General features: G+C 34.8%; 6 protein-coding genes, 1 long non-coding RNA gene and 2 pseudogenes across 9 annotated transcripts; 3 read left to right on the top strand and 6 right to left on the bottom strand.

The window, feature by feature from the left end:
• Nucleotides 1–1,437: 1,437 nt before the first annotated feature.
• On the bottom strand, nt 1,438–4,071 carry LOC133286273 (glyoxylate/hydroxypyruvate reductase HPR3-like). Its single transcript, XM_061483665.1, has 2 exons — nt 3,580–4,071; nt 1,438–1,965 (listed from the first exon to the last, which is right to left on the bottom strand). The coding sequence occupies exons 1-2, from the start codon at nt 4,069–4,071 to the stop codon at nt 1,438–1,440; spliced, it is 1,020 nt and encodes a 339-aa protein (XP_061339649.1).
• Nucleotides 4,072–21,490: 17,419 nt separating this feature from the next.
• LOC133286263 (calcium-dependent lipid-binding protein-like) lies at nt 21,491–31,233 on the bottom strand. Its single transcript, XM_061483657.1, has 12 exons — nt 31,051–31,233; nt 30,790–30,921; nt 27,708–27,809; nt 27,453–27,503; nt 25,808–25,928; nt 24,385–24,506; nt 24,200–24,298; nt 23,986–24,066; nt 23,805–23,890; nt 23,295–23,520; nt 22,482–22,646; nt 21,491–22,100 (listed from the first exon to the last, which is right to left on the bottom strand). The coding sequence occupies exons 2-12, from the start codon at nt 30,892–30,894 to the stop codon at nt 21,717–21,719; spliced, it is 1,542 nt and encodes a 513-aa protein (XP_061339641.1). The 5' UTR covers nt 30,895–30,921; nt 31,051–31,233; the 3' UTR covers nt 21,491–21,716.
• A 5,626-nt stretch (nt 31,234–36,859) lies between these two features.
• Nucleotides 36,860–37,887, bottom strand: LOC133286286 (early nodulin-like protein 18). The gene is made up of 2 exons (XM_061483683.1): nt 37,683–37,887; nt 36,860–37,426 (listed from the first exon to the last, which is right to left on the bottom strand). The coding sequence occupies exons 1-2, from the start codon at nt 37,876–37,878 to the stop codon at nt 36,996–36,998; spliced, it is 627 nt and encodes a 208-aa protein (XP_061339667.1). The 5' UTR covers nt 37,879–37,887; the 3' UTR covers nt 36,860–36,995.
• A 3,324-nt stretch (nt 37,888–41,211) lies between these two features.
• LOC133286272 (uncharacterized) lies at nt 41,212–47,848 on the bottom strand. The gene is made up of 4 exons (XM_061483664.1): nt 47,501–47,848; nt 46,885–47,142; nt 42,450–42,812; nt 41,212–41,469 (listed from the first exon to the last, which is right to left on the bottom strand). The coding sequence occupies exons 1-4, from the start codon at nt 47,846–47,848 to the stop codon at nt 41,212–41,214; spliced, it is 1,227 nt and encodes a 408-aa protein (XP_061339648.1).
• Nucleotides 47,849–64,061: 16,213 nt separating this feature from the next.
• Nucleotides 64,062–113,540, top strand: LOC133286249 (BEACH domain-containing protein C2). Of its 2 annotated transcripts, XM_061483638.1 has the most exons (32): nt 64,062–64,277; nt 65,092–67,163; nt 68,138–68,925; nt 70,317–71,018; nt 72,162–72,296; nt 73,741–73,845; nt 74,056–74,169; nt 75,002–75,078; nt 76,905–76,986; nt 79,276–79,602; nt 80,249–80,814; nt 84,664–84,748; nt 84,870–85,064; nt 87,104–87,649; nt 87,725–87,868; nt 88,421–88,879; nt 92,157–92,302; nt 92,668–92,737; nt 93,557–93,640; nt 93,838–93,894; nt 93,983–94,051; nt 94,148–94,234; nt 94,324–94,440; nt 101,605–101,754; nt 102,279–102,363; nt 102,443–102,563; nt 102,766–102,862; nt 105,288–105,401; nt 109,084–109,450; nt 111,193–111,962; nt 112,317–112,439; nt 112,980–113,540. In XM_061483638.1, exons 2-32 carry the CDS (start codon nt 65,147–65,149, stop codon nt 113,055–113,057), a joined length of 8,877 nt encoding a protein of 2,958 aa, XP_061339622.1. In that variant the 5' UTR covers nt 64,062–64,277; nt 65,092–65,146; the 3' UTR covers nt 113,058–113,540. The 2 variants fall into 2 exon arrangements, with proteins under 2 accessions (XP_061339622.1, XP_061339623.1); XM_061483639.1 differs by lacking the exons at nt 109,084–109,450; nt 111,193–111,962; nt 112,317–112,439; nt 112,980–113,540 and having other exon boundaries at nt 105,283–105,340.
• A 5,447-nt stretch (nt 113,541–118,987) lies between these two features.
• On the top strand, nt 118,988–121,806 carry LOC133286281 (PWWP domain-containing protein 3). Of its 2 annotated transcripts, none has more exons than XM_061483677.1 (5): nt 118,988–119,176; nt 119,260–119,324; nt 120,027–120,247; nt 121,187–121,316; nt 121,397–121,806. In XM_061483677.1, exons 1-5 carry the CDS (start codon nt 119,026–119,028, stop codon nt 121,526–121,528), a joined length of 699 nt encoding a protein of 232 aa, XP_061339661.1. In that variant the 5' UTR covers nt 118,988–119,025; the 3' UTR covers nt 121,529–121,806. The 2 variants fall into 2 exon arrangements, with proteins under 2 accessions (XP_061339661.1, XP_061339660.1); XM_061483676.1 differs by having other exon boundaries at nt 120,012–120,247; nt 121,397–121,804.
• Nucleotides 121,807–122,183: 377 nt separating this feature from the next.
• LOC133286266 (cytochrome P450 76T24-like) lies at nt 122,184–124,374 on the bottom strand (annotated as a pseudogene).
• Nucleotides 124,375–131,132: 6,758 nt separating this feature from the next.
• On the top strand, nt 131,133–136,869 carry LOC133286261 (uncharacterized). The gene is made up of 3 exons (XR_009748107.1): nt 131,133–131,262; nt 135,707–135,805; nt 136,823–136,869. It is a non-coding gene; the product is annotated as an uncharacterized LOC133286261 (long non-coding RNA).
• On the bottom strand, nt 135,142–137,547 carry LOC133286260 (cytochrome P450 76T24-like; annotated as a pseudogene).
• Nucleotides 137,548–144,179: the final 6,632 nt, after the last annotated feature.

Raw genomic sequence — 144,179 nt, 5'->3', positions numbered from 1 at the left:
TAGCTTAAAAAAAAGAGGATCCAAACAGGCACTGAGTATATGTGTTTTACCAGTCATTTCACGAGAGCAAGAGTAGGATGTCTTACTAAAAGTATCCATAATGATCCACAAACTAGAGCGTTAACTTCCGAAAATCCCCAAACAGCGATAAAAATGTCAGATCTAAGCAACAAAAGCCTGAACGAACAAAAAAAAATCGAGATTTATGGGAAAACAAAGACCCACGACCCAAATGGTGTCGGATCGAAAAGATGAGGATAGATCTGGAAAGAGGAAACTAAGGCGAGCAACAACCGAGACGATGGTTCTTGCATCATCAAAAACTACACTTGAAATTTTTTGGTGTGTGTAAAGGCGTGTTGGGCATTTCTGAGATGCAACGGTTTTGTAGAATTGTAGATTTGAAAATTCTAAGTGAAAAAGTTGCATTCTTTACCACAAAAGTTGCTAGAAAAATTTTCTGATGGCAATTGGTGATCCAAAAAGTGACCGGAAGTTGAGGCATGACGATTCCGCAAGAGGATTTGCACTAAAGGTGGTAACTTGGATGCACCAGAGGCAGTGGCTGTGGAAGCAAAAGGCTCCCAGATTGAGAGCTCTGATGCCAACTTGAAAGAAGAAAAACTATTTTTTTTTAAGGATTCTCAAAAAAAATATGTACAAAGGAATATGATATATATATATATATATATATATATATATATATAAAGAGACTAATGGGCCTAAAGAAATAAATCCAAATCTTAAAAAATAAGGAAACATAATCTAGTTACTAAAATAAGTAATTACATAATCTGATTAATAAAGGAAACAAACAAATAATAACAGATATCTTGCATATTTACAACAAAAAGTTTGCTTTCAGGCAATCAACATTTTAGTAGTACCAAATTGTTTTGATTATTTGGATTGACGAAAATTCTCTATTCTTTAATAAAATATACTTTATCAATATAACGAGTAGGTTTGTGTTTGTTATTTTTAGGATATTATTCATTAGTTTATCAATTATTCCATTAATTTGATTCTGCTTGGTAGGATTACATTAGTAGCAAAACTCTTCCTTTCAAGATTTTAACAAAGGTGTGATTCTAGGGACTCGAAGTCAAGACTACTGGTTAAGCTAAAATAACTCCTTACCAGTTAATCTATGTCTTGATGGTGATGACGTGAGTGTTTGTACAGCCATGTGACACATTACAAGACGCGTGTGGAGAGTGAATGTGTTCAAGTTGCACATGAAAATATAAGCAACTTACATTATTTAAATTCCTTTTATCGCATTCAAAGTCTCATATATTTCGCATGAAAGAAATTGTTTATTATGAAAAATATAAGACTCCTCCTTAAATTAAAACACACAATTAATGATAATAAATCAATCTTATTCGCATGCTGAGATTTTTCCATTCTTAAAGACCTTAATATATAAGTTATTCAATGCAATCTAACTGGTGTGATTAGGGGCTTATTGGACAAGAAGGCTTCTAAATTCTCTGCCACAAGTTTAGCCGTAGCCATGTGATTTTCAATAGTAAAACTTGCATTGTGTGGTGATAGAACCACATTGTCCATTGCTAAAAGCTCTTGAGGAACATTAGGCTCATTCTCAAACACATCCAAACCAGCACCTCCAATATGACCTTCCATTAGACACTTCACCAACTCCTTCTCATCAATTAGAGACCCTCTTCCAACATTCACTATAACTCCTTTGTTTCCTAATGCCAACATTACTTCTTTGTTAACCATATGCCTCGTTGTCTCATTTAGTGGACAACATAGGACAAGTGCATCACTAGTAGCTGCAAGCTCGACCATGTTGGAATAGAAAGGATACTCTGAAACGAAGGGATTCTTATTCCTTGAGAGGTACGAAATAATGCATCCAAAAGCTTCTAATCTCTTTGCTACTTTCATGCCAATGCTTCCTAATCCAACAATCCCAACTCGCTTGCCTCCAAGCTGAAACCTCAATGTTGTTACTACAAATTATGCAAGCTCAAAAATGGAGTAATTAACATTAATTTCATAAGCTCCAAGTGTGTGATTCCATCGAGTTACATTCGTCAAATTATTTTAGAAATACTAAATGCAAAAAGTTATCTTAGGAGACTATGTAGAGCATTGACGTTGCAGAAAAGTTTGGCATGATCAAGGGATTGACATATATACATACAATATTGAAGTACCTACCAGTCTACCACCTTCATTTGACAAATAATTAATTAAGGATGCATGGAACATTGGCTATGAGTGTATATTTGACTAGTTATCGATGTATCTTTCCATCTAACTTAGTTTATCACTCAAACTAAAAGCTTAACCTCTCCTCACTTGTTTAATATATATTAAAACTTTTTGTTTTTATTAGAAAAATGTAAAGTTTAAGAGTGGAGATATTCTAACTACCAAAAATTCTCACTAGTAACTTTCTACCCATCACATCATCATTGGATCAAAGAGAGAGGATGCTAAAAAATTTTTGAAGAAAGAGAAAATGTTAATCTAATGATGATTAAATAGGTAGTAAGTTGGTAGTAGAAAATTTTGATAGTGAGAATATCCTCCTCAAAGTTTAGATATTACCTTATGTTCTAAACCCGCCCAATGGGCCCCACAGCTTCTAGAAGTAACATATTTTTTTTTGAAAATGAGAAGTAACATATTAATATTAGTGACCAATTCAAATATCAAAGAATATTATATATTATCTCATTCGTTAAGAATTTGACTCTCACTCAAAACTCTCACCCTATCAGGTAATCTCCTCTTTAAATTAAGGGTTAAGTTTATCTGGTACAGACATTCTAATCCATACTCTTCTTAATTATTATTGTGAACACACATCATCTCCTTAATCTTCAAACCTTTTAGTACACAATATGTCACCCACCCCTTGTGGCATCTCTCTCATAAGACTCTGCATTACATACTGATCCTACATTGGTCATGATCCTCTCAGATCGAACACTTTATTTATTTAAAGAATGTAAAGTTTAGATCAATAGAGTACACACTTCTATATAAAGTAATCTTTCAGGATATATAAGTTATTAAAAAAGGAAATCTAATAATTGAACTAAAGTCAAGGAAAGGTTCAACTGTGGGTCAACCTTTGTTACCGTATTAATACTTTATATAATAATAAGGAAACTTTTTTGAAGGGAAATGATTAAGAGGATTTAGAATTGAGGTAGGATCTTTTGATATCGGTGTCAAATTTAAAATTTGACATCTAATCTGATAGCCGTTAGATCAAAAAAGATCAACGACTCTGATTTGTAAGCATGTGACACTATTGATTTTTTTTGATCTAACGGCTATCAGATGAGGTGTTAAATTTTAAATTTAACACCGGTGTCAAAGGATCCTACCTCTTTAGAATTGGGGTTTTATGAGTATAATGTTGTAGGATATAAGAAAATTTTCCTACCCTCACAATAAAGAAGAGAGAGAAAGTGGAATGATGTAAGAGAAAAAAAACATGTGAACCCTACCTCTTAATTGTGTGTGTGTAGGAAAATTTTATTGAGTTATGTAAACTAATAAAACCCTTAGAATTATTCAACAACAAACCTTGGAGTTAGAACAAAGTGGAAAGTGCCATGTGGCAGATGGCATACGTGTTTTTACAAATCGATCTGCAGCTGAAAGTTTTGTTAGAACGTCAATGAGCAAAGCCACGGCAATGTCTGCTACATCTTCTGAGTACAAGGTTCCTACATTTGCAACCTGAATACCTCGACAGTGGCACTCACTGATGTCTATGTGATCGGTTCCAGTGCTTGTTGTGATAACAAGCTTCACACAAGGGAGAAGTTGGAAAACATGGGCATTGATGGGAGGACCAAAGGGCCAGCACAGAAGGGCTTCAAACATTGTTGGTTCATAGTGGTTTTCAGCCATGAACTTGTGCAGTGGAAGAGAAGCATCCCATGGGTTTGATAAACTGTACTTTTGAGGGTATTTGGGTTTGAGGGTTGCCATGTTTCCTGGAGGACCAATAACAAGCACTTTTGGAAGGTCTTTGGTTTGCTTTTCATTGCAATAATAATGTGCTTCCTCCATTGATGGTGCTAATTGCTAAAAGTGGTCTTAGATATAAAAAAGATCTCGATCCACTCAAGTCTTGTTTACTAACGGAACATGTCGGTAAAAAACTATTGAAATCTGTGATATGATGAGAAATGATTCTTACTTATTTGAAAATAAAAGTTTATAGATGACTTGTATATTATATACATTTGATGCTATGGACAAAAATATAAACATCAAGCTATCAAAGTAGGTTGGGCTGGGTCGAGCTTTGTCCCGAAAAATTCAAGTCTATGTTAAAAAATTTCAATTTGACTTGACCCGAGCTTAGTACGAGTCTAACTATTAGCTTGACTTACCCGTTTATAACAAAAACAAATGGTCTGACTTGGCCCATTAGACTGTTAATTTTCAACTTCCAAGCAGAACCATGAATCAACTTCAAAAAATACTCAAATTCTGTTGCTAAAATAAAAATCACAATTTCAACGCTCAAACAGAACCATGAATCACAACAAAACTCATTACAATCTGTATTTAAGTCACTTTCAAAAGTAAAATGCTCAAACTAAATAACATATATTTCATCAGATCCAACAAACAAATCTATACTATGTAAATTAAAATAACTAGATGAATCCAACAAACACATCATGGTGCTTATAATCTGTGAAACACGGACTCGCTATTTTCTTTGAATTGTGCGTGTCGGACACGTGTCGGACACGGACACGCTCGGACACGCGTCCGACACGTGGTCAATATTTTGGGACACGTGGTCAACGCTCGGACACGCTCTAACACGTTTTTTCGACACGCAGTCAACTTTTTCGGACACGTGACCAACGCTCAGACACGTTTTTTTTTTTGTCTTAATTTTATTTTATTAACTAAAAATAAAAAAAATTATATATAAATAAATTTTTTTCTGTTATGAAATTTGACATGAAAAATTAACAAAGTACGAAAAATTATTTTTGTTTATATTTATGTTATGAAATTTGAATATTTGATTGGTTATATGACTTATTATTGACTATTAATATAAATTATATTATATATATTAAAAATATTATTTAATATCAAAACGTGTCCCAACGTGTCGAAATATGCTATTTTTTAGAATTAACGCGTCCCGTATCCCGTGTCCCATGTCAGTGTCCGTGCATCATAGCTTGTAATAGCCAAAAACTTCTCTTTATATTCTCTTCCCTACAAATACAATTCCAAGATTACATAAGTTGACAAACAATTTCTTAATGTAGAAAACAAAAAACAAGAACAAAGAATAGAAACAAAAAAATAAGATTAAGAAACAAAAAATATTTTAATAGATTCATATAGGCAATCTCACATGCTGAGATGTTGGTTTGGTTCCTCCTACATAAAAAATAAAGTCAAATTTTTATTAAAATTTAATCGAATATAATTAAATTATAAAATGATTTCAATTGATTAAATTTATACCTTTTATTTTCTCTTCAAGTCATACCTATTATATAATCAATCTTCGCCGCTTATTAAAGCTTGAATGGTATCTTCAATCAAACTAAAATGATAGGCATCAATAACTCTTCCTCCAGCACTAAATGTTGATTATGATGGTACTGTAGAGATTGGTACAGATCTTATGCCACTCTCAAAGATAATATTGGTGAGGGAACGAATCTAACTCCTTCCGCTACCTACTTAGCTCACATGCACCAACTGAACTATCACTATTTGGTACTACTATGAATAATATTATTTTAATTTATTTAAAATAAATAATATAATATATGCTGGCCTATAGGCTTATAGGTCCGATATGTAAAAAAAAAAACATATCACCTACTTTCTAAATAAGTTTCTTTAAAAGTCTAAGTCTGTTTGATTTGACTATATATAATAGGCCAAATCCGACCTAATATAGGCTAGGCCGTAGGCCGGTCCGACCCACTTTCACCCTTGACTACTCACAAGAGGCGATTGCGATCAATCACACGCATGCATGCTCCTATCTAGGTAATAAAAAAAAATAACAAATAATATCAAACTATCTTTTTTCGCAAAAAAGAGTACGTGTAGAAATAATATAACATTTTTTGTGTGTGTTTGATTTGAGAGGATCGTGACTAGTTTGGGATCCGTGAATTAATGGTATTCATGGAGGAGACACTACAACAGTAAGGGCAGTTTTACTTTTTGTTTAGCTGCGATTTAAACCAAATTAAGATGCCAATTTATCAGCATCTTATCAGCATATCATTAGAAGATGCTGATAAAATGCCAACTATTTCAGCCAATCAGGAAGAAGTAGGCAGATTTTTGCCCAATCACGAGTTCGGGAAATCAGCTATCCCATCGGATAACAGTGCCTCATCACCAACTATCCGACATTGACGACAACAGACATAAATAGAGGCAAATCGTACAGTTGTTACCATACGTTCTCTAATTACACTAATAATGTTAGGAGAAAATCACCTTTGATCTTATCCTTTAGCAATTAAGTCCTAGTTTTTAGCAAGAATAGTTTGTTATTATTCCATGTATAGTTTGTTGAACAGTATACTTTATTCTAGTTGATCCTCCTTGATTATGTATAACCGACTTGTGTATATATTGGCTATCAGCCATTTCATTAAATATAACAACATATTCAAATCCTCTTAGTTTTCTATATGGTATCAGTTTGAAGGTATCGATCCACTTTCCCAATGGCTGATTCTGATTCAGATTCTTCCGCTGTCAATATCAATGCTAATGCCAATGCAACCAACCCTACCCTTACACCGTCTGATCCTCGTTCCCCATTTTTCATGCCCACATCTGATAGCCCTGGTTTATCTCTCACCAATGTTGTGTTAAAAGGTGAAACCAACTATGATGTGTGGGCCAAAGCATTCAAAAATGCACTCCTTGCAAAGAACAAAATCGGTTTCATAGATGGCTCCATTCACAAACCTGCTGCTGTAGCATCTGATGAAACCCACGCTTGGACACTTTGCAACTCCATGATCAACAGCTGGATCCACAACACTATTGATCCACTTCTCAAGCCATATATTCATTATTTCTCCACTGCTAAAGCACTATGGGATGATCTACGCGAAAGGTACTCTATTCAAAATGCTCCTAAAATTTATCAGCTCAAATCCAATCTTTTTCAGCTACGACAACAAGGCATGTCTATTAGCAATTATTACACCAAATTAAGAGGTGCTTGGGATGAACTTGATGCTGCACGAGCCTTACCAGATTGCCCTCATGGCTCCAATTGTCCTGTTACACAATATATCACCAAAGAAATGGCAGATGATAGGGTCTACCAATTTCTATTAGGCCTGGACAATGCTATGTTTGGCACGATTCGAACACAACTCCTCAATCAACCGCTTCTGCCATCCTTAAACAAAGCATATTCCACGCTAGTCCAGGAAGAAACTCAGTTCCATATGGCTCAGACTCCTGACACTCGTAATGATGCACTTAGCTATGCTGCAAGAGAAAATTCAAATCCTCATTCCTCCAATGCTGATCCTGTTCGTTGCACTCACTGTGGTAAATTATACCATGATGTTTCCAAATGCTATCAATTACATGGAAGACCACCATATGGACGTGGAAGAGGACGTGGCAAATCTTATGACAAGCGTCCCAACCCATTCAATTTTTCTGCATCACAAACAGCAGCTGCAACACCTATAGTGTCCAACCAAAACTCGATTCCCAACCTGAGTCCTGAGCTTCTACAGCAAATTGCCAACATGGTTGTTTCCTCCACTACACCGTCTGCTAACACTACATCCCTTTCTGGTAAGCACACTCTGCCTTCTACCTGGTTGGTGGATAGTGGCGCTTCTCAACACATGACAGGGAACCTCCATTTAATCTCCAATGTTACATCTATTCCACCCACTACAATAGGTTTACCTGATGGTGATCAACTTGTTTCCAATCACAGTGGCAGTCTCAAGTTGACATCTCATATTTCTCTTCAGAATGTGTTATATGTTCCCAAATTACAATGCAACCTCATATCAGTTGCTCAATTACTTGCTGATACAAATTGCATCATTTCTTTTACTCACAATGGCTGTGAATTGCAGGACCCCATAACGAGGATCAAGACTGGACTGGGTAGATTGCAAGCTGGTGTTTATGTGCATGACTCATCCAACAACAAATCCATCTCTACTGCATGTGCGGCTCACACTCAACAGAATGCAGATGTTTGGCACCGTCGATTGGGTCACCCTTCATTTCAGTTTTTAAGCTTTCTTCCTTTTGTTACTGTGAATAAAAATAGGGGTCATTCTCCTTCAGTTTGTGACATTTGCCTACGCGCACAACAAACTCGTACTGTATTCCCTATTAGCATTAATAAAACTACTGCATGCTTTGATCTTATTCACTGCGATATCTGGGGTCCATATCAAACTACCTCTCTAACCGGTGCAAGATATTTTTTAACAATTGTGGATGATTATAGCAGAAACGTCTGGGTTTATTTAATGACCACCAAGTCTGAAACGTTCCAATACTTAACTCGATTTCTTCTCATGGTACGTAATCAGTTTAATACCATGGTCAAAATAATACGCTCCGACAATGGATCAGAATTTTGTGCTCATAATCTCCGCAAGGTTTATTCCGATATGGGAATTATACATCAAACATCATGTGTAGACACACCACAGCAGAATGGTCGTGTTGAACGGAAACATAGACATATTTTGAATGTTGCAAGAGCATTACGCTTTCAAGCTAGTCTTCCTATCGAGTTTTGGGGTGAATGTGTTCTAACTGCGGTACATTTAATCAATAAAACCCCCACTCCTCTTCTCCAAGGAAAAACACCATATGAATGTCTTTTCAACCGCACACCCAGCTATGATCATATTCGCATATTCGGATGTCTTTGCCATGCTCATCCACGTCCCAAACCGTTGGACAAGTTTGCAGCTCGATCAACTCGGTGTCTGTTCCTGGGATATCCTTTTGGCAAAAAGGGTTGGAGGCTTTATAACCTTGAAACACATACTGTTTTTGTATCCAAAGACGTGGTATTTGAAGAGAACACCTTTCCTTTTGCACCAACCACAGTCATTCCTACCACTGATATTCCTCACGACCCAAACCCCCATAACCCCATATCACCCGAACCAACCCTTGCTCCACAAAGCCCATCCTTTGATTCCCAAGTTGTTACCAACCCTGTCCCTTTAATTGAAGACACTCTCCCTGTTGAACAGGCTCAGCCCGAATCTGCCCCTACTGTCTCCAATGAGCTTTCTATCCGACAAGAACAGCCCCCAGAAGTCACACATCCATCTGCACCTTTGGGACGTGGTCACCGTTCTCGCCGTCCTCCATCATATCTCCAAGATTTTGAATGCTCCAAAGTCATCGCACATAATCCACTAGCTTCTTCTATTTCTTCCAGTCCTTCCTCAGGTATGGCTTATCCTATTGCTAACTTTGTTTCTTGTTCTAGATTCTCTCCCAAACATCAACAATTCCTTGCTGCCATTTCTTCTGGTGTTGAACCAAAAACATTCAAGGATGCTGTAACTGATGAAAGGTGGCGTGTAGCAATGCGAAAAGAAATAGATGCCCTTGAACAAAATCACACGTGGGAACTCACTTCTTTGCCACCAGGAAAACGTGCCATTCCATGCAAGTGGGTATACCGCATTAAGTACAACTCAAATGGTACAGTGGAGAGATTCAAAGCACGGTTGGTCATTGCCGGTAACAATCAAATAGCTGGAGAAGAATACTTCGATACATATGCTCCTGTAGCCAAAATGGTGAGTGTCCGAACACTTCTTGCGGTAGCTGCTGCCAAATCATGGCACCTATACCAGTTGGATGTTACGAATGCCTTTCTACACGGAGATAAGTTACTTAAATGGTTTGCGTAAATCTCTCTACAGTTTGCGGCAGTCCCCTCGCAATTGGTTTGCTAAGTTGCGGTCTTCCATTGAATCATATGGCTTCATCCAATCCAAGGCAGATTACACCCTATTCACCTTACACAAAGATGGCCACTTTGTTGCTCTTCTCATCTACGTTGATGACATTATTCTAACGGGCGACAATGATGCCTTATGCACCGATGTCAAGGTCTTTCTCCAGTCATGCTTTCACATCAAGGATTTGGGGATTCTTAAATATTTTCTTGGCATCGAAATAGCTCACGGTCCATCAGGTCTTTTTCTGAGCCAACGAAAGTACGCTCTCGACATATTGGAAGACGCTGGTCTCCTTGCGTGCAAACCATGTGCCTTCCCTCTCGAAACAAATCATAAGCTTGCAGTTACAGAAAGTCCTCCATTCTCGGATCCCGCACGTTACAGAAGACTCATAGGACGTTTGGTTTACTTGACAATTACTAGACCTGAGTTAAGTTACTTCGTCCATGTTCTTTCCCAGTTCATGCAAAATCCTACTATTGCTCAATATGATGCTGTCATCCGCGTTTTAAGGTACATCAAAACTGATCCTGGCCAAGGTTTACTCCTTCGATCCGACAATGATCTCCTTCTTCGTGGATATTCTGATTCGGATTGGGCTAGCTGTCCACTCACCCGTCGATCAGTTACTGGTTATTTTATCATGTTGGGTACTTCTCCTATCTCTTGGAAAACAAAGAAGCAACCCACAGTGTCTCGCTCCTCCGCTGAAGCTGATTATCGTTCAATGGCAGCAGCTACAGCTGAGTTGTTATGGATCAAATCGTTTCTGGACTCGCTTGATGTTCCACATTCACACCCTATGCAGTTGCACTGTGATAACCAATCTGCCATGCAAATAGCTGCTAATCCAGTTTTCCACGAACGTACCAAACATATAGAGATTGATTGTCATTTTGTACGCGATCATGTTCTCAGCAATACAATCACTACTACCTACGTTCGTACAGATCAGCAACTCGCAGACATATTTACCAAACCGCTTGGCATGAAGCAATTCAGTTTTCTTCGCAGCAAGTTGGGCATTTCGTCACTTCATGCTCCAACTTGAGGGGGCGTGTTAGGAGAAGATCACCTTTGATCTTATCCTTTAGCAACTAAGTCCTAGTTTTTAGCAAGAATAGTTTGTTATTATTCCATGTATAGTTTGTTGAACAGTATACTTTATTCTAGTTGATCCTCCTTGATTCTGTATAACCGACTTGTGTATATATTGGCTATCAGCCATTTCATTAAATATAACAACATATTCAAATCCTCTTAGTTTTCTATAAGATCACCTTTGATCTTCTCCTAACAAATAAAGCCACTAGTTCAGGCAACCCTCGTTGTGTTACAAAAGATTTGATTAAGAATCAACAGATCATTCTACTGAGTTGTGTTACCATATCCAGAATAGAGATATTAAAATGTAGATGAACATTGAAGTCTTGTAAGTACCAACCAGAAACTAGAAGAAAACAAAACAAAACAAAAAAGCCATAATAAAAGGGGGGGAAGTTACAATGAGTATCAGGTTCGTTCAGATTATACTATTTTCAAATTTCATTCACCTTGATATTCTTAATCTTTTCCTCCTCGATAAAAAATAATCCTTGGTTGAATGTTTGATGGAAATGAAACTCTAGCAAGTACAATGTTGGAATATATATCTTATCTGCTTCAGATTAGGGTAACATACAGGGGAGTGCTGCTTGGAAAGAGATTAGATGATTAAATTGCGAAAAACTTTGAAAGTAAGAAATCTCGATTTAGCAAAAATAGTAGATACAAGACCGCATCAGAATCATTCTGTTGGGAAAACTCGGTTCCCTCAAGCTCGGCTCAGGGGCCTTTGTGCGGAAGTCAATCAACAAGATCCTGATCTCGGATCTCGGCAATACCTCGGCCTGAACTTCACCAGGTCAGGCAGCGCAGCGAAAAATCCAAACAAAAACAAGAGAGAGAAGAAGAACACAACCAGATTTAACGTGAGAAAACCTTCTCCAATGAAGAAGTAAAAACCCACGGGACCTAGTCCAGATCAAAAATCCACTATGAAAATAATGGTTACAAATAATCAAATACATCAATGTTGTGGTTAACTCAACCTCTCCAACAATGGTGATAATCAAACTACCCTAGAGATGTTTCACTCAAACTCTCTCTAGAGATCTCTCAAATGCAAAGCATAAAGCTTTACTCAAACAATCAAACAATTTTTCTCTCAAATTTGTTCTCTCAAATCTGACCTAGCCTCCACCCACAACTAATGAGTATATATAGAGGAGGTGGAAATTAGGGTTAGGGTTTTTAGGAAACCCCTCAAATGGGCTTGGGCTTAGCATTGAAGGAGGAAGCCCAACAAATCTCCCCCTCCGACTTCAATGCGTCGGCTTCAGCATCAACCCGGCTCCTTCACAACAGTCTTCAAATTTTCTTGCTGGAACCGGCTTCGTCATCATGTCGGACCAATTTTGGTCAGTGTGCGCCTTGACGAGTTCGAGCTCTCCACCTTCCACCACATCCCGGATCCAGTGATACCTCACATCAATATGCTTAGTGCGGGAGTGATAGGTTGAATTCTTCGCAAGATGGATTGCGCTTTGATTGTCACAACCCAGCTCGTACTTGTCTTGATCATGGCCGAGTTCCATGAGGAACTTCTTCATCCACAACATCTCTTTGCTTGCCTCAGTAGCGGCAATGTACTCAGCCTCAGTTGTCGATAGTGCAACACATTTCTGAAGTCTTGATTGCCAAGAGATAGCTCCTCCAGCAAATCTCATCAAATATCCTGTAGTCGACTTCCTCAAGTCGGCGTCTCTCCCTAAATCAGAATCCGAGTAGCCTTGCAACTCGGCTTTGCCTTCTCCAAAACAGAGACATAAGTCGGTTGTAACTCGGAGGTACTTGAAGATCCACTTCACTTCTTCCCAGTGCTCTTTGCCGGGGTTTGACAAATACCGGCTTACCATTCCAACAGCATACGCCAAGTCGGGTCTAGTGCAAACCATTGCATACATCAAGCTTCCGACGGCGGATTGGTAAGGGACCTTCATCATCTCATCTTTGTCTTCATCAGATCTCGGACATTGCTTCTGGTTCAGCTTTATGTGTCCGGCAAAGGGGGTGCTCACTGTTTTGGCTTTGTCCATGCTGAATCTCTTCAGAATCTTCTCAATATATTTCTCTTGACTCAGCCACAGTAGCTTCTTCTGTCTATCTCGGATAATCTTTATTCCGAGAATTTGCTTTGCAGGGCCGAGGTCCTTCATTGCGAAGGACGAGCTCAACGCCTTTTTCAGGGCGGCTATCCTCGATTTATCTTTCCCTACAATAAGCATGTCGTCAACATATAACAACAAAATCAGAAAATCTTCGGCCTCATACCTCTTCACAAATACGCAGTGGTCGGAATCTGTCTTTTCAAACTTATGATCAGTCATGAATGATTCAAATTTCTTGTACCATTGCCGAGGTGCTTGCTTCAAGCCATAGAGACTCTTCTTCAACCGACATACCATGTCTTCTTGGTCTGGAGCTTGGAACCCTTCTGGTTGCTCCATATATATCTCTTCTTCTAAATCACCATGAAGAAATGTCGTCTTCACGTCCATTTGTTTTACCTCGAGGTCCATTGAAGCTGCCATGGCTAATACGGTTCGGACCGAGGTCATTTTCACCACAGGAGAAAAAATCTCCTCAAAATCAACTCCTTTCTTCTGATTGCAGCATTTCACTACAATCCGGGCTTTGTATCTCGGCTTTTTCCCGTTCTCTTCATTCTTAATCTTGTAGACCCATTTGTTTTTCAGAGCTCGTCTTCCTTTAGGCAACTCAGTCAGCTCATAAGTCTGATTCTAGTGCAAAGACTTCATCTCGTCTCGCATTGCCTTTTTCCATTCTTCTTTCTCCACAGCCTCATCATAACTCTGAGGCTCACTGTCTTCAGCAACAACGGTATATTCATTGGATGGGTATCTTGTAGAGGGTCTTCTTTCTCGAGTTGGATATCTCGGCTGTTCTTCAGCTTGAGAACCCGGTTCATCAATTTCATCCTGGATCTCATCATCAACTCGGACCTCAATGTCTTGGTCATCTTCAGCTTGTTGCTGATCATCATTTTCTTGATTTTCTCCCCCTGCTTCAGCTCGGACAGGAGGGATGGGTTCTTCACGTCTAACAGTAACCCGGACTTTGGGCTTCGAGATGTCATGAATGTTCTCATGCTCATGAAAGATCACATCTCGACTTCTCACGATGTTCTTATTGATTGGATCCCAAAGTCGGAACCCGAACTCACATCTCGGCGAACCAAGATAAATGCATTCTTTAGTCTTTGCATCAAGTTTGGCCCTTTCATCTTTAGGGATATGCACGAAAGCTCGGCATCCAAACACTTTCAGTTGATTATAGGCCGCTTTCCGACCTGTCCAGACTTCTTCTGGAATTTCTCCTTCAAGTGGCCGTGATGGTGAGAGGTTGATTAAATCAACAGCAGTTTTGACGGCTTCTCCCCAGAATGATTTTGGAAATCCGGCATTGGATAACATGCTTCGGACCTTCTCTTCAATAGTTCTGTTTATCCTCTCAGCCAGTCCATTCAACTGTGGAGTCTTGGGGGGCGTCGTCTCAAGTCGAATCTCGGATGCTCTGCAGTATGCATCAAATGGGCCGCAATACTCACCACCATTGTCAGATCGGACCACCTTCAATTTCTTGCCAGTCTCCCTTTCAACCATAGCATGGAATTCTTTAAAGGATTGGAGTACCTGGTCTTTAGACTTCAACAAATACACCCACACTTTGCGGGAATGGTCATCTATAAATGAAACAAAGTACTGAGCTCCTCCAAGAGACCTTTCCGACATGGAGCAGACATCAGTATGGACGAGGTCAAGAATATACCTGCGTCGTCTAGGTTGATCCGGTCTCACAAAAGAAACTCGGTGCTGTTTTCCAGCTAGGCAGTGCGTGCAACTCTCCAACGCTTGGCCTTTCAACCCAGTCAATAGTCCTTTCTTGTTCAGGATCTGTAGCCCTTTCTCGCTCATGTGGCCGAGGCGCTTGTGCCATAGCTCCAAGCTAGATTCATCTCGAACAGAATTGGCTTCTCCGCCATTGATCTTTCCTTGCATCACGTACAAGGAGCCTTTCTTTTTACCTCGGGCCATGACCAAGTTTCCCTTGGCCAGCTTCCATCTCACACTACCGAAGTAGTTCACTAATCCGGCATCATCAAGTTTGCCTACGGAGATTAGGTTCAAACGCATGTCAGGAACATGCCTTACATCTTTCAACACAAGTCGGCATCCGACATCTGTGGTCAGAGTTACATCGCTGACACCAACAATCTTGCTGGTCACCTGATTTCCCATCTTCATGACTCCAAAATCACCACCTCGATAAGAGTAGAAAAAACCTTTGTGTGGAGTAACGTGGAAGGAGGCACCAGAGTCAACAATCCAGGTGCAGTCATCATATGCAACATTCAAATAATTATCCTCTCCTAGGAGGAATATATCGGCATTAGGGTTTGCAGCCACCACAGTTGTGCTCTTGTCTTCCCTCTTCTTGGGAATAATTTGATCCGGCTTCACAGAGCCGTTCTTCTCATCATTCTGTAGGGTCCAGCAGTCTTGCTTCTTATGGCCTGTCTTTCCACAGTAAAAGCACTTCAACTCATATTTCGGCTTTGACCGACCTCTGGACTTGTCTTGTATGTCACGACCTCTACCTCGGCTTTTGCTTCTACCGCGGGAGTCGGATTTCCCTTTGTTCTCAGCAACGTTGGCCTCAGACGTACTCGAAGTACCTCGTTCTCTTCTCCTGGATTCTTCGCCCAGGAGGCTGTCTGTCACGACATCCATCTTCAATTTTCCATCTGGAGTCGAGTTATTCAGGGTCACCACCAGAGTATCCCAGCTTTCTGGCAGCGAGCTCAACTGCAGCAATGCCTGCAATTCTTCATCAATTTTCATATCAGCCTTTGACAGCTGATTCACAATACCTTTGTAGGTGTTCAGGTGTTCAATCATGCTCATGGCGTCCTTGTATTCAAGCTTAACAAGTCAGCGAACCAGGTGTGCTTTGTTCCTGGGAGTCTTCTTCTGAATCATGGACTCTAATTTCGTCCACAACTCATACGCATTCGTGAATTTGGACACGTGCTCAAAGAGGCTTTTATCAATATATTTCCTGATCGTGGCTACCGCCTTCCGACTCAGGATCTCCCACTCCTTATCGGTCTTGCCTGCCGGTCTCTCATCAAGGATAATGGGCTCATGCAAATCTTTGCAGTAGAGATGATCTTCCATCATCGGTCTCCAATAAGTGAAGTTGTCTGCGGTCAACTTGAACATATCTCCATCATGAGTTATGCCACTGGTCTCCATCTCGTCTCCCTCAGAACCCGTCGAACTCGGGCTCTGATACCACTGTTGGGAAAACTCGGTTCCCTCAAGCTCGGCTCAAGGGCCTTTGTGCGGAAGTCAATCAACAAGATCCTGATCTCGGATCTCGGCAATACCTCGGCCTGAACTTCACCAGGTCAGGCAGCGCAACGAAAAATCAAAACAAAAACAGGAGAGAGAGAAGAAGAACACAACCAGATTTAACGTGGGAAAACCTTCTCCAATGAAGAAGTAAAAACCCACGGGACCTAGTCCAGATCAAAAATCCACTATGAAAATAATGGTTACAAATAATCAAATACACCAATGTGGTGGTTAACTCAACCTCTCCAACAATGGTGATAATCAAACTACCCTAGAGATGTTTCACTCAAACTCTCTCTAGAGATCTCTCAAATGCAAAGCATAAAGCTTTACTCAAACAATCAAACAATTTTTCTCTCAAATTTGTTCTCTCAAATCTGACCTAGCCTCCACCCATAACTAATGAGTATATATAGAGGAGGTGGAAATTAGGGTTAGGGTTTAGGAAACCCCTCAAATGGGCTTGGGCTTAGCATTGAAGGAGGAAGCTCAACACATTCAACCCCACCAATAAAAAATTAACTGAAACAAGTTCTCTCAACACAATCCTTACTTATTATTCAACTCATCAACACTTGAAGAAAGAAAATCAATGTAGATAATTGCATGACAGCTCTGCCAGGAATCCCTTAGAGATTACAGGACTCTAACCCCCTGATTTACATTGAAAATCAAATTATATATTAGTCATAGAAGTCTTCATATTTAATACATATGATTGACACAAGTAAAATTGACAAATGGGTTGGCATAAACTGATAATTTAAAATACCAATGGATTAAGTGTGTGGATAAATTATAAACGAATTATTTCATATATATACAGTCAATCTCCCAATAAAATTAAACAATATACATCCAATTTTCCTCAAGTCTCAACATATTTATACTATTTTAAGAACCATAAATAAGTGATAACAAACCTTTTTCTGGGTATATACACCAATGTCTCAAATTATAATATTCCCTGAAGCATAAGCAAATTAATATTTACCATAAACCTTGTGAAGATTCTGTTTACATGACGAACACTGCCGAGTGCAGAACATCACGTCCCTTATCTGAAAAGTACATAAAGATGCTTCCACATTCATTATCTCTGCGTGACAACATATGCTATGAAAATAGTTTAGGGAGTAACCTTCCATCTTTTTTATATTCTTGAAAAAAAATGTAATTTAAATTAGTATGACGACTGCCATGTGCAAAATAATCCTGCAAATTTAAGCTGCTGGATTGTGTAAATGATTAGCTTGAAACTGTCTTAAAAGCTTCAAGGACTCGTGATAAAGATTGAGAAATTTTTTTAATATGTTCAGGGATCACCGTGATCCTTCCACTCAAAAAATTGACACATATATTAAAAAAAAAATCTCTTTTCTCTCTCCTCTCTCCTCAACTTTTTCTCTCACAATCCCGCCAACATTTCTACCAACAAGTGCCTCCAAAACTCCCTAACAAGGAGAAAAAAAAAACCATGGTCAATCATCTTTTCATTCACGAATAAATCTTTGGTGCTACTGTTGCACCAAAGATTCATTGCATTCCACCAATGTAAATATTATGTCATCCGAAATTCTCTCTCTCTCTTATGTGCAATGCTATTATTGATGAGATGTACTGAATCTAGATGTAATAGTAGCACCAAAGATTTATTCCTCGTTCACACCTTTGTGCATGCACACATTGTGGGTGAATGTGTATTTACATATCACATGTAAAGTCCCACATCGGTTGGAGAGGGGAACGAAGCATGCCTTATAAGTGTGTGGATACCTCTTCTAGTGTGAGGCCTTTTGTGGGGTGTCCCAAGAAACAAAACCGTGAGCTCGACAGTGCTTGTGCGCGGGGCAAAGCGGACAATATCATGCTACAGAGTTTGGGGCTGTTACATTTGGTATCAGAGCCTGGCCCTGGACCGGTGTGTACAGCGGGGACGCTGTATTCCCAGTGGGGGAGGATGTAAAGTCCCACATCGGTTGGAGAGGGGAACGAAGCATGCCTTATAAGGGTGTGGATACCTCTTCTAGTGTGAGGCATTTTGTGGGGTGTCCCAAGAAACAAAACCGTGAGCTCGACGGTGCTTGTGCGCGGGGCAAAGCGGACAATATCATGCTACAGGGTTTGGGGCTGTTACATCACACATGTGTCCAAGTGTGATTGCAAGAGAAACAGGGTAGAGTAAGGGTTTTAAACCAAACCTTGGCAAGCACATACCTTGTTGTCAGAACTTGATGGTTATCCCAAAATTCGACGTTGATACTATTTTTGTGGTGATTCTGTATCCAAAAACAACCAATTTACAAACCTAGAATTGGAAGAGAACATAATCCTTAAATCATTCATGATCTCAACATTGAAAAATACAATATTTAGAGAGTAGAAAATTAAGCTTTATAATGACACTTACTGCAGCGAGACTGTACTTATCCTGCGGGACAGTGATCAAAGTATCACGCTTGGACAAAAAAATTACCAGACTGTCACGCCAACAGTAAATTTTGTCAAAATGTCACGCGGCATAATTCGTTACACAGTGATATGCCACGTCAGAATACACAGAACCAAAAATGCTACATGTCAAATTTTGAGAAATTCGCTACATAAGGTAGCGAATTTATCAAAATTTGACATATGACATTTTCGGTTCTGACGTGGCATATTTCGCTACACTGTGTAGCGAATTATGCCGCGTGGTATTTTGGCAAAATTTACTGTTAGCGTGGCAGTCTGATAATATTTTTGTCCAAACGTGACAAAATAGTCACCGTTCGTTATCCCGCAACATTAAAGCTGTTTTCCTGCATGTTGTAACCACGACCCATCAAAATCCGTTACACACATTGAATACAATGAAATTTATGTGAGATAAGTGAAAATCTAAGAGAGCAAAAACAGAAAATCTTTACCCATCGTTTTCCATGCATCATTATATTTCAATATGAATTGATATGGAAGTTAAACCCAAAGTACCCAACAAAACTACAATGTTGATAAAAAAGAATCATAGGGCTATCCTTAACAAGACCATCTACAATATAAAATATCAATGTCCACTTTATTATAGTAATTTGAAATAATAAATTTCAAACTATCAGTTTTGGCAAAGCTAATTAATTAAATTTGAGCTCGCCATAAAATTTTCCGAAACATAAAAAGCGATAGGTTATTCTACCTACTTTTTTTGTCTACCTTTGCCTACCATTCTTCAACACTGTTAGAGTAGAATCTAAAGAGGAGAGAGAAAAATAAATGTTAATTAAGATTCTGATCTAATGGTCTTAGAGTGGTAGGCAAAAGTAGACAGAAAAAAAGGTAGGTAGAATAACCTATACCTAATAAAAATATTATCTGGGTCTGTATTTTCTGTTTTACCTTCATTATTTTTGTACCTTGCTTCAAATTGTGTATTTTATGACCATATAATTTAGTATACATCTTCTTTGTCTATAAATCATTAGATTACTTCACATTAATTTATTATATAATTTTGTATCTCTTTTATGTGGGATAAGTTATTCTACTTACCATTTTTTCTGCCTACCTATGCCTACCACTCTCCAATACCGTTAAATCATAATCTCAAGAAGAGAGAGAAAAATAAATGTTAGTTAAGATTCTGATCTAACGGTATTGAAGAGTGGTAAGCAAAGGAAAAACAGAAAAAATAATAGGTAGAATAACTTATCCCATGAATAATATATGGGCCAAAGAATGCAAGCTAGTTTTCTTTCTCTAAAGTTTGGCTACAAATGCATGAAGTGCAATCTTCCTATATAAATCATCTTGTCATGGATTATCTTTCCACTTGTAAGAGTTGCTACTTGGAAAACTAGCATAAATTGGGGGCTAGATCACAAGTTTAAGGTGAATGGCACGCTAAAAAAACTGTGTACAAATATGGTCGGAATATATTTCCGGGCATTTGGTGAATTTGGTAAAAACGTGAAAAATGAGTCAATGAAGAAAATGATTTTTCCCCATAATTTTAGTTTACTCACTTCTAGACATCAAAATCCAGCACATGAATTACTTACGTATTGCTTACAAATCTATGATTTCTTATTAACAAAATTAAATTACATTTTTGGTCTCGACAAATATAATATTTTTCATTTGGTTTTCTGAAAAATTGATTGAGTTAATTAATTGAGCTTGAAAGGTATGAGCTGAAAAGTGAATTGAAGTGAGAAACAGAGAGATGAGAAACTAAAAAGTAACTACACGTTATTTTTCTCAGATGATGTCGGAGGTGAATCAAAAGGTGATTGAAAAAACGCAGGAATAAGATGATATCCTTAGGAGCAGCAATAAACGGAATAAAGCGGGAGATTCTTACTTCTCCAATGAAACAACAATGACACCATGAAGAGAACCATGGAACTATGGAGGGGGGAAACAATCATGTCATTCAAGGAAATGCCGAGGATGAGGTTATTGAGGTTTTTTTACCCTTATGATGCAAAAAAACAAACACAAACATATGGCAGATTTAACTTTTTTGGTAAACTATTTACCAATTTAATACGAATAAAACATGTCTAGAGAGTATGAGCATTTAATTCACTCGTCAATGCAAAAGCTAAAATGCACCTACCACTATCATGATTTACAAAATGCGTGACATGATTTGCACTTCCTGTATTGCGTTGATTTTTGTATATTTTGCGTATGAAGATGATGCATGATTTAAACGTGCACAATTCTCAATATGTGTGTTTCACTCGCATTAAATTGGTACATAATTTACCAAAAGAATTAAATCAGTTATATGTTTGTGTTTTTGCATCACAAGGATAAAAAGCCGATAATTGAGCTTGTATCAAAGGAGAGAATTGAAGATCATTGCGGGGCTGATGAATTTAGGACGGTCATGGGTTCAGATGGAGTACCTAATGCCGTCTGCTCTAAGGCAGCTAAAGATAAAGATAAACCATAATTACTGTAACAAAATTTCCGTTTTGAATCACTTTGATTTCCTACGAATAACAGGAATTTTTACAATTTGTTCGGTTTTATTACACATCCAAGTTAAACTATAATTACAGATAAAGATGGTACAACTAAAACTAAATCCACATTTCAGCTATCAGTCTTCAATCTATTTCCATCAACAACAGCCTCAGAAAATGTCTCTCTCTCTCTATATATATATATATAAGAACAAGCAACATAGGTAATATACATCTACTGTGAGAGTTTAAACTAAATATTCAAGGTCATTTCATTACTCTTGCAGTTACAGAGGCTTTGCACCACCACCACTCTCCTCCACATTATTGACTGGAGTAGATGAACCACTCCTTCTGGATACACCTTGCCCTGTGATTGTCCTACCCATAAACTTTCCTGCTTTGCTCAGTCCACTACCAACAGCACCAAGGCCACTGCCAACAAGCCCAGCTCCAGCACCAATTCCACTTCCCACAAGCCCAGCACCGCTAACAACACCAGTACCAACCAGTCCAACACCAGACCCAACTACTGATACTGCTCCATCTATTGCATCCATTGTACTTCCTATAACTCCCTCCTCTTTCAGTTTCTTCCTTTCATCTAGTATCCTTTTCTCAGTTTCCAGTGCAGCCAACTGCTCTTCCTTGTTAAATTGATGATAGAAGATCTGAAATTTCATATTAGATTATAACTTTAAATCAACTAAGACAACATCCTGTTAAAATGTACACAGGCTCCCCAACTCTTTGCGATGGTAGGGGTGAGTGAGAGTCGATTGCACGCTCCCTTACACTTGCATTTTTGCAAACATTTGACCTTACGATCACAAAGGAGCATTCGCACTCTAAAAGAGAGTAGTGTAAGTGAACACAAAAATAGGGAGGTAGTAAAATGCGCTAACGATAGCATGATCAGAAAACCTAAAGGGAAAGAAAAAAGGTTCCACTCTATTTCTCAGTTTTCATCTATTATATATCATGCATAGCCCAAGAAATTTTGTTATGATGTCATCCCCAAACACAAATAAATCAATAACATCTATTTATACCTTTATGGTCAAGGATCCTCGATCCTTCTTATCTTTCACTTTCAGAGTATCAAGGGATGACAGCAGCTGCAATTCCAACTCCTTTTCAGTTTCTGCTTCCAGGTCAATAAGAGGTAATTTTGCTATTCCCAATCGCTTATCTTGCCCAATGTCTTTATCAAAAACCTATTTGCAGAGTCATGAAAATTATTGATGTTAATTTTATTAAATCAATCATAGAATACGAATAGTATACTAGGAACTGTGCAGTTAGAGGGAGAGAAAAAAAAGAATATTTCAAATTAACAGGTGTAGCTGTGTAGAGACAGATTAATAAACCTTTAAGGGAAGAAAATAAAGTATCAACTATGGTCCAGACCGCAAAAAGGAATCCAGCAAATTTCAAAGAGGATTTATTCTATTATGATTATTACATTACAATTGATGCTTAATCTTAGTAGAATATTATTGGGAAACAAAATTGTGTCCACTCTTATTTCCACAAAAGAATTGTACAAAATAACCCTACTCACGATAATGTGATAATATTTGAATGGTAATTCTGAAAAACTAACTTATGTTACTGCTTGTCAAATCAAAGCATATGAACAAACTATATTTAGGGTACTTTCATGTTCATGCATTTAAAATATCCAAAAAAATAAATTATTCATAAATTTCTTAATTTCATCCATAAGCAATTGGCATAAGTGAAGAGGATACATTCTACTTTTCGAGTAGTAGTGAAAGCAAAAGGTCACAGCATATTCCTAACAAAGGAGGCAGAATAAAGTAGCACAAAAAGAAGAGTGCAAAGTATTAGTGGCGTGAAACCTCGAGAATGAGTGACTGGGTCTCCTTGTCTTCTGCAATCAAGTCAAATACCTCATTCCAAACAGGATTCAGATTGTCATCAATAACCTTCGTTTTAACCTTAAACCGTGGTCGAATATGCACAACTACATAAGGATCAGATTTCCCAATCATTTCCTTATTCTTTAAATCATTCGCTCTCATTACAGTCACTGTAAGCCTTCCCTGGGGTTTAAGCTCCAGTTCACTGCAAAAAAAAAACAGAAGAGCTTATGCAGTGCGAAATATTTGAGCATAAACATTGAAATTGGCATATTCCCAAATCCCAATCTGCTTTTCTTTATTTTAAGGTGGGGGAGGAGGAACAAAAAAAGAAACAGAAGCACGTTTCTTAAGAAATACTTCCACATCAATATCAAACTCAATTTTAAATATTGTTTATCAGATATAGTAATAAACCTAGACATGCTTTGATCCGCATTCAGAAAGAAACTTGAGAAGCAGAAAAAGCTTCCATAAGATTCACATTACCTAGTATCAACAGGTATACCCCCAAGTGGAACGACAATCCTATGAGGCCATTGGAGCATATCAGTAACAATTGAGTTCACAGTATCCTGTTAAAAGTTAGGCAAAAGTTAGAGTGGATTATAAATATTAATTCAAAATCATTTGAGGAGGAAAAGGGACAAGTTCATAAAATAAAACTCACATCAATCATATCTGAAATTCCAGGAAGTGCCGTCAAACTTCCACCAACAGCCTTCAGTGTGTAATCAATTTTAGGCTTTGGCTGATTAAATGTTAATGGAAAAGTTAGCAATTCCAAGAATAAGAATTAATATTAGCATCCCAAGTTACTATCATCCAAAGTAATCCAAGAATTCATATTGATTTAGGCAGTGTGAATAGAACAAATAAATTACCTCAGCAAGTAAGGCAACAACAACAGCAGAAATGCAGGGGATTTCTTCAGCAAGTTGGAATATAACACGAATAATGCTGAAAACCTGGAGATCCTTCAACTGAAGCAAAAGACAGTAACACAATTTTGAAGATTTCTTATGGGAACATGAAATTCAACATAGAAAAACACTCTTCTGAGTCTAACCTGAATAGGGATTGAAGCAACAAGTGCAGCTTCAACAGCCAAAACAATATTGGGATCACCACCCCAACGGAAATCAATGTCCATTATGATTTGACCTTTGTTAAGACTCTGAACACGAATACCTGCATGGATGAAAAAAACTGCTTGTATTAAATCTAGATATACAAATAAAATTCAACAAAAAAATTGACGGAGAAAAAAACGTGGTATAAAAATTGTATCTCATAACATTTTGTTTGGTCTGACTGAATGTTTCAAGTCAAACAGTTTAATAACAATATCATCAATACTGCACGAAATCCATATATTTACAGATTTTAACAAACCACATTATTGTTGCAAGGATTACGTTGCATATGACAGACCTTAAATATTTTGATTGATTGTAAAACCACGCTATTCCAGATTTTATTTATCCATTTAATTGATTTATCTTTGATCCAAGATGTTGAAATTATAGGAATTTATGTATGCAAGGAAGAAAAGAGATAATCAAGACTGAATAAATTAGGTATGTTGGTACAACGGATGTGCTCAAAACTACAAAGCAATAAATCCTATTTCTACTAATAAAGACTCCAAATCCTAATTAAATAAGGAAACAAACCATGAAATATATAGATATACGAAAACAAATCCTAAGAGATAATTTAAGATAGTCTAAATTACTTTAAGATATATTCTAACACAAGACATATTAAATCTTGAATCTTACAATAATTGTTTCTTTCCCTGATTTTGAAAAGATATTATGAACCAGACAGGATTGTATTGCTTTTAGATATAAAATAATCTAAGATTTTGGTTTTGATTCCTAATGGGGTTCCTTCTTTGGTAGGTCATTTGAAAATACCACTATAAGCCCTAGTTGAGGCTTGTGGCATGCCATTACCTTGGAATGGGGCAGCCTCCCCTATCCCTAAACATTTTAGCACCCACAATTTTGTTATAACCTTGAAAAAGTATCACAATTTTGTTACATATTGTAAAATCTAATTCAACCCAAAATCTTAAGCTAGTGTGTGAGGCTACATTAATGGTTTTAATATTTCTCTAACACGCCCCCTCACACGAGAGCCCACTGGGCTTGAAGGGTGGACAATGTACAGGCCCATCTACCTGTGCTAAGAAACTTCACAAGACTTAATTGATTATTAATTAAATGGAGGCAGTGGGGATCGAACCCGTGACACCAAGGCTCTGACACCATGTAAAAAATCAATTTAATCCAAAAGCTTAAGCTAGTGGGTGAGGCTACCTTAATGATTTTAATATTTCTCTAACACATACGAAGCATCCTAAAAGAAATGTTGTAAAATAGAATGACAGATCAACCTTATTATCTGAATTTATGCATTCCTTAGGTGCAGTAGTGAATTTAGCAATGAAAAGAATGAGGAGAGGAATTACTGTTAAGTGATACCTTCGATTTTTGGGGGCACCTTTCCAAGAGACAGCTTGCTGAACTTCAATGAAGTAATTCCCGGGGGTCTGTACTCTTCCAATAGTGGTTCAACAGATTCTCTTATCACCAATGTAGCTGCCTAAAAGTAATCACAATCCATACCAAGATAGGTCAGCTATTTACCCCTCTGAAAAGAAGATTTGCAAGGAAAATCAAAGTAGAAAAGTCTCCTAGAGCCTAAGCACAAGAGTAAAGATTTATGTCTAAGGAAAGCAAGGTGCATGTTGCAGAGAACATACACACAGTTTATTGGTTTTAATGAATTGCTGCCTCAAGATCTAGGGGTCACAGGTTCTAGTCACAGGAACAGCCTCTCAAGTCCAAATAAGGCTGCATAAATACCTTCCCTAGATCCCACAATGGAAAGAACCTTGTGCATTGAGCTACTTCTTTAGAATAAAAATTATTACTGGGAAAGGAAGAGAATACAACTAAGGGGTGTGATTCATGACAAGTAGGCTGATCGTAACCATATATTGTAGAACGGTTCATATCACCATAGCATCTATGCTTAGCATTGGCTCCCCATGCCTTGCATCAAGGAGGATAACATGTCCTCATTAAAAAAAGAAAAAAAGAAATCTAGAGAAAAAAATGAACTTGAAAAAAAAATCAAGGAAAAAGAAGCAGCGATCTTGCCAATCTCTCTGCATATCAGAAATAGCAATCAATACTATCTTGACATGAATACCCACCTTTTTTTGTTTTATTTCAATTAATTATAATAACCACTCACCCGAATTTCTTGACTTTTGACTAATATAAAAAGTTTAAATAGCTCCATCGTCTCCACTTTTAATAACTCTAAGAGAAACAATTAAAAAAGATTTAGATCTAGATTGCCTTTCTGAAGACTTATTTTTTGACATAGCACAATGGTGTCATTTGATTCATGTATCCAACTCCACCTAGTGGGAAAGGGCTCTTGTTGTTGTTGTATCCCCACTTTCCTATTTTTGAAGATAAACTTTGTATATCCCAGACACCAAACAGATCCATACCCATGTTTTGGCATATCAGTATAGATAAGCTTTACTCAAGGGGACACTGAATCTGAAGCATGGTACATTCAAAACAAAGCAGGTAATGTCCAAAATGCAAATATCATTCATGAAAATAAACATCACCCATATTTACTAAATGTAAGATACCTAAAGTTAAGTCAATTACAAAAATGCAGGCAAACATTGTCACTTTATAACATCTAGTAATGGGAAGACGGAGATACAAACCTAACTAAATACCGAATGAAATCCAGTTTTCATGGTTTTGTTTTTTGAGTTTCTATATTATATTAGTTATCAATGAGGAATCCTGAATTTAGTCTCTCCCCATAACCAACAGATCCAATATACTCTTTTTCTTTTTCAAACTGGACAACTAGTAGGGTGTTAGAAGCAATATAATGTCATACCATAATAAATGAACAATCTGATCTTGATTACGAATAAAATATATTCTGTAAAATAACATACTACATAAACAACAGAAACATCACAGTCTAACCTAGAAAATAAATCCAGCCAGAAATCAACGTAAAAACACCAAACAAAATGTTGTAGATAGTTATACAAACATATAACGTGCATGCAAGCTTACTCACATCAGCCACAAATGGCCAAAGTTTGGATAGCTGCTTGTTTAGCCATTTCACCTGAAAAAGCCCATGCAAGGAAGGGTCATATACAGAGCACATGCGCAGTATTTGAATTGGGAAACAAGAAATAGAGTTTCAAAATCTTAATGTTGTAGTTGCATTAGATGCTTTGCCAATATATAATACTGGAATAATAGGAGTGTTGTGTTAAATCGTTTCAGTAGAAAGCTAAGTAATCACAATGACAGACAAAAATTCCACCTGCTCATATACGGGAAAAGATATCCATTCAGGAAAATTATCACCGCAAATTTTCCTTAAATCATCTCTGTTAAGGGACCCAAGGAGTTTAATGTCAACTGCCTGCAGACAAAAAAGAATAATGTTAAGAAAAGTAGAAAAAACATATCTCCGCGGATTAAAATGCGACAATTTTTTGTTAAATATAATTATGTTCACCCCAGAGGAACCCTACACAAGATATCCTTGCTAGTGTTGTAGTATTAATCATAGTATGGGTCTTTCTAAGTTATGATGCATTCCTTTTTCATTTTCCTTTTTATCTCCCTGTTTTTCTTGTCTTCTTCCATGTGTGGTTAAATCACTATAGAATCCAGGATCCAGACTCCATGTTGAAGTTCACAGCCACAGGGAAAGGGCACAATTTGGACATATGTCACAGGCTTATGATACAAACAGATAAATGATTGATAAGCTTGTAACCATAGTAGTTAAAAACTCGTTTTAAAACTGCACTTTTACATTTTTATGATTTTTTTCATCAAAACGTTTTTATCAACATTCCAAGCACTTTTACTTTTTTACGATTTTTTTATTACGATTTTACGTTTTCTGAATTTTTATCCCCCTTCCGTTTTTAGGTAAATACTCGATTTTAACTACCTTGCTTGTAACTCATTGTGCAGAGATAACAGCGTTAGATGTCATTCAACGAGCAAAGATTCCTCTGGTTCAAATTTTCCCATCATACTTCATTTATAATATCTTGTAATACACTACAGTGCAGTTTCACACACAGAGTTACATTTATGCACTTATAGTCATATACTCCATAAAACTATGGACAATGACAATTATCGAGCACTATATACCTTTTGTTCTAATACCAATACAGGATTTAATAAGAAAAGAAAACACATGATGGTATACACACAACACATATGCACCCACCATGCCTCTGAATTATACTTTGAAAAAAAAAACGGCATTTGATTTAAACTTCATGATAATTTTGAAAATGACTGCATTCAAAATTTCCAACTTTCTCTTTACACTTTGTTTCTGATTCTTGAGCGCAATTTATTTTACATTACTTTCAGGCTTTGTTTGGATTGTGGAATAGAGGGATTGGAAAGGGAACCCACAGGATGGGAAAATATTCCTGTGTTTCTTTGGGAGTCTGTTCTTTCCCCAGGCTTGCCTTTTCATTAAAAGTTGTGAAGTTACTATTTTACCCAATAACCCTTGAAACTAATAACAACAACCAAGCCATCCCACTAGCTGGAGTCACCTACAAGTACATGGATCAATCAATACCAATGGGCTCTATCAAAAACCAAAATTTCAGTAAGTTAGAAAACCACTTAGAGTAAGGTGTTTGTCAATGGTTTCGTAAACCCTAAAAGTTCCTGAGTTCTTTCACATTCAAGCTGAACCTTAAAGGCAAGCATCGGTCAAAGTAAGATCTTTTGAATCAGTCCTAAAGCCCTTGACTTGTTCTCAAGACATTTAAGGATTAAAAATCAACCACAGTAAATGTGAGTTAGTACAAAGCAGAAGTGCACAGCTTTGGAATGCAAAATTTCCTTGTCTAAGGGACACTCAGGCTTGGAGTTGATCATATAGAGAAAGGAGAGTTGGGCTTTGAAATCTTCTGGAGTGTTATCTTGTAAAGCTTTCTTCCAAATTCTAGCTTACTCTCCTAATTAATAATCAGAGATTCTCATAGTCAAACCCATTTGGAAGTCAAAAGTTCCTCTAATATCAATTTTTTTGCTTGAAAAGCAATTATTGAAAATGACTTGCTGCAGATTGAAGGCATCAACTACTCTTTCTCTTGATATGTTTATGTAGTTCATTAACAGAAGAGAATTCATTTTTGTATACTAAGTCCACATGGAATAACCCTTTTTTGGGTGTCGGACTGTCCGTGAATGCTAGGTGCTTACTTTTACCTTGGAATGGTTTCCAATGTTCCACTCTAAAGGTTTTGGTAAAAACAAGGAGGCTAATATTTAGTGGCAGTCTGCAACTCATTCGGTTCTCTATTGGATTTGGTTGAAGCAGAAAGCTCACATCTTTAAGGGCATCTCCCTGCCCCTAAACCTGCTTTGTAATATGATTGTGTTTATGCAAAGAGGCTGGATAATTTTGTTGCAATCTTTATTTTTTTTCAGGTTCATTCTTTTTCTTGTCTTTTCTACTCTGGAGTATGTCTTATCATCCCCCCCTAGTTAAACTTCCCCTCTTTTTTCTATAATGGAATATCGTCTTCCATAACACCAAATGATAGAACAAAGTGGAGAATTTGTTGGAAATTAAGAATTGCAAAATAATCAACATTTTCTCTGAAATTCCATATTTTGATGATACAACTTTTCAGTTTTCACCAAGAGTTCACAACTAGAGATTGTGAACTTCATATAGGTCTAAGGCCTCAAATTCCTACAACAGTTGTCTTCTCTGTGTTTAAGGCAGTGGTTGATTGTATTTCTCCGAAAGAACACTTTCAAGTCGGAGATATTGCTAATTAGGGTCTGCTCCTGCCTTTTAATAGAGGACATCAATTCTGTAAATTGACAAATTATTTCCATACTATTTTTCTTAACAAAAGCATACTCTGTATTTTTCTTTTCCCACCAGTTTCTTTTGAGCTACAATGTTTCAGAATATAAATTTTGGAAAAAATATTTGTCATTTTAAAGTACAGTCATTTTAATTAAAATTAGTGTTTTTTATTTAATATTTAAATTAAAAAAATATCTTCCCACTTTCTCTCATCCTAAAACACAATAGTTTTGACTAAAATGACACAATTGTAGAAACACTAATCCCATAAATTTTCGCAAGAGAAATTGTATTCAAAGTCATAGTTCTGCAGCCCCATATGACTCTTTTCTCACATTGATTACACCCCTTCAATATGACATGCTTTATTAAAAATTAAAAAGCACTAGTAAGTTATTGGCTGTTCCATGAACCTAAAAATCTCCCAGTTTTTCTTTTAAATATTCAGGGACTCATCCTACTGACTATATCTCAATTCATCAACTTTTCTTCAACAAAACCCAAATTCAAGATAAACAGCACAAAACCACCGTACCTTTGCAATTCGCTTGGCGCTTCGGTACCTCATCATGCGCTGCCACGCAGCCATCAATGCTATGCCGAATGCCATCCCCAGAAAAATCCCAGAAAACAAACCCATTTTCCCACTGTCCAAACACCGCTACCCCTTCAATACAAAACCAAAAAATAATAATAATAATAATCAAAACCACTGATACCCAAACGAAAAAAGCACAAAAATTTAGGAGAGAAACCTGCAAAACAACACACTAATCAAGCCAAAATATAAACTTACTGTGAGATTTGATAAAAAGAACACCAAAAGGTGCAACTTAAAGAAAACCCAAGTTTTATTTTTCTGTTTTGTACGTTATAGGACTCTCTCTCTCTCTCTCTCTCTCTCTCTGTGTCTGTCTCTTTGAGTTTGCTTCAAAACTGTGAACTTTTTCTTGCTTGTAACGTTAATTTGAAGAGTATTAAAGGCTTGTTTCGTTAGGGACTGACTCACTATCACGCTCAGCATCAATTACCCTTCAATTTTCCTTCCAGGTTGCACTTTTTTGGATTTTTGGACTTTTTCACTTTTTTGTTTTTTCTTTTAACTTTATTTCTTAAATTACTTATACTCGAAGATTATTTTTTTTAATTTTTTTTTTTTCTAAAGTACTTCTCAATGCTTTCTTGTTTTATACATGTTTGTGTCGGTCGGCCAACACAACAAACTGTCAGGGATCATCAGAGAGGCCAAAAACGCAGAAAAATAGGGAAATGGAGAATAAGACACACCAAATTTCAACGTAAGGTAGGGGGTAAAAAATCTTCCACTAGCAGAATGACAAAAAGATCACTCTAGTCACGCTAGAGATACCCTCAAACAAGATTGTTAAATCGCAATAACTAGTTTGGCCGATTTTTGTGTATCGTGAATCATATTGATTCATAAGATATAAAAATATAAGAAAAGATAATTCAAAAATAGATATTAAAATTTTTTTATTAATATAAATTTTTTAAAATGATTTTTGAGTTTAAATTATAAATTAAATTTTTATTTTATTTTCTATAATAATAATAATTTTTTAGATTTTTTAATTTAAATCATAAATCAAATCTTTATTTCTTTTTTATTATTAAAATTAAAAATTTTAATTTAATTTCAAATCGTATGATATATGATATGTATCGTATCGTATCGTCCGATACAAATAACTTTCTGTTACACCCCACGATACGTATCATTGTACTTGTGAATCGTATCGTATTGTACGAATTGTATTGTGTATCATACGATATTGATAATTATGCATTCAAACCTTATCAAGAATGGTGGTATACTTAAGCGTCACAAACAATGGTGGTTATATGTATATATTCGCTAAAGAGGTATCACAGTCAAACTTCTCTTCAGAATAAACTCACTCACAATCAACTATCATAAGCTCATTACAAATGGTTTTCTCAAGCTTATACAGGTGAGAGAAAACCCTACACCTTCTTCTTCTAAAGTCTTCATCTATGATAAGGTGATTGTCTGAGTCATGCACTCATAAATAAAATGTATGCTTGGGATGCATAGCATTAAAGGAGGAACACATCCCAATAGTTTGAAAGTTATTTTTCTTTTTAAGCCGACTTCTTAATATTTTTTAAAATAATAAATATAAGTTTCATTTTTAGAATTAAATAATTTTCTTTTTCTTATTTTAAATTGTAAATTAGAAACATTCAATGCAAATTATGTATTTAAGATATAATACTTATTAGGAAACACTGGCCACAATTAAAAGAATTTAAGATAGAACGTTATAAATTAAGACATGATACTGAAGAAATAATGCTTTGTTAAAACATATTATTAATGTCACGAGCTTTCTTCAAATATGTGTCACTGACTCACTATGATAAGAATATTTTTAACAAGTATGGCTTTCATTTTTGTATAATTCACATTATTTTGTATGACATTTTGCCTTAAAGTCCATCTCTTCATGCACGCATGTAGATTGTGCGAGATCATAATAGACTTTTGTATTTCTAGATTGACATAATTCTGAATCACAACAATAAGGTCAAAATCCTCTTTGTTTTCCAGAACTTGCAACGCTTGTCCACAAACATTTTTCAAGTCTCACTTATTTTATTTTTTTCCTTTTTCCTTTGCGTGTGTCATTGTCTTATATCAATTAATTAAAACAACACTTTTTGGTTTTTGACATGATGGGACAAAAGAAATAAATAAACTATTAAAAATTGAGCTACTAATAATGAGTTTAATTAGTTTGGATAAACCAATATAACATCAACCATCATTATCATCTTTATATAAAAGAAAAAAAAGAAAAAATTGTAATAGTACTGTTGCGTAAAATCGGCAAGTGCACCGATCGTACCAAGTAATAAAAGGGTAAGTAGAGTATCGTCTCCACGAGGATTGAGGCACCGAAATTATTTTAACTATTCCTTTCTTGGATTAATAAAATTGGTTTTGAGAATATTTGTGATTGTAAAAATTGAGAACTATTCAAGACTTGTGAACAATTCAAAGAATAATTTGAAAACTTGAGAATAAAATATTAAAGTTGAGAAAAATATTTAAAAAGCTATTGCAGTAAAGGACGCCAACACCTTTCCGATCCCCACCTTGTAATATTAATTAATATTTACATTTAATTACTCATTGATCAAACAATTCACCATCTATTAATTGGTTGGTTAAACCCTAATTTCTTAGTGTTCTTAACCTTATTAACCCTATTAAAACCCTAATCCCTTAGAAATCCTTTTTCAAGTTAATCCTTTAACCTAGTGAATTTTTCACGTTTGCAGTTCATGTAGCCTATCCCTAGTGCATACATGAACTGTTATTTTACCCTTTATCAGGAACTAGAATCCCAATATTCCTATTGAAAACCTTAACCCTCATGTTATGGACCTGACAAAGGCTCATATTCTAGAAGGACCAATAAAAGACAACACAAAAGGAAGGGAATCTCCTATTGATGACGATCATATCCAGACAGCTAAACAGTTGGACTTGGGCCCCCAATATTCCTAAGAGGCCCAGAAGTACACTTATTCAGGTAACTCATCTATAAATAATGGATTAAACTAATAAGGTGCACACACTCTCTAAACTCTCTCTCTTAGCTTGTCACCGTGCACACACCCCACGCCTTGACTATGTCGATTATTATTGTGCACAGTGATCGGCCTACCCTCATGGGTATCTCATTCATAGATACTTGAGAGAGGGCACCTAGATCCTACATAAAATATACCAGCCACCGGTTGGACATCTCTGTCTTTCAGACAGAACACCTCGCAATTCTAATAGAGTGATCAATTCTAGAAGAATTATAAGATGAAGAACAGGATAAAATAAATGCAATTGAAATAATTAAATATAAAAATTAATCAAACTACAAGGGGTTCACATCAAGGGTTGTCACCCTTACCACAATAATAAAAGACTAGCCAGACATTTTCATGTCTGACAATTCAAAGTATTGAAAAGAATTCATAAATAAATAAAAACCAGAAAATTGGGAAAGAAGCTTGCTGCGTTCTGCCTCCGTCAATCTCTCTCTATGCAAAAGTTCCGTTCTCTTCAGGTCTTAGTCTCTATTTATAGAGTCTTTGACCTTGTGTAGAATCTTGATTGAGTCTTCATTTAAAATCTCCTTTTAATCTTTTGCTGGTACTGATCAGATTTAATATTGATTTTCCGCACCTCCCACGCTACTAGCGTGGTTCCTACGTTGTGACGTGGGAGTTTTGTTCACAATACTGGAGCTCCACGCTACTAGCGTGGGTTCCACACTACTAGCGTGGGTTCCACACTGCAAGCGTGGATTTCAAGAAAGTTTGGCGCTACTAGCGCAGTGCCACGCTAGTAGCGTGAATGCTTCGGGCTGTTCTTGAACTCTGGCGCTACTAGCGTGAGTTTCACGCTAGTAGCGTGGATGCCTCTGTCTGAAAAGTCTTCTTCACGCTGCCAACGCCACACCCAAGCTATCGGCGTGGGCCTTCAGTTTAGCAATTTCCTTTTTAGCTCCAGTTTGTCTGTTTTTCTTACGAAATCAACACAAAATCAGTTGTGCAATCTCTGATTGAGATTTTAACATATCAATAGTAATTATTGCCTTTTTGCATAAGATTAATTAACATTCTTTCTCTTTTTGGCTTAGATTTTCCCATATGCTGGATGCATATCAAGTACCTCAATAAATTAATGCATTACTTATGCTTGTCCACAATTTTTGGTTTATTTACCTAGGAAATGCAAAATTAAAGATATATTACTTATTTAATTCTTTTGATAAATTATTTATCAATATAATATGAAAAGAAGCGTACGATGACCGTATGCATTCAGGTCGTGTATCACTCTGTATGCGACTTGTGCACAAGGCAAAATGTGTCTACTATGTGTTATGTTATGCAAAATGTGCATGATACATATTCAACTTGAACACATAATACCAATATGGTGCATCTTGCATTGCGTTGCAGCGCATAGAGTTGATATGTGATTTAAATTTGCGCATTGCCTATATGCATTTCATTTGCATTAAATTAATAAATAATTTATTAAAAAATTTAAACCGATAAAATATTTATATTTTTGCATTATATCGAATAAAAAGCCACAATTTTATTTTGTTTTTCAACAACTTTATTTTAGGATTCAACCGTTTATTTGTCCTCTCTCAATGCGCGGTTCATTCAAGTATACTTTACTATGTAAAATTTAACAAATTAGTGTTTACCAAAAAAAAAAAAAAAAAAATTAACAAATTAGTTAAAATTTTACTTGCAACATCCTCCCAACAAATTAAAATTTGATATAGCCACACAAAAAAAGTAACTACCTTCTAATAATTTTCGGTAAGTATTAGTTTATAAGTTAAAAAATAATTTAATACTTGTTAAACAATAAAATTATTGTAATAGGTAATTAATGCTGTTATTAATTTTAATTGAGTTCAAGAATTAATTAGCTATATTATTGATTATAAAAAAAAATTGGTAAATAAAAGTTTAGGTAGGGTTATTAATTATCAATTTTATAGATATAAAACATGACATATAATAATTTGATAGATTCTTGTATCATAAAAATATCACTTATCATGACAAACACAATTTAAAATGGCATTTTTTTTGTTTTATTTACACAACTAAATATTATCACTAAACAAAATTGAATCATATAATTTTTTTATAAGTTTTCTTGTTACAATTTATAAGAGTAGAAACATATTTAAATTAATGTATTTCATACTTAAAATTATCCATATCAAAAATAATATTTAAAATAGGGTTTGGGGAAATTGACTTCAAAATAGGGTTGAGAAACCAAAATAAAATTAAAGTTTTAAAATATTTTGACAATGATTTTTTCTAGAAGCAAAAGGTACTTGGCTATAAAGTTAGGGATCTAATTAATTCCTTTAAATGTACGAAGCATATGGGTGAGTAAGCCCTTGAGAGAACTTGGGTCTTCTTGGACCATAGAATACAATTTTTAATTTCAATTGTGATTCAATCATAATTGTAATTGATTAAGAATATTCATTTTGATGATGTTTGGGACAAAAAAAGAATTCGGTTATAGAATCACAGTACAATTGAATTAGAATGCCATTGCAGGACGCTTGGCTGTAATTGTAATTAAAACACTCAGGTGACAATGATGGCCAGACGACGCCGATAGAGACGTTGCTTACTTAGAAATGAAATTATTTAGATCTGTCCAAAAAATTAAATGTAGCATTAAATAGTTGTTTTTTTAATTTCATAGAATTGAACTTAATTAGAATTTTATTTATTTATAATGTACACACCAAAAATTACAATTTAAATTAGAAGATCTAATTCCAGTTTCAAAGCTCAATTTCATGTCCAATTCCATACAGCAAGAAAGAAGTATAGGCTATTATTATTCAAAATACTAAGTAAACAACCAAGAGAAGTTAAAAACAAAAAAAAACAAAAAAAAAGCACAAATTTATGAAAAGTGAAAGATAGTTTTCTCATCCATGTAAATTGTAAACTCTAATAAAAACGGTTGAGTTGAAAAAATAAGAAGTAAAAAAAAATAAAAAAATAAAATAAAATGAGAACAGTTGGACACATGAATTACAGCTTGTGCAGTTATTTTTTTTATCTCCTTTTCCAACAAAAAAAAGTAATCAAGTGCTGCGCCCCCACCGTAAGCTAATATATTCTTCACTGAAACTACTTCAACAGCAGCAGCGCCACAGCGAAGCCGTAAACCGCCACGCGCACGTCAGCGCAGCTAACGTACGCGCCGCTGTTAGGGGGCTGCGCCAAAATTAAAGGCGGAGTTTGAGCGGTGTCAGGACCCGGCGGTTCGATGTACGGCGGCGGAGGCGGCTGGTTGAGGCTCGGCGGCAAGCCGAGGCCGTGCTGGACGTCGATCTCGAAGGCCAAGCCGTGCTGGCACTGGACGCCGTCGTCGTTGTCGGAGAAGAAGTAGTTGGGTCCAACGATGGTCAACGGAACGGGAATGGTCAACGCCTCGCCGAATTGACTGCTTCCGTCGTCGTACACGAAGGTGCCGTTATCGGAGTCGTCGGCGCTGCAACTCAGGTAGGAGGTCTTGTTGTAAGTCTGAATCACGGTTTCGTTCGAGTTCGTGTTGAAAACTGAGCATTTAAAATTATTAAGAAAAAAAAAGAGGAAAATGAATCGGATTATTCTGTTTGTTTCCCGAGAAAGTTGAGGAAAATAATTTATGGTATAATTGCAAATGTGCAATCGGCGATTTCCTTCTCTGGTTTCGAAATTTTTGTGTGTGCTAATGTGGCATTTTTCAAAGGTATATAGAACGACGTCGTAATTATGAAAAGTGCAATAATAGTATATAAGAGAGAGAGAGAGAGAGAGAGGGAATGAGCTTACTGAGATAATCGCCAAGGCTGAATGTTTGAGTTGCAGCCCAAGAAGAGTAGTTTGTAGCTGACGTGTTGGTCGTGGAGTTGAAGAGCCACCCTGCGCCGTCGCCTACTGTGTGGTTCCGGTATCCAGTTCCGGTGGCGGCGGCGGTAGCGATAAGGAGAGCGAATACCGTGAGGTATGCCTCCATGAACGGCGCCATCGGAGCTGCGATTTGTGAGGAAGGGTTATCTCGATGTGATTGGATTTGGATGTCAATTTAAATGTTTTTTTTTTTTAATAAATCATCGGCGACTAATACTATTCGAATTAAAAAAATCATTAATTAAGATGGAATAACACTCTGTCAATAATGGTTAGTAATTTAGATGGATCAATTGATAAAAGGTTATTTCAAATTAACTAGAGGTATAGAGTTGTAAAGCGATTTTATTTTTTTTTATAATTTCAAGCCTATTGTCATTCAACTTTCTCCAGACACTTTGTTCTCGAAGTACGACTCGAAAGCTATTCCTTATTGGAACAGAGAGTGCATTAAATTTTGCTATTGGAAAAAAGATGAGACTAATCTCTCTTAAAAAATAGAGGCACATCTTCTGATCTTTAAATTTTTTTCAAAAATTTGCTTTAGACAAGATTTAAACTCCTTATCTAAACAAATGTTTAAAAGGTAGAATTGTAAAGCAATTTTTGAGTTCAAAGTTGGTGTTTAAAATTATAAATTGATTTATTATATTCCTGAAATTAAAGATACTGACATCTTGACAGCATTTTGAGTAACTCTTCAACTCAGAGTTTCATCTAAAAAAAATAGGTGCTGCGTAGCTGCCAAATTTTCTACTGATACATGGAAGACATTTATGTGATTCTACCCGAATTCATTTAATTGGATAATCCATGAATAATATAAAAAAAATTTAAAGATCTTTTTTTGATCATAATATTAATTTATTAAAATTTAAAAATAAATAATATGTATTTGACTTGCTTGTTTACTTAAATAAATGTTTTTTGAAGTAAGTAATGGTACATGGAACCGAGTCATCGGAAGGGTCCAGTGGCGTTTGGGAAAATTACAAAATTAATGCCAGCAATGTTAGAACTTAGCACGTAGGTTCCTCTTTTGAAGACTTCAGATAGTGAAGACTGTTTCCACGTTCTCACCAATTTTATATTGGTATGTTTCGGTAATCGCTCTAAAAGAAAAAGAAATTATGGTATTATTTTTTAGGGCAAGAGATTTAAGGAGAAATTAGTCTGATCTTTCTTTTACATGACATAGCTCAATGCACCTATTATTTTAATGAAGAGATAATTTTTAGGGTCGTACTCCGAGAATAATATGACGGTAAGAGATTGAATGAGAATATATTCTTCAGGTTTATATAAAAAAAACAAAAAATTATCATATTATTTTTAAAATTTACAATTTTTATAATAAAAATTAAATAGTATTAGTTTAGAGAAAAATGATGAAGATTAATTGAGATTCTGATATAATTATATTGAAAAGGAATAGATGAAATAAACATAATATCTTATCCCTTTAATTATATATGTCATTAACGAGACATAAAGACTTCTAGACATTTGAAGAAAAGCTAACAACTATAACGGAAATTAAGGAAAGATTCTTTAATTATACTTATTCTAATGCAACAACAATGGATAAAGAATTGGACTTTCAATATTCCTAAGAGGCACATGAGTTCACTTATACCAGAGAACTCATCTATGAATAAAGGGTTAAACCACTCATGTACACATTTCTCAACCCTCTTTCTCTTGACTGTTGTTGTGCATACACCTCACACCTTGACTATGCTGTCTAATTATAGTACATAGTGATCCATTGATCTCTAAGATATCTCCCTCATAGATGCTTGAGAGAGAACCTTTAGATCCAAGATGAACACACTAGTCTCTAATTAGATATCTCTATCTACCGAATAAAACAATATATATATATATATATATATATATATATATATATATATATATAGGGATGATTATACTTACCACCGGTTAAACTTATCACTCTTACAACCAATCTAATCACCGCTAGATCAGAATTAAATCTAATGGTAATTAATTATTCCTTATAATCTTAATTTTTTCTCTCACTTCCCCTCTATGTCTGCCTCTCTCTAGGTTTCCCTACCCTCTTTGTCTACCTCTTTCTCTCTCTAGATTTGGAAGGTTCAATGGCAGCATTGATTCAACAATTTAGAGATTGAACTTAGGGAAACATATATGAGAGTCTCGCCACTTTTAGGCAAGGAAGGATAATGGATGAATATATATAAAAAAAAACTCTAAAGCATTTGTGGTAAAGGCTTCCAACACCCTGAACGAGAAATGATTCAGATACTTGGGCAACATAATATCCAAACTGAGAATGTTCACGGATCCTAAGAAGATTAAGAGAATACTGCAATGGCCTGGGTTTGTCAAAGACAATGAAAAATTTGTTAAGTCATTCGTTAATCTTATTAAAAATGTATTTTTTTTATTACTCAGTTCACTGATCTTGAGGGATCTTTTACTCAGATCTGGGCTGCTGCACCTAATTAGTTTATTTTTTCTTGTTGTTTTGTTTTTGCTTTGTTATTTTGGGGGCATTGCCTCTTTTGTTTACCCAAAAGAAATACTAGAGAGAGACAAAGATTGGATGAAAACTTAGAAAGAGAGAGGAGAAGGGATGTGAGAGACAAAATTAAGATTATAAGAGGTAATTAATCATCATTAGATTTAATTTTAATTTAACGATGATTAGATTGATTGTAAGGATGATAAGTTTAGCTGGTGGTAAATATAATCCTTCCCATATATATATATATATATATATATATATATATATATATATATATATATATATATATATAAGGTCAGGATATATTTATAAATTTTTTTATTTGTAAACTTAACTATGTAATTCAAGGAGTTCAAAGTGCATAGTTGAGTTTGTAAATAAAAATTGTGTATATATATTTACCAAAAAATAAATAAAAATTGTGCATATATATATATATAACTAATCATATGGCAAACCTCATACACGAAACTAATATGGCTAAAATACGGGTCAAATCCATTAACAAAGTACCTAGAGTAACTTCAAACTCCATTTAAGGCTAAAACTAATCATATTTTAAGGCTAGAAACAGTTTAGTGATTAAACTTAATCCCTTTCACAAACTGCATTTTATATAGTTAGCACACAAAATTTGTTAAAAAGATATCCTAAACATCTGCCATTCAGTAATCTCTGATTCATAACTGCAAAAATGTTCACGTTGGCTACAATTTCATCCCCAAATTATGCTAGGTGAACACCTTCCATTGTGTATAAGAGAGGTAAAGTTCAAAGAGCATACACATCTACAATCAACCCATTACGAGACACAAAAAGGAGACAGCACAGTGACCTTTACAGTAACATCAGTATACAGAAACTTATGAGTTTTGATCGACACTGTATGCACGAGAAACAAAAATTGCCAAAAAAACAATACAAGATCAACATTGCCAAACCTCACAGGGTTTCTTTTTTCAGAATCTTTTCACTGTAAAAGCTTCTAACAATTGCATTAATGCGTTCTGGTTCAGCCATTGCACCATTAACAGGTGGGATGAGAGCAATGCCACGGTCTTCAATGGACACGCAATGCTGTTCTGTTAAAGGATTATTCCACATTGAAAGGTTCATGGATGGTGCAACAAACATTTGCTTTTTGCTATCCCATGCTCGCACTATACATGTAAGTAGATTGTCACACAACCCTCCCGCAATCTGCAACACCATATCTCTAATTAGAAATATATATATAAGATGTAAACATGACAACTAAACATTTAATGAAACAGGCAAGTCTTATACAGGCCGGTGTTAGAGACATAAAAAGTTATGGTCTTCGTCTAATAGTTTAAGTTTTTAGGTTGAAATGATTTTTTACAAGATATCAAACTCGTGAGGGAGTAGCAGAGATGAGGATGTTAAGGTGGATGTGTGGGTACACAAGGATGGATAAGATAAGAAATGAAAATATTCGACGAAAGGTCGGAGTAGTACCGGTAGCCGAGAAGATGAGAGAACATAGATTGAGGTGGTTTGGGCACGTGATGAGAAGACCCATGGATGCTCCTGTAAGAACAGAAGTTTGTTACCAAGAGCTAAACACAAAAAGAGGCAGAGGTAGGCCGAAGCTTACTTGGGGGAAAGTAGTAAAACAAGATTTAATGGAGTGGGATATAGATTGGCGGACAGTATGTCTTAGAAAGGAATGGAGAAAAGCTATAAGTATGGTGGAGGGTTAGACTCGCTGTTATTCCTATGTTCCAGATGGTCCTTTTTTAGTCATTTTCCCCTTCATTTCCCCCACTTCTTCTTGTCCCTTTCTTTTTTACTTTTATTTATTTATATATACATATATTTTTATTTCATTTTATTTTATTTTATTATTTTATTTGTGTATTTTTATTTATTTATTTATTTATTTATTTTTTATATTTTATTTTTTTTACTTTTTTTCAACCGTTTTGTATCTTTCATGTGGGTTCATCTACCACCGACCCCAATTAATTTGGGATAAAGGTGTTGTTGATGTTGTTGATGTTGATCAAACTCGTGACCAGATGGTCATCGATTTGATTCTCACTGCCCGAAGAGCTTAAGGTTTCGGTTTGAAATGATTATTTATATCGAGTTTTATCATATGACAATGTAGAGAGAATTAAAGAGCAAAATCAGCAAACTTTTATCAGTTTGATTACCATGCCAAGAGTATTTGCTGAAAGTGGAGCAATGACCATGATATCAGCCCATTTACAAAGCTCAATGTGAAGCAGACTATCACCTATTTTTTTCCAACAATTCCAGTCGTGTTCATCACTAAGCACCTTTAAACCCTGGGGAATTGAGTCTTTATCAATAAAACGTAGAGATGATCTTGTGACTACTGCTGCTACAGTTGCCCATTCTAAAAAACGTTTACAAACAAGTCCAAAATTTACAGCCGAAGAAACACTTCCACAAGCAGCAACTATAATCCGAGGCTTCCTCGAAGCAACATCATCCACTACCACTGACTTTCCTTTTGCACTTGAAGAAGTGGAGCAAGCCATCATCCAGGGATTTCAACAACGATCTAATCAGTCTATTCTTATGTATGTAGCTCAAGGTTGTATATCTGTAATTAACACGCCCTGTATTTGTCAATATATGATCGTAATTACCAGGTACAACATATATGTATATTTATATATATGTTTACACATCAATGCTACATATCAGAAAACCAACCATCACAAGTTCATATTCACACATGCATGGATTAAAAACTGTGGACTTTAGACTTTAGACAATCAAGACAAAGGAAACATAATTGTCAGGAATGAAAGGAATAACGAGTTTCTCAGATGGTTTTGAATGAAAATCTTATTCAACAATTCAGTGTGTCCACATTAGCAGCATCAATAAAGTTACAAGTTTTAGCATACGAGATTCTAACCCCAAAAAAGGAAGATCAGAATTTTCATAGTTTAGAGTGCAAAAAGCTGATCATGAAGACCACTTTCGCTCTTGTTTTTAAAAAATTAAAAGAAAAGAAAAAGAAAGAAAAACAATCACCAGAGAGAGTTAATTGCTTGTAACATTAACAGGGACCATCAAGAAAGTTGATGAAGCAAAAAGAAACAACAGTTGAGTCCACCAATACAAACCAAAGCTGATTTAACTCTAGTTGGTTCATTTGAACAATGACTCATCATTTAACACCTTCCAAGACATATTCAGATACCATTGATGATCACAACAAGAATAAAGAGAACTGAATCTTGAACCAAATAAATTTATTCTCTCAAACACGCGACCCATGATTGAAAATCGCATAAAGATTGGAAAACTCCTATCAAAGACTCAATTTTTAATCTTTATCTATCGTTAATGAGGCGCTTGGGAATTCATCACCTAATGATGCAAAACCAAAGGGAAACGAAAAAGAAAATAATAATAATAATAATAAGAAAACAAAAGAGTGAATGTGAAGAAGAGGTTCCATCACCTTGTGAGATTTGTCTCTGATGGTTGACGAATCTCTCTCTGTCTCTCATAGCATTCGAAATTCGAAAAACAGAAACACACGGAGTTCAAGCTTTTTGAATTTCTCAAGAGAACCTGAGAACCGCGGCTTTTTATGGTAGACACAATCCTTTGTGTTGAACCTTCCAGTGTCATGATTGTTTGAGTAAACCCGTTCTTGTAAACACATTTTTAGTCCCTATCAATATCTACGAAGTCCTTTTTAGTCCCTCGCAATAAAAAAGGACCAAATTGGTCCTTGAAATTACAAAAAAAGGTCATGTTAGTCCTTATGTCAACTCCCAAATATGTAGAGTGGCCCTTTTCTTGTACTTTCAGGGACCAATTTGGTCCTTTTTTATTGCTAGGGACTAAAAAGGACTTCGTAGATATTGCCAGGGACTAAAAAGGGTGTTTACTCTAAAATTAAATTATATTTATTATTTTAACTATTAAATTAACTATTCCAAATATTTTTTTAAATGTTTCTACAGATAAATTATCTACGTTACATTATTTTGGGTAAAAAAATTTAAAAAATTATAATGAGAAAGACTATTACAACCCTCAAATAAATAATAATTACAAAAATATCTTGATTTTCAAATCAAAACGATGTCAAATGTAGATAACTTATCTCCATTGACAGGAGAAAAAATGAACCCATCATTTTATCATAGTTTTTTGTTTCTATTTTAGGTAAACTACATGTATCATTTAAGAAAGATGATAATTTTGTTCGAGCCGAAAATATCATATTATAGTAAGGTTAGCTCTCGCTAAAGAAATTTTATTATAATTATATCCAATGTTATAAAAGCCGGACCGACCCGGCCGGGTCGACTCGGAAATCGATGAACCGGTCATGTAACCGGTCCGATTTTCATATGGGATCGGTCATGTTACAGAACCGGTCATGTAACCGGTCTGGTATGACCCGGCCGATTTTTGCAAAAATTGGTGACCCGGTCAGTTCAACCAGTGACCCGGCTCAGTTTGCAAAAAAAAAAAAAACTAATTTATTCTCATCAATTGATTTCTTCTTTTTTTAACTCTCAAACACAAATGATTTGTTTTCTTTTAAAATATTTGAGCGATTTGTAGCTTATTAATTTACATAGATTATGTACTTACAACACTAATATTATCTTGATTATGCAATATGTAGGAAATTTTGAGTTGATTTATAGTTAGAAATGTTGTTTACTGAACCTGAAACATTAGTATAACAAATATTATATGTTTGATTACTTTTTTGTTGGACAATGATATGTAATTTATTATTTTTCGGGAGATGTTATAGTTACTACCTCTTTTTCTTATTACCTCTTACTACCAAATCTTAACCATTGATTTTCGTTAATCTAACGGTTATAATTTATTAAGTCATACTTATTAATTAATTATTAATTTCTAATAAATTATAACCATTGGATTGGTAGAAATCAACGGTTAAGATTTGATAGTAAGAGGTAATGAGAAAAAGAGATAGCAAATATAACATTTTCCTTATTTTTCATATTAAAATATTTAAAATTGGTGTATTTTTTTTACAAGAATTTAAGTATATTTATAATTATTTTAATATAAAATTATAAATTTACATATATTTATCGGGTCATGCGGTTGAATCAGTGATCCACTAGTTGAACCAGTGACACAGTACCTCGACCGGTTCGATAACCGAGTCGAGTTTAATAACATTGATTATATCTTAGAAAATCGCATTTTTTTATACATTAGAAAATTGCATTTATCTTAGAAAATATCGATATAATTTGATTCAATGGATCGTTTTTTATTTTTAGCAAACGTAGTTAAAATTTTAATATTTTGGGTAGTAATTTCATCTAATATACAAAATAATCATAATCTATAATTTATAAAGTACAATATGCTATTTGTGCAAGCTTGATAAGCTTGACATGTCAAACCAAACTTTGTATTTTAAAAAAATAAGTAAAAGCAAACTTATAATGTAAATTGTATCATAGTAATAAGTCAAATTAGACTTGAAATATTTTACATAAATATTTTACATAAATATTTTCTATTTAAGTTAAAGCTTGATTTGATCGGTCTCCTATACACCCCCACCTTTCACAATTTGTATATATAATTTATTTTAATTACTAAATTGCCCTTAAATGTAGTTTTGATTGAACATGATGATTTTTAAAGACACCTATAAAACGGAGTTTTTTTTTTTTTTTTTGCTTTTGCTGGTTTCACGAGTAGCTTGTCTTTTAACCACAGTCCACAAAGAACTCGGTATGAATCTCGCACAAAAGAAAGAGGAGAAGAAATACAAAAACAGATTTTTTGTATGGGAAAAATGTATCTCCTTTTTTTTTTGGAATATTGTGTGTCCTTTTAAAACATAAAATTAGGTTAGAGATAGATACAAATACGTATGAGTTTCACTAAAAAAATAAAAATAAAAACAAAAATATGAATCTCACCTCAATATATCTATCTTGAAAGGAACTTTAGTTTGTCTGGGTCATTCAAAAGTACTCACATTTTGCCCTTTTTGTATTTGACTCGACAGGATAAAAGAAATATCGAGTTGGATCCAAACTGAAGTCCTCTTAAGAGTTAGTTTGAAGAGCTTTTTTTTTATATATTTTTTTATGGGAGCTTTTTTTGAAAGAGTTTTTGAAAAATAAAAGTAATTTATGTTTTAAATATTTAACGATTTCTCTATGTTTATTTTTTTTTAAAGTACAAAAAAAAACTCATTTCAATTTTATTTTTTTAAGTGTCAGCCCTTTAAGAAAAGAAATACTATTTAAAAAAAAAAAAAAAAATTCAAAACGAGCATATAATTAACACCTTGCACTCTGCATTATATGTAACTAACACACAAAATTTGTAAAAAAAAGATATCCTAAACATCTGCCATTCAGTAATCTCTGATTCATATTTACAAAAATGTTCATGTTTGCTACCATTTCATCCCTAAATGATGCTAGGTGATGAACACATTCCATTGTGGGTGCACAAGCAACACATTAGGAGACAGATAAAGGACCTTTCCAGTAACATCAGTATAGAGAAGATAGATCACACTTTATGCACGAGAAACACAATTGCCAAAAAAACAATACAAGATCAACATTGCTAAACCTCACCGGGTTTCTTTTTCAGAATCTTTTCATGGTAAAAGTGTCTTACAGTTGCATTAATGCGTTCTGGTTCAGCCATTGCACCATTAACTGGTCGGATGAGAGCAATGCCTCGGTCTTCAATGGACATGCATTGCTGTTCTGTTAAAGGGTTATTCCACATTAAAAGGTTCATGGCTGGTGCAACAAACATTTGCTTTTTGTTGTCCCATGCTCGCACTATACATGTCAATAGATTGTCAGACAACCCTCCAACAATCTGCAACACCATATCTATAATTAGAAATATATATAAGATGTAACCATGACAACTAAACATTTAATGAAACACATAATATCGTGAATTCATCTTTAATTATATAAACAGGTAAGTCTTATACAAGCCGGTGTTAAAGTCATATAATATAAAATTAATAGTTTAAGTTTTTGGATTGAAATGATTTGTTACAAGATATTAAAGTCGTGGCAGATGGTCATCAATTTGATTCTCACTGTCCCGTTAACCTAAAGGGCTTAAGTTTTTGGTTTGAAATGATTATTCATAACGGGTTTTATCATATGACAATGTAGAGAGAATTAAAGAGCAAAATCTGCAGACTTTTTATCAGTTTGATTACCTTGCCAAGAGTATTTGCTGAAAGTGGAGCAATGACCATGATATCAGCCCATTTACAAAGCTCAATGTGAAGCACACTATCACCTATACTTTTCCAACATTCCCAATCATGTTCATCACAAAGTACATTTACTCCCTGGGGAATTGAATCTTTATCAATAAAACGTAGAGATGGCATTGTGACAACTGCTGCTACAACTGCCCATTTTGAAAAACATCTACAAAGAAGTCCAAATTTTATCGCCGAAACACTTCCACAAGCAGCAAGTAGAATCCGAGGCTTCCTCGAAGCAACATCCTCTATCACAGACTTCCCTTTTGCACTTGAAGAATCGGAGCAAGCCATCATCCAGAGATTTCAACCAACGAGGCTGTATGTCTGTAATTAACATGCCCTGTATTTGTCAATATATGATCGTAATTACAAGGTACGATATACATATATACACACACACACACACATCAATGCTACATATCAGAAAACCAACCATCACAAGTTCATAATACCACACATGCATGGATTAAAAACTGTGGACTTTAGACCATCAAAGACAAAGGAAGCAGAATTGTCAGGAATGAAAAGAATAATGAGTGTTTCTGATGGTTTTGAATGAAAATCTTATGCAACAGTTCAGGGTGTCCACATTACCAGTACCAGCATCAATAAAGTTACAAGTTTTAGCATACGAGATTCTAACCCAAAACAAAAAGAAAAAAGAAGATAGTATCAGATCAGAATTTTCATAGTTATTTGAGGGCTAAAAGCTGATCACGAATTTCAATTTCACTCTGGCTTTTACAAAAATTAAGAAAAGGAAAAACAATCACCAGAGAGAGAGAGTTGCTTGTAACGATAACAGGGACCATCAAGAAAGTTGATGACTGAAGAGAAAAGAAATAACACAGCTGAGTTGAGTCCACCAAATACAAACCAAAACTGATTTTACTCTAATTGGTTCATTTGAACAATGACTCATCATTTAACACCTTGCAAGACATGTTCAGAGACCATTCATGATCACAACAAGAATAAAGAGAACGGAATCTTGAACCAAACAAATTTATTCTCTCAAACACGCTACCCACGATTGAAAATAGCATAAAGATTCGAGAACTCCTATCAAAGACTCGATTTTGAATCTTTATCGTTAATGGGGCGCTCGAGAATTCCAAAGGATGTGAAGAACCAAAGAGTGAATGTTTACCAAATGATGCAAAACCAAAGGGAACAAAAAAGAAGAAGAAGAAGAAGGAAACAAAAGAGTGAATGTGAAGAAGTTCCATCCCTTGTTAGATTTGTCTCTGATGATCGACCAATCTCTCTGTGTCTCGCACAGCATTCAAAATCAGAAAAACTGAGACACTGAGTTCAAGTTTTTGAATTTCTCAGAAGAACCAAATAGCCGCTTTTTATCGGAGACACAATCCTTTGTCTTGGATGTATTATAGCTGTTACAGTATACCCATTCTTATAAAATTAACTTATATTTATTATTTTTAACTATCAAATTAATGGGATAGATTATTGGACCTACTCTTACCTGTTACTCTCCAACACTATTAGAGAATCTCAATAAGAGACAAAAATGATATAGATAATTAAGATTATGATATAATGTTATTGAAAAGTAAAACGCAAAGGTAGGCAGAAAAGAAGTAGGTAAAATAACGTATCTCCAAATTAATTATTACAAATATTTAGGTTATTCGGCTTGGGGTAGGATAAAAAAGTTTACCACCTTTAAAACTAACCTAATTACCGTTGATTTCATTCAATCTAACGATTATAATTTATTGGATTTATTGGAAATTAATAATTAATTAATAAATGAAATTCAAAAATTTCCAATAAATTATAACTGTTAGATTGACAGAAATCAACGATGATTAGGTTAGTTGTAAAGGTGATAAATTTTTTTTATGGTAAGTATATTCTTCCCCTGCTTAGTCCTTAATCTGCCTACTTTGCCTACCCTTTTCAATATCGTTAGATTACAATATAATTCAATATGAAAATTTGCAAAATAAAATAAACTCTTTTATTTCTTTCTCTCCTGCCTCTCATCCTTTGTCTCTCCTCCCCGGGAGAGAGTGTTTGGAGTTCAACTTCACTAAAAGACAACTAAATCAAACCCATGAATTATCAAATTATCTGAGAAAGACCCTTTCCATATCAAATTTTCAAAACTCAAAAAGCCATTATTTTTTTTAAAATAATTTTCTGATCACCAAATACTTACTTCCCACTCCCATTTTAATTTTAATTGTAATCTAAAAATATATATTTCTCTTGAGCTTGAAGCAATCTATCAAGAAATCTTTGAAATATTATGGTTCCTACAAGAAATATTTCAGAAAGTTTTCTGCAGCTGAAAACCCAAATTCCGAGCACTTCCAATCCTCCACAATTAAGAACCCCCCACCACCACCCATATCTGATGGCCGAAGATGTTATGGGAGGAGAGAAAAAAGAGGGAAAGCAGAGGAGAGAGAGAGAGAGAGAGGTGTAAAAGAGTTTATTTTATCTTGCAAATCTTTATCATTGGATGAGATTATAATCTAACGGTATTGAAAGGGGTAGGAAAAATAGACAGATTAAGGAGTGAGAAGACCAAAATCCATGGTCTAATTGAGTAACGACATTAAATGAGTTTAGATACCATAATAAAATTCAAAACCTATCAAGTGCAAAAATCCTTTCACCTATATGATGCTCCCTCAATCCATTGTTAAGCAATGTTGGATTTCACTAATTCACACTTTCCTCAACATTTCTAGACAATAAATTCTAATGGATGTGCAAAAGAATCCCTCTAGCTTATTCATTTTCACATGTTCCTTACAAGTTAAATGGGTTTTTTTGTAATTGTTATAAAAAAAAAAAAAACTTCTTTGCAAACTACTCTAGATTCACTTATCCTCTATCCTCTTATTTAATTACATACCTTCCAATGGTTATTTTACTGTTCACAAATAAATGCATATATTAACCCAATTTTTAAAAACGGTTAATGGTGAATTTTGATGAAAAAAAACAACAGAAGAAGACAGAGATAAAAAACGCACGAAATTGAATAATTGATTTTAGATTGAACTAGAAAACATTCTAAATTTTTCCCTGTTTATTATTTAAAAAGAAGCATTAAAGTTGAAGTAAACCCTAATAAAAGTTATGTCAAATTTTTTTTATAACATTTGATTTGGATAAAATAGAATAGGCCCACAAAGGGTGAAAGTCCAAAATAGGCCCAGAAGTATACAGGCGCATAGAAATGCGCAATGTCTCTATTGCGCATAAAAACCTGAAGGCACAATGGCTTCATTGCGCCTGAACCTCCTTATACAATTTGAAAGATAAGGAAGGACTCTGTAACAGACAAAGATCCACCACGCCATAAACCAATACACTAAAGACAGCTCCAGCTTCCCACCACTCTAAGATGACAGTCTGACATGTAGATGTATAACCAGAAAGGCACCAGCTGAGAACAGATAAACCTGCAGCCCATAAACAGCCAATCAGAAGACATACTACCTACCAAAGGCGACATCAAACTTACTATATAAACAAAGGGTACACACCCAGGTATAATAATCTAATTCCAGTAAGAATATAACATAAGCCTAGCTTTGATACTGACTTGAGCGTCGGAGTGCCATTGCAGGTACCCCCAGCCAGAGCCATCGCACCAAAGGAGCTTAGCATCAATCAATAAGCAGACATCAGCAAGCCCACAAAGCTAAAGTCTTCACTCTTCAACCGTGTGTGATTAGGTCCAAAACTTATAGGTTGCCCATATTGTACTGGACTGATCATAATGATCAGAACCAGTTTTACAATTGGGCTGATCATGTGATCTTTCTTTACACAAATGGCCTGGAATTGTCTTAAGTCAGAGCATCTTGCAGTTGGAGCAGCTTTAACCCATGGGTCTTCAATGGAACAAGGTGAGGGGGTGTACCTGCAAGACACTCCAATGCTCAAGTCAGATTTGGTTCAAGCAAGTTTTAATTATGTAGAAGAAGATGTGTACCTTTGTGTTAACATATATGTATTTATACTAGAGAGATGAGCAGCTTGGGAGATGACCAGCTTGCAAGTGGTAGGCGGCAAGTCTTCTAATTGGTTACCTTAGGTGGCTGAGATAAGCTTTACTTAGTCATGAAGTTTGCTTGTTGATAAACCTATAGTTTATCTTGTTTTTATAGGTTAAATTAATATAAATTATCAAGTTGAACAAGTCAAAAACTAGGGTTTTAACATAAAATCATGAACATTACCTAATTATGAATAAAATAAATTATATTTGCTATTTTGAAGGGATTTGATGATAAATGGAGTCAAATGTGATGATATGAAAGATGGAGATCAAAACTAGAAGATATGAGGATCTATCCAAAGAAAATCAAGATCATCAAGTTGTTGAAGAGGAGGCTTAAGCCTCCAACATGGAGCTTAAGCCCCCAAAATATTCCTAAATATGCAAAGAGCCTCTGCCTCTAGGCGCTTAAGCCCCCAACTCAGGGCTTAAGCGCAAGCCAAGAAAAAAGTTCAGATTCGAAGAGCGCGATTAAGCGCTCTCCAGCGCGCTTAAGCGCGCCATGTTAATTTTCCATGCAATTCTTAGCAGGCTTAAGCGCGCCCAAGCAAGCTTAAGCGTGAACGTTAATTCTGAATTCGTAAATTAGGAAACTTAAGCGCGAATGAATAAGCTTAAGCGCCCTGAAAGACCCAACTTAAGCCCACTTGAAGTCTCCACCTAGGGCACGAATTCTTTACCCTTATAAATACATTTTGGGGTCAGAATTAAAAAGTTTTACACATTCAAGAAGAGTTCCTAGTACTCAGAGGCAGAGGGAACGCGGAGAAATTCATCAGTTCATGTTCGTGAGCGGCGGAGACGGATCAACATCAAGTCTGCACTGGGGATATTGAAGATTCACCAATCATTTATGGAGTTTGAGGAAGCTTTATTATTTTCTTTCGTTCTTGATATTGCTATGTCCAGCTAGTTCTTTTAGTAGTTAGGGTTAGATGGAATTCAAGATCTTTATTATGCTTTGAACAATTCGTTATGTTAATTTTCCTTTTTATCATGAATGAAATTATCTATTTTTAATGCTTTATATGAGCTTGAATCTTGTATATTGATCTTAGGTAAATGCATGACAATAGGAATGTTGGTGTGTGATCCATATCTGATAATTTCATCGTAAACTTTATGATTCTAGGGATAGACATAGGGTTTGCGTAATCTTTATGATTCTTGAACTTAATACTTACCTTCTTGGGGAATAACCATGGAACTAGGGTTCTTGCAAGATTGTAAAGGTTTAAGGTAACAAGGGATTGGGCCTTAGTTACGTAAGAAAGAATTGATTAGATTGATATTAAGGACGATTAACGTAAAGAAAGAATTCAAACGTAATAGAGAGATTGAAGGAAATCGAAACCTTAGCTACGTTCTTTTATATTAGTTAAATCAAATCTTTAAATTCTTGCATTTAATTCTTGCGATTAATTAGTTTTAATATTTAAATTTCAATTCAAATCCTGTTTCAAATACAATTTCGCTTGTCTAACTTAAGTTGCAATAGTGAATTAGTGCTTGAGTATAATCCTCGTGGGAACGATCTCTTATTCAATCATTATATTACTTGTACGATCGGTGCACTTGCCGTGAGTAACCCAACACTTGTCTTAGTGCCAAAGTAATATGGTTGTAGCAGTTAATGTTCAGGAGCTTGCTGAGATGAGCTTTAACTGTGGCAGCCTTTGTTGACTGCAATCTTTGCTTAAGGATGAAGGCTTTCAAAATGAGCCTTGTATTATTATAATATTATCCCAGATCAACACTCTTTACGTTCAGATATTATATACTAATATAAAAAGAATGGTAAATATTTTTGTAATTTGGTTTTTGCAGCGTATAACACTAACTAATGTTTTAAAATAAATACTTACAATTGTTGAGTAAAAATAAGTAAACAAGAAATGTTCCATTACCATTTATTTTGGAAGCTAATAATTCTTAAACTTTTAAAATAAGTGAATAAATAAATTAGTTTTTAGTTATATGAATTTACTACTCAAAATATAAAATATTTTTTCTTTAAAAAATAAAAAATAAAAAGTGGAGTTTGACTATAGATAATTTTTCATAAGCATATCTAAATGAGTTGTGTTAAGCAATTATCTTATAACCATGACACGGTCCTCGTAATGACCAATGATTATTAGGCACTTCATATAAATTTAAACGGGTAAGTTAACACTGTTAATGATTGAGAAAAATATTTATCCTTGGTCATTTTAGTTAAAACTAGTATTTTTTATTTAAAATTTTAATTAAAAAACTCTCACTTTCTCCTCCTATAATTTTTATTGTATATATCTTTCTTTTATTTAAAATGATACAATTTTATATATTTAAAAGGACAAACATCAATCTCTTAATAATTTTTTATTATATCTTTCAAAGACATCATCTCACACACGAGTCCCTCCAGCATCAGCTACTGATATTTTTATATTACACACATTTCCTTCATCACATATTGATTTGAGCTTGGAAGGTGCACTAGCAACACACTAGAAGACATAAACAAGACTGCACAATGACCCTTTCCTCTAGTAGTATAGGGCCAATCACGATCACACTGGATGTACAAAAAAAATAATTGCCAAAAACAATGACTGCAACTAATGGAAGATCAAGAAGAAACCATCAGGTTCCTTTTCCAATTCTCATCACAAGAGCTTCTTACAAATGCATAAATGTATTATGGTTCAGCCATTGCACCTTTAAAAGGTACGATGAAATAAATCCAAAACTCTAGAAGGGACATGCAATGCCTTTATGTGAAAGGATTTATCGATGTTATAGAGTTAATGGATATGGTGCAACAAACATTCGCTTGTTTGGATAGTCCCTCGCTCGCACTATACATGTTAGTGGATTGTCACACAACCCTCCTACAATCTACAATAATAACACATCTCTTGAAGTCAAAATTAGAAATAGAAAGAAAAAGACAAAGAGGCAATTGTCAACTGCTAAAGTACTTCAAATACAAAATATTGTAGATAGCCCTGTACATGATTTTGTAAACATGAAAAGTGAATGGTCAATTCATCATAATGTTGTAGAGAGAATGAACCAAAGAGTGCCAACTTTTATGATCATTTTGATTACCTTACCAAGAGTATGTACTGATAATGGAGCAATTACCATGATATCAGCCCATGTACTAGATCAATGGGAAGCATGCTAATACAATTATTTTTCCCACTTTGCAATTCATACACATGATCAGAATATATAACTACATTCTCGGAAAAGGATGCTTCATCAATAAAACATAGAGATGCATTTGTGACAACAACTATTACTTCTGCGCATTGTAAAAAACATTTACAAATTACACCAAATTTTTTAGTATCAACACTTCCACAAACAACAAGTATAACCCGAGGCTTCTTCAGAGCATCATCCTCTTCAAATAACTTTCGTATTACGTTAATTTTTGGAAGTGTTACCAATAATCCCCACAAGAACAAATACCCTCACTGAAGTGGTGAAAGCCGTGACAGTCTCTCAAGATTATCAACCTTCCAACAATCTTGGATATGTGCTTGATGGCATTATGACAATCTAGACAAACACGCAAGTTTATCATGACACGAATTGGTCTGCAAGCCGGTATAGTCAGAATTCCAAATGCCTTTTTGTGGATGCTTGGTGTAAGCATGGAGTAAGAAAAAAAGTGCAAGGGATGCTTGTATGGTTCGTGCGGAAGGAGTGCGTGTAGAAGCTGTTAGTGAAAAGGCCTAAAGCCCATGCATGCGAAGGAAGGAGATATAAAAGAGAAGGAATAGCTAATTCGAGGGGACCTGCTTCTGTAATCCCACTTCTCCATTTTTTTCTTTAGTTTTATTTTGCGTTTTTGGTACTGTAATAGATGTTATTTTGTTTGGATTGGAAAAAGTGAGTACAGTACCGAGGCTATTTATGTGAATAGTACTTGTGATGTAGTTTAAGCTTTCTACATTTTGTTTTCTTTGTATTTTTCATTTCATTTCTGTTTTTATAGCTCAATCCTTATGGGTATGAGCTGAACCTTTGAAGGTTGGGTCTAGGTTACCCGAACCTCTGTGTTGAATGTTTGCTAATTACTGTTGTTAAATTTTAATTCTCAGTTGTATAATGCCATGCTTATTATTTAAACATTTTACATTGAGGCCTGATGTTAAATGTTGTATTAGAAAGAAGTGATCGAGAGGTGCTAATTCTGAAAAATGCACTAAGCACATGGGCTTGAATGAGAGATCATTCAAGGGCTGTCACTTAGAGATGAGGGCAGCCACCATGTAACTTTGGACTTGTGATTCAAGAGTCCTCACTGCATTTAGCACAGAGATGTGTGAATGAAGGTTTGTGATAAAGTGATTTTAAGAGATTAAATTCAACAATAGTGATCCGTTAACTGGAAATTAAAACCAAGCAATCTGTAATTAGCATTTCTTTCAATGCTGTGGGAAGGGTAGACCGAAAGCCCAATCTATTTTTCTCAAGATTTTCACCAACTCATTTCCTTTTTCTCTGATTTAGAATTTAATCTCCCTTCTGTTTTACATTTTTTTATAAAAATCTTTTTACATAAAAAATTAAACAAAACAATACTTAAATTGATTTCCTATTGTTTTCCATCCTTTAGAACAATTGACTCCAGAAATTAATTCAGAAAAGCCTAAAAAAATAGTAACGTAGTCATTGCTATTTTAGAGTAGTTTTGTCTTTATGTTATTTTTATTATTACTTTTTTTTAGAAATTCAGTTTTAAGCAATTGCACTTTGTGCTTTTGAACTTTTCGCCAAAAGATCCTTGTGGGAACGATAACTGAGACTTAAAGACCCTATATTACTTGTGACTGTGTATACTTGCGCAATTCTTGCATAAACGTTAGCAAGGCCATCACTTCTCTTCCTCTTCCACGTCATAACAAACCCATTTTGTTGAAAAAACATACCTTGCATGCTTCATTTTTACATTTAGCTCTTCTAAGAAGGCATATATTCTATCTTTTTCTCGGATGAAACAATCCCCAACCATGAATGTATGAATCTTGTTTTGTACCTTAACCCAACTATACCCAAATACTTTATGAATATCAATCTTCCTCATTTTTAATCTCATCTTACGAGTATCAACCCATCTGCCAGAAACTGCATATAAATTTGCAAGAAAGACACAGTTTCCTAGGTTATGAGGCACCAACTTAAAAACCATCTCAACAGCCTTCTTACCAACTTCAATATTGCCATGAATCCGGCTCACACCTAGTAGGGCTCCCCATGTTGCAGCATTTGGCTCAAAAGACATGTTTCTCATTAAGTTTTGTGCTTCTTCCAAGCAGCCAGCTCTGCCAAGAAGATCAATCATGCAAGTATAATGTATTGAAGTTGGTGTTACACCGTAATCCTTTTACACAGAATAAAAATATTCAGTTTCCCTCTCTATCAAGCCAATGTTACTACAAGCAGACATAACACCAGCCTGAAACACAGATTTAAAGAAGAATCAGCGAAATGATATTACATGTAGGACAGGGTCAATGTTAACACCACCTTTTTAGTTCATTTCCCAATAATTGATGTTAATTATCATATTCATTTACAAGATAAAGAGGAAGGCACCTAAGCAACTATTAGTTAAATTATATCCGTGGAAAAATGAAGATACCAAATAGAGGATGAAAACAAAGGGTGACTCATATCTTGCAAATCCAGGGACCACTTATTTGACAACTCATGAGATAAATAAAGTGGTTCAATAACACAAGTGAGATTATACTAAGTAAATGAACTTTGTTGCTACATTCGCATAAGTAGTATTTCTAATAAAATTTACCCATCTATGTTGATGATATTGACAAAAGAAATACGAAGTCAGAGAGACGGATGCCAGGCAAGAAGTTGCAGACTAAGGCAAATGATGGAAGACACAAAAGCCCAAAATGATTATGGTATATTTCTAAGGGAAATATAAAAATCATGTTGCAGGAATGACACTGTTCATTCGTGCAACAAGGATCCGGTTCCGTATCCTGATTTTTTTAAGTGTGGGACTCACACTTGATTAGTGTGTGCAGAAAAATGCTCTTGTTATGTGACATGACAAAAAGCGAACCCTATCTCTAATGTTTTCTTGTGGAGAGTTATTTTTAGGCCTTATTTACATGATTTGCTGCCATATTAAATCATAATTCCCTTAGAATTGCATGATATTTGCATTAATCTTGTTTCTTTAGGTTTTGTTGAGAAATATGCTAAAGGTTGATATTTCATGTTATTTCGAGTGCTAGAGCAATTCACTGTTTTCGTTGTTTTTGTTGTAGATCAAAGTCGTAGCTCTGAATAACAGAGTTGTAGCAAATAGGGTTAAGTGAGACGGTGCGTTGAAGGTGCATGGAGTAACTAACTTTTGAAATTCAAATCCAAACAGAAAAATAAGGATGCTGCAACATTTGATAAGGATAAGGAAGTTACGCAAGATAAAGGATAAGCTTATGTCACTTCAAATCCCAAGATTTTGGCTAACAAGAAGATCAAATCAAGCTTAAGAGATAAACATCTATCTTGTGCAGTAGCTAATTTTCAGGGATTAACTACTTGTAGCCCAAGTCATCATTGCCTATTTAAAGAAGAGCCTACACACATCCAAGGAGAGATTTCAAGCGGTGAAATACTTAAAGGATTTTGAGGCTAAGTTGAGAGAGACCCAACACAACAAAGGGTTTAGTAGAGAGATCTTTAGATCCGATTGATCCCTGCACTACTCCGGTGGCTGAGAGACGATGGATGGTGGCGGAGCCAACAATTGCTGTGAGAACAGAGCTACAACATCGCCCCTATTTATTTTATCTTAGTTCTACGGAGTCTTTATCTTTCTTAGTTGTTTTTTTATTCAAGTATGAGCTAAATTGTCTTGGATTAGGTGAAAGAGTACCCGTATTGTGATGTAATCAGTTTGCCTAAATTTTGCTATGTAATTTTCCTTTAAGTAGTTTAATAAAGTTTTAAATTGTCTTATTCTTGTAAACACATCGAGAGAGAGAGAGAGTTAAGAGTGACATGGGGTTTGGGCTATAGAAATATAGAACATACTAAAAAGTTATTAGACATTGTGGATTAACAAATTAAAATTAGTTAATAGTGGGAAAAAAGATCATTCACACCACAAAATCCCAAAGAACTTGCGCTTAATGGAATTATAACTATGAAGCATAGAGATATGGGGATTAGTATACATGTATTGTTGGTGAGAGCCCTTGCATAGATAAGTGTTATGATTACTTATGGAAAATTGCTATAGCATCGTTACTGCAATATGGTGAAATTACAATATTGGAGAAATTGATCCCAATCTATCTTTTGAATACTTGAAACCTATTTTTTATTGTGTTTTCTTAATTAATCAGTAGTATTACCTTAGTTTAACTTCTGTTTACTAGCTTAGTCTTTAATTAATTCTCAATTATTATTGTTACTTCTATTGCTTCACCTATAACTGTAGCTTTACTCAGTCTCCTTGGGTACGATACTTGGACTCACACATCAACTCTATTACTTGTGACACATGCACTTGCGTACTTGTGTGATTGATTTATATAATTGATTGCGAAATTGTACAACAATTGCAATACTCCATTAATATAAACATACATAGGAAAATGTAAATCATCAATTAGTAGGCTGGCGGGAAGGACATTGACGCCTATTGTGGCAAACAACTGTACAATAATCGCATCACGTGCGAGTAGTGGAGCCTTCTTGTATGTCCATCTCATTCTATACACGCGTACTTTTAAGCCTTCCTTTTTGACGCCTCATCAACACATCTGGGATGACAATTGGTCCCTGCCTTGGTGGTATGAAATCCTCATTGTCTATCAGACACCATTGCCCTAAGTATACCTAACATTGAAACATGGCACTGTAAGCAGGATCAATGTATTGTATTGGGTCATAGTCTGTGGTTGTGTAAGCTTCTATCACATGACTACATGGGTACCTAAAAATAGTGAATTCACCACACTGACATGTCCGATCAGATAATAAAACCAACCATTTTTTACCACTGCGATGAGTACGTTGGTTGTAAAATTTTTGCACCTCGAATCTTGTCTTTTGAGGATCATAACATGTCACCCAGTGTGTGGAGGCTTTTTGTTGATTTGTCACATATGCTTGCCACAGTACTTTAGAGTATCGGTTACCCCTGCCCATCTCTTCACGGGCCTCTAGGTCATGCCTAAAAAAGTATTCCACCAATTGGGTGTATATGAGTCGCACCAAAGATGTGATGGGAACGTTTCTTGCGCCCTTAAGGACCTTGTTAGCACACTCCGACAAATTAGTGGTCATATGACCAAACCTTCTGCCCTCTGCACTGTATGCGATACTCTATTTCTCTTTCTTTATGCAATCTATCCACGCGGCTATTTGAGGACCAGCTTCTTTAAATTTTTCTAATCCAGCATTAAAATCCAACCGCACAGTTGTATAATCTGCATACGAAAACAAACTCAAAAGCTGATGTTGTATTTCACACAGGATGTCAAACAAGAGATGAAGAAGTCTAAAAGTATACCTAGCTTTTCCAATATAACATTCTTGAGTTTATGGTTGAAATTACTGCCAAGATGTCGAATACAGAAGACATAGTATGCTTTCGGTGGTTGCTAGCCTAGCGTCGCATTGTTGATTGTAGACAGTATGGTCGTATGCCGATAAAAAATAAGACAGATGCCTTCTTTTTGTGTTACATGCATCTGTATTAATGCTAAAAACCTTTACCAGTATCTAGATTCTCCCCAAAACAACCTCGAAAGCAATTGGCAGCATATAATTGTTGCCATCCACAGTTGTAGCAATTAATAGGGCCCCTCGATATTTTCCATATAAATGGGTACAATCAATTTGGATAATCGGCTTGCAATAATTGAAGGTATCAATACACTGTCTGAAAGTCCAAAACACCCTATAGAACACCTTCCGAGATTGATCCAGCTGGTTATCAACAAAATGATCATTCAAATCCAACTTATAATAGCCCCCAATGAAAATAGCAACATATAATCCAACCATCTTGGCAGAAATGCATAAGACTCATGCCAATCCCCATAATTTTTGATAATTGCCTTTTGCTTTGCCTTCCACGCGTTCTTGTATGATATATGAAACCCATGATTTGTTGCTATCTTTCTTGGATTAGAACAATTTTAACATGCAGCTCCTCTCTTATCATTTATGCATGTTGTCAAACAATTATGTATTAAACAATTTCCAAATATATTAACAAAAATTTCAAATATTTCACATACCTAGAATCATTGAACAAATGAAATTTGAGTCCAGCTACTTGTGATCTTGAGAAAGAGTTTAGTTAACACCATTATGTTCGTTAACTATATGCCGATAACCCATTCAGTGCCGCCCTTTGTAATGTGCGTCCCCATCCTTCGCAGACAACCGTCATTGTGATTTTCACATACCATGATTAATCTTTTGGCATCACTTTTTGCTACAATGGTTGTGTGATACTCTCCCATACAAAATTGCTTTATTGCCATCTGCACATCATGCTTGTTCTCAAACACTTGGTCTTTATACAACTCTTGACCCATCTGCCAGATAGGTACTTGCGCACCCTCAATTGTAAGCACTCCTGATCTAGGTATGCCTAATTAATATGTGTATAATGATTGATTTTAGACCAAAATGGAACACTCTTGTCTCTTGTATAAGCATATATGGGTAGCAATGAATCAACATGTGTAGTTGCACAATCATATTCAACATGTGTAGCCATTTAGAGTCACCAACCTGCCACTGGTGGATCCCGGTGAAGGAATCAGATGACACACTACGATAGACGGACATGAATTGAAATCGCCCTTGACGTTCGTGTCGGATGAGTCACTGACCGTAATAACACCTTCATCCGCCTCTTCGTTAGAGTTGACCATACGCCACGTTGGATGATAATCATCTTTGGGATGAAGCATTTCAAACAACATTGGTGGGGGTGGGGGTGACACATAACTATCTCAAGGATTCACCAACGGCTCCCCGTTAAGGTTAATGGAGTGAATGAAATGGATAGAATGTTGACTGCTAGACTGCCAACCGGAGTCTACTTTCGCATACAATTCAATAAATGTGAAGTCACGATCATTTTGAAATGCATATACTACTAACACGACATTTTCATCCTTAACAATCTCCATAGGAACCCAACTCTCTTTACCCGAGGCGCATTTAGCAATCAACCGAGACAGAGATTGCCCTTTGTTGTAATCTTAACTTCTATATTGTCTTCTTGAGATCATTATAACTACACCGAGGTCTCATGCGAAACATTTTCGTATCTCCTTAAAAAATTTGACCATTAGGACCGAAATATCTTATCCCATTGTAGTATACAACGACATTTTTGTGTGTGGATAAATACAATGACATTTATTGAATCATTCTCGTCACTCATTTAGAAAAAAATTCAAACAAAAAGAAAAGAAAAGAAATAATAGTGACAAGAAAGAAAAATTTTGTATGCAGCATGTACAAACAATAACACGGGAGAATCCTAAAATTTCTACATGTTGAGATGGGTTTATATTGAATCAAAGTCGTTGGACAATGTAGAGACTATAATGAGATGTGTTGCATTATAGTCTCTACACGATCCAGTAACTTTGGCCACGTGTCAGACATGCAGATATCGATCAAACTATAGACTCTACCCATACCAGCGACTTTGGCCTAGTGTCTTCCACATGTCAAAAACGCTGCACGAAAAGGCTGCCATTTTTATCACAAAAGTCGCCTAGCAGTGCAACGACTTTTGTGGCCTTAGTAAAGAAGCCACGTGGCCAAGCAATGGATGCTACACTGGCCAGTGACTTAGGGGATGTGAGACTTTGAAATTTTTTTCTTGATGCGTGGCATTCAGGTCAATAATATTTAAAAGTGTGGCACTTATATCAATATCTCGGGATCTCATGGGGGTCTCTTATCTTTAGATGGTCCGTGAGTTGTTAGTTGTACTTGTTTTGTTTTTAGTTATGCTATTTCTCAAAAAGAAAAAGAAAAATCTCTTATATACGATTACAATTAATAAAATTTTTTAATAATTATTTTTAAGTGTTTGAACTTTTATATTTTTTTAAGAGTGTGACATGCTTCGCCAACGCATAGTCTTTTTTAATATTATTTAGTTTTAACTAAAACTTAGCCTTTTATTTAAATCAAATGGAACATTACTTATATTCATTTAAATCAAACCTAACATAAAGCACATGTATGTCCCGTGTCCGTATCATTAAATAAAATTCTTTATTTATTAATTAGTCTTGTAAAGTTCATAGAATAAAATTTTAATTTGATATTTTTGGGATATTAATTGTGTCGCTTTAATATTTGGCAGTTTTATTTATATGAATTGATTCTTGTTAAGGTAAACTTGTTAATAAGTTAACAATTTCCGAAAGGTAAAGTTGTTAGCAAGTTCACAACTGGAGGATCATTTTATATAGGCAGAAAAATATTCAAAACGTAACTTTAAAAAAATACTATATTTTTGGGAGTTAAATATATTTTATTAAAAAAAGTTCTGCACAAAATAAAAAAATTCTAAAAAAGGAAAAAATACTTATTTATTTATGGAAAAAATATTTGTCCTTTTAAATGATATAACCTATGTTGCATCGACACGAGACACGAGACACAAGATACGACACGACACGGCACTCCGACACGTTAATTATAAGAAATGTTAAATTTAGACATGTTAGGACACATTTTGATATTATATAATATTTTTAATTTATGTAGTGTATATATATTTAGTATTTAATAATTTAACAAAAAAAAAAAAGCTAAACTTATAATATCCTTCAATTTTGCAAAGAAATATAATATATCCCAAATATTTATATTAAACTCAATAAAATTGTAATCGTATTCTAACGAATCTAATAGTTGGAACCCAAAATGCAACGCAACGTAACATTTGAACTTTTTTGAGTCTTTACAACGAGCATTGGAGTGTCGGGAAGTGTCAGAGTGTCTGTAAGTGTTAGACACGACACGACCTATGCTTCAGAGGATATAACTTTGTGTCATTTTAGATCATAATCGTTAATTTTTAACTAACAACAATTATAATTTATTGGGTCAAACTTATTAATTAATTAATAATTTGTAATAAATTATAATTATTAATTGATAGAAATTATCGGTTAAAATCTAAAATGACACAAAATCATATCTTTTAAAAGGAGAAACCTTTTCCCCTCTATTTATTTATGTTGATTTTGATTAATATGTTAAGAATTTTCTTTTGTTTTTTTTTTTAATTTTAAAAGTTCTCTTGATAAACCGGTTCGAGTTCGATGATGGTCTAACCAGACCGGAGCAGACAAGGGTGAGTATCGGTAAGAAATGGGGGTAAACGGCTGACACAGCAATATACATAGCTACAAGCAACCAACACGACGGCAACACCAACCTCGTTGTTTTTCACTCTCTCTTTCTTCTCTTTCTCGCGCCCAATTCTTCTTCTCTCTTTCTCAATCTCCGATTCTCTCACTCACTCACTCTCTACTTTCTCTCTCTACACTTTCTCGCCTATTTTCTCTCTCATTTCCATCAAATCGTCGATCGGTACTTGACGATTGAACCCGAACGGCGCTTCGAGCTGGAATCTTCTAGAAGGTACGCACAATTCGAACCACTCTCTTTTTCTTCTTCGCGTTACATGTTTCTGAAGCTGCAATGGCGATTTCGTTACGATCTGTGATTTCGCTACGACAATGCTCCGATCAAATCGTGTGCGAATGCACGTGATGTTCTGAAGAGATCTGCTTTTCTTTGTCCGATTTTTTCAATGCGAGGAGATCCAAGTCGTATGGAGTACACGATTTTCTTGTTCGAGCAAGATCCAGTGACATATTTTTTCTTGCGTTTTACTCTAAACAACGATTTTTTTTGGATTGAGCATGACTGCTAATAAATTGACCGTTTGACGTTCGAACACCTTTGAAATTGAACATGAATGTTTAGATTCTGTGTTTGGTATAATTGCTTTAACTATGCTAAATTGGAGCGGGTCTCAGTGTCCGTATCTTTTAGCTTCGAGTAGTGCACTTTACTTCCTGTAAATTTGTTCTCAAATCATAAGCCAATGAACTTCTTGTTCGAGCTGGCCGAGTAAGTTAATAAATTTTCTTGTAGTTTACTATGGACTTTCTTGTATGTGAAGATTTCTTCCAGCTGTATAATGATGTCTTGTGTGTTTAGTCAAACTAAAGCTTGTCTTTGTTACTTTGAGTTGCTACGGAGGACCCTTTCCCAGAACCCTTGATGAGTGTCAAACATTTAGCGGTTATTAGTTAGCACAGCACATGGGTTCTTTAGTTTTACTGATAATTGTGATTTCCAAAATATTCCGATCTGTTGATCTCATCTCCCCCCCCCCCCCCCCCCCCCCCCCCTCTTTTTTTTAATTTATTAATGTAATTAATTGCAGGTGGATTGGGCTTTCGTAATTTGAATGAATATTTGTTAGCTTCTTCAGAAATAGCATGATGGAAGACGAGGAAGAACCAAAAGAGATGAAAATGTCTGGTAATGAATTAGATACTCATGGAGTAGTGGATAGTGGTGTAAAACAATTTGTTGAGAGTCCTCACCAGGAAAATGTAAATACTAGTAGCAGTTTTGAGGTTGAACATGCAGATGACAGGGTACACTTGCAAGGTCAAGGTGTTGATTCCGTAACTACAGTTATGGATGAGGACCAGTTTGAGCAAGTATCTTTGAAAGATCAAGACAAGAATAATGAGTATGAGGTTTCAAATCGATCATCAGGTTCTGATAATATACAACAACCATTTGGTGGAAATGAAGAGGATTCTCGATTTTCATCTGGTTCATACTTGACAGATTATGATTCTTCCCCAGTTGCGGACATGCAACATGATCATCTTTCTCATAGCCCTCAGTCAGAGGGGCAGTTTGGTCATACAATCAAGCAGTTTGCCTCATCAATTAGTTTTGATTCTACTGGATATTCCCCACCAAAGCCTAGGCAAAAACATGCAAAGCCGAATGTGTCTCCAGAATTATTGCATTTAGTCGATTCTGCTATTATGGGGAAACCTGAAGGTATGGGTAAACTGAAGAATATTGCAAGTGGTATAGAAGTTTTTGAGAGTGGTGAAGAAATGGATAGCGTGCCTTTCTTAATAGTAGATTCACTTCTTGCAACAATGGGTGGTGTTGAAAGTTTTGAAGAGGATGATGATAATAATCCTCCTAGTGTAATGCTGAACTCCCGAGCTGCCATTGTGGCAGGTGAACTTATTCCTTGGCTTCCTTACATAGGTGACACTGACAATGTCATGTCACCAAGGACAAGGATGGTTAGGGGACTACTTGTCATATTAAGGGCCTGCACTAGAAACAGAGCAATGTGCTCAATGGCCGGTCTGTTGGGAGTATTGTTGAGAACAGCTGAAAAAATATTTATGGTGGATGTTGGCTTAAATGGGCAAATGAGGTGGGATGGAACTCCGCTGTGCCACTGCATACAATACTTAGCGGGCCATTCTGTAAGTGTTAGTGATCTTTATAGATGGTTTCAAGTCATTACAGAAACACTTACCACAATTTGGGCTCCACGATTAATGCTAGCATTGGAGAAAGCTATAAGTGGAAAGGAGTCAAGAGGACCAGCTTGCACCTTTGAGTTCGATGGTGAAAGTTCTGGTTTGCTTGGTCCAGGCGAGAGCCGTTGGCCATTTATCAATGGATACGCTTTTGCAACATGGATCTACATTGAATCATTTGCAGACACATTAAATACAGCCACAGTTGCTGCTGCAATTGCTGCAGCTGCAGCGGCTAGGTCAGGTAAATCATCAGCTATGTCAGCTGCTGCTGCAGCTAGTGCGCTTGCTGGTGAAGGTACAGCTCACATGCCACGGCTATTCAGTTTTTTATCTGGTGATAATCAGGGTATAGAGGCTTATTTTCACGCTCAATTTTTGGTTGTTGAAACTGCTAGTGGGAGGGGAAAGAAGTCTTCTTTGCATTTTACCTATGCTTTCAAACCACAACGCTGGTACTTCGTTGGTCTTGAACATATAAGCAAGCATGGAATTCTTGGAAAAGCAGAAAGTGAAGTCAGGTTATATGTAGATGGATCTTTATATGAAAGTCGTCCTTTTGAGTTCCCTCGAATTTCCAAACCCCTTGCATTTTGCTGCATAGGAACTAATCCTCCTCCTACTATGGCTGGTTTGCAACGCCGTCGTCGTCAATGCCCTTTGTTTGCTGAGATGGGTCCTGTTTACATCTTTAAGGAACCAATTGGCCCAGAAAGAATGGCACGCCTGGCTTCTAGGGGAGGGGATATAGTGCCTTCTTTTGGTAACTCAGCCGGGCTACCATGGCTAGCAACAAATGGCCATGTGCAGAGCAAGGCAGAGGAAAGTGTTCTTTTGGATGCAGAAATTGGAGGTTGCATTCACCTGCTCTATCATCCTAGTTTGCTTAGTGGGCGTTTCTGTCCAGATGCTTCACCTTCTGGTGCTTCAGGTTAGATGATTTCTAATGATTTTTTTTAATGGTGATATCTGAACTTTTATACACTGAATAAATGTATATTGATCTTTCATGCAGAAAGGCCCCTGGTACCTGGTAAATAATATAGTAAAAAAGGTTTTACTATATTTTGGGTTGGAATTTGTAAGAACAAGTTTATTCTTTCCCTAGTAGTGAAATTTTTTGTTTTCTTATTAATAGAATGCTTTCTACCGAAACTCATTGACTTCTTTGGTTCTACATCTCTAATCTGAAAGTTTCTTTCCTTTTGTTTTAAAATAATATGAATCAACAACTGTTTGAATTTTGGAATCACTAATAGAACAGTTTAGGACTTGCATTATGTTCATTTATCTAAGCATATAAATTAGCAATTTTTTTTCATATATAGTGTCTAACTCATTGGATTTTTTTAAAGACAATATTAATTATATTATGCAGAGAATGATGACTACGGAAATAGAAAAAGTTTTACAATGAATATTACTTAAATTAAAGGGTGTGTAAAAGGTATGGAATTCATTATGGAATAGACTTATTCTTAGCTGGCTCTGTCTTGTGAGTATATCGTGTGGTTGATTGTTTATTTGTATTCTGTTACTCTCTTTCATTCTTGGCACTTCTAGTCTTACAATTACACACATAGATTAGCTAAGCCGGTAACTTTAATGTACCATTCCTATCTTCTTAATGATCCTATGGCATAGACCTATTCCTGCTATCAATGATGGTTCTCTCCATCTTCAATTATGGCACAACCAACCGTTTGTTGGATTACACATGCATTGACCTCGTGAAATATTTTTTGTGAGATACATTTCTGTATTTAAAATATAAATCCTTATGTTTATTAAACAATTACATATATTTACTGTCAAAGCAATATAAAATTTCTTTTATGCATCAAGGTAAGAATAATTTGGTGCATAAGTGTCTAGTCTTCTTATGGTTCTTTTTTCATGATTCAGGAATGCTTCGTCGTCCAGCTGAGGTTCTTGGGCAAGTCCATGTTGCTGCACGAATGCGACCAGTGGATGCTTTGTGGGCATTAGCCTATGGTGGTCCCTTGTCTTTACTTCCCTTGACAATAAGCAATGTCGACGAGGATACTCTGGAACCACAGCAAGGGAATTTTCCTCTGTCTGCTGTCGCCGCATCTCTTGCTGCTCCAATATTTAGAATTATATCCATAGCTATTCAACATCCCAGGAACAATGAAGAGTTGTCTCGTGGCAGAGGGCCTGAGGTTCTGTCGAAAATTTTGAATTATCTTCTCCAAACTCTATCTTCATTTGATGTTAGGAAGCATGATGGTGTAAGAGATGAGGAACTTGTTGCTGCTGTTGTCTCCCTTTGTCAATCTCAGAAGATCAACCATACACTTAAAGTGCAGTTGTTCACTACACTGCTGTTAGATTTAAAAATTTGGAGCTTGTGTAGTTATGGCATACAGAAGAAGCTTCTATCATCACTTGCAGACATGGTTTTCACCGAGTCAACAGTAATGCGAGATGCCAATGCCATTCAGATGCTTCTTGATGGTTGCAGAAGATGTTATTGGACTATTCCTGAAATTGACTCGTTGAATACCTTTTCTCTAACCGGGGCAACACGCCCTGTGGGTGAAATCAATGCGTTGGTTGATGAGCTCTTAGTGGTAGTTGAACTTCTAATAGTGGCAGCACCTCCTTCGTTGGCCCCAGATGACGTCCGATGTTTACTTGGATTCATGGTTGACTGTCCGCAACCTAATCAGGTAAAGTAGTGAGATTGAATATTTTAAGCTTTTCTTTTTTGTGGGGTTAATAATAAGGCATTATTAGCAGGATACTAAAATGACTCACAGATATAACAACATTATAAATTTCATTTCTCTTATAATAGAATTTCCAAGTATAATTTTCTGTGGTTCTTATGTGGTTCCCAGTTGCACGCTGACTTGTTTGATGTTGTCAATTGAGTGTTCACATTATTAAAAGTTTGTTGTATAGAAACCCAGTATTTCATTATTATGTGACAGACAGGTACTACTTCCATCTGGAGTTCAGCTAATGGTTTTGTTCTTTTAGGGGATTCCACTAGGTTGGGGGCCTTGGTAGTTTTCTTGTTCGAATAGGGTTCTGTAGTAATTGTTTATTATCTTTTTCTTGAGGATTGCTTATCCTTATATTCTATATCTTATATCTTCTTCTTGTTTATGATAAAAGTGGTTATCAACTAGTTCTTTACAGCTAGATATTCTTTCCGATGCAATTCTCATGTATGGCATGGTAAGGTTGCTGCCTTGTGACCTGGTACTAGTGTGGTGGTAATGGGAACTCTTCACTCATGAGGGTAAGGTTGTGTGCACCTGATCCTCCTCAAACCCCACGTTGGTGGAAGTCATGCACTGAGCTGCATTATATAAGGCACAGTAAGCCCCAACTAGGGGTGTTAACGGACCAAGCCGAGCCGAGCCGAACTTTGGTCTTAAAAGGCTAAGCCTGTGTTTAAATGTGTCAGCCTGACCAAGCCTGTTACCTGTTATAAATATAATTATCGGCCTGTCTTATTTACAAAAAATAAAAGCCTCGTTTAGCCTGTTAAAAAAAAAATAAGATAACAAAAAGTCTGTTTAACCAATAAAAGGGTGTGAAATGGATTGAGAGAAAGAGAAGGCTATTACAAGTAGTATAAAAAATTAAATAAAAAATAATATACTAGGTCAGCCTGAAAGGCTCTAAGGCTGAGCTTTTGAATTGGAGCCTGAGGCCTTTTTATTAAACGAGCTTTTATACAAGTTCAAGCCTAGTTCCAACAACTAATTTTAGACATGTAAGTCCAGGCCTTCACGAGCCGAGCCAAAGGCCCCTGAAAGGTCCCTGGTTCGTTTAGCACCCCTAGCCCCAACTGTTGTGCTGGGGGATCTCTGCTGTCAATTGTATCCAAGCTTCAGGTTACTAATTTGTTATATTCTGCTGTATGCTGTGTTAGATTGCAATACATTGAATGCAAGTATTTACATGTTCTGGCTATCATTAATCTCATGTTAAGTGGTTAGAAGTTTGGAAAATCTAACATGAACTTATAATGCTTTGGTTTGATTTTTTTTTTTTTTCTTATTATCTAAACAAATTGTACTCATTAATTATTCACTTCATTCTTCAGGTTGCTAGGGTGTTGCATCTCTTCTACAGGTTGGTTGTCCAGCCAAACACATCTAGAGCTCACACATTTGCAGAAGAATTCCTATCATGTGGCGGTGTAGAAACTCTTCTTGTTCTGCTCCAGAGGGAAGCTAAAGCTGGAGATGTTGTTCCGGAATCATTGTCAAAGAATCCTGAACTTCAAAAAACTGAGATTGATGGTAGTAATGAAATCACAGAAGGAAGTCAGGATGATGAAGGATCAGAAGAGAGAAGTGAAGCCATCTTACAAGACAATGACCAAGGTTCTCAATCTGTTGATAGTGGCAATAGCCCTTATCCTAGTTCTCCTGATTTTAATATTGAGAGGATGGCATCTACTACATCTGAAATTGGTTTTATCAAGGATTTGGGAGGCATAAGTCTATCCATTAGTGCTGACAGTGCTAGAAAAAATGTTTACAATGTTGATAAAAGCGATGGTATTGTTGTTGGGATCATAGGCCTCTTAGGTGCTTTAGTAGCTTCAGGACATCTGAGATTTGGTTCCTCTACTGGTCCTGATACAACAAGCAACCTTTTGGGCGTTGGACTCAATGACAGAGGAGGTACCATGTTTGAGGACAAGGTTTCGCTTCTACTTTATGCTTTACAGAAGGCTTTTCAAGCAGCACCCAACAGACTAATGACTAACAATGTTTACACAGCTTTATTGGCTGCCTCGGTATGGCTAATTCCCTCCATCACATCCCCACTTCATATACCAATGGAAACACACATTAGTGGCAGTTACTCTTACACTATTGTGCAAATGGCAATTGCCTTTTCTTTTTCTTTTTCTTTATTTACAAAAGTTCTATCTGCAATATTATTACCATGCTTTATTTAGTGTTCATTTTTGGCCATTATAAGCTTATATGTTATTCTTAATATTTTCGGCATATCTGCATAAATATTCAAGAATTTGCCAACATGTTACTTATGTTAATGAATAGTAATTAAAATTTTTAATAGAATTATAGAATACTGATGAATGTGGCGATCTTGGATTCCTAGGTATCTATTGTGTGTTTGGTTTTTTTTTTGTTTACATTTTCAATTGATATGTTTTATTTTCATTCATAATTACAAAAATGACACGTGGTTTCACTCTGTTTCTTACTTTCAAGAATTTGCTTATTTTTGTTTTCACCATTTCCTTACAATGTGAAAACAAGATTGCATATTTGTAGTTGTAATTTGTAAACGAAAACATATCTCAACTGAAAATGAAAACAGGTCAAACTTTACCTAAATTTGCATGATTTTGGCATTCCAAACATGGGCATCCAAGATTTTGTGATATTATACATCTTGAAGAAGTTGCCTACCATATGCCTCAGTTATGTTATGAATTATTTGAATCTGTTCTGTCAGGATGTTTGTTTCAATGATGCATGTCTTTGTTCAAAATGCTACTGTCTTGTTTCACATTCATGTCTGGTTTTTTTAAATTCATTCTCAATTTTGTGATAGTGGCCGTGCAATTTTCTTGAATTAATTTCTCATAACTCAATCTTTTGTCAGGGGAGGAAGTTATTTATTATGCAGTGACCAAAACTTTTTGTTTTTCTCCAAAAAAGGAAACATTAGAAAGGAGAAGGAAACTAGCTAATATAAATGTAAAATATTCTCCATATGAACCGTATAAGAATTCATGAAAATAGAAAAACATGAAAGCCTTCAAGCCTTGCTGAATGTCTGTTGAGGAAGCCCCTTGTAAAATAAATGACATTAGCTGATCAAGTTGCTAAAATGGCATAATCCTCATTAGCTGATGTGTTCATTTTCCTTGTTTATTTTTTTGCTTTCATTCTTTCCATTTCAGATCAATGCCTCTTCTTTAGAAGATGGGCTGAACTTCTATGATTCTGGTCATCGCTTTGAGCATTCTAAACTTTTATTGGTGCTTTTGCGTTCCCTTCCTTTTGCGCCTAGGCCTTTGCAGAGTAGAGCATTACAGGTATTAGCTTAACACTGATCATTTTCGACAATATCATCTAATGTTATATATTGTAATTTATTTGATATGAGGTGTTTGCAATATCATGTGTTTTTACACTTGATTTATGTCTTTGAACTTCTTAATAAAACTCAATTCTTCATTGATGTACTGCTTAAGTTGTGCATTTGAATTTCTTGTTACATATTTATTTTATGGTTTTTTGGGAGCTTATGTTTGCTATTTTTTTAAGATCTGAAAAATAATGGTGAAACACCTAGACCGTTTCTTAACCAGGCTGGTACAAAACTAAAACTAATCACAAGATAGCATGACTAGTTGTAGTTTCCCCCTCCTCTTGTTTCCTATTTTAACCAATGAGGGGGTTCTTTTTCTATTAAAAAAACCTATTGGTTGTTGTAAAATCTGTCTAAAAGGCTTGCTTTGTAAAAGAATATTTTTAGCATCTAGATCTGTTCACACATGGATTCCCACTGCTGGACATGCAGAGGAACCAGAAAGGAGATATTTTTCCTTTATTTCTATTTTCACAATTCCTTCTTTCCCATATTTTTTCTTCTCATATCAAATAGTACAACAACACCACCTTTATCCCAAACTAGTTGGGGTCTGTGGTAGATGAACCCAAATGAAAGGTACGAAAAGATTGGAAAAAAAATAAAAAATAAAATGTAAGTGTATATATATATATATATATATATATATATATATATATATATATATATATATAGGGAGAGGTTATACTTACTACCTCTTACTACCAAATCTTAACCGTTGATTTCTGCCAATCTAACGGTTATAATTTATTGGGTCATTCATACTTATTAATTTCCAATAAATTATAACCGTTAGATTGGCGAAAATCAACGGTTAAGATTTGGTAGTAAGAGGTAGTAAGAAAAAGAGGTAGTAAGTATAACTTTTCCTATATATATATATATATATATATATAACATTATCCATAAAAAGCAGTAAACAATTAAAAGGAAAAGTATATTAAAATAAAATAAAGATAAAGATATACAGGAGGACAAAGAAAGTAAGGAAAAAAAAGGAATATAGGGAACAAAGAAAAAGAAAAACAGATAAATAAATAAGCTAGAGAAAAAAGATGGAAAGGAAAAATGAAATAAAGAAAGAGAGGGAGATGAAGAGGAAAACGATTAAAATATGGAGGTATTATATCTTAAGTTACATTTTTTAAAATCTCTCTCAATTTCTTTCTGGTACTATGCGAGCACTTCTGTTCTTTTTTGGCCCAACATTCTTTTTGTGTGTGTCAGAGTTAACTTAAGGAATGTCCATGCGTATGCCACAGGCATATAGAAAGTTTGCCTATAGAATTTAGTCAGAGCAACTAAGACTTCTAATTCTGGATATAGTTCCTACTTGAGATCTTTTAATACCACCTAGTTTTGAGCTGCTTGTTTGTGTATGATTTCAGGATCTTCTATTTTTGGCTTGCAGTCATCCTGAAAATAGAAGTAGTCTGACAAACATGGAGGAATGGCCTGAATGGATTCTGGAAGTCCTGATCTCAAACCATGAGGTAATAAGACTCCAATTCACAGTTCTTATTGTCTCTCTTTTTTCAGTTTTCTTCTTTTTTCTTTTATATATATATATATATATATATATATATATATATATATAATACAATACAATATAAATTCGTGCCAACTCCTTATGTAATTTTTTTTGGGTGCTGTTCTTGTCGAAAATTCTTTAACTGTGCTACGGGCATACTTCTGTTGGACAGTTGGGTCCAAGCAAATTATCTGATTCAACTAGCGTTGGGGACATAGAAGACCTTATACATAACTTCCTTATTATCATGCTGGAGCACTCAATGCGCCAAAAGGATGGATGGCAGGTTGATTTTGTTTGAATTGTTAACTTCTTTCATGTGAACCCACTTCATGTTACTGCCAATTCTTGACTGTTATGCTTTTTCATGATGTTGCTGCTGTTGATATCCTGTGCATGCAATATTTGTGTGTGTGTGTGTGTGTTTCCTATCATTTTCTGTATTAAGCCTTTGTTTCTTTGAAACTGGTGTTATAACTGTTGAATGTCAAATATTGGACCTGGCTTGAACTTGCAATGAATTTGTAAACCCTTTTTTTTTATTCACTGGTGTTTCGTTGGGCTTGCGGATATACAAAAGACTGCTTTCTTCTTTTTCATTTTCTTTTTCTCTTCAGGATAAAGGAAGAAATTTTATGTGAGTAAAGAAGAAAATAAAACTAGGTTTGGTGGGCGATTGGGTGGCATAATGTCTTATAAGAAAGAAACCAAATGAATACTGGGAATCAAAGAGGTTAAAAAATGTAACAAAGCTGTTGTGTTTGATAAATATGTCTTAACCTGTTTGATAAAAAGAGAATGTTTTGAATGTTTCTCAAACCTGTTGGCTTTGAGTAATGAAATGTCTATGAAGTATTTATCTAATTTTAAGATATTTTGTAATATTTTATTTTGTTAGTACATAAATTTGGTCATCAATAGGATTATAGAAAGTAAGTTCTTAATCTGGAATTTCTATTTGGAGCATCAATTGACTGCTGAAATATTGTGAGACTTCTTAGTCATCACATAATATCAGTCTTCTGAAATTTCAGTTTTGCTGTCCATATTTGTTTGCTTGCTTGATTCTGGTTTTATAAGGGTAATTCGTTCTGCTCAGTGTTACTGATTGTGTCCAGGATATTGAAGCAACAATTCATTGTGCGGAATGGCTTTCTATTGTTGGTGGATCTAGTACAGGAGATCAGCGAATAAGGTAAGTTTATGCATGTGTTATGAGCTCTTGAGCTTTTTCTTCTCTACTCCTGCTGTTATGTTATTAGACTGTTCGTAGTATTGGTATTCTGTTCCTTTTTGTTTTACTTTGAACTAAACATTTTGCTGTCATTTTAGTATGGGAACATATTTTAGATATAAAATCAATTATGAACTCTTACCTAATGGCCGAAACCTTTAGGAGAGTTGGTCCTTGATATTATATCAGCGCCTGTATGACCTAGTGATTTGGAGTTTGGTCCTCGTCACTCCCTTTCTAAATAACACTTGAATTTCATGTGGGCCTATGCATTATCTATGCTTTCTGTCCAATGGACTCTTTAGTGAGGGGGTTTGTTAGATATAAAACCGTTCATGGGGTATTATTGGGGGTTTGTTGGATATAAAACCATTCATGAATTTTTACCTAATAACTTAAGCTTTTAGTAGAGTTGTTCCTTGATAGCATACTCGTGACATCATCCCATATTTGTAAGTGACCTGAACATCAATATTACCTTCATCCCAAACTAGTTGGGGTGGTGGCAAATGAACCCAAGTGAAAATTACGAAGAAATTAAGGAAAAAAAGATAAAAACAGAATTAAAAGAACTATAAATAACATTAGGAATGTAAACATAGCAATAAACAATTTAGAAGAAGAATAAAATAAAATAAAGTGAAAATAAAGATGCATAGAAATATATAATAACATAAGAGAGATTAAGAAAGTTAAAATAAAAAATAAATATAATTTTTTTTTAAAGAAATAGAGAGATAAAAATAAAGGAAAAGAAGAAAATAAATAAATTAATAAAAGAAGACAAAGAAAGAGGGAAGAAGGTCAAATAAAGGAAAGGAGAAAGGGAAAAAAATAGAGGTAAAGAGAGAAATAAAGGGAGATACAAGGGAAAAGGATAAAAAAAGGGATCATTTGGAATATAGGAAGCAAAAATGGGTCTATCCCTTCACAATGCTAATAGCTTTCCTCCAATCCATCTTAAGACACACCGTCCGCCACTCTATATCCCACTGCATTAAGTCTTGCTTTAATACCTTTCCCCAAGTAAGTTTTGGCCGACCTCTTCCTTTCTTTGTGTCGAGTTCTTGGCAACACTCTTTTGTTCTTACGGGAGAATCTACGGCTCTGTGTATTATGTGCCTAAACCACCTTAATCAATGCTCTCTCATATTTTCAACCACCGGTTCAACTCCTACTTTTCTTTGAATATCTTCATTTTTTATCTTATCCATCCTTGTATAACCATACATCAACCTAATCATCATTGTAAGTGACCTCCATTTCTCTAAATTATTTGGGAAGTATGATTTTTGAAAGCTAACATGTTGCCATATTTCATTTGTAAATGCAAATAAATCATATTTTCCTGAAGGGCATAATTTGGAATTTGATGCAAAAACTGCTCATTGTGTCATAGTAGCTGAGGAAAAATATGCTGAAAAATCTATGTTCCACTGGAGCTTGAATCAGTTGTTGGTAAGTTCTAAGATTAAATAAAAGTTGCTGACTCTTGATAAGGAAATATGAAGCAGTAGGAGTATATGTTTGACATAGGATCATTGGGAATCCAAAGAGGAACAATTATGTCTGCTAAAGGCTTGAAGAAATAGCATTTAGAGCCATGATCCTAGTCTAGTTTTCTAGAGAAGAGTATGAAGAATTTTGAGGAAGAGTTTTACAAAATCTTCCTGTACTAACATTTTATTCTCTTGTTTTGATTGAAAGTTTCCTGCGACAGTTTACAATTTTTTTGTTTCATGTCATTTATATAATTGTTCTTTTCTGGGTTAATTTCTGTCTTGAAGACGTGAAGAATCTTTACCTATATTTAAGAGGAGACTCTTGGGTGGCTTGCTGGATTTTGCTGCTAGAGAATTGCAGGTTCAGGTACATCTTGTTTTTTGTGCTTATTGATTTTGCTTATAAATAATTTCCAGCATTATATGCCATGGCATGATAAAGCTATTCCATCTGATATTCTTTTTCCCTCCTAGTCATTTTTTGTTCTAATTGTCGAACCTAGGAAACAAACACTGTAACACCCCCAAATTTTTAACAATTTATAATAACTTAAAAATTTCTAAAATCGTAAATAACTGTGAAATTTAAATTAACCAAATTTGGGAAATATTAGCGCCGCACTTGTACTATGGACAAGTGCAAAGCTAAATTTATTACATTAAAATAAAACCAAAGACTAAAGTTTAACTAAAGGAAATATGTCTTATGCATTTATTAAATCTCATAAAATTTCTAAACTTTAAAACTAGCTAGAAATATTTGATTCGTTATTCTCACTGCCCACAGCTAGCTCCATCCTTTGCAACCTGTTTCATTGAAAATTTGCTCCCCCGAAGGATCATTGCAGCCAAACAACCACAAATACAAACAGTCAGCAAAGCTGGTAATCCCAATCCAATATACAAAAATAAAATAAAATATAACTCATAATAATCAAATCAAGTAATTGTTGAGATATATAAAATCATTAGTGTAGCCTCACCCAACAACTTAACCTTTTGGGTTGAATTGGTTCTTTACAGTAATATAACTCAAAAATTCAAATCAAGTATCAACTCGTTATTAATCATATTAATCTTTATTTAGTTCATTTAGTGGGAAGAGAACCATGATAGACCCGAGAAACCCTGTTGCCAGTCTATCCCGTGACCCGGGAAACCCTGTTGCCAACCAGGTATACTCAAAATTGGCCATATCAAAATATCAAATCCTAGTGTGCACACCTCTTCCCAAAGTTGCTACTAGTACCCCGGAAACCCTGTTGCCAAATATCATTTTGGGAAGAACGGAAAACATCATTGTTACATCATGTAATATCGAAGGCATAAAGCCCAAATGTTGTGTTCATCACTCTCTGGGGATACCATCCCAAAAGCTATCTTCCCACTGTTATTTATTACAATCACACACAATCAATAAAATTCAAAATTGTCACAATTCTTATAATTGAAAAATTTCCTCAAATAGTTTTCATAATTTCCACATCAATTTTATCAAGAGTATAATTTCCAAATTCAATCTTTCAAGAATATCATAATTTCTAAATTCAATCTTTCAAGAATATCATAATTTCCAAATCCATCATAATTTTCAAATCCATTATCCAAGAATATCATAATTTTCATATTCAACATCTACCAGAGTAAAACCCAAATCCAATCATCTTATCATAATTTTTCAAATCATAATTCAAATATTCATATCTATTAGAGCAAAGCCAAAGTCCAATAATTAATCCAATTAATTTATAGAGGTTAAAATAATTTAATTTAAATACCCTACGGGTTACATATAATATATGAAAACATCCTAAAATTCCCCAAGGATTAAGATTACATTTAACAAATTTAATATAAAATTATCCTACGATCACGTAGAGGATTACGTATATCAAATTTCATCTAAAACTATTTAAGATGCCCTAAGGATTAGGATTACCTGGTCTCCGTGTTTGATGACTTTTAGGAAGAGAAGCGCGGTCGGTAGCCAGAAAAATAATAACAAAATAAAAAATTTGAAATAAGAAGAAAGAGAAGAAGAGGGGAAGATGAAGAAATGTTGAGGATTGAAACTGATTTGGTTTGGTTAGGTTAAGCTTCTATTTATAGTTGAAGTTTTGTAACTAAGACATTAATTACGGTAATATCAAAAGTCATCATGCTTATTTCAGTTATTGAATCTGGAGGTAATATCAATGGTCATCATAATACGTTAATTATCATTAATATATTGTAACGGTCACATTTAAGTGAAAATAACTGTTCATATTACCAATTAAATGATAACCAATACCACTAACATTCAGTGTCAACCAAATATATCAATGTTCATAACACCACTTTATGCTAAAACCAACATGTCTGACATGATATAATTATACACATAAGGGTACACACTATTATTATTATTAATATTATTTTTCTTGGGTTATCACAAACACCCATGATATAATTATACACATAAGGGTACACACTATTATTATTATTAATATTATTTTTCTTGGGTTATCACAAACACCCTTAACCTCGCGTAGATATTAAAATCCTATGTACAAGGATGAGTACAATTATCTATATTTCTCGTTTTTTTTTTTTTTTTTGAAGAGTAGAAGAAAAAATAGAAGTATTGTCTACATTCAGCTTTTCCTTACTGCAGACTCAAATCATTGCTGCGGCTGCTGCTGGTGTTGCAGCTGAGGGTTTGTCACCAAAAGATGCTAAGGCTGAGGCGGAGAATGCTGCCCAGTTGTCCGTGGCTTTAGTAGAGAATGCCATTGTGATACTTATGCTTGTTGAAGATCATTTACGGTTACAGAGCAAACAATCCTCATCTTCACGTGCTGCAGATGGTTCTCCATCTCCACATTCTACTGTTTATCCTATCAACAATCGCTCAAATACATTGTCGACAATTGAAGAATCAACAGAACTTATGGATGATCGCAGATCATTATCCAGTGACTCTGGGGGAGTGCCTCTAGATGTATGCATACAGTAATCTAAAACAAGACATGCATGCTACCTTCATAAATAGATATGGATGTGTAATGTTTATATTTGTGCATCTGCAATGCTGCTTCTGTTATTCCTCCAAAATCCTTGCAATGTTGACATACTGCCCTATTCTCAAAATATCCTTTTTTTAAACAACATGAACACCACCTTTATTTCAAACTTGTTGGGGTCGGTGGCAGATAAACCCAAATGAAAAGTACGAAAAGATTAAGGAAAAAAAGATAAAAATAAAATTTAAATATAAGGGTTCATCTCATAAATATAATAGTTTTCTTTTACAGCATGTTCGCTACACCTGACATCAACCCTCCTCCTTTACCCTGACTTGGGACAGGCTATGCATGCATGCATGCATACATACATAGGCAGACTTATCCTTTTTTAAACAAATTTTAAACTTTTTCTTCAGTACTTTTTCTGTTTTCTCTCTCCAACTTTTGTACTAGTGCTTCACATTTGAGAAATATGTATACTTTTTGTTTTCTTTGTTTGCCTTACTATTCATTTAATTTGCATTCTTGTTCATTTAATTTGCCTAGTCCTCCTCATTTTGGTTCTAGTCTTGCATATATTTACTACTATATTGGTGAAACTCGTGCTGTCAAAATTTTAAGGTCCTTTCTTCAATGGCTGATGGAAGTGGTCAGATCCCTGCTTCAGTGATGGAAAGGCTTGCTGCTGCTTCTGCAGCTGAGCCTTATGAATCAGTTTCTTGTGCTTTTGTGTCATATGGGTCCTGTGCTAAGGATTTAGTTGATGGCTGGAAATATAGGAGCCGTCTGTGGTATGGTGTTGGCCTCCCACCGAATGCAGCTCCATTTGGTGGTGGTGGAAGTGGATGGGATTTTTGGAAGTCTGCTTTGGAAAAAGATGCCAATGGCAACTGGATTGAGCTTCCTTTGGTGAAGAAGTCTGTGGCAATGCTCCAAGCATTGTTGCTAGATGAGTCTGGACTTGGTGGTGGTCTTGGCATAGGTGGAGGGTCAGGTACTGGAATGGGAGGGATGGCTGCATTGTACCAGCTACTAGACAGTGACCAGCCATTCTTGTGCATGCTTCGAATGGTTCTTCTATCGATGAGGGAAGATGATGATGGTGAAGATCATATGTTGATGAGAAATGCAAGTATTGAGGATGTGGTATCTGAAGGAAGAAAACCACGATCAGCACTTTTGTGGAGGTAAAACAACCCCTTCAATCTAACATATTTGTTGTCCATTTTTTATCCATTAATAATGAATGATCGTTGGGATCATTGGATCATTTCTTGAACAAGTTCCATGGTCACGGATTCTTAAGATGTACTATTTTTACATCAATTTGTATCTTTATTCCATATATATATATATATATATATTTGTAAGAAGTCTTACACCAAATCTTGTTCGTTGATTTGCTTGTATCTAATTGCTCACATATTTAATAAATCAGAGTTGTTAGATATAAATAGGATCAACAACCAAGTTTGAAATTGTAACTTACACAGGTGGAAAATGATCCTGACCCTATATATATATATATATATATATATATATATATATATATATTGTCTTACAAATTAAATTTCTCAATTTATCATATTTCCTTTCTGTCCTAGCTGATAAAATTCCATTATCCTAAAAAGCAATATACGAGTACAACATATCTTACAGGAGGCCAACACAAATAAACTAATTCTATCCTTTCTTATATTTGACTAATAATACCACCCTTTCTCTTGTTAGATAAACGTATGCATTCTTGTTGTGCTTTACTTTTGCTTCATCTCAGTCCATGTTTCTGTTTGCATCTTAAAACACCTAGAAACAGCTGATCCTTTGTATCTTTTCTTTGCCTTACGTGACTGATGTACAACTGTGTTTTCTTGATTGCCTTATTTATACTACTATATAGAGTGAGAACTCCCATTCTAGTTCCACGTTCACTATTTTTATGATATATAGAGATGACAAGGTGCCCTTGAAAATTCTAGCATTCATTTCCAGCCTAAGATACCAGGGAATGGCAAAAATATACCACGGCCACAGAATTTTAGCTCTTTTACAAAAGCCAAAACCTCTAAATAATGAGGAGAAATTGATGCAAGACCTTAGGGCAGACCCAAATCTCTTTGGAAATCCCAAAAAGCTTATTCCAGAGAAAATTCACAGCAGAACATTGCAAAATATGATGCCCATTTCCTTGGGTTCCATAAGCACGTGGTCCTGGGTTTGATCCTGGGATTCATGTGTATGGCAAAAATACAGTTGGGAGGGGTCCCCGCCTTTAGCATGTAAGTGAACCCTGGGAGATTCTCCCACCTACTGTGTCTAAACTCTAACCGAACCCGGGAATAAAATGATTACCAGTTTCCGAACTAGGACAACACATCACACACAATAGGAGACAAAGCAGTGAGAGGTCTGCTCTTTTGTAGCATGTTATTACTGTCAATGTTGCTAATAATAGCAGTCTTGACAAGAGATTTGAGTGAAAGTAACAGAGACTTTAACTTGCTAGCCTCTCTATCTTGCAAGTTTCTATAGTGTTAGAGAAATATAAAAAAACCATTAATATAACCTCGCCCAACAGCTTAAACTTTTATGTTGAATTGGTTTTATATAGTACTGGAGCCTGGGTGTCACAGGTTCGATCCTCACCGCCCCCCACTTTCTCTTGTGGAATTTCTTAGCATAGGTAGGTGGACCTGTGCATTGTCCACCCTTCAAGCCTCGTGGGCTCTCGTGTGAGGGGGCGTGTTAGAGAAATATAAAAAGACCATTAATATAATCTCACCCAACAACTTAAGTTTTTGCATTGAATTGGTTCTTTACATGCAGAAATGAAAGTTCCAAATGAAGTTAGATGAAGAAGAGTAAAATTGACAAGCAAGAGTGTTATGAAGAGTTGAAATCTGAAAGAGCCTTTGGAAAGGCTCGGAACGATGAAGATTTCCAGCCCATGTGTCCTCCCAAAAGTTGAGGGAGAAGAGAGATCTAAAAGAAGATAATGCCCGAAACTTCCTCAGGCTAGCATTAGTAGCTTTGCTTGTAGAGTTGGCATCCCACCCATATGAATGCAAACCATACTTGCTTCGGGTAACTTTGTCACTAGGAAGAGGGTTGTAAAGGTGTTTGGTGCTCAAGTGAATGTGTTAAATAAGTCAATGAACACACGTGCAAGTATAGATGGTCACAAGTAATATAGATTGAAAGGTGGTTATCGTTCCCACGAAGAAAATTAGATAGTTAGATCTAAATGAAGTTCCCTAGAATTTGCATACAAGTAACCATTGATTAAAATGAAGGGTGGAGTTGATTAACAGAAAGTAAACTATGCTGTAAAAGCAGTATTAACGAATACTGACTCTGAATAGGATAAAAGATAAGAAATAAAGATGGATTGATCTTTGATTTCCTCAAAACCCCATTAAAACTAAAAGCATCGGAATGTGCAGCAGTTATCTGTCCTAACTCCGAACTAGCCAAATCAGTTATAGCAACTGATGTTTCCCAACACCTAGCTTTTAAGTCAATACCAATTTTGTCACATTCCTGCATTAGATATGATACATACTTCCAAATTAGTATAGGATCTAAAGCTATGTGTAGTAGTTCCATCCCTGGAATCTACAAAGGGATACATGCAAGCTTTTGCATTAAGGTAGATCTGGATTTTATTTCGTTCTAGCTATGTGTAGTAGTTCCATCCCTGGAATCTACTAAAGGACACAAGCAAGCTTTTGCACAGTCCTCACACATTGATTAAGGTAGATCTGGACTTCATTTCTTTCCAGAAATCACATCCTAAAAACATCTAATTAAAATTGGCCAGATTCTAATCAGATTTAACAACAATCCTTCCATTAATCAAATCAAACCAGGCTATAACATTGCAAACCTGTAGCAAAAGCTTTAATACAACATTTTAAGTACTCTCTCTACTCAATCCTAAATGTGTTTAGTTCATAGTGAGCAAAATGATTACAATCCGAAGTATTCCTGAAAACAACATTGACATTCACAAATTCGAAGGATGCAAAGGTTCACTACAGTTTTCTAGAAAATAAAATAAAAAATGAAGAGAGTAGATCCAAGCAAGTTCAGCTCCATATTGCAGTCACAACAGGCACTTGAGATGAGGCAAATTCCTTCGATGTCAAACACAAGTACAAATGCAGATTTCCCAGAAGTGGTGTGAATTCCTTCACACATTGCAACTTGCTTGAATCCGAAAAATGGAAAGTGAGAAAGAGGGAGATAGAGTGAAAGGAGTCTGAAGTGTGTTGATAGAAGAGAATCAATCCAATCCTGCAGATGATGTTGTCCTTGTCTTTTAAGCTTTTTTGTCTCTCCTCCCTTAGAGTTGATCTCTGCCGCTCCTTTTTAACTTCATCCAACCTTCCGAATCAGTTCAGCCTTAAAGAGCAGGGTTACTTTTGCCATTCCTTCTCATAAATGTGGTCCCCACCATGTGCAAGCTCTAAGAAATTTCTAAACCAAGCCAGCTCATTAGTTCTCCATTCGCTTAGCAACCCACATTTGTTTGCCTTAGAGCTTCAAATGCTGCAACATTCAGTATTCAGTTAACAAAAAGACAGCTTTTCAAATCCCAGGGCACAGTAAATTCATACCAGTTAACTCTACTTTCATGGAGTTAACAAAAGGAAGCTGCTAAACCCACTTAGCTGCCAAAGCCACATTTTTGGACATCAAATTTCCAAGACCAAACCTCATTATTTTTGGATTTTTTTCCATTGATGTCTTCTCTTTTTCATTATGCAGTCCTGCCGCACCAAATTCCTTGTAACTTTGTCTTCTCTGTCTTAATGAATTTCTTCTTTTATAACAAAAATATATCAACTTCCTTCTTTCGCTACCCTTTAGAGTCTGAAATAAATCTATTATTAAGACATAAGGTTATAGAAAACTGTTAATGGCATGATTTTCCCTTTTTTCCGTTAAAAAATCTCTAAATTTATAATTTGAAACAAACTGATGTATTGTAGTAGGTTAATCTTGTCCTGTTTATTTATTTGTGACTTGAACAGTGTTCTCTCACCTGTTCTGAACATGCCAATTTCTGATTCTAAGAGACAAAGAGTCTTGGTAGCAACTTGCGTGCTTTATTCCGAGGTTCGTATTTTTAGCTTGTCCAATTTTCATTCTTTCTGTTTTTTTTTTTTGCACAGAATTTGTCATTTGTCTTTCTTTGGTGCACAACCATAGTAGTTACCATACTACAACATCTTGTCAGGTATACCATGCTGTTAGCAGGGACCAAAAGCCTCTCCGCAAACAATACCTTGAGGCTATTTTACCACCATTTGTTGCTGTCTTAAGAAGGTGGAGACCCATTTTGGCTGGCATTCATGAGCTTGCTACTGCTGATGGTTTGAATCCTCTTATTGCAGATGATCGTGCATTAGCTGCTGATTCCCTCCCAACCGAGGTACTTTGCATGATTGTACACGCACACTGAAATATATGTATGTGCATGCATACAATACACATTTTCATATGTGGTGTATAATGCGCATGTAATAAGATGGGTTTGTCCTAGTTTGTTGTGTCTGTTTCTTGCTAATAAGAAGGAAAACAAAAACTTGTGGCGATGTTCGGTTTATGTGATTTTGTGTTCTGTGTGGTTGGAAAGGAATGCTCGTATCTTCAAGGGTGTATCTTTTCCTTTGGATTTGCTTTGGGATAGAATTGTTTATATGGCTTCTCTTTGGTGTTCAGCACATGGTTTATCTCAGGGGATCAATATTCCGGATATGCAAAGAGATTAGTTTCATAGGACTTGTTTCTGTGTATTATTTTTGGTTCACACACACACACACACTTTTCCTGCCATTCTGAAAATGTGATTGGATTTATCTACTGTGTGTTATTTTTTTCTCTCTCTCTATAATGTTATTTTGTCAAGTTTTCATAGAGCTTTATGCTACCAACTTTGAGTAACAATGTGATTGGATTTATCTACTGTGTTATTTTTTCTCTCTCTCTATAATGTTATTTTGTCAAGTTTTCATAGAGCTTTATGCTACCAACTTTGAGTAACAATGTGATTGGATTTATCTACTGTGTGTTATTTTTTTTCTCTCTCTATAATGTTATTTTGTCATGCTACCAACTTTGAGTAACAATTGGTTTGTATTCAGAGTGCTAACTATTAAAAGTGGAAAACCATGAGATTTGTATGTTCTTTTGGTTTTGTTATTTTGTTATATGTGTCTACTTGAAGGGGAACCTTGGCACAATGGTTGGTGTTGTTGCCCTGTGATCTAGGGGACCTTAGATTTAACTCATGTAATCAACCTTGTTGAAGTTATAGGAATTAAGGTAGTGCATGAATAAAAAAGAAATTAAAGATTGAATAACGTGAAATTGGTATTGATGTGTTGTGTTATGATGAGATACAAAATACAAAATAATAATCCTTATTTATACTAATAATAGACTCATAAAATAAGGAAACAAATCCTAAAATATAAGGAAATGTGGAATCCAAACCTAAGAGATCATGTAAGATACTTTAAACTATTTTAAGATAGAATCATAATGTTATAAAATATCTTCTACATATTCTAACACTTCCCTTCATATAGAAGCTTACTAAGCTTTACACCAGCATAGATGAATACGGCCCCACCCTGGAACAAGCTTTTGGCTACGAAACTACCAAGGTTGAGCAAAATGGAGGAAGACGAGTTGGATCCTTGGTTGGCCTGTTAGAAAATGCATGCTGGGTGTTAGAATGACGACACGAAAGTGGAGAGTAAAAAAGCTGTTGGCACAGTGGATGACAATGGGTTTTTGGGATCTGGACGGTGGCGGCAGTGGCCATAGAAGATTGTACTGGCTTTTGGAAGGAGGACATGATAGTGGAGATCGGAAAATAGAGTAGGAACATGGTCATGAAAATAACATCGAGCTTTAAATTTTTGAGAACTCGACAACAGAATATTGGTGACAGGACAAGTTGTTGAGGATGGTGGGGATTTAGGTAGAGAAGGAATAAAAGAGATAATGAAGACTGAATAGCATGCAATCGGTATGATTTGATGTGATACAAAAGACAAAGTAATAACCCCTATTTATACTAATAGTAGATTTATAAAATAAGGAAACAAATCATGAAATATGAGGAAATATGGAAAACAAACCTAAGAGATCATCTAATATACTTCAAACTATTTTAAGATATGATCATAATATTATAAGATATCTTCTAGATATTTTAACAAGCCTATGGGAAAATCAAGTTAAGGCTACCTACTATAGATCCAACACAATGGGTCTGATTGTTCCCAAGACTGTGTGCAACGGGATCTCTATAGCACTAAGTTGCCCTTTTATACCTGTCTGCGTGTTTCCTTGTCAGTGTGACAATTATATGCTAAAAGTGAGATTCTTTATGCTGCTAATCTTGTATTCGTTTAGATGATTGTGCTGCATTAATTTAGATATGCATTTGATATATTTCAGGCTGCTCTTGCTATGATATCTCCTGCCTGGGCTGCTGCTTTTGCATCTCCACCTGCTGCAATGGCATTAGCTATGGTTGCGGCTGGTACTTCAGGTGGTGAAAGCCAAGCTCGTTCAAAAACTTCCCATCTTAGGCGTGATACCTCATTGCTGGAACGCAAACAGACTAAGCTTCATACATTTTCAAGCTTTCAAAAACCTCCAGAAGTTCCTAATAAAACACCACCCCTTCCAAAGGACAAAGCTGCTGCAAAAGCTGCTGCTTTGGCAGCTGCTCGTGATCTTGAGCGATTTGCAAAAATTGGTTCTGGAAGAGGTCTTAGTGCTGTTGCAATGGCTACATCTGCACAGCGAAGGAATGCTAGTGATATGGAGCGGGTTAAAAGGTGGAATATTTCTGAAGCAATGGGAGTTGCCTGGATGGAATGTTTGCAGCCAGTTGATACAAAGTCGGTGTATGGGAAAGATTTTAATGCTTTTTCATATAAATATATCGCTGTTCTTGTTGCCAGTTTTGCCCTAGCAAGGAATATGCAACGGTCTGAGGTTTGTTTGCTAATTGTTTCTTTGGCATTCAGATTATTTTGAGAAACTGCTTGTTAAACATTTCTTGTTTTCCAGATTGACAGACGTGCTTATATAGATGTAATTGCTCGGCATCGAATCAGTACTGGAGTTCGTGCATGGCGCAAACTTATTCACCAGTTAATAGAGATGAGAAGTCTTTTTGGGCCTTTTGCTGATCATTTATACAATCCGCTACGTGTATGTTGTGATATGATTCTTCACACTGTCATTACCTAATTCACATTCTTTGTAGCTTCTCATCCCTTTCTAGCCTTTAATTCTCTTTTTAAGATATAAAGAGAAAGTGACTCAATGGATGTGTGCATTGCATGGCTTGCTGTTTGGAGTTTATTTCTGGAACAAAATCAGAGAGTTTTAAACAGAAAATTCAGCCTTTTTCATAGTTGCGTTCTTGGCATTTATATGGAGGGCTTGGGCTTTTGGTTTTGCAAAGAATTGGACTGCTCTTTAAATATGATGCTTTGTTTTTTCCTCTTCAGTTTTTTGCTTTTTAGGTTATAATTGGAGCATGTATTGTCTGTCCAACTTGTGCTCTTTCTTCTACTAAAATTTAATCAAAAATCCTTATATGCAGCCTTATCCTTGCATTTTTGCAAAGATTACATTTCTTGCATTCAAACCTATGACCGAATAGTTTTACCATTGCTCCAGACTCGCCCTCTACTAAAATTTAATCAAATTTTACAAAAAAATTTATTTCATTATGCTAATTATTTTATAATTTTCTAGGTTTTCTGGAAGCTAGATTTAATGGAAAGTTCTTCCAGGATGAGAAGATGTTTGAGAAGGAATTACCGAGGGTCTGATCATTTAGGTTCTGCAGCCAATTATGAGGATTATCTTGGTGAGAAAAATGACCAGAGCACTCCAGTTTTGTTGACAGAAGCAATCTCATTGGAGGCAGTCAATGAAGATGAAGAACAGATGGAAATTGAGAATTCTGATGCTATGATTGATGATAATGAAGATAAAGGAGACAATCAGTCTATATTTTCTGAAGTGGTTGAGCAAACTGTACGGGCATCTTTAGAATCCAGTTCTACTCAACTTGCAAGTGATGAACACCTTGTCCAGAGTTCTTCAGCCATTGCACCTGGGTATGTTCCTAGTGAACTTCATGAAAGAATTGTTCTCGAGCTACCATCATCAATGGTCCGACCACTTAAGGTCATACGGGGAACCTTTCAAGTAAGTTTTATGGGCATACTTTAGAAGCTATTTATAATTTTTTGACAAAGATCTATTTATACCTGTGAATGCCTCCCTTGAATCTGAAACTATCCTGATGATACTGCTTATGTAGAATTGTAGATTTCGTGTACTATGTCTGTATAGGTCTATTGCATTTCACAGCCACTTGGAAAAATGTGTTTTGTTAGACAAGTATAAAACCAGTAATGTAACCTCAACTAACAGCTTAAACTTTTGGGTTGAATTGGTTCTTTACATGGTATCAGAGCCTTGGTGTCACGAGTTCGATCCTCATTGTCCCCATTTAATTAATAATTAATCAAGTCTTTTGGAGTTTTTTAGCACAGGTAGGTGGGCCTGTGCATTGTCCACTTGTCAAGCCTAATGGGCTCTCGTGTGAGGAGACGTGTTAGAGAAGTATAAAACTAGTAATGTAACCTCAACTAACAACTTAAACTTTTGGGTTAAATTGGTTCTTTACATATTTATGTGAGCTTACTGAAGTGCATGACCGGACATACAAGAAAAGATAAGACGTGAAGATTTGGAAAGTTGTATGATGAATTTTGAATTGTTAGAAAAACTACAAGATATCTTAGAGGTAGAGAATGATACATAATGGATTATGATAATTTATGTTATTTTAGGGATATTTTGTTGTCTAATTTTTAGGGATCTTATCTTGTTAGTAACCTGATCTTGTTCTTGTAGATTTTATCTTATCTGTAGCAGGTTATTTGTTCCCTTATTCAATTAGGATTGGGAATCAATTATTAGCATTAATAGGTCTGTTGGGTTACTCTGAACATTGGTCTTTGAAAATAATTCCTTTGTTTTTTTATTCAACCAGTAAACAGATACATAAATAGCTCAAGGACAGTCAAGGAGGCGTAATACCTGGAGAAAAACAAGGAAAAAATAAACATCAATGTCCTAAACTGAAGCTATCCAAATGTAAAAGCAAGGAAATAACGGAAAGCAATAAACTGCAATCAAGGATATTGGGATTTAATACCATAATGCAAGGGATCCTGATTTGTTCCTAAAAAGGAGATATGACTTTCTAACACTCCCCCTCAAGCTAGTGAATATATGTCGTCTATCAATCCCAGCTTGCTAACATTTTGAATCCAAGTATGAATTCAACAAGTATATCATCCTCTTGCAACTTGGTTGGCATGTAGTGTTGGTTGAATGTTTCTCTTTCAATTCTGATTTGTTAAAAAATCCTGTCAATACTCACATCCTTCATCGTATGATCCTATCTTGATGAATAGGATTATGAACTGTATTAATGGCAGATTTGTTGTCAAAATACAGCCTCACTGGATCCTCATGTTCAATAGGTAGGTCTTTGATAAACCTGGTCAGCCAAATTAGTTCACAAACTCTTCGTGCTATGGCCCTGTATTCAGCCATTGCCTGCAATTGAAGATACTCCTAGAACTCAGTTTCAGAAAGAACAAAAGGTTGTTTACCTGATTTCTTCATCTTGACCTGGTTCAGACTAAGTAACATTGACAGTTTTCCTAGGAAACCCATGATGGGAATAACAGTTCTCCTGTGAGGCCCGATCAATTTAAAAAAGTGCATTAGAGGCAGATTCCACAACCACCACAACTTGACCTACTCTGCTCCCATGAACTCCACGTCCACCACGTAATCATGAGGTAGTCACACCATTGCTGACATGTCAATCATGTTTGAGTAGGAATCTTGAACTTTAGGTGAGGAACCCTTAAAAGGCAAGTGACGAGATTTTCTGTTGTGGGAACCTCTTGACTAGTCAAAATTCGGTATCGGACATGCTTAAATTTGAAATACACAGCACGCAAAGTCAATACCACATGCAAGTTTTCTAGCTTGTTTAAAAAGCGTTGATGATTACCGGTCTGCAAAAACACTTTCAACTCTGCTACTTCATCCTGCACTGTAGCAACAAAATTAGTCAGATCATTATTGGGTTTTCTACGAGGCTGATTTCTAGGCTGACTCATACAACCGTTGAATATGATTTAAAATAAATTACATTGTCTCAAACAGTGAACAATGTTTTAAAAGTTTTGAAGTTAACCAAAATAGTGGTCACTACAGATTCCCATAATAGAGGTCACAACTATTAATCAAACTTATCTCTTTGACTTTTATTTTTTGAGGAAATATCAGTTGCTGACTTTTCAGGGTGATCAAAGAGACAGTAGCCTAGAAACCAAAGTTCAACCGAGGATGAATAAGCCTTCTTACCATTCAACTTCTCTGAAATGATTATGTGATGAATTTTTCGCACCAACTAGGGACCTTCATGTTTAGATTCAGAGGTACTACTCAGGCTTAATGCCATTCTTGCTTAACAGAGTGGCTATAAAGAGACTGGAACCGACAATGGGTGTTACGTGAAAGACACATGTAGATAGCGAGAGAGGCATGACAACAAGGCCAGAAGGTTGGGTATCAATGAACCACTACAAAAGTAGATCGGATCTGGGATTTTGACCACCAAGATAGGATGGGGAAATGCCAGCGAGCAGAATGGCCCTAGTAGTGTGAAAAATGAATGCTGGGAAGGTGGTGCATGGTCTGCACAAGTCAACAGGGTAACTGCACATGGAGGCATGTGACAATGTCTCTGGTGATGGAACTCCGAGGGATGGCCGGTCGGAGGGTTCTGTATTGTGTCACACCTTCACTTGGACGATTCAAATAGGAGATCCAGCCTTGACGACAGCTGGATTAGGAATTTTTTGTGTGTTTTTAGGGTTCATGCTCAGAACTTGGAAGCTGTGGTTCCAACTTGAGACGGATGAAATGATTTCTAAATTGCTTGAGGAAATGCTGAGGATGATTAATTATATATATATATATATATATATATGATTTACAAACTCTAATTTTAGGAAACTAGGAAATGAGGAAAACAGTGCGAGTCAAATCTTAAATGATTTATAGAAAACATACAACCCCAAAGCAGGAGATACTTTCCAGCAAACAGAAACAATGATATAAATGAAAGAAATGAGCTGCAATCCAGGATATCTGGATTTATTGCCATAATGCAAGGGATCCCCATTTGTTCCAAAAAAGAGATATGACTCTCCAACAATTAGTATTCCGTATCACATCACATCATAATGCACCATATCAATTTGATATCTTATTATTTTCTGTATATATTCTCTCTTTTCGACCTTCCCTTCCTAAACCATATAATTTCAACAGTTTTCTTGTTTTTGGTATGATAGTTGCACTCATGTGATGCACTATTCTCTTATTGTAGGTAACTAATAGGAGGGTAAATTTTATAGTCGATAACACTGAGGCCAGCACCACAAAGGATGGTTTGGATTCCAGTTCTGAGGCGGGGGACCAAGAAAAGGATCGCAGCTGGTTAATGTCTTCTCTTCATCAAATCTATAGCCGGAGGTGAGCTCATTATGTTGACTGCATTATTATGTATTCATTTTATTATAATTTTGTGTTGTCATTTCAATTATGATGTGTTTGTTGAATGTGCATCTAGCCATTGAGATAGTTGATATTTGTCTACGAGCCTATGATGTAATATTCATGATTAGTCTTAGTTTCATCCATAGTTGTTAGTGTTGTGTATTGTAGTTTTTGAAGAATTGAATTCTTCTGTCTCTTGAAGCACTGTCCTCCCTTGTTGCTTAGCTACGTGAAGTTTTCTGTGCCATAGTTTTTGTTATTTCACGCAGTTATTGTTCATATGCAGTTTACATTTTAAAAAAATGTTTTTAGTGGTTTATTAGTGTTAGTTCCTGTTGCAGATACCTCCTTCGAAGAAGTGCTCTGGAGCTATTTATGGTGGACCGGTCAAATTTCTTTTTTGATTTCGGGGTATTTCTTCGTAAATATGCCACTTTCTTTCCTTTTATTTTTTTCAAGAAAGAAAAACCCTTTTGTTTTTACGTTGTTTTCAACGCTGTTATTTTTCTGAACGTTATACTGATAATTGTTAAATGTGATAATTGTTAAATGTTGCACACTTATAATCCTTGTCAAACACTCTTAAAAGCTTAAACTGTTATTTGGAGATTCAAGAATAGATTTATTTCTCTAACACGACCCCTCTTGCAAGAGTCTTTTCGTCTTTGAAGCATGGTGTTAGCAATCCTCCTATTACCTGCACGAATGTGAGCTGGAAGAAGGTTCCCGCATATTGAATTCCCAAACAGAGGAAGAAGGGAACAGCTTATTGAGTTCCCAATCTTATCAGTAGCAGAATGAGTTAGTTGTGATATAAATAAGAAAAGTGGAAAACTGGGGTAGGAAGTTATTCTGTTAGACAAGTAGAGAGAGGTCAGAGAATCATTCCTTGTAATTCTTCTACCTTTACCTACCAGACTCAATTATGATCGTGGGAATAGACTTTATCATTAAAATTTCAATCAAGATTAGTTTCTTTTATGGTTAATTGCTAATTCTTGAACCAATTTCTACCACATGGATAATGCACTTGCTCGTTGTATCTTAGTGCTGAAATTTGATTAAATTATGAAGAATGAAGGTGGCAAGAATTAGATTTCAGACAACTTGATCTTAAAGGCTCTAATATCATGTTAAAGATCAACTCTTTTAAAACCTTAAGTTGTTAGGTGGAGGCTTCAGAGTGGTTTAATATTTCCTTAACATTATCCCTATCAATTTCCTCTCCAGAGTAGTGAAGGGCGAAGAAATGCACATCGAGCAATTGTTCAAGCACGACCTCCTCATTTAAACAATATATATTTGGCTACTCAGGTAATATCCTTTCTATGACTATATATTCGTGTAAATTTCTCTGCATCTGGGCTTAAGATAAGAATAAGTATGAATGAAGTTTACAACTTTTTATTTGGTTCTTAACTGCAATTTTACATTTTTGTTGATGTTATGGTATTAATTTTGGGTTGTATGCTGTGGTTCAAGAAACTAAAGAAAGTACCTTCTTTTCGCAGAGGCCTGAACAACTTTTGAAAAGAATTCAACTTATGGAGCGCTGGGCTAGGTGGGAGGTAAGAGCCTTAATTACGAAAAGGTATTTTGTATTATAATTTCATACTCATCGCCTATGTACATGAGTTTTATACTTCCCTTGTGTAGATCAGTAATTTTGAATACCTAATGCAACTTAATACACTGGCTGGGCGTAGTTATAATGATATTACGCAGGTGATCATTTTTTTCTTAATTTATTGCTTTCTTTCATACAACTATTTCATCCTATCCTCATGCTTTCCATTTATCATTATTACCTATTTTTGGCAGTATCCAGTTTTCCCCTGGATTCTTTCCGATTACAGTTCAGAGAGCTTGGATCTTTCTAACCCTTCTTCTTATCGAGACCTTTCAAAGGTGTAATATACTGAATGTTGCTTTAATCAGTTGAGGGGAATCATATATAATTTAATTTTTTCATAATTTAATTTTTTGTTATGATGCAGCCTGTTGGTGCACTGAACCCAGATCGTCTGAAGAGATTTCAGGAGAGATATGCTAGCTTTGATGATCCAGTCATCCCCAAATTCCATTATGGATCACACTATTCTAGTGCAGGAACAGTAGGTCCCCCCTTACTTATAGGGTCATTCTTGATCTTAATAATTAGTTGGCATTCTACATGATATGCTCTTTTAGTATCTTGATTGATATTTGAGTCCTGGGTTTATTTCCTTACTCTAAGTTTCACTTACCAAATCAGTGCTGTGCAGATGGTTTGATCCATATGGAGTTTGTATGAGTTGTTAACTTAACTTGGAGCTAATTTGATGTTTGATTGTGTTGTGTGTATGAGTGTCTATATATACATGAATTTTATATGTCCAGATGATGCTAGCTTAGTTCTTCCAACATACTAATATAATTGCAGGTAGAAATTATTCACAGTTATGAAGGAATTGACCCTAAATTGGGATATGTTGCCCTTGGGGCAGATGATTTTCAAAAGGCAACTGTACAGACTATTATAACAAGGGCCTTTTAGTTAATCATATTCAGATAAGTTTAAATGGATTGTTTTGGGTTTCCTCTCTTCCGAGTGTGTATCTGATGTAGGACACGTGGGACCTTTTCTAGCGGCCTTTTGTCTTCAATTGAGCACAGAAGGGTTCGGCCAGCCCTCCTCTTCTTTTATCTACCCTTACTTCATTCAACAAACTTCGTTTGTGTTGTGGGTTTGTGATCTCACGCATCAAGATCCGATATTTTGCCCAAGATTTGACTTTTTTTTGTTCAAGATCCAAGCTTTTCGGTTTTATTGGACCTCTGTTACTTAGATCTGGTCTTCCCATTTCTCTTTGGGGTCTACGGAGACTTCATCGATAATTCTTCACTCTTTTTATGCTGTCTTTTTCCTTTTTCATCCATGGAACGTTGGTGCACCAACTGTAAGTGGTATGGACACACAAAAGACTTGTTTTCACCTTCATGGGAAGCAGTAGGTTCTGGAGAAACTTGGTAAAGCATCCTTATATGTGAATATTCGACGAGGAGAGTTGGAGTAGTTTAAGGCCCTCTTTGATACTCTTAATTTGGGGTGTGCAAAAAAACTGGTTCAGTTGACCTGTCTTTGATCTGACTCATAAATACTTATTTTTTTTGAATTGGGTTAAATATTGAACCACTTATATTTGGGTCAGTTTTAGACTTGACTTGTTTTAATAATTGACCTATTGACCCAAAACATGACCCAGGCCCATTCTGTGAAAAAAAAAGGAAAACCAAAAATCACAGTAAGTCAATTTGGGGCTTATGTTCTCTCTTCTCCCGATAAAAATGAAAACAAACTTGTTGAGGTGTTGGAATACGAGCCAAGGTAACTTGTGTGTTCTAAATTTTAGTAGTACTATCACAGATACGGTAGAGAGGAAAATTGTATCATATTATATGAGTGATTGGAGATCAATGTGAAAATATATCTGTGATCCAGTGACTTTGAATCCAGAAGGGATTACAAATTCACAGGCTTTGGTTTTGATACAACATGTGATAGGATAATATTTATTCTGTCTACCTGAAGATTTTATGTGCTATAAGCCTCCAAGATTCCATGTGGTTGTCAAGAAATGGGATAGAATGCGGACACTAGTGTTGATTAAATAAGAGTTAGTCATACTACAGAAATTGTTCGTAAATATCCGTTAATTTTAATTTCTTACATTGAGTAAATGAAATCCTTACGCTGATATTTTATGGGATAATTTTATGTTTGGATTTTTTTTTTGATTTATCATCAATTTGGAGCTTTTTGGTGATCCAATAAAATCATGATAATTGCTAATTGCAAATATCAATTATGAGTTAGAATGAGCTACCCATGACACTGATTAGTACCATGAAATAGTAATATTAGCACTTTTTTTTTTTATGAATTGGTATTTATTCAACAAATATCAAATTTAAACCAGATCAGACCTGACTTGGATCAAATTAAATTGGGTCGGGTCAAAATACTTGACCTATAAAACCAAGTTGGGTCGGGTCGGCACAAAAACCCGACCCGATCTGACCCATGCACGACCCTACTCTTAATAAAGCATCCCTACATCTCTTCTTGCTTCTTGCACTGATTTCAGAAATTCATGGATTATAGATTCTAGTACAACTGATCATATGACTTGTCTAACTAAGTTGTTTCTTTATTATCACTGAAGTGTTGGTATCCATACTATAGCCGTAGTTGATGGATCCCACAAATCAGTTGTGAGATTTGGTAATATTAGTTGTATCTTCACTTTATTGTTTTACCCTTATTATTTTATGATGTTATGCTAAATGTGTATACAGTAGATAGCTTTTACCTATTAGTTGTTATAGTGTAACCACTTACTGTTAGTTAGTTAGGGTTATTAGTTAAACTTGTAACTCCCTGCTGCGTGCGTCACTTTTATTTTCTTCAAATTGACTAGTGATCTATCATATGTAATTGTTGAGATATATAAAACCATTAAAAAGCCCTCACCCACAAGCTTAAGCTTTTGGGTTGAATTGATTTTTTACATGGTATTAGAGCTTCGTGTGACCGCAAAATCCCCCTGAAGTTAAAAGGAAAATTCTATAAAACGGCAGTAAGACCGGCAATGCTATATGGAGCAGACTGCTGGCCAGCACATAGGCAACATGAGCATAAGATGGGAGTAGCAGAGATGAGGATGTTAAGGTGGATGTGTGGTTACACAAGGATGGATAAGATAAGAAATGAAGATATTCGACGAAAGGTCGGAGTAGTACCGGTAGCCGAGAAGATGAGAGAACATAGATTGAGGTGGTTTGGGCACGTGATGAGAAGACCCATGGATGCTCCTGTAAGAACAGAAGTTTGTTACCAAGAGCTCAACACAAAAAGAGGCAGAGGTAGGCCGAAGCTTACTTGGGGGAAAGTAGTAAAACAAGATTTAATGGAGTGGGATATAGATTGGCGGACAGTATGTCTTAGAACGGAATGGAGAAAAGCTATAAGTATGGTGGAGGGTTAGACCCGCTGTTATTCCTATGTTCCAGATGGTCCCTTTTTAGTCCTTTTCCCCTTCATTTCCCCCACTTCTTCTTGTCCCTTTCTTTTTTACTTTTATTTATTTATATATACATATATTGTTATTTTATTTTATCTTATTTTATATTTTATTTTATTTGTTTATTTTTATTTATTTTTTTTTTATTTTTTTATTTTTTTATTTTTTTTTTATTTTTTTTATTATTTTTTTTTTAAAACTTTTTTTTCAACCGTTTTGTATCTTTCATGTGGGTTCATCTACCACCGACCCCAATTAATTTGGGATAAAGGTGTTGTTGATGTTGATGTATTAGAGCTTCGTGTCCCAGGTTCGATACTCATTGCCCTCCACTTTCTTTCTAGTGGAATTTCTTTCTTAGCACAGGTAGGTGGACCTATGCATTGTCCACACTTCAAGCCCAATGGGCTCTCTTGTGAGGGGGCATGTTGAGATATATAGAACCATTAAAAAGCCCTCACCCACAAGCTTAAGCTTTTGGGTTGAATTGATTCTTTACAATAACTTTACTCTTTGCATGTAATAAATCAGAAAAATTTTCTTTTTCTCTTCGTCTTGGTCGTCTTCTTCACTCTCTCTCTCAGAACTTTCTCTTAGCTCCTATGCCTTCCTCACTGAACTTCAATAGGTAACATTCAAATTCAACCGTCCTTATTTCTAAAACAAATGTTTTTTATGTTCCTCAGCTCTCCACCAATCTTATTTCCACTTATAAGCTTTTACAATTGACTTGAATTGTTCTGTCACCTCTTTTCTTACTTATTGTGTTATTCAAAATCTCACCACAGGAGGACGATTGGAGTTGCTAAAAAGCAGAGTGAGTTGTACTATCTCATTCCAGAGTATGCCACAAGTTATACCAAGAATCAATTATTGATGACTCGACACTGCGGCACTCTTCATTTAGCCTACTGAAGTCAATGTTTCTTTCTTTGTTTTTGCATTAGTTGACTCCATCCATTGTGATGTTTGTAAGCTTGCAAAATGCCATCATGTGTACGGTTGGCAAGACCCATCAGGCTAGCCCATTTAACCTGCCCACTTTGGCAGGTTGGTATAAAATTTCAACCCGCCAACTTGCTCCTATTAAGGAGGGATAAAGTGGGTCAACCTGTGATTTTTTTTGTGACAAGTAGTATTTTATGTTTTATGTCAAGCTTTTGTGATATCCAAAATTTTTATCCCAATACTTCTATACAAAAGATAAAGAAGAAAACAATTGATTTTTAACAAAATTTATCCGTACATGGAGGCAAAAATGAGTTCCTAGAGACTTTCTAACTGATATTAATATACATTTAGGTTTGATATTTGAAAAAATGAACTAGAGTGTAAAAGGGAATTATATATCATTGTAATACTTATAAAATAAGATTTATTTTTAGGTTTATAATTTTTTATTTTATTTTTTAAACGGGTTGACCACGCAAACAGTCATAAAACGAGGCATTTTGATATTTTCAACTCACTTTCAAAAGGCGGGCCAACCTGTCCTGCCCTGTTTCTAGCGGCTGGTCGGGGTGGGCCGACCTACTTTGCCACCTCAATCGTGTCTTTTCCTTCAAGTGCTATTAAAAGTATTGAACCATTTACTTATTCATTCTGATGTTTAAGGCCCTTCTAAAGTGAATTGTGTTTCAAGTGCTAATTGATTTGTTTCCTTTATGTTTAAATTGTATTCTGCCATTCTGGTAACATGGATATTTTTTATGAAAGACAGGTCAGAAGTACTAGATTTGTTTATCTGATTTTATCACATGATCGAGACACATTTTAGGTGTAATATTGGTACGGAGTTCGCTAACAAGCATCTATCACAATTTGTTTCAACCAAAGGTATAATTCATGAGCTCAAATGTGTGGACACTCCTCAACAAAATAGGGTTGCTAAAAAAAATCGTCACTTGCTGGAAGTAACTATAGCATTATTTTTTCAGACATTTATTCGTAGCTCTTATTTGAGAAAAGCCATGTTAACTGCAACCATTTGATGAATAGCTCACCCTCCCGGGTTATTGGCCATATGAGTCCTATTCATTCCTTGACCTCATTTTTCCCCTACATGCTACCTAAATATTCATAAACAGATTTGTTTATCCGATTTTATCATATGATCGAGTTAAGTTTAAGACAAGGTACGAAGTATGTCAACCAACGTTTGTCACAATTCATCTTAGACAAGGGTATGATTCTGCATGTGTGGACATTCCTCAACAAAATGGGCTTGCTGAAAGAAAAAATTATCACTTCTTCAAACATCTATTCTCAGCTCTTATTGGGGAGAAGCCATGTTAAATATAATATATTTCCCTCCTGTAAGTCTTATTCATTCCATTGCCTCACATTTTTTTTTCCTTCTATTCCTGTTATGCAGATTTAGTCTTTGGGTGTGTTGCCTTTGTCCATATTCATAAGCATCGCAGTGCTGAATTGGATCCCCAAGCTCTTAAGTGTGTCTTCCTTGGTTATGCACAAATGTTACCATCCTTTGAAGTCATAAGGTCATTGTCTCTATGGATGTCACTTTTCATGAATATGAATTCTTTTCATTGATAGTTATAAGGTTTGATTAGTAGCCAAGGGTCACATATTGATTTACGACATTGATTATGAGGAAACATTTTCTCCAGTGTCCAAAATGAATATCGTGGGAGTTCTATTTTCCCTTGTTGCTCACATTGATTGGGTCTTGAACCAAGTTGATGTGAAGAGTATTCTTCTCAATGGTGAGTTAGAAGATAAGGTTTACATGAAGATCTCATCGGGATTTGACTCCAATAAAGTTTATAGGTTGAAGAAGACCTTGTGTGGTTAAAGCAATCTCGACGTGTTTGGTTTGGAGTATTTACCAAGGTTATGGTATCATTGGAATACAAGCAGAGTCAAGGAGATCACACATTTTTCTTTAAACACTTCCAAGGAGGTACGGTTACTGTTCTCATTGTTTTTATTGATGACATTATTATCACAGGGGGTGATATAATTGAGAAATGTGCTCTGTAAGAGAAATTAGCGACTTAATTTGAAGTTAAAATTCATGGGAAGCTAAGATATTCTCTTGGGATAGAAGTAGCACATTCAAAGGAAGATATTTTTATCTGTCAATTAAAGTATGTCTTGATCTCCTTAAAGAAACGGGAAAGGTTGGGTGTAAACTTTTCAGTACCCCTATCGAGTAAAATCACAAACTCGGGAATGAAGAGGAGAGTCCTTCAGTTGACAAAGGACAATATCAACGACTAGTGAAAAAATCGATATATCTAGCTCATACTAGACTTCATATAGCTTATGAAGTTAGCATTGTTAGTCAGTGCATGACCTAAGCGAAAAAGACATGCACCCAGTAAATAGGATTCCCCAATACCTTAAGGCCACTCCAGGCAGAGAATTGTTATTTTGGAGAGGGGGGAAATCCATCCCTTGAAATTTATATTGACGCTAACTATGTTGGGTCCATGATGGATTGACATCATAGTTTGGGCTATTGTATGTTTTTTTGTAAAAACCTAGTAACATGAAGGAGTAAGACACAAAATGCGGTTGGTAGGTCGAGTGCAAAGACAGAATTTTGAGTCACGACCCTCAAGGTATTTGTGATTTGTTATGGTTGAAAATCATTCTGGATGATCTCAAAGTGAAATGGGAAGGACCCATGAAACTACTGTATGATAATAAGTCAGCTATATGTATAGTTCACAATCTTGTCCAACAGAATTGAACAAAACATATTTAGATTGACCTCACCACTTCTTGAAAGAGAAACTAGACAGCGGACTGATTAGTACTCTATTCATTCCTTCTAGTCGTTAATTAGCTTATGTCTTGACTAAAAGGCTTCCTACCAACAGATTTCAAGAACTAACTAACAAGCTGATAATGATAAATATTCATTTCTCAGTTTAACTGGGAGTGTTGTAAATAATTGAAATTATTGTATTTTATTAATTTTCTGGGTGTATTCTCTTTGGCCCATTAGTTTTTATAAATAGTGTAACCATTGTACATGTTTTCTAAGAATCAATATTATTCAATTTCCGTCTTTCAAGTCTTATTCGTGTATTGAGATCACTATGACTTCTGATTCCTGATTTTTCACTTTTGTTTCATACTAGAACAGCAATAAAGTAATTGCCCAATATGTAAATGTTGTTATCTTGCATGAGTTTGTTAGATGTTGCTGATGCAGTAACTAGTGTTTGTTATCTTTTGTTTCAGGTTTTGTATTATCTTGTTAGGGTTGAACCATTTACTACCCTTGCGATCCAACTGCAAGGTGGAAAATTTGACCATGCAGATCGGATGTTTTCAGATATTTCTGCTACTTGGAATGGAGTTCTTGAGGACATGAGTGATGTGAAGGAATTGGTGTGTATATACTTCTTGTTAAAGAAATATAATATAAAATAATTAATAAGGCCTTCTCCTAAAAGCTTAAGCTTTGGAGTTGAATTGTTTCTTTATATGGCATCAGAACCTCTGTGAATAAGTGATCACGAGTTTGATCTTCAACAGCCCCCAATTTGCTAATAAATAATTAAATATTATGGAGTTTCTTAGCAGAGGTAGGTGGGCCTCTATATTATCCTTTAAGCCCAGTAAGCTCTTGTGCATGAGGGCATGTTAAGAAATATAATGTAAATCCATTAATATGATATTCACCTATAAACTTAAACTTTTGGATTAAATTGGTTTTTTACACGTCTACAACAAAATGGTTGATATAATTGTGTACTTCGAGTAGATTCTTTCTTGGTTTTAATGGGCTTTAATGCTTATATTAATAAGGCTCGAATGGTACAATCCCGCTGTCGCCCCAGAATGAAAGGGGCGATCTTCTCATGGTTTTATTCAAATTGTTATCATAAGCAGTGTTTGTTTCAACTTTTCAGGTTCCTGAGCTATTTTACCTACCTGAGGTCCTCACAAATGAAAATTCAATTGATTTTGGCACAACACAATTGGGAGGAAAGCTTGGTATAATCATTGAGATTTTCTGCATTAATTATACTCACAAATGCATATCATGGTTAATAGCTTGCTTTGGCCATACCAGATACTGTAGGGCTTCCTGCTTGGGCTGAGAGTCCAGTTGATTTTATTCATAAGCATCGGACGGCTCTGGAGAGTGAGTATGTATCTGCTCATTTGAATGAGTGGATTGACCTCATATTTGGGTAGGTTTGTAACTATTTCAGTGTTACCCCCGATTTTTGTATGTGCACTTCCTTTGGACTGCTTCTCCTTTTCTTTTCTTTTCTTTTCTTTTTTCATACGTTTGTTACGGCAGTGTATCTGTAACTAATTTTTAAAATATACATTTTAAAATAGTTCCTTGATAATTTACATCTGATTACATTAGTGACTTGGACCATGCAGGTATAAGCAACGGGGCAAAGAAGCTATTGCAGCAAATAATGTTTTCTTTTATATAACCTATGAAGGGACAGTGGATATTGATAAAATCTCTGACCCAGTATGTCTCCTTTCCTTCTCCGTATTTTCAACTCAATTATTTGTTTGAATAAAATGCAATCCCAAAAAAAGCTCATAAAAAAAGGACATGTTCTTTCTTAGCTGAGATTTGATATTAACTTCTTCACCCCTGGGGCTAAAGTACATATTAATTATACTATATCATAATTTATATATTGCCTGCATACTTTTTAATTGTACATGACATTGCTTAAGCTTGATGATATTTTATTTGGTAAAGTTTTGTATGACTGGCATAACTATCTCACAGTAGAGTTACAATTGAGAAATCAGACTGTTGGAATCTGGTTTAAATTGTGGGTCTAAAATCTTGATCAACTTGTTTTTCGGGTAAAGTTTTTTCGCTGCACTCACTTTCAGACATGATTTCTTGGCCTCATTGTAGTGTTCCCTACATGTTCCTTTGAGGTAGTCTTTTTGGTATATATAGGGATTGAGTTCTCTCGTGTTGCCTTTTCGGAGCATATACCTTATCGTCCTTTTCTTTTTAGTTCACCATTCTTTCTGCTGAAAATATGTCACTTTCACCAAAATTTTTGTTTAAAAATAAATAAAGAAAGAAAATCTGATTACCCCTAGCTAGAATTTGGTTGCTTTTTCTAAGGTGTTTTGTTGATTGCGATCCTTGTGCTTATCTCTCTACCTGCTCTCTATATTGTTAGGCAGAAGTCCTTAGCTGCAATCATTTTCTTTATTCCTGAATGCAGAGCTATCTGAGATAGTGATTTTCTGATAAACTTTTATCGATGAATTGAATATCATATTGTCTATCCTTGTCTATTTATCTTCATTGACCACAACTTCTACCATTGATTCTCCATTTCTTAATCATTTACTGCCATTTCATCTAGTATTTTTTTTTTTTTTGGGATAAAAGAAGAAGTTTTATTATAAAAAGGAGAGGGAAAGTACAACTAAAAGGAGCATAAAAAATTCTTCTATGCTGAAGGAGCAAAAAACAAGGAGAACTAGGAACTATTAGTAGGACTCGGCAGAGGCTAAACGCAAAATTTTATCACAAATAAAAGGTCAAGAAGCCAAGTGACATCCTTAAAAATGCTAGCGTTCTATTCCAACAAATGCACCAAAAGATGGAGTGACAGCAAATTGCCACAAAACTTTTGCCTCCTGTACCTGATTGCCAAAAGCTTTAAATTTAACCATCAAAAACTGTTCTAAGGTGGATGGTCACACACATTGCTCACCGAGCACTGCCAACAAGATATTGCATAAGAAAGTGGTGGCCTTACACTGCAGGAAAAATTTTACCCAGTTTTTTCTGGATTAGAGCAGCACATAACATTCCTTTAAGGAGAAAGAGCTGTGAGGCCTTGTAACGTGCAACATATCATTCATGTTAATCCTAAATATCACTGTCCAGACAAATTACTTGACTTTAGGAGTTTTGGATTTTCCAATTGGTTTATCGAGAAGGAGTCTCTGAGGATTAAGAGAATGAATGAGAAAAATGGAAGAAAGATTTACAGGAATCCACTACAGAAGAGTCCTGAGTCCAAATTCTCCTAACTGGGTTGGCAGTTAGCTGAATGGATTCATATAAGACTAGAAGTGACCCTAGCCTGCTAGCTTCACTATCTTTCTGGTTTTTGTGAAAGGGAAAATTCAATGATAAAGGAAAACCTTGAGAAAAAGAGAAAGAACTTAATGGGAAAATTATGCAAGGTGGAGAGATGGTAGAGGCTGAGAAAGGCCTCTAGGAATGAAACTTTTCCTCCCAAGCGTCCTCCTAGAACCTTTTGTGAGAACCGTCACCCAAACCCAGAGAAAAGAAGAGGTCTGTAAGAAGTATATGGGTGAGAGATATATTTCAAATGGTCCATTGACATCTAGTAAACTTATCTTTCAAAGTAATGGCAGGAAAATTTAACTGTCAATTTTTCTCTCGGTAAACTAATCTTTCAATGTAGAGCAAGGTTAGATGAACATCTATTTAACACATTTATTGTTGATAGATGTGACTAAAAGGTCACGGGTTTGAATTTGGGAAACAACATTTTTGCAATTATGCAAGGGTAAGGCTGCGTGGACAGATTATCCTCATCCCACCCTCGCTAATCGGGATTTAATGGATAGTAGTTTTATTGATGATAGATGTGACTGCTACTGGGGGATTTTCCTTTTCCTTTTTATAGAACAAATTTGTTTCAGTTGTTTTGGGATTTAATTACTATATGAATTTCTATGCTGTTAATGACAGTAAGTGAATGCATTGGGAAAATTTTATAGCAAAATTAGGTGGAATTTTATGCATCATAATTTTAACTGTGCATTGAATTTTGCAAAACATTCACGGGAAACCTCCCTTAATGCATCATACCTCAACAAATCATTATTTATTCATGCTTATGTATCTTATTCTTTTCTTTTGTACATGACAAGTAAAGGTACAACAACTAGCCACACAAGATCAGATTGCATATTTTGGACAAACACCATCCCAACTTCTGACTGTTCCTCACATGAAGAAAATGCCATTAGCGGAAGTTCTGCATTTGCAGGTAACTTTACTATTGATTCTATTGGTTTGACAGCTTTATTGATAAATGACAACTCCTTTTTTGTTTCTTATCCTTATTTTTTATTTGGCTTTTTGTAATATCTATGACTTTATATAGGAAACATCAGGCTAATCTGTAATAATAGTATTTATTTTATTATTGTTGTTGATATTTACGAGTAAATTCCTTTTCGTAGAGTCTTCTCCTTGACTATATCGTCTTTCCTCGTAACATTATTTCCTTTGGTTGATTGTTTCGGAGTGAGACATGATCATCTGGTGAGTTGGCAGTTGTTGTCGTCCTAAGAAGGTAGGGCTTTTATGCCATGGTAATTTGGTGTCAAAGAATAGTGCTCCGGATGATGGCTCTTGGGTTGACTTTGGGGAGGACCAGTGGCTTGGAGATTTTCCTCTTGGCTGTGCCTTTTCTTCCTTACACAACTCTACTATCCATATTTTTTTTTTCGAATTTAACATTCTGGTTCTTCATGGAACCTTCATTTTTTCGTAACTTATGATAGGGAATTTTCTGAATTGGAGCTCCACTTGAGTCTTTGTTAGAATATCTAAGGTGATATCAAGTATATTTTGTAAAATCAATTAGGATTATATATCCGGAATAGAATCATTGTAATTAACACCAACACTAATATATATAGAGACCGTGTGTGGATTGTTGTAGACACAAAATTTCAATCATATATTTACTCTCTAAACCTCAAGTTGGTATTTGAGCAGTTTTGGACCCTATCTTTCCCAACAGAACCCTAGACTCATTGTGCCCACCGGCTGTTGCGACTTCGGCAAGTGCACCGGTCGTAAAAGTAATAAAAGTGTACTGAGTACGAGATCGTTCCCACGAGGATTGATTTCCAAGCACTAGTTCGCTAACAACGATTTAGTTGGACAATTGAATTTGAGACGAAAAGAAAGAAAATCAAGAACATGCAATTCCTGAATTTAAAGCAAGCAAAGAAAAAGAATTTGGTTTTAAAAATCAAGAAAGAGCGTAGTTAAGGTTTCGATTTGCCCCCAATATCCTTCTTATGTTATGGATTAAACAATCAAATAACCGCCCTTAATATAATGCCAATCGATTCTCTAAAGTAATTAGGGTTCAATCCCTTGTTACTTTAATTTTATGTAATCTTGAAAGAATCCTAGTTCCCTGGTTGTTCCCCAAGAAAACATGCATTAACAACAAGAATCTAAAGATTGCATAATTACCCTATGTCTATCCATAGATCACAAGGATTATGATGAATTTATCAAATCAGGGTTCATGCCCCAACATCGCTATTGTCATACAATTCCCATAAATCAATCTACAAGGAGCAAACTCATAGAAAGCATTAAACATAAATAAATTCCTTCAATTATAAAAAGGAAAATTACAGATACAATTTAATCCATAAACATAATGATTCAATTGGGTTCCATCTACTCTTAACTACATAAAAATCTAGCCTAACATAGCGAAATGAAAGACAAGAGACAGTAAAGAAAATTCTCCAAACTCCATTGGTGTGATGACGTGAAGAATCCTCAAAACTCTCAACTTGTTCTTGAATTCAAACCGCTCTCGATGCTCCAAAGCATGAAAGACGTGTTTGTTTCTCTCAATTGTTCAAAAGCTCCTTTCTTTCTGAATGTGCCACCTTTTTATAGTGATGAAACCACATCTTTTAATTTCCCATAATATTTTCAATGGAATCTTTACTATAATCTCCAATCATATCTTTAATCAAATCCTTAAAATCTTCTCTTTTATATTTGAAGGAAACAATTTGCTTAAAAATATTCAAGAGAATCTTTAATAAGATCTTCAATCAATTATATGATTCAGAAATTCAAAACAACTCCACTTGAGCTCTCCAATTTATCTTTTTATTGAGCTAAAAATTACTGCAAAATATAAGAATTTTTATGAGAATATTACTGAGAATAAAATAAAACTTTAATTATAATTCTCATAACTTTTAGTTACTTTTAAATCAATTTCATGCTCATATTAACCCTTAATACATAATAAATTGGAGACTCATCAACAATTCCTAGATTTGCACATTGTTGTCCTCACAATCAATTAGAATAAAACTAAGAGAATAGGGGGTAGGATCTTCAAGTGAATAAATTTTCAACAGGAAAAATGAATCAGCAGCAAGATCACAGAGTATTCAGACTTGGTCTTAAAATAAAATGATACATCAATTCAAGCAAGATTTGCAATTCATGACTCATATAATTGTAACAAGACTTCATCAGACAAAGAATAGAAATATTAAGTTAAAACACCCCTCACTAGGATTTTCAATTCACTCGAACTCTATTGTTTGAGGGATTGTGTTTCACTCATTCTTCACTGAATTAATACTACCATAAGCTTGCTCATATTCTCATTCTCCACAGTCTTAATAAAATATAAAGTAGATCAAGAGGTCTTTATTAGGGTTGTAATTTGGCCTGACTAAAAGGAAGGAAATTTTTTGGGGAAGTAGCTCTAAGATTAAAGATCAGATTTGAAGAGGAATAATTATAATTGTTTAACAAAATTGCAAAACAATTATTCTTCGTCTTTCACTCTTACTCCTTTACACTTTTCACTATTTCCTTTTTCTCTTTTTCAAGGTATTTTTCTTTTTCTTTTTCAATTTTTCCTTCACTTTTGATTATCTTTTTCTTTCACCAAGTATTCTCACTCCTTTCCTTTTTCTTTTTCTTTCTAACCAACTCACTGTCCTTGGCTTTTGCCCTTTTTCACCTGTATTTTCCCATGTAACAACATCTAAAATATAACAATTAATATCCATTCCTCAATCCAAATCTAAAATTCAATCTAAATTAAGGCAAGGATGTGTATGGGAAGTGGCTATTCACATATAGGTTTTCAAAGAATAAATAGGCCTAGGTTCAAAGAGGCTCAAACAAAGGTATAACATATATAAGGGTTGGCTATTTGGCCATCTAATTAACAGAAAAAACATGCCTCTATCATCTCAACAATATAAATCATGGATCATCTCAAGCCAGGTGTGATTGTTAGTTACTTGTTTGGGTTATGCCTGCATGTGTATGTGTGGGAGAAAGTTGCCCTTGATATTTGTGTTCCTAGGGTCTTAAGGTAAATAACATATAAAGTGTACTCTAATTGTACTTTCTTCTGAAGCTGCATATGTGATATTATCTGTATTCACAGCAAGGTGTGAACTCATCTGACTTTTCATAGCCTGCAATTTAGGTCAAATAATCCTTCAGATGATTCTTTCTACTAGTTTATCCAGCTCTCTTTGCTGTGCATTTCATTGGACCATATATCTTGTTAAATTCCATCCATGTCTGTTGGAACACTTTTTTTTCGATATTTTCGCACTTCAGTTTTAAGGAAATATGTTGAGTTTTTGAGATGTTGGATATCCGAGATCTAAGTAAACTTATTTCTTAAAAAAAGTATATAATTATTATTTGTTTCCATTAATCATTGTAAAGTTGTGACTATTATTGTTCATGAAAGTGTTACTGTGAATGTTAGAATATATGGAAATGCAAGATGTCACGTAAGCTGTACCAAAACCTCTGTGATGAAGTGCTGTTGAGATGCCCTTCAATTTTTTCATATTTCCTTAAATATTGGTGATGAGTGGATGTGATTATAATGATAATGCATACATTTCCTTTCATATCAGACAATATTCCGCAACCCAGAACAAGTCAAACCATATGCTGTTCTATTACCTGAACGCTGCAATCTTCCTGCGGCTGCCATTCATGCATCTTCAGATACGGTTGTGATCGTTGATATGAATGCACCGGCAGCTCATGTTGCGCAACACAAGTGGCAACCCAATACACCTGACGGCCAGGGTACTCCTTTCCTCTTTCAACATAGAAAAGCTACATCAGGCTCTGCTGGTGGTGCACTTATGCGCATGTTCAAAGCACCGGCTGCATCTGGTGAAGAGTGGGAATTCCCCCAAGCTGTAGCATTTTCTGTCTCCGGAATTAGAAGCCAAGCTATCGTTTCTATAACATGCGATAAAGAAATTATTACTGGTAAATCTAGTAGAGCTAAGATTGTTTGGATATGCTGCTTCTAATATTTCTTTTATGAAAAGAGCTCTTATGATGGATTTATACTCATGCCTTGCAACATAGGGAATTAATTAGATAATACCATTTACCAATTATAATGAATCTTTCTTAGGGGACGAACCATGAACCTGTGGGATTTTCTGGATGTCATTGTATTTACTTATGCCGCACTTGCTATTGCACTTGAATTTCTTAGAAAAAAAGATAGAGAATTGGGATATTGCAGTGCAGTTAGTTAGGCACACACATCCTTTTTTGTTCAATAGAAGTGGAAAAGAAAATTTGATAAGATACCGTGCAAGTACAAAAATAAGGGGGAAACAATGACTCATAACAAATTATAGTTCTTCAACCTCTTTGAATATCTGTAGCAAAATACCATAACAGCAGCAGTTAAAACATAACGGAGTAATTTTTTCAAGTATCTATGTATTTAAATATTAGAGCCTGATTTCTAAATAGACAGATCTATTCTGGCAGACGTTTTGGCATGTCTACTTGAACTTTTTTTAACAAAATTCTCTGTCAACATTAAAATCATAGACATAATGATCATTATTTTTTTAACAAAACTCCCCTTCAACAGGAAAATCATAGACATAATGATCATATATTTAATACCCAAAGTCATTATAATTTGTAGGTACAGATAAAACCATTTTATGTAGGTGTGTAAATCATAAAGCATGACAGTTGAGACATTAGAAGCCGATAAAGCTAAATGTCCCAAGACTTGTACTAGAATGTTTGTTCCAAATTGTGTGGTAGTCCAAGTTAGCATATTCAAATCATCAATCAAATCTTGGAAATTCACAATTATAGAAAGCTTTCTTTTTGTGGTTGAAAAGTCATAGGTTCAAATCTGGTAAAAAGTCTATTTGCAAATATGTAAGGGTAAAACTACGTACAAGAATTGTTTTCATCTTTACTCTCTCTAGTTGGTGTTCAATTGGGAGTGATTTTTCTTTCTATAGAAATTTGAAAAATTTAATATAATTATTCACAATCAGGATTATTTGGTTTTTTTATATTCTTTCTTTCTCTTGACCTTGCTGTATCTTTATAGTTTGGATTGATGATGTTGCAATGCCTACTTGAATTGCCATATGTCTAAGTCCTGGGATGTGTAGGATTATTAAACCGTTTTTACTGGGAAACAGTTCATATATATATATACGGATAGGATCCTTTGACATCGGTGTCAAATTTTGAAATTTAACACCAAATCCTAACTGTTGATTTATGCCAATCAACGATTATCATTTATTGGTAATCAAACTTATTAATTATATTAATTACCAATAAATGATAACGGTTGATTGGCGAAAATCAACTGATAGGATTTTGTGTCAAATTTCAAAATTTTACACCGGTGTAAAAGGATCCTGTCCCATATATATATATATATATATGGTAAAATCATATCTAAAGTTGTACATGCAACAATGATTATGATTCCTCACATTTAATGTTTTCACCTTTTGTATGGTTATGATTCCCCGCATTAAATGCTTTAACTTATATATATGAAAAATTTGTCACTGCTGCACGTAAAGCGGCTGCAAATCGAACTATATATATATATATATATTATTTGTCCTCTTAAGACACAGAATATTAGAAATTTGCACTACATTTTGTAGCTGTTGCTTTTGTATACTGGGTATTTGACATCTAATTTTGAAATTTTGGCTTCTCATTAGGTGGGCATGCTGATAATAGTATTAGGCTAATATCCTCAGATGGAGCGAAAACCTTAGAAACAGCTTATGCACATTGCGCTCCTGTAACTTGCCTCAGTCTTTCACCTGATAGTAATTACCTAGTGACAGGATCCCGAGATACAACAGTATTACTCTGGAGAATACATAGGGCATTTGTGTCTCACTCAAGTGTCATATCAGAACATTCCACTGGGACAGGCACACCATCTTCAGCCAGTAATAGTTCATCACACTTGATGGAAAAGGATCGGAGACGTAGAATTGAGGGTCCTATACAGGTTCTTCGGGGGCACCGTAGTGAAATACTCAGTTGTTGTGTTAGCTCAGATCTTGGAATAGTTGTTTCTTGCTCCCATTCATCAGATGTCCTCTTGCACTCTATAAGAAGGGGACGTTTAATTAGAAGGCTGGAAGGTGTGGAGGCCCATATTGTCTGCCTTTCCTCTGAAGGGGTAGTGATGACTTGGAATGAATCACAGCATACTCTCAGTACCTTTACTTTAAATGGTGCTCCGATTGCAAAAGCACAATTATCTTTCTTTTGCAGCATTAGTTGCATAGAAATTTCTGTTGATGGGACAAGTGCTTTGATTGGAATTAATGCCCTTGAAAATGGTAGAGCCTATAATAACAGTTCAAATTCACAGTCAAGTGTTGATTTTGATTCAGAATCAGAAGAAACTTACGAAAGCAACAGAATAGATGTTCCATCACCGTCAATTTGCTTCCTGGATATGCACACTCTGGAGGTACAGGATTAAGATGTCACAGATAAATCTTACATTTAGCTTTTTTGTCTCACATCAAATTGTTTCATTTTATTCCTCATTTTCATACACAATAAGAAAGCATTCTATCAGGAAGAACCAACAATCAAAGCAAACTTTTTCTCCTGCCTTTTGGGAGAATATCATAGAAAACATCTGTAGATTTGAATTTCAAATACTTCAAATAAAACAAAGTAAATGTTCTTGGTACGGCATTTTTCTGTGGGTGTCCTTATACTAAACCTCATTGTATGTGGTAGCTGTTACCCTTGTACTATATATCACTCAGCTGACTGTTTTTCAATGCTAATAACTCTGGCGTACTATTTTCTGTAGGTATTTCATGTATTGAGGCTGGGAGAAGGACAGGATATCACAACCCTGGCTCTAAACAAGGATAACACAAATCTTTTGGTTTCAACTTTGGATAAACAACTGATAATCTTCACTGATCCAGCTGTAAGTTAAATCTTTCTTGATAAGTATTGTTGTCAAATACCAATGGTCCTTGGAGTTGGGGATTTTTTTTCCCTGATGCTTGTTAAATTGGTAAAAGGAATAAACTTCATATGCTTCCCTTGCAGTCTACTTTCTTATAAGAGTAATCGTGGTTGCACATTATTTGTACTCACTAATTTACACCTGTGCAGTTTGGCAGATTTTGATATTTATGTCTATCTGTGGGATCAACTGCACAGAATTGAAAATATTCTGCATTACACTAATGAGAGTGGTGTGATTTTAACTGATATGGAACTTCCATTATTCTTCTTAAATTTACTTAAATATCATATATGATTGTGATTCTTGAACTCTCTCAGACTGAGACCACATGAAATGTTTAGGTGATAACAACCCCCAATGAGCTGTGAATTTTTTACAGCATGAAATGTATTATCTAAAATAATATACTTCCAAACTCAATTACGCCTCCCACATATGTTGTCCTAATGCCTACTCCGTTCCACAGCTAGTAATTCTGCTACTTTTTGCTTGCAGTTAAGCTTGAAAGTGGTCGATCAGATGCTCAAGCTTGGCTGGGAAGGTGATGGGCTTCAGCCTCTAATAAAGTCTTAGCTTTTTAGGGTATACAGAAATGGATTATACACATCTTCTATACATAATATCAATTAGGAGAACTAGGTTAAGATTATGGCACTCCTGTTTGTAAGCATTTTGGTTGCATCCCTATGGTTTAGAGATGCCTTGTGACATATGTAATATCCACTTGTTACCACGAGTGTTAGGTTCTTAGATTTAGCAGGGGTTCTTTGCTCTTCCGGTTTTGGTGAAGTGTTGATATTGGACAAGCTTCGAAGTTCCGACTGAGGTTTGAGCCATTAATTTTTGTCCCATAAATTTTATTATTATGAAGGGCAAATCCCAGTACATAAAGGCACCCCCAACTTTGCAAGGATTGAAGTAGGATGGATTGTATGCAGTTTTATTCATGCATTTTTTACAAAGAGGTTGTTTTTTTAGACTTGATCCCTTGCATTTTCATTTTTTATTAGAGAATGAAAATATAGTAGCTATTCTTTCTTGTAATGCAGTTGCATTTTAGACGTTGATATTGATTTAGATTTGGGCCGAGGTTTGTTTCTTCAATATTTTGTTTATATAATAACTGAATTTCAATTGTTTATTATTATTTTCTGTTTCTTATTTCTCTAATTAGAACCAAATTCATGAATAAACCTTGATGTTGCTAATAAGGATAGACTTTAGTAAGATCAAATTTTGTTGCTCAAACTTGTTGGGTTCTTTTTTTGTTGATGATCTTTCGTTAATAAGTCATTTCTAAACAGTAGGCATAATTGCAAACCTTTGTTAAACTTGTAGTATGTCAAAATTTTGAAATATGTTAACTTCCTTCTAAATCTCTTAGCAAGCTTGTGATTGCATCGTTTCTCTCCAAAGAGACCTAACGATATGGTTAGTTTCCCCACACGAAATCTCCAACAACAAAAAGCTTTTCACGCCTCCGTTTATCAGCTTGAGTCTTCATGCGATTAGCTCATTCCTCTCTGCTAATACTGAGTACACTGCTTCCACTTTAACAGTCCCTTCAGGTAGTGTGTTATCATAATGGGTTGCTTGCCTTACAATGCTTGGAATGGTAACATGCCAATAGCCGAGTGAGTTGCCGTGTTATAATGAAATTGAGCCCAACACAGCAACTGGGACCAGGAATGAGGCTTATCATGACGGAAAATTCTCAAATACTGCTCCACATACCTATTGGTGACCTTGGTTTGTCCATCTATTTGAGGATGGTACGCCAAGCTTGCTTTAAGTGTAGTACTATTATATTTAAACAAGTTAGACCAAAATTGGCTCTAGAAAATTCGATGACGATCTGAAATCAGTGAGCGATGGAATCTATGATTTCTAACCACCAAGTCACAAAAAAGGTTTGCTACTTCCGCTGCTGTAAATGAAGTGGGCAATGCACCAAAGTATGCAAACTTACGCAGTCTATCAACTGCAACTAAGATAGTGGTATATAAACTACTTAGTCTATCAGCCACTATGAAATCTAGTGTCAAATCTTCAAACACGCCCTCTGGTGTTGACAAAGGCTGAAGTAATCCTTGTGGAGCTGATGAACTCGTGCTAACCTGTTGGCATATTTGACAATTGCGCACGTATTCCTTGACATCTCTACCCATGCAGTCCCAATAAAATGAAGCTCCACCCTTAACAGTGAACATAGAACGCCAGCTTGTCCTCTCAACTGTGAATCATGAGCTTCTTTCAGTATTTCAGGTATCAACTTCGACTGGGGCTTAAGAAAAATAGTTGTTTATGGAACAGCATGTTATCTTTCACTGAAATGAAAGGATATGCACAAGGGTCCTCCTTAATTTTCTGATGCAACGAAATCAGATAGCTATCTCCCTTATTCTCCATTTTGACACGATCTAACAAGTCAAAAGTTGACTCCACCACTAAGGCGTGAACTGCAGCATTCTCATCCTTCTCATAACACCGAGATAAACCATCAGCAACAACATATAAACGACCAGGCTTATATTCGTTACCCCATCAACTTGCAATTGCTCCATCATTTGTATTGTCTGCCCCAACAACTCTTTAATACTTGTATGATCAGTTCTTATTCTAAAATGAACTCCCAACAAATATTGTCTCCACCGTTTTACAGCCTCACATATTGCATACATAAGTTGATGCCATTGCTAGTTTCGGACCCAACCTTTTGCTGAAGAATGAAAGTGGACAATCTTGTTGCAACAAAATATATAGCACCAATTGCAGTGTTGGATGCATCATTCTCCGGTACAAATGGAAGGCTGAGATCGGGTAACACAAGGATAGGTAGGTGTTCTTGTGTCATTGCTTGCTTTAAACAATCAAGTTGCATAATGTTTCACAAAACGTCTGTCTATATAATATTAATATCCGGTGAGACCTAAGAAACCCCTTAATTGCTTCACACATTTCAGAATTGGCCAAGACAACATTGCCTTTATTTTCTTTTTATCTCTTCTCTTGACACCTTATGCCCCAAATCTTCTATCTCTTCCGTACTAAAGGCACAGTTGCTCAACTTAACAATGAATTGACCTTTGAAGGAAAGAAAAATTCACACTTCTTTAAAAAGTAGGACAATACGATAGCGAGTTGCTTGACGATTTTTCAAAATTTCTTCCTACCTGAGGAATAATTAGAACGAAGCGGCGAATTTATGCGATGAAAGTGCTCTAAATTGTGTATGCTGCTACTATGGTTTGTTTCTAACAATTTTTACCCGAAAAATAATTAGGGTAAATTTTGTATGCTAGTATCGTTTTGCAACAGTGAAAATAAAAATGAAATTTTGTTCACTATATACTAATGACACTTAACACCATTTAACATAACGGAGTAAGTATAATTATGCAATAAGGGGCACTAGATATAATTATTATAAACTTTAAGCAAATGCTATTTTTCCTAAATATTAATTTAGGGTTTAAATATGTTTTTGCTTTTTAGAAATATATTATTGTTAAGTTTTATTTTTTATTTTTTGTATTCAATCCGGTTAAATTTGGTTCGAGCATTGTTGGACTCATATTAGATGCAGTTCTCCAAACATCACTTGAATAAGCTTCTATCAATTAAAATATAATCTTACTATTTACCAAAGAAAAAACAATACAGTCTTACTTTCTCTCTTCTTCTTTTTTCTCACCCAACATAGGTACTATTATAGTTGTCTATTTTGTTAAGAATCCAAATGTAAATGATGAAATTTCACTTTGATTAAGAATAGATCAAGTGAAATTATAAAAAGAAAGAACTGATGAACTCAATATCATGTGATGGATTACTGCTTAATCCATTATTAATGATGTTTCTAATATGGGCTCCTCCCACAAGCTATAACCTTCCCTATACACCAATATTGTTTGTCTTCTCCAAACTCTACCCTTCCCTCACAATTCAACTGTTGAAGTAAGAAGGAAGAAAATGATGGATGTTATGTTATGAATCGATTTGATTGGTTAAAATTGGGGACAATACATCACAATGTAAGTTGTATTTTATTTGAGTGTTAAAATTGTGTAAGAATGGGATGGAAGAAAACAAATCTCAAACATTTTATTAGCAACCGAACTAGCTTTACAAAAATTTTGTCCACATAACAAGAAAAATAATAATAATAATAATCTAGATCTCTTCATTTTATTTGAAAAAAAACTTACTGAAGAACAAAAGTCGTCCAAAGAGACTCTAATCATGTCCATTCATTATCAAACAAATAACAACATAAAAAATTATCATATTACCTGACAATTTGTATCTTATTATTCCACATCAAACGCAATCATACACTAATACCTACCATTTTGATCATAATTTTGTATGTTCTTTTATTTTGATTTAATTTTTTTTAACATATTAAATAACTAAAATACTTAATTTTTAATTTTATATATAGAGAAAGAGAGGAACTAAAACATATATTTATGGGTTCTATTACTCTCCTTTCACATAAGATAATTATCTTATGTTGTAGAGAGAAAATGAGTAGGTCTCATCATTGCATAAAAAAAGAAGAAAATATTATGAGGTGCGAAAATCGAAGTGAGATACATGAAAAAAGTTATCTTATGTGATAGGAGAGTAATATTTTTCTATATTTATAGGAAAAATATATATTTAGTTCATTTGTTTATATTGCTTGATAAAGGGAATTGTTCCCTTTTTTTTTTTGGTGAACAGGAATTGTTCCCTTTAATTGCTGAGTTTAATCATATTTTTTTATCTATTTCATATTAATATTTTTTATATTTAAAATTTATTAATAAAATAACCACTTTATTTGCGCGATTGACAACTTTTTTTTCCTCTCCTTCCTTCTTTTTTTCCCTTTTTTATTTCAAATAAAAAATATTTTAAATATTTGCTCATTTATTAAAAAGATTTTTTATAATCAACTTAATATTAAATATTTTCAAATGAAAAAAAGAAAAAGAAACAAAAGAAGAGGAAGTACCTTTTTTTTTTTTGAAACTGATCCTAATTACCTCTTTGAGGCGAATCAGAATCCCCCGGGATCCCTACGGGTTCGACTCTTTGAGCCGCCTATGGGACTCATCCAGAGTTCGGGAGCGAGTCCAAGGATTACGGTACTTATACCCCTCCCCAGATGGTATTGGTGGGATTCGAACCGAGGTCCTCTCCCACCACTCAATCAACTAAATTTAACTAGAATTAGATATGTCAAAATAGGTCAGCCCATCCCATTTAGCCTTAGTCCGTGTGGGTTAGGGCCAAAAAGCCCGCAGGGCCAAATAAACCTCAATAATCAAGGTCTGCACTGGCCAAATAAACCTCAATCATTTTAACAGATAATTTTTCTATCATTACTTTTAATTTTCCACTATAATTGTTGTATTCTGTTATCCCGATGAGAAAATCTTTATTTGATGTCATCATTTAATAATGAATTTAGTAAAAGTAGTAACTAAATTTTCACTTATATTAAAATTTTGTTTACATTTTCACTTGTATATTTATGTACAAATCTTATTTTATTAAAAAAATTAAATTATAAAAAATTTATAATTTGTATAAAATATGTTAAGAAAGTGTTAAAAATTTATTTGTTAAAATATTTTTTAATGTATTGAATATGATAAAAAAATTGTGAAATTATAAATTTGGAGGTATAACATGCTTAGATGTCAATAGAAAATTTTATTTTTATTGATGTGCAGATGAAAATCTTTGTTAAAATATATCACTACTGAAAATTCATTTTTGTTGTAAAATATTATGGATGAACTTTCACATGGTTCATAAACATTTGACTCTTTATTTTTCATGACCTTTGATATATTCTATAATCATCACACTAATGGTGTGTTGAATTGTAGAATACATCCAAAGGGGTATTGTAAAATATTATGGATAACATTTCACATGGATTGTGAATGACTTCACATGAATTATGGATGACATTTCACATGAATTATGAATGACCTTTCACATGGTTCATAACATGTGACACTTTATTTTTTCATGACTCTCGTGTTTAAAAATGCATCTAAGATAGGTCTTTATACAGGACTATTTGCTCATACTTATTCTTATTTTATTCTTTCTTTTATTTATTTTTCTACACTTTATTTTTCTTTCTTTCATATTTCACTTTATCTTATATTCTCCATCAAATTCACAATAATTTTTACTTATATTTATAAATATTTAAATTTATATAATTTTTAGTTTTTTAAATAATAAAAATTTTGATAAAAGAAAAAATTTGGCCCACGGGTCAATCCTAACTCAGCCCGCTAAATTATACGACTTTGAGAGTTAGGGCTGTACTACAAAAATATCTTAATGGATTATAGGGCCAAATATAATATCTTGCGGGCTGATCCGCCCGCTTTAACCGATCTTGACACCTCGTACTATAATGCCAACACAACCCATAATCAAAACTTATAAAACGCTACCGTCCGAGGAAATTATAAGAGTCCCAATGAATTAGTACTAGGGACTAGGGTTAAGAAAACACAGAGAGAGGATGGGAGCAAAGGGAAAGAGAAGGAGAGAGAAAAATTACAGGGCTGCTCATGGTGACTACAGTGTTCTCCCTCCCCCACCTGATCCTTCCCAACTCGATGCTTTACCCTCCAAACTCCGCAAAATCATGTCTTTCACTCAACACCATAATGGTTTCTTCTCCTTCCCTTTCTTTCACCTTGTCTGTTCTTGCATCTCTACCTTTACGTTTCTCAATTGTGTCCTTTGTTTTCAGGGGCTTCTGGGTTGTCGCAATGCATGCATAAAAAGAAGAAAAACGATGATGGGCATGCCCAAAATGTAAACTTTAACTGCTTTTTCTATAACTTTTTTATTGTTTATCTGTGGGATTTTATGAATAAGGAAGAAAAAGGGATGATGAACATGCCAAAAATGCCAGCTTTAAGTTTATATGTCTCTCTTTTTATCCTGTTGATTTGTTTAATTTTTTTTTTTAATTCATAACTTTTTTTTATGAATTTGTTTGTTTGTGAAGTTTTATGAATGAGTGACAAAGGTTACATGGATTGATTGAGTTGTGGTTGCTATAAGAATGTGTTTGTTTCTGTTACCTGAAAATGTTGCTTATTGTATTTGAATTGTTGAAGGGGTCTTATAGACATGGTAGTGTGAGCACATAGTGCATTCATTGCCTCCTTTGCTGTAATGATTCCATTATTCTTGAATTGGATGAGCATGGCATATAAAATTTCCTTATGGTTTTTGTTGCGCTTTGCATATTTAGTGTTTACTTGTTTAATCCTTGTGGCTCTAAGTACAACTGGAGGTATATATAATTTTCTCAGCGTATTTGATACAAAAATTTGGTACCAAGATGAGAAAACTACAAACTCTAACAAGAGTATCTGTGATAGTCAAGATTCAAGAATTTATGATTAATAAATAATTATATTATTTCAAATGGTGTATCATTTTCCTTCATTTTTTTTTTCACTTTGGGTACTAATTGAATGATTATTTGTGCAGAACATCCCTTTGAAGGACAAAGGTGATGTTGGAACTGCAGATGTCAAACAGGGGGATACTAGTAGACAATTGAAGGCACCTCAACACACTGATAGTGGTGATGAACAACTTATGCAAAGTAGTGCAAATGATAAGAAAAAGAAAAAAAGAAAGAGAAAAGAGGTTAAAGATCTCAGGTTTGCAATGGAAGTGGATAAAACGAGCTCCCAATTAAAAAGACGGGAGCGTAAGAAAAAGTAAGTAAATTAAAATCTACTTATTTGTCCATTTTATTGAGTTTTGAGATATACACTTTGTGCTTTCTATATGAATTCTATTTACAGATTTATTTTTATTTTTTCCCTATCAGTCGTTAATTGTTTGCGATGCATTTCCTTTACAATCAAATGATGCACATTCAAAAAGATTATAAAATCTCTAGACTGTTCCAACATTTGAAGAATTCCTGACTGTATCCATGTTGAAGCCTCAGTGATCCTTGATTCCTTGTCATATTTTAGAGTTCAAATTAGGCACAGTAGCTTATTTGTTCTGGCGGAACTTGTCTGCAAGACTGAAACAAATAGCCTTTTCTTTGGAGATATTAATTACGGTTAAAGATTATACTGGATTTTATTAAAATGATTTCTTTATATAACGATAGAGTAAAAGTTGTATTAGCTCTCTTTCTTTTTCCATATACTACTAGGATGTATTCTGATAAAAAGTTATTCAAAGTCAGTAAAAGTGGATATTATACCAATATTTGTTATTTGTATTTTATATGAACATACCAATATGCATAAGTGATATAAATATTTTTTGTTATATTTGATGTGCCCTTAATGGCATTTGAAATTGAACTTGTGAAATTTCTCTTCACAAAAAGAATAATACAGCACAAAGCTTTAGCTTATTTGTTGTTATAATTAGGTTGAGAGATGGTCTGCATGCTCTTGACTCAAAACAACCAGTTATACAGCTGTGAGATTGTTAGAGAAGTATACCTAATTATACATGTCTGCAAACAACTCAGCAGTGTGTGATTTTTCAGTAATCAATACAGTTCAGAATCAGCTTTCAGATTCTCTAATTTTCTCTCAGCTCTCCTTTACAGTTTCCCTTCATTTTCTCTCACTTCCTCATCCTATACTGAATTCTTTCAATTGTAATCTCAATCATGATAAATTCTTCAGGTATTTCGAAGCTAAAAAGAAGAAGCATAAAAAGGCACACGAAGAAGAAAAACTGGACTTTCCTGGACATGAAAAAATAAAATTTGGAGATGTAGTACTAGCCCCACCAAAGTTAGCTTTTACTCCAAAGGTAAGTACTTGAAATTCTTATCTTTCCACAATGGATGAGGCTATATTTATTAATGAAATTTTTTTTCTTGTGTAATGAAGGCATTCAAGAATGCTCAAGATGCTTCACAAGAGAGACTTCGACTCCGTGCTATAGAGGAATACCGAAATCGCAAAGGATGGACTTCAAGACCAGGAAGTCACCATCCACCTCCACTCACTACAGACCCTTAAATCATTTACAGCATGTTGTCAAGCATGAGGGATTCTTGTCTAATATAGCTTCAGGTTTTAGTTTTCAGATTATGTATTGCATGAACAAAGGAGAGGAAATCAATATGGCTCTTACATTTTTTCCTTGGAGATGGTTTTTCTTCATTCAGATCCAATGACACACTTGTACATGTGTGGGAATTACAGTATGATCCATGAAAAGCCAATAACTGAGCTGATAGGAATAGGATAGCTAACTTTTGGCTTTCAACTTTGCTCTAACTGGAAAATGTAAACTCATGAAGTCTTAAAATATATGATCTATCAAACTAGCTGCATTGCAACAGAACTTCACTGCCTAAATTCCTAATCAAATGAAACATCAATCAAAATGAAAAGCCCTAGGTGGAATTAACATGTGGAGGTTGAAGTGTTTGAATATCAAAATGAAAAGTCCAAGCTTTTATGGCATTAAGGTCTTCAAATAGACCAAACGTTGATGAAATTATAATATAATGTACAGAATAGATAATTTAGTTATAATTAATAAAATTACATGCTTTATAAATTTTAATTATATAAAAGTAAATAAATAAGCTAAGAGAAGAACTTAGTATTTGACCGCAAAATATCAAAAGGGATTCCATACATGGTGTTGGAAGAAGAAAAGTTATACATGAATGAAAACTCTGATTACTTTAGCACTAGATGAGAAATTAATAAAAATGTCAAGTTTGAAATCAACCCCATCCTTTATTAAGTAATAGTAGTGAGTCTAGTGACACAACTATTAATGCATATCCTTATTGTCATGAGCAGTACTCTTACATATAATTAACCATGCTTGATTGAAATAGCTTGAACTCTAAGAGGTTGGGACCTCTTTAAGGTTAACTTGAATTGCTCCTCCATATTCATGTGTTCTGGCATTAGCCCATCAGCTAGCTTCCATTCAAAGTTGTGCACAAGGGATGCCACCATGAAATGCACTGTCCTGTGAGCTAATGGCAATCCCGGGCATATCCTTTTACCTGTTCCAAAGGGTAAAAGCTCAAAATAATTACCTTTAAAATCAATCTCACACTCCAAAAATCTTTCAGGCATGAACACATTTGGAGTTTCCCATATGGTAGGATCTTGTCCCATGGCCCACACATTTACTAGGACTTGTGCATTTTTAGGTACTTTGAAACCACACATGTCTACAATTTCATCACACTTGTGGGGTACTAACAATGGAGCTGGTGGATGCAAGCGAAGAGTTTCCTTCACCACTGCTTGTAAGTAAGGAAAGTTTAGGATGTGTGATTCTTCAATTGTTACATCTTTTCCAATTACTTGACTTAACTCTTTTCTTGCTTTTGCTAATTTATCTGGGTTCCGCAGTAGCTCTGCCATTGTCCATTCCACTGTGGTTGATGTTGTGTCAATCCCAGCAACAAATAAATCCTAGGAAAACATCAAATCAAAAACCCAATAAACTATACATATAGTATTAGCCAAAGGTGATTAATGATTCAGTGTGTGCTTTTTGTGATTGGATAAAGGTTAACTAAATTTCTAGTGGTGGTATCACTTACTGATTTTTGTGAGTAAACTAAAGTTAAATTGATGAATAAAGTACCATATAATATTGATTAAATTTTTAATTTGATCTTCCAAAAGATACATCGATATTTTAGACATCAATTTGGAATTCAACATTTAAAGCAAGTATCAACTTAGGGACTAAAATTAATGTTCAAACATATATTAAGCAACTAAACTGATGGCTATTTTATACATTCTGATATCAAATTCATAAGATTTGATAACTTAGAACACAAACTTTGAACCAAGCAGCATAGTAATATTAAGTACTTGCTAATTATGAATATGATACCCAAATAACCTAAAATTTTGAATAGCTAGAAAACCAAGTACATTATAGTTTATAAAATTTAACTATTGGAAAACAAGTACTAACCAGAAACAGTTGAAACATCTCATGGCGGCTAAGCTGAGAGCTGGTTTCATCAATATTGTTAAGAAGTGAATCTAACACATCGTTGAACACCTTAGAATCAACTTTTGAAACTCTTGAATGCATTCTTTCTTCAATTATTCCATCAAAAATCTCAAACAACTTCTTAACATAACTAGTCGTCCTGGCATGAGTACGTTGTGGATCAAATGGACGAAGAATGGGAAAGAAGTCTGCAAAATTAGCCCTTCCAGCTTCTTCCGTGGCACCCCAGATAATGTTCTTAAACTCTCGAGACTTAATCAGATGTAAAATGACACAAATCCATAGAGAAGAAAGTGTTTGAAATTGAATTAAGGACTGTTGTAAAGACAACCTCACCAATATCAAGAACTTCACCTTCTTTGCATTTTTCCTTCACATAATCCAACAATTCTTGCACCTTTTGTTGGCGAATGATTTGTGTGGAGTCAAGCATATTAGTGGAGAATACTTTTGTAGCACAAATTCTCCTAAGGTTCCTCCATTGAGCTGATGGAGGCAGCCACACAATTGAGTATTTGTGATGGTCATGTGTTTGAACTGTGTGTGGGATTGTCCTATTAGAAAAGACTTGGCCATTTTGATGCAGAACTTGTTTTGCTACTTGTGGAGATGAGATAACTATGGTGGTTATGTTGCCTAGTTTTAGAGTCATTATAGGACCATAAATTTTGGAGAGTTTGGTGAGTGCCTGATGAGGGTCTTTGCCAAGTTGCAACATGTTTCCTATTATAGGAAATGGATTTGGCCCAGGTGGGAGCTTTATACATTTTGGGGTTTGGTAGAATAATCTAAGAATGAAGATGAGAATGCTTCCACACACAAAGGTAATCAGTAACAGAAGGAGATTTTGGATGTCCATGGTTTATGGTTTTGCCTTTTCCCTTTGGTTATATATATATATATATATATATATATATATATATATATATATATATATATATAGGGGTTTACATCTATCATTTAACATGACAACAAAAAATTTTCTACACACAACATTTTGTGGGACCCGTATGTTTTAAAAAAAAAAACTATAGCACGCAAAACGAATTTCTATAACATAACACAATCATCTTTCCTACAACATAACTCTTATAAAACCCATATATATATTATAGCACGTAAAACGAATTTCTATAACATAACACAATCATCTTTCCTACAACATAACTCTTATAAAACTCATATATATATATATATATATATATATATATATATATATATATATATATATATATACTCAACTTTTTTGAGATGAGAAATAACCGTGTATAAAATTACAATACACAAACTTATCAAGAGAACTTTTTTCATATCTAAATGAGTGGTAGAGAAGTGACTTGAAATTATCTTTTTCGATATCTATTAGAAAGTATCTATCTATCTATTTATATATAAGAAAAAGTGTTTGTCCCTTTAAATGACACAACTTATATCATTTCACTCTCATAAAGAGGTGGGACCTACACATTTATTTATTTATTTTGTCCACTCTCTGTCCCCCTTTATCTATCACTTTCTCTCACTTAAAATGACATAACTTTTCATCCTTTAAAATGACACACATTTTTTCCCTTATATATAATATTAACTCTTTCCATTACTATTGTGACTTGAAATTATTTTAATTTTTGACTTTTTATCTTTTCCAATCTTTTGAAAAAAAAATTAACAAAGCTATCAAAATGAATCAATTTTAATTAACTTAAAGTATACTTTATAAGTTACTAGGATTAGTGAAGGTTTTGAGTAGTATGCATAAGTTACTAGGATTAGTCTAGTTACTAGGCCCGTTTGGTGTAACATATAAGGCATGATAATATACTCTTATACTATATTATGACATTTTCAATTGTTTGGTGTGACCATCGTATAGTATAAGCTTATACAGCATAATCCCTTAATACATCAAAACGATGTATAACTTAATCTGGCCTAAGGGTGAGGAATAAGACCTGATAAGAGATTGATGTATTAACATCGTTGACCAATGTAATTCTCAAAAATTAATATATTATTTTAATATTAATCTATTAAAATAAAAATTAATTTTTCAATATATTAATTTTTAAAATATTGAATATTTTTATTTTTATAAAATTAATTTATATTTTAGACACACTGATCAATAAATTTTTATAAAAATTAATATCATGACATTTTTTGAAGAATTATATAAATTCTTTATTAAAGGATATTTTTATTAAAAATATTTACTTTTATCATATATAGTATTATACAGTGCATTATCAAATACTAGATGATATTATTTTATACAATATATTATTTTATACAATATCGTGCCAAACGCTGGATAGTATTAAAATTCAATCAGGCCTTATACTATCAGGTCTTATACTATCAGACCTTATCTTATACTATGTACTAAACATGCCTTTAATGTCACTATTGTATTTGTGAACACTCTATTTTACGGAACACGTTCTAATTTTAAATTTTTGTCTTTCTTTTTATTTTTGGTGAGGATAAGGGTGAAAACACCCCAACCAAAAGAAAGAAAGAAACTAAAACAAATCAAGAAACTCGGCTCTTCAAAAGAAGCCCACAGTAGCTAGCCATATCAGCTAAAACTAATCTGTAAAGATCAGGAGGAGGTGAATGGATAAAATTGAGAGTCATCTTGCTAGCGATCAAAAGATAAATTAGTCAACCAGTCCGCGCATTGATTTCTATAGAGACTGCGGAATAGACAAAATGGTTACTGGATATGAATACAGCAATTGCTGTTTTGCTTGCTTTCATTGCTGATTTAATTGTGTATAAATACAAAACGTAACTACTAGAAAATAAACGTAACAGCTATAAAATCTGAACAAACTAACAGTAAAAGGATTGGCTAATTACAAATATTAACATAACAACTAATATCAGAGAATCTAAACAGCAAACAAACAATATATATAGTATCTTGTTTGTTACAGTTTCTCTCTCTGTAGACATGATTAAGATGAACTATCCAATCTTTGCGTAACAATGCTCGTATCCGAAACACCAAATGTGATTCACGACCAGCATCACCATCTTTGGTGAGCACCACAATAGCATTACTTGAATCACCTAACCAATGACCAGCATGATTCCGGAATAGTCCTGCACAAGTAGCAACACCTGGGTTCCCTCTTGAACTACCATCTGTATTGATTTTAAGTTTTTATAACCCACTGTTTTCACTTTCCTAAATTCTTTTGAATCCATAGCTCTAAATCATTGTGGAAAAATTCCACTGTTTTCTGCACTGGGACCAGACTAGGCCACATAATTCTGGCTTGTTCACAATCTCTAATCGCATGAATTATTGATTCATTTGCTTGACGACAGATCGGACAAAGAGGGTCGCCTAAATTCCAACTTGCTGTCATCATATTTGTTGGAAGTCGATGATGCAAAATTTTCCACATGAAGATCTTGACTCTTTGTGGACCTTTCCACCTCTTTATTTAATGTGAAAATCAACAGTTTATTAATATCTAGTTTTTAGTCTCTTTAATTATTTTTGGTTTTAAGCGTAAATTAAAAAAATAAAATATAAATAAATGTAAAATACTTGCTTCCCTTTTTTTTGTTTATTTTACATGAAAATTAAAGAAAAAATTAAAATGAAAGGAGAGGAAATACCCTAATTTGACCGGATTTATTTTCATTTTATTATTTTCAATAAAAATAAAAGTATACATATGAATTTTTTTTATTTTTTTTGGTAACCTGTAGGGGAAAAAAACCCCAACAAGAACTGGCTAATCACGCCAAATACATCGAATTTTATCAAAACCACCTAAATCAGCTAAATACAAAAAGAAAATACCATAAGGGGAAGGAAAAAAAATACATAAGTCCTCTTGCTCCGGATTCGAAAATTAGACAGCCAGTCCGCACAGCAGTTTCCTTCTCTATACGTGTGATATATAACCACAGACCACTCTCTATTCAACGATGCCCGTATACGAGTAACAAGATGAGACTCACAGGCTGGCTCACTCCTTGCAGTAAGTCACTGCTGTTAAAGAGTCACTTTCTATTACTAATTTTCTCCAACCATTATCCCAAGTCATCTGAACACCTTTTAAAATACCCCATAATTCTGCCATAATAGCACTACAATGACCAATTCGATAGGAGAAACCAGTTAGCCATTGGCCAGTATTATCTCTAAAAATACTCCCACACGCAGTCAGACCTGGGTTACCTTTTGCTGCTCCATCAGTATTCAATTTACATATGAAATTTTCTATTAAAAGAAAAGGGAGAAGTAGAAATCGAATTTTTCTTCAAAGATTTTGATATTTGAACTGTGTTGTTATTGATTTTGAGTAAGAAAAAAAAATTAGAATAAAAAATAAAAATAAAAAATAAAACAAAGATACCAACACCATGCTTTTAACTTGAAGATTTTCGATCCCTACATTCCTGATCCGTCCTGCACTCCAGATTAGTCTGATAACCGTTTCAAATGGTCGAAATTTGTGAGAATGCTGAAGTGAACTTATTTGGCTCAAAGAGATAATTAGAATATATTTCACAAAACAAAAACAAAAAAAAGATATGATTGAACGGAGTAGTTGAAATTATTAAAGGCCTATGCACTAAAGTCTAAAAGGTTGGTTGCATAATGAGAGAAAACAAATTTTCAACAAATGACAAAGGTGATATTTTGAACAATTGTTAGATTTTGACAGAGGTGATATAAACTGGTGGGATATACATATTTCAGAAGGGGGAGATATTTGAAGATATAAAAACGACAAGTGTTGAAAAAAAAGGCATCACAACAAGGAACAAATCTCTGGTACAATGAAAATAGGTACATCTTTAATACAAAGGGAAAAAATAGGGATATGAAAAAATATTTTCCACAAGAAGGAAAGAGTCAGAAGATAATATTATCAACATGGACAGGAAATGAAAAAAAAAAAAAAAAAAACGATAAATGAAAATGGGAGCCATGTGATCTTGGCAACAAACCAAGTAGAGTTGATAAATTTAGATGAAGGGGAAGCAAGAAGGAAATAAGAAGAGCCGGAAATAAAAAGAGGGGTGAAACTTATGAAGGAAAAATGGTTAGGTGAAGTCTAGCAGGGGGTGGCATAAACGTAGGGTAGAAAAAGATATAAGCGGAGAAAGTTAACATTTAGTATGCTTGATGGATCAATCTCAATGTTGCTGAATCATCATATATCTTTTACAAGTGGTGAGCTTCATATCCCATATCATTATATATTTCTAAGTCATTTTGAGCCTTGAACCGTTATCTTATCTATTTGGTAAATATCCGATAGTGTCACTTTGTGAGAGTTGAATTGTTTGAGAGTTTCATGCTCTACTTTACCACGCTGCAATTTGTAGACATGTAAAAGGGTGTGTTTTGGAGTCATTATTAATAGGGAAATGGAATCAAGGTGAAAGTTTTATTTACGAGGCATTTGGTAGAAGAGAAAAAAATGTTAATTAGATAAATATAATTAATGGGAAAGCAGTGGGAAAGTAAATTTAGTGAAAAAAACTTTAAACAAGTTGTTTGATAGACTGAAATATTATCAGAAAAATTTATTTAAGTTTACTAAGTCTGTGTTTGGTTGAAATTAAAATATTGATGGAAAAATTATTGAAAATTCAAAAATACCCTTTTTAGATTTCATCTCTTTTGTTTTGTCTCCTAAAACAATACTTCTCCTGTGATTTTAGGTACTTATCATTCTAGGATATATACGTGTAAAAACTATAGTGTTGGCAAATGACACAGTGGTGGCAAAAATGTAAAAACTATAAGTGTAAAACTATACTGTTGGCAAATGTCACAAAGATTCATAGATAATTTTACAAAATACTATCTTTCAGAAAAGGGGCATTTCTGTCTGACCATCGTGCGCATTTTTCCAGTTGCCTTATTATCTTCAAATACCACCTCCAAGGTGGTTTTTTCAAACAATGACTTTTGCATCACTTTACACACAAATTTGAATTGGATGGAGAAAATGGTTGCCTAGCATTTTTTTTCCTAAACTTCTTTCAAACAATGACTTTTGCATCACTTTACACACAAATTTGAATTGGATGGGGAAAATGGTTGCCTAGCATTTTTTTTTGTAAACTTCTACCAAATATGGTGTAATTAAATACTCACTCTCATTTACCCATCAATCTCACAACAAACCATCTACCAAACACCCCAATTATATATGTCTTTTTTCTAGTTTGAGTTTAAAAAAGTGGGAAGAATTTTTATTAAACCTTCAAATACTCTTTTCATTCTTAAAATTAGACTTCCCCCAATATGGGGGATTTGAGGAAAAAATTTTACTCCCAAACATACAGAACTGAATACCCTTCATATTTCTTCACACGCATATATATATATATATATATATATATATATATATATATATATGAATCATTAAGTCTCAAAAATTATATAAATTACATATATAAAAGTGAAATAGATCATTTTAGAGAGAGAAAATAATTTTGTAGAGAGAGAATATTTTTTAAATATAAAATTACATAAATAATTTTTTCAGAAATTTTAAATTCAATTTTATTTGTAAAGTATAATAATTATGTTAATTTTTAAAGAAGGGATAAAATGATAAAAATATCTCATTAACCATCTTTTTTTTTTCCTTATCATTTTTTTAACTCTCAAACAAGAGAAGAGAATACCATTTATTTCTCTTATATTCCTTCCTCTCCTTTTTCTCTTGTATTCTCTTCCTTCCCTTGCTCTCCAAACTTCCAAACAAACATGGGTGGTGATCCTCTCTCTTGAACCAAAAAATAAATAAAAATAAAAATAATTAAATGTTATAATTTTATTTAATTTATACGTATTTCATTAATGATATACAAAAATCACTACTTGCAAACTCACTTCCATAAAAATCGAGTTTAGAAAATTGAGTTTAACTAAAACAAGTTTGCAAAATCTAATCTAAACACACATATATCAGCATGATCAGGGTATAAAGAATTTACGATTGTGAAATCTCATTGAATAAACAGAGCATGAAGCGCAAAAGGACTAAAGGAGTTAAGTTTTAATCAGATTAGAAGTTTAATCAGATTACAGATTAGATTAGAAGTTTAATCAGATTAGAAGTAAAGTTATATTATATTTTAATATATTATTTAGTTTAATTAATAATTATTATTTGTACTAATAAACATTACTTTCTGTGAAATTAGATATATATTGTTTGTGTTAATTAATATATATAATTTGTGTTCGATTCCATTATTTGTTTCAGACGATGTTTATTATATGTGGTTTACATGATTACATCTGTTATTTGTGTAAATAAATATGCTGTAAATTTAATTAAAATTACATTGGTATTTGTGTAACATCTTCCTAAATTTTAAGTTAGAAGCTACTAGTTAAGAATTTAATTAATAATTTGTGTAACATCTTCCTAAATTTTAAGTTAGAAGCTACTAGTTAAGAATTTAATTAATAATGATAATATTACTTATTATTAATATTATTTACATTTACATATTAACTTAAACTTTATTTCTTTGAAAATCATTAAAAACTTTAATTCATATTCTTTGAAAGAATAGCACAATTTTTTTATTTTTTTATTTTAATTTTGAATTTAACTTCTAATTAATTATTCCCTCTCTCAACATTACGATAGATCGTTCAGGCATAGAAGAGTAAGAAACTTGAGCTTCGAGCCACCGGAAGAAGAATCGAATCGAATCGAATCACGTTCTCATCTTGACGGCATTTGAGGTAACAAGCTAATCCCATGAACTCTCTCGTTGTACCTATTTCGTACTCTCTCCGAAAATTTCATGGTTGCAATGGTTGGGAAATTTTGGGGTTTCATGAGCACTGCCACGAGTAGGAAATTTGGAAATAAGGACGAGAAATATGCATGATTTTCTGGTCTTGAGAACCATTGAATAGTAGATGTACCAAGGTTGATGGGTTTTTGGAGCAAAAATAGAGAATCTTCATTATGCACTCTACTTGTTTGATAACTTGCATGCATGAGAGGAATGGAAGAAAATTTCGAAGATCCTCTTAAAGTTTTTTGTTGGGTTATGTAGACACCTGAACTTTGGGTTGGGGATTAAAGTGGGGGAAAAAAAATCAAGTTTTTATTCCTTGCATTCCATCTGCTTGAGGATGTGCATGTATGATGGGAGTAAGTTCTGAAAATTGTTCTAGCTAATTGTTGGTATTTTTCTTATGTTGGGGGTGACTTTTCTCTGGTCTGAATTCGTGAGTTTTGGGTGGAAAAGGGTCTTTAACAATGAGGAAACTCTTATAGTACATGATGATTACTAATGGAAACAGTTAAACTAGCTTTGTTTTACTTGTTCTGGACGGGTACTGTTAATGGTAGTTTAAGATCTTGGAACTTTTTTTCATAATATGAGTCACGGCTGATAGTTATTTGAATGGAGGGAAAAAGGACTGGGGTTTTATTATTCTTACGATGTGTTGTGGACCACTTATGTGGTACCCACTTTCTATCCCCACTACATGGAGCATCTCATTCCACCATTCTCTCCTAATTTCCATCTACTAGCAATAACCACCCACTAGCATTGCATCATGCCATTAAGTTACCTGCAAACTTCCCACTAGGGGCACAATCTCCTAGTGCATTCATCTATATATAACCCCTTATAGCTAACAAGGAGAAGCAGATAACTCCTCTAGGAACTCATCTGATAACTTATCCTGGCCACCATGGCTACAACCTACATACTTGTGCCCAGAGCACATCCTCTCCACCGCAGGTGACTCACACACACTCCCCTTGTTCATCTCATCGGACTTTGGCCTAAGGTGCAGGATTTCTCATTGCCTGTTATCTTTACCATAAGCTCCGTAGATACAAATACTAGCTATCCTGCTAGACCATTAATGTTCATTCCAGAACATTTGGCGCCGTCTGTGGGAAATCGGTAAATTTCGATTCCCGCTCTATTACCATTTGAGAAGAAAAAAGACGCCTCATCAACGTACCCGCACTTGACGAACAACGCTGCCAGTCGATCAAACCATCATAAAAGCCAAATGGATTCAGGAAGGAGAAAAACATTTGATCTTTACCTCAATCGCCGCTATGATCAGGGTGCTGACGTCTAAGGATTATAAAAGCTAAGCCTCCTTTATTTTATTTATTTTTTATTTATTTTTATTTGGTTGTCAATCCACTGTTAAAAACATCATGTTAGTTGCAGAGTTTAACATATTACACAGATGACATAGAGGAATCTTTCAATAGATTTTTCAGAGTTGTTTTAAATTATTTATTTTTTCTTGATTGAAGAACTTTATTTAAGAAAACGTGTCTTTGGAGGTTTCTGTACCTATTTGGTTTTTTGCAAATAATTTTTCTCAACAAATTAGAAGAGATAGGCGGCGTGCAGGGGTATAATGAAAATATTTACTTTATTAAATTATAGAATGGAGTGCTAATCTTCATGATTTTGAATTTTAAATGTGAATAAAAGTCGACTTAAATTTTGTAAAGTGTGTAAAAAACAAATTTAAAAAGCTCATTAAAAGTAACGTGCATTAAGAATTCAAGTTAGTATGATTTTTATTTTATTCTTTGTGAAAATTTAGTCAAATATTTCAACAAAAAATAAATAAATATTAAGTTCCGTTTGAATTATAAAATTTTAAGTAATTCAAATTTTAATTTATATATGTAAAGATATATAAATAATTTGATTTCTATTGATGGCTGTTAGTGGTGAAGTAAATGGAAGATGCCAGGCTCTAACCACAATGGATGGTAGTCGATATCGATAGACTCATGGGATGGTCAGAGAAAGTATGGATGGAAACTTGGAATATCAAACCATTACACAACATTATCATATAACCACAGGTTAAAAAGTGCTGGTGAGCAACCCGCGCATAATCAGGTTTTTCAGGGGGGAAACATATCTTCAGGTTTTTCAGGCGGGAAACATATCTACCAGCATCATAAATCACGGATGAAACAATCATAATCCGGCTACAAATAAAAGTCCCTTGCCGCCTTAATTGGCCTCTTGGGCAGCCGTTCAATTCCTACTCGGAAACGGAAAAACAAAGTCCCTTGCCGCCTTAATTGGCCTCTTGGGCAGCCGTTCAATTCCTACTCGGAAACGGGAAAACAAAGTCCCTTGCCGCCTTAATTGGCCTCTTGGGCACCCGTTCAATTCCTACTAGGAAGCGGGAAGATAAAGTCCCTTGCCGCCTTAAATGGCCTTTTGGGCACCCGTTCAATTCCTACTCGGAAGCGGGAAGATAAAGTCCCTTGCCGCCTTAAATGGCCTCTTGGGCACCCGTTCAATTCCTACTCGGAAGCGGGAAGATAGAGTCCATTGCCGCCTTTAATGGCCTCTTGGGCACCCATTCAATTCCTACTCGGAAGCGAGAAACAAAAGTCCCTTGCCGCCAAAAGAAGACCGGCCCTCCGGGATAAAAATGGTTTAATAAAAGAAGACCAGCCCTCCGGGATAAAAATGGTTTATTAAAAGAAGACCGATCCTCCGGGATAGAAATGGTTTACTAAAAGACCTTTGGGCACCCTTCTTTTTCCTAATTGGAAGCGGGAAAGTTATTGAACATTTGATTCTGAAAGATCCTAATCAGTGTACAAGACATGATCATATAGGGTTCTCACACTTTACTCAGCTTCAAACTCGGAAGCAATTACAAACTCGGAAGCAATTACAAACCCGGAGACGACTACAACCAACGAGCAACACGATAAAGTAACTTGGAACTCGGAAGCATTCGCAAGCTGGGTTTTCCCGGCATTCATATCCTTTTTCACAACACTAAACATTATTTGATAGGCACGGGGGCTTTACTTTTACCCCGGCATTCCGACTATGCGCAATGCCAGGCTGGGGGGCTTATGTTGTGGACCACTTATGTGGTACCCACTTTCTATCCCCACTACATGGAGCATCTCATTCCACCATTCTCTCCTAACTTCCATCTACTAGCAATAACCACCCACTAGCATTGCATCATGCCATTAAGTCACCTGCAAACTATCCACTAGGGGCACAATCTCCTAGTGCATTCATCTATATATAACCCCTTATAGCTAACAAGGAGAAGCAGATAACTCCTCTAGGAACTCATCTGATAACTTATCCTGGCCACCATGGCTACAACCTACATACTTGTGCCCAGAGCACATCCTCTCCACCGCAGATGACTCACACACACACCCCTTGTTCATCCCATCGGACTTTGGCCTAAGGTGCAGGATTTCTCATTGCCTGTTATCTTTACCATAAACTCCGTAGATACAAATACTAGCTATCCTGCTAGACCATTAATGTTCATTCCAGAACAGTTGGATTGGATCTCTGCATGTATGCATTATGATCACTGAAAATTTGCTTGTAAAGATTAATTTGAATTATTTGGGGTTCTTAGTTGGTTTCAGTTTGGTGCAAAAAAGGAGGGGACTAAATCTTGTACTAATCACTTGCTCGACAGTTAGCTTATAAAGAAATGAAAAGTCTCACGCTTGTATTCCATTAAGTCTTTTTTTTTTTTGGGTACACTATTCCATTAAGGTCTTCAAATAGATGGTGTTGGAAGAAGTTATACAAGTCTCTTGTTGCAGTTAAACACGTTACAAATCAGTTATTCCATCATTTTGGAAGAGTCAAGATTTCATACATGTTGGAAGAGGAAAAGTTGTACTTGAATGGCAACTGTGATTTCTTAACTCTAGATGAGAAATTAATAAACATGCCAAGTTTGAAATTAACCCCATTCTTTATTAACTAATAGTGGTGACGCAACTCTTAAGGCATATCCGTAAAGTAATGAGCATTATTCTTACATATAATTTAACCATGCTTGAATGAAATAGCTTGAACTCTAAGAGGTTGGGACCTCTTTAAGGCGAACCTGAATTGTTCCTCCATATTCATGTGTTCTGGCATTAGTCCATCAGCTAGCTTCCATTCAAAGTTGTGCACAAGGGATGCCACCATGAAATGCACTATCCTGTGAGCTAATGGCAATCCTGGGCATATCCTTTTACCTGTTCCAAAGGGTAAAAGCTCAAAATAATTACCCTTAAAATCAATCTCACACTCCAAAAATCTTTCAGGCATGAACACATTTGGATTTTCCCATATGCTAGGATCTTGTCCCATGGCCCACACATTTACTAGGACTTGTGCATTTTTAGGTACTTTGAAACCACACATGTCTACAATTTCATCACACTTGTGGGGTACTAACAATGGAGCTGGTGGATGCAAGCGAAGAGTTTCCTTCACCACTGCTTGTAAGTAAGGAAAGTTTAGGATGTGTGATTCTTCAATTGTTACATCTTTTCCAATAACTTGACTTAACTCTTTTCTTGCTTTTGCTAATTTATCTGGGTTCCGAAGTAGCTCTGCCACAGTCCATTCCACCGTGATTGCTGTTGTGTCAATCCCAGCAACAAATAAATCCTAGGAGAACATCATATCAAAACCCAATGAAATATACATATAGTGTTGGGGAAGATTATAGTACTTCTCTTTTTTTTTTTACCACATCTTACAACCAATCTTGTTATATTTGAATCAAAATCAAATCAACGGTTATAAAATGACATCAAGTGAAAGCCATTGATTTGATTTTGATCCAACGATAACAAGATTGGCTATAAGAGGTGGTAAGAAAAAAAAGTAGTAAGTATAACTTATCCCTACAGTATTAGCCTAAGGTGATTAGTGATTAAGTGTGTGCTTTTTGTGATGGGATAAAGATTAGGTACAAATGGGATAAAGGTTTAATGAATGGGATCACTCACTGATTTTTGCGAGTTGAACTAAAGTTAAATTGATGACTAAAGTACCAAATAATATTGAGTAAATACTTAATTTGATCTTCCAAAAGATACATGGATATTTTAGACATTAATTTGGCAACTCAACATTTAAAGCAAGTATAAACTTGGGGACTAAAATCAATGTTCAAACATATATTAACTATTATTAAGTACTTGAACCATATATATAAACTTCGAACACTTACTAATTATAAATATGATACCCAAATAACCTAAGGTTTTGAATAGTTAGAAATCTAAGTACACAATAATTTATTAAATTTAATTATTGGAAAACTTAAGTACTAACCATAAACAGATGTAACATCTCATGGCGGCTCAAGTGAGAACTGGTTTCTTCAATAATGTTAAGAAGTGAATCTAACACATCATTGAACACCTTAGAATCACCTTTTGAAACTCTTGAATGCATTCTTTCTTCAATTATTCCATCAATAATCTCAAACAACTTCTTAAAACAACTAGTCATCCTGGCATGAGCACGTTGTGGATCAAATGGACGAAGAATGGGAAAGAAGTCTGCAAAATTAGCCCTTCCAGCTTCTTCCACGGCACCCCAGATAATGTTCTTGAACTCTTTGAGACTTATCAGATGTAAAATGACACAAATCCATAGAGAAGAAAGTGTTTGAAATTGAATTAAGGACTGTTGTAAAGACAACCTCACCAATATCAAGAACTTCACCTTCTTTGCATTTTTCCTTCACATAATCCAACAATTCTTGCACCTTTTGTTGGCGAATGATTTGTGTGGAGTCAAGCATGTTAGTGGAGAATACTTTTGTAGCACAAATTCTCCTGAGGTTCCTCCACTGAGCTGATGGAGGCAGCCACACAATTGAGTATTTGTGATGGTCATGTGTTTGAACTGTGTGTGGGATTGTCCTATTAGAAAGGACTTGGCCATTTTGATGCAGCACTTGTTTTGCTACTTGTGGAGATGAGATAACTATGGTGGTTATGTTGCCTAGTTTTAGAGTCATTATAGGACCATAAATTTTGGAGAGTTTGGTGAGTGCCTTATGAGGGTCTTTGCCAAGCTGCAAGATGTTTCCTATGATAGGAAATGGGTTTGGCCCAGGTGGGAGCTTTATACATTTTGGTGTTTGGTTGGATAATCTAAGAATGAAGATGAGAATGCTTCCACACACAAAGGTAATCAGTAACAGAAGGAGATTTTGGATGTCCATGGTTTATGGTTTTGCCTTTTCCCTTTGGTTATATATATATACTTCAACTTTTTTGATATGAGAAATAACAGTGTATAAAATTACAATATACAAACTTATCAAGAGAATTTTTTCCATATCTAAATGAGTGGCAGAGAAGTGACTTGAAATTATCTATTAGAAAGTATCTATCTATTTATATATAATATAAACTCTTTCCATTACTATTGTGACTTGAAATTATTTTAATTTTTGACTTTTTATCTTTTCCAATCTTTTGAAAAAAAAATTAACAAAGCTATCAAAATGAATCATTTTTTTTTTGGTAATTATATCAATTTTTAATTAACTTAAAGTATACTTTATAAGTTACTAGGATTAGTCTAGTATTGAAGGTTTTGAGTAGTCTACATAAAATCATAAGTTTGAAATCTTAATAGGGAAAATTTCAAAAAATCCCTTACAAGTTTTCTCAAAATTACTTAACCCCCTTCCCGAAATTTTTAATCATTTACCCTCCTACTTAATTTTTTTTTTATCACTTGCCCCTCTAATTTGATTTTTCATCCAAAATTTTGTTAATAGAGTTAATTTTTTTAAAAAATACCAAAATTACCCTTAATAGTAAAAAGAAAAACATAATTTCTTCACCAACACAATTTCAGACGAACTCACTGAATGTTTTCTTTAAGGTAGCCTTGTTAGAATTAGTAATAATTAAAATTATTTCCTACAAATTCAATTGCTATTAAACACCGTACTCACAATTGTTGGTGTCGTTGTTCAAATAAAGTGATTAAAAATTTCGGAGAGAGGTTAAGTGATTTGGAGAAAACTTATAGGAGTTTTTTTTGAAGTTTTACCTTAAAACTATTACTTTTAAGCGATGACAAGTTTTTTTCGTTTTGATAATATTTGATATTGTGAATGATTTACATTTTAGGGAGTTATTAGTGGACGATTCTATTGAGTATCATGTTGGTTTCTTTGCAATTAACTCGTTGATATTTTTAGCCCATGTATAATGAATTAAAAGAATTTGGCACACTGGTTTTATTAAGTTTTTAATTTTATACGTGAAATACGATTTTGGAAGTTGTATTTGTGGGTTCCTGGAATTCGAACATAAATCTAGATTCAGATTGAGAATTTGCCTAAAGTCAGATTTGTTGATCATATAATAGCAGAAAAGCTTATAACAAAAAAGGGGAAGATCTAAACCTGCTGAGATAATGTCTCTTTAGTCATTTTATTTGAACAACGACACCAACAATTGTGAATACGGTGTTTAATAGTAATGGAATTTGTAGGAAATAATTTTAATAATTAATAATTCTAACAAGGCTACCTTAAAGAAAACATTCCGTGAGTTCGTCTAAAATTGTGTTGGTGAAGAAATTATGTTTTTCTTTTTTCTATTAAGGGTAATTTTGGTATTTTAAAAAAAATTAACTTTGCTAACAAAATTTTGGATGAAAAATCAAATTAGGGGGTAAGTGATAAAAAAATTTAAGTAAAGGGGTAAATGATTAAAATTTTCGGGGAGGGGGTTAAGTGATTTTGAGAAAACTTGTAGGGGTGTTTTTAAAGTTTTCCCATCTTAATATCACTATTGTATTTGTCAACACCCTATTTTTACCTGACACGTTTTAATTTTAAATTTTTGTCTTTATTTAATGTGAAAATCAACAGTTTATTAATATCTAGTTTTTAGTCTCTTTAATTATTTTTGGTTTTAAGCGTAAATTAAAAAAAAAATATAAATAAATGTAAAATACTTGCTTTCATTTATTTTTATTTTTTTTACATGAAAATTAAAGAAAAAAAATATAAAATGAAAGGAGAGAGGCAATTATAAATACTCTAATTTGCGCGGATTTATTTTCATTTTATTATTTTCAATAAAAATAAAAGTATACATATGAAATTTTCTAATAAAAAAAAACGAGAAGTAGAACTCGAATTTTTCTTCAAAGATTTTGATATTTGAACTGTGTTGTTATTGACTTTGAGTAAGAAAAAAAATTAGAATAAAAAATAAAACAAAGATACTACCACTATGCTTTTATGTTGAAGATTTTTTATTCCCATGTTCTTAACTCGTCGTGCACTTCATGTTAGTCTCGTCGCCGGTCCAAATGGTCGAAACTTGTGAGAAGCTTATTTGCCACACCAAGATAATTAGGGTACGTTTCAAAAAAAAAAGATATGATTGAATGGAGTAGTTAAAATTATTTTAGGCCCATGCACTAAAGTCTAAAAAAGGTTGGTTGCATAATGGGAGAAGACAAATTTTCAACAAATGACAAAGGTGATATTTTGAACAATTGTTAGATTTTGAACAAATGACAGAGGTGATATATAAACAGGTGGGACATACATATTTCAGAAGGGGGAGATATTTGAAGATATAAAAACGTCAAGTGTTGAAAAAAAAGGCATCACAACAAGGACCAAATCTCTGGTACAACGAAAATAGGTACATCAAGGAAAAAATGGGGATATAAAAAAATATTTTCCACAAGAAGGAAAAAGTCAGAAGATAATATTATCAACATGGGCAGGAAATGAAAGAAAAAAAAAACGATAAATGAAAATGGGAGCCATGTGATCTTGGCAGCAAACCAAACAGAGTTGATAAATTTAGATGAAGGGCAAGAAGGAAATAAGAAGAGCCGGAAATAAAAAGAGGGGTGAAACTTATGAAGGAAAAAAGGATATATAGAAAAAGAAAAAAAAGATACGTGAAGTCTAGCAGGGGGTGGCATAAACGTGGGTAGAAAAAGAGATAAGCGGAGAAAGTTGAACATTTAGTATGCTTGATGGATCAATCTCAATGTTGTTGAATCATCATATATTAAAAAAAAAAAAAAGTAAATACCATTTTTAGTCCCTAACAAAAAACATGGTCTCCACTTTAGTCCCTTACAAAAATAAATTAGTCAGTTAGTTGAAATCGTGGTCCCTCACAAATTCAAAAAAGACCCATATTAGTCCCTCAAAAGGACTAAAATGGGTCCACCTTGAAATTGTTAAGGACTAACTGACTTATTTTTGTAAAGGACTAAAGTAGGGACCGTGTTTTTTGTTAGGGATCAAAAATGGTCTTTACTCAAAAAAAAAATGAAATCATTCACTTTTAGTATTTTTTTAATCTTTTACAAGTGGTATGCTTGGTATCTCATATTATTATGGAAAAAATGTTTGTTATTTTAAATGACATAATTTGTGTCATTTTACTATCACAAAGAGGCGAGACTCACACTTTTATTTATTTTTTATCTACTCTTTTTCTCGCTTTTTCTATTTCTTTCTTTCACTTAAAATGACACAACTTTACTTTCTTTAAAATAATATATATTTTTCCTATTATTATATATTTCTAAGTCATCTTTGAGCCTTGAACCATAATCTGAACTATTTGGTAAATATCCGATAGTGTCACTTTGTGAGAGTTGAATTGTTTGAGAGTTTCATGCTCTACTTCACCACGCTGCAATTTGTAGACATGTAGGGTGTGTTTTGGAGTCATTATTAATATTAATAGGGAAAGAAAATCAAAGGGAAACTTTTATTTATGTCTTATAGTTTGTGAGTTTAAAAAAAGTGGGAAGAATTTTCGTAAAGTTCTCAGATACTTTTCTCATCCTTAAAATTAAATTTCTTCCAATTTAGGATATTTGAGGGAAATTTTTTACTCCCAAACAAAGAGAAATGAATACCCTTTGGGCGTGTTTGGTTCAGGAGTTTTCAAAAAATTTCCAGCTAAGTGCATGTGGCATTCTCTATTCTCCCCGTTTGGTAGAAGGATGTCATGACTTTTACCCATGAAACATAGTTGCCTATCTAATTACAAATGCATGTAAAAAAGGTCCAATTACACTGTTAATGAATGCAACTTTCAACATGGTATTTCTTTGAAAATGGGAGAAATGGAAAAAGTGGATGAAAATCAAGACAAGAATACCCCTAGTAATATATATGTTGTAACATTCAAAATTTTATAAAAATGTTACTTTCGTAATTTCCATTCATTTTTTCATCAAATTTTTATTTTTAACCAAACATACAGTCAGCATATTTAACCCAATTTTCGTAGTAATATTTTGTGGTACCAAACAACTTTTTTTAAACTTTCTTACAAAACTTACTTTCCTACGCTTTTCCTCGTAATTATATTTTTCTAGTAAAAAAAAATTCTCCTGAACCAAACACCCCCTTTATATTCCTTCTTTTTCTTCTCCTTCCTCTCTCGTGGATCCCCTTCCTTCACATACAAACTCTTAAACACACCCTTAGGAAACTCTAATTCACTTTGGGTGTGTTGGGGAGTTTGAAAAAAAAAAAAAGGGAAGAAAGAGGAACTAAAAGAAAGAGAAGGGAAGGAATGAGGAAAAAAATGAAGGGTATTCTCTTCTCTTTGTTAGAGAGTTAAAAATTCTTCTCAATCCCCCCAAATTGGGGGAACTCTAATTTTAAGGATGAAAAAGATATTAGAAGATTTTACAAAAATTCCATATTCTCTTTCCCCATTTTTTTAAACTCACAAGTCACAAACAAGGGTAAGGCATAAATAAAACATTCTTGTTCTCCTCTTAATAGAAATAATAATAATCAATTAACAAAAAAAAAAAAAAGTTTACGATCATTAACTTTCTTATTTAACTTAATTATTATTCCTATTTGATTATGTGTTTACTTCTTTAGAAATAATACACATTAAACAAGGACAATTCAAAAATTCTAATAAATATCTTAATATTTTTATTAATATCATTTTTGTTATGTTGGTACCTTCTGCAAAATAATAAAAATAACAATTATAACAATAATAAAAATCAGCTTAATCATAATGGCTTATTAACTTCTTTTCGAGGTTCATTTTGACCATAACAATCTGATGATTTTTAAACTATTCTGAAATTAATAATTTTGATTTATTCTCTCTCTTTTTATAAATAAAAGGGCCAAAGCTAGGGGAAAAAAAAAAACAAAGTCCTATTGAATAACCAGCGGGGTTTTTTAAAGTGATCCGGGTCTATTTTTTTAGGGAGGTCCTTTTTCCATTTTTGGAGAAATTGGCTTTCCTTTTTGTCCCTTACTTGTAAAGAATATTGGGATACACCACCCCAAAAGCTAGCTCAAAGGGTGGGAGTGTCCAAAGCCTTATAAACTCCACATTAGTTGCTCATACAACCAATGTGAGACTATATATTTCAACGCGTCCCCTCACACGAGAGTCCATTGGGCTTGAAGAGTGGACAATGCAACAGGCCTAACCTACCTGTGCTAAGAAACCCCACAAGAGAAAGTGGGGGGCGGCGACGCTCTGATACCATGTAAAGAACCTTGAGATACACCACCCCAAAAGCTAGCTCAAAGGGTGGGAGTGCCCAAGACCATATAAACTCCACATTAGTTGCTCATACAACCAATGTGAGACTATATATCTCAACACTTCTTTGAAAATTCTCTCCAACTCCCTTGTCTTTTGCTACTTTTGGAATGGATCATGTGTACCTGGTCCACTAAAACAAAGCTCATAACCAGCACTCGTGGTCTGCTCACGGCAGCCAGGTCGGCCAAGTAAATCAAACGAATTTCAATTGGCCGCTCGTCGCTAAAAAAATACTGCAAATCGTCATTGGTGTTTATGATATAATTTGCCATACAATCAGCACATACATTTCTTTCTCGTGTATGTGTGTTGGAATCTAAGAGTCCAATTCTTTTGATCCTTTTCTATATACGAAGGATCATATGACCCTCATAAGTTGTTGCACTAGTGTTGTTGAGCACAGTGATTACAGGAAGAATCATTTTCTAAAATAATCTGTCGGTAACCAGATGCAACACCCCTAAATTTTTAACAATAATAAAATATTCCTATAATGGGGCCGGATATACTTACCCAAAAAAGTTTACAACATTTACAACCAACCTAATCACCATTGATTTCTGTCAATCTAACGATTATAATTTATTGGAAATTAGTAATTAATTAATAAATGCAATTTAATAATTTACAATAAATTATAATCATTAGATTGACGGAAATCAATGGTGATTAGGTTAGTTATAATTTATAAAGGTTGTAAACTTTTTTTATGGTAAGTATATCCTTCCCCTCCTATAATAGAGAAATTGTTAAAAAAATATTTAAATTATTTAATAAGATTACATAAATATTGCAGAAGCTAAATTAAAATCAATTTGGAGAAATGTTATCGTCGTAACTGTAACATAGACAAGTGTAATGTCCCACATCGGTTGGAGAGGGGAACGAAGCATGCCTTAAATAAGGGTGTGGATACCTTTTCTTGTAGGAGGCCTTTTGGGGTAACCCGAAACGTAAAACCGTGAGCTCGACGGTGCTTGTGCGCGGGGCAAAGCGGACAATATCATGCTACAGGGTTTGGGGCTGTTACATTTGGTATCAGAGCCTGGCCCTGGACCGGTGTGTACAGCGGGGGGAGGATGTAATGTCCCACATCGGTTGGAGAGGAGAACGAAGCATGCCTTAAATAAGGGTGTGGATATCTTTCCTTGTAGGAGGCCTTTTGGGGTAACCCGAAACGTAAAACCGTGAGCTCGACGGTGCTTGTGCGCGGGGCAAAGCAGACAATATCCTGCTACAGGGTTTGGGGCTGTTA

This window comes from Gastrolobium bilobum, unplaced genomic scaffold (assembly GCF_033153095.1).
Source record: "Gastrolobium bilobum isolate Gb01-03AN ecotype WA unplaced genomic scaffold, APGP_CSIRO_Gbil_v1 utg12063, whole genome shotgun sequence".
NCBI classification, from domain to species: Eukaryota; Viridiplantae; Streptophyta; class Magnoliopsida; order Fabales; family Fabaceae; genus Gastrolobium; species Gastrolobium bilobum.
Note: the sequence above shows the minus strand (reverse complement) of the source record. Positions and strands in the feature narration are given on the sequence as shown.

Coding starts and splice junctions, on each gene's coding strand:
- LOC133286249 (XM_061483638.1), top strand. CDS start 65,147: ATGATGGAAGACGAGGAAGAACCAAAAGAGATGAAAATGTCTGGTAAT. Junction 76,987..79,275: donor CTAGAGAATTGCAGGTTCAG/GTACATCTTGTT, acceptor TCCTTACTGCAG/ACTCAAATCATTGCTGCGGC. Junction 84,749..84,869: donor CTTGCGTGCTTTATTCCGAG/GTTCGTATTTTT, acceptor ACATCTTGTCAG/GTATACCATGCTGTTAGCAG.
- LOC133286273 (XM_061483665.1), bottom strand. CDS start 4,071: ATGGAGGAAGCACATTATTATTGCAATGAAAAGCAAACCAAAGACCTT. Junction 1,966..3,579: donor CACTTTGTTCTAACTCCAAG/GTTTGTTGTTGA, acceptor TTGAGGTTTCAG/CTTGGAGGCAAGCGAGTTGG.
- LOC133286263 (XM_061483657.1), bottom strand. CDS start 30,894: ATGGGTTTGTTTTCTGGGATTTTTCTGGGGATGGCATTCGGCATAGCA. Junction 25,929..27,452: donor TTTGGCCATTTGTGGCTGAT/GTGAGTAAGCTT, acceptor GATTACTTTTAG/GCAGCTACATTGGTGATAAG. Junction 23,891..23,985: donor GAATTTCAGATATGATTGAT/GTGAGTTTTATT, acceptor AACTTTTAACAG/GATACTGTGAACTCAATTGT.
- LOC133286272 (XM_061483664.1), bottom strand. CDS start 47,848: ATGATGGCTTGCTCCGATTCTTCAAGTGCAAAAGGGAAGTCTGTGATA. Junction 47,143..47,500: donor CAGCAAATACTCTTGGCAAG/GTAATCAAACTG, acceptor ATGGTGTTGCAG/ATTGTTGGAGGGTTGTCTGA. Junction 42,813..46,884: donor TGAAAAAGAAACCCGGTGAG/GTTTAGCAATGT, acceptor GATCGTTGTTGA/AATCCCTGGATGATGGCTTG.
- LOC133286281 (XM_061483676.1), top strand. CDS start 119,026: ATGGGAGCAAAGGGAAAGAGAAGGAGAGAGAAAAATTACAGGGCTGCT. Junction 119,325..120,011: donor ATGATGGGCATGCCCAAAAT/GTAAACTTTAAC, acceptor TTATTTGTGCAG/AACATCCCTTTGAAGGACAA. Junction 120,248..121,186: donor AGACGGGAGCGTAAGAAAAA/GTAAGTAAATTA, acceptor TAAATTCTTCAG/GTATTTCGAAGCTAAAAAGA.
- LOC133286286 (XM_061483683.1), bottom strand. CDS start 37,878: ATGGCGCCGTTCATGGAGGCATACCTCACGGTATTCGCTCTCCTTATC. Junction 37,427..37,682: donor CAGCCTTGGCGATTATCTCA/GTAAGCTCATTC, acceptor TTAAATGCTCAG/TTTTCAACACGAACTCGAAC.